At 34.7% G+C, this 144,179-nt stretch overlaps 1 pseudogene; it reads right to left on the reverse strand.

The window, feature by feature from the left end:
- Positions 1-16,671: 16,671 nt before the first annotated feature.
- Positions 16,672-87,332, reverse strand: LOC139041237 (uncharacterized; annotated as a pseudogene).
- Positions 87,333-144,179: the final 56,847 nt, after the last annotated feature.

A 144,179-nucleotide genomic window follows, 5' to 3' on the forward strand; every position in this document is an offset into this window, starting at 1 on the left:
CAGACTTCTGGTCTACAGAATTGTGACAAAATAAATTTCCATTGTTTAAGTCACCCAGTCTGTAGAATTTGTTATGGCACCCTTAGCAAAGAAATACATTAGGATTTCTTTACTCAAATCATACAAGATTTCTTAGATCCTCATCTATAAAATAAGGAAATTAGACTACACAGGTTCTCAATTTTCCAATGTTAGTATATTACTTTATATTCTACTCAAATTTTTCCTTATCACTAGTAGTAAAATATTGTTAGTGTGATTAGTAAAAGAAATATCCCTTTAATAATTGCCAGACATGATACACAGCCTCACCTTAATGAACTCAAGGCAAATGGGAGTGGGGGTGGGGGACCAGAGGCCTAAAGAGACAATCACACTACAAAATAACATGCCATAGTAGATAGATGAGATATAAGGACTTTTGGAGAACAGGCATGGCAGTGAGTGTCTTATGCTCGGGAACTGGGAGGGCATTGATACTGCTTTATCAAATGCATGGAAATATGATACATCTGAAAAAAAATCCAAGAGGCTTCAAGTATAGCCTGTTTACAGTGTTAGAAAGAAAATGAGTAGCTGGAATGAACACCACCTTCACCTTTACTTAGTATATTATGTGAAATCCCTTCAGTGATCACATCCATTGTAAAATATAAGAATTCTTAATTCAATAAAACAAAGGAATTTGAGTTATGTAGGGTGTGTTTAAATGATATTTTTTAAAGGAAAAAGTGATTCTAGGTGGCATGACTTTCCAACTTGCTCGTTAAGTTTGCTTCAGCCTAACTGAAGGCCTTTGACATCACCCTTTTCAAACAAGTTTTATCTCTGATTGTTGATTCCTTTGATTACTATTCTGTTGCCATTGACTGTTACTACTTACATTTGAGATCATCTTCCACATTCTGAGATGATTTTAACATTTTCTTTTATGGAAAAACACTCTACATCAAATATTTTGTAAATATATTATTTCCAGTACTTAAGCCAATCAGGAGAAGTCAATGTTATTATCCTGATAGGAGTTCAGAGGCGTAACCCCCCTAAAGGTACACAGCATCTAAGTATCTTAACTGGGCCTTGATGATAAATTGTACTCTTTCTACTGTGTCATCTGTGTTGTACTTTTCTTTGCAATACGGAAAGGGGCAGGCAGAGTCTTTTATTATTTCAATTAGCCTCCAGAATAAGGAACCACTTATATGTCCCTTTTTGGTGTATATCTTACTCTAGAACCCTGCCAAAATAAGATCTATATTTAATTTGATATTTATAGAAATAAATATCAGTCTTAGAGTGTAATGATCTCCCAAAAACTTTATTATAGCTACAACACTAGCTTAATAACAGTCAGAAAATACTGAAAAACAGACTAAATAATTGTCAAGATTAAGGAATAGGTAAACAAATTGTTGTGTAAATAGAAATTCTTTTTTTTTTTTTTTTTTTTTTGGTGAGGAATATTGTCCCTGAGCTAACAGCCCTGCCAATCTTCTTCTATTTTGTATGTGGGAAACTGCCACAGCATAGCTTAACAAGTGGTGTGTAGATCCACTCCTGGGATCTGAACCCACAATCCCCAAGCCACCAAAGCAGAGCATGCAAATTTAACTACTATGCCACTGGGCTGGACCCTAGAATTTGATTTGGCTTATTTTTCTCTAGACGTTCAATGCTTGCTTAACACAATGAAGGATCATAGTTGTAACAAAATAGGCAACATAATAGAACTGGAATTAACATTAGAAATCATTCAGGTTAGCTTCCTGATTCATAAATGGGTAAAAAAATGAAGACAGATGTTAAATATTTGTATAGGTCAAAAAAAAATCTATAAAAGTACATGGCTAATTATTTCCTAGAAATTCTGTCTTCTGGCTCCTATTCTAGGGCTCTTTTAATCACACATTACTGTACATTTAGAGAACAAACAGAAAACTAAGAGTGCCAAATGCAGGGTTTTGTTTAAATAGAAAAAAGAGAAATAACATCAAACACAGAAGGAGATTAAAATCTGTCACACGTACTTCAAAACATCTGATTATTTGGAGTAGGTAGCCCACCATACGGAAGATTCTTAATAAAAATTTAATCACAGTAAGAGTTGCAACAATAGGAGCAACAAACAACAATAATTAAAGCATTCTACCACTGACTGCTTAATTTGTCTACCCTAAAATTAAAATTAATGGGAGCCCACTGTGAGGAAGAGCTGTGGAATGGTGTGGCAAAATATTAGAATTCATAAAAGACAGCCATTTGGTAAAGAGTTGTTAAAACACTTTGTCCCAATACATGATTACAGTTTTCTAACAATATATATTTTGATTTAAAAATCAAGTCCTTAGAGAATGACACATATCTATACCACTTTATGTTTTCTTCTTTGTCCCATAGCTTTTCCACAGAGGTATATAGATTTAACATTGCTGACCCAATTAGCTGGACAAAGGCGTGGAGTTTGATGTAGCAGATCTGGTAACAGAAAAACAATATCACCAGGGAAATAAAGCAACTGTAAGCTCTGAAATGAGACTACACCAAGCAAACTGAAGCCACACACAAAATGAGGAGTGGGGGCATTAGAGGGGATGAAATGGGGGAGGTTTGGTGAGAGAATACATGGGCCTCTGGATGCTGCCAAATGTTGAAAGAAATAAACATGAAAAGCCATAGGGTGTGGAATAGAGACACATTCTAACGGCTAATTTTTCTTGTCCTTAAATGTCCCATTTTTAAAAACAACTTTTATTGTGAAACTTTTCAAACATAGTAAAATTGAAAGAATTTTAGAATGCCAGCATTACCCTGATACCAAAACCAGACAAGGACACACAAAAAAGAAAATTACCAGCCAGTATCCCTGAGGACCATAGATGCAGAAATCCTCAACAAAATACTAGCAAACTGAATCCAACAATACATTAAAAGGATCATTCACACGATCAAGTGGGATTTATTCAAGGTATGCAAGGATGGTTCAATATCAGCAAATCAATTAACATAATACACCACATTAACAAAATGAAGGATAAAAATTGTATGATAATCTCAACAGATGCAGAAAAAACATTTGACAGACTCTAACATCCATTTATAATAAAAACTCTCAGGAAAGTGGGTATAGAGAGAATATATCTCAACATAGTAAAGGCTGCATATGACAAACCCACAACTAGTATCATATTCAATGGTGAAAATCTGAAAGCTTTTCCTCTAAGATTAGGAACAATGTAAGGATGCCCACTCTCCTCACTTTTATTCAACAAGGTTTGGAAGGTCTAGCCACAAGAATTAGGCAATAAAAAGAAATAAAAGACATGTAAATTGGAAAGAAAGAGGTAAAACTGTCATTGTTGCAGATGACATGACACTATATATAAAAAACCCTAAAGAGTCCACCAAAAAACTGTTAGAACAAATAAAGGAGTTCAGTAAATTGTAGAATACAAAGTTAATATACAAAAATCTGTTGTGTCTCTATACACCAATAATGAACTATCAGAAAGAGAAATCAAGAAAACAACCCTACTTACAATCACATCAAAAAGAGTAAAATACCTAGAAATAAATTTTACCAAGGAGGTGAAATACATGTATACCAAAAACTATAAGACGCTGATAAAAAAAATTGAAGAGGACACAAAAAAATGGAAAGATATTTTGTGTTCATGGACTGGAAGAATTGCTATTGTTAAGATGGCCATATTCCTGAAGCAATCTACAGATTCAGTGCGATCCCTATCAAAATTTCAATGGTGTTTTTTACAAAACTAGAACAAATAATTCTAAAATTTGTATGGAACTACAAAAGATTCCAAATAGCCAAAGCAATCTTGAGAAAGAAGAACAAAAGTATCTTGCTTCTTGATTTCAAACTATGCTACAAAGCTATAGTAATCAAAATAGTACAGTATTGGCATAAAAACAGACACACAGATCAGTGAAACAGAATAGAGAGCCCAGAAATAAACCCATGCTTATATGATCGATTAATTTATGACAAAGGAGGCAAGAATATACTACGGGGAAAGGACAGTCTCTTTAATAAATGGTCTTGGGGAAACTGGACAGCTAAAAGAAAAAGAATGAAACTGGACCACTATTTTACACCATACACAAAAATTAATTCAAAATGGATTAAAGACTTGAATATAAGACCCGAAGCCATAAAACTCCTAGAAGAAAACATAAGTGGCAAGCTCCTTGACATCAGTCTTAGCAACGATTTTTTTAATCTGACTCCAAAGGCAAGGGAAACAGGGCAAAAACAAATGGCACTACATCGAACTAAGCACCTTGCACAATAAAATGAAAAGACAAACTACTGAATGGGAGAAGATATTTGCAAACCAAATTCTGATGAGGGATTAATACCCAGAATGTATAAAGAACTCATAGAACACAATAAAAAAAGTAAACAATCCGATAGAAAATAAGCAGAGGATCTGAAAAACATTTTTCCAAATAAGATATACAGATAGCCAACAAGGATATGAAAAGGTGCTCAACACCACTAATCATCAGGGAAATGCAAATTAAAACCAAAATGAGATATTGCCTCACACCCATCAGAATGGCTATTACAAAAAAGATAAGAAATAACGAGTATTGGCGAGGATGTGGACAAAAGGAAACCCTTGTGCACTGTTGGTGGGAATACATGTTGGTGCAGCCACTATGGCAAATAGTATGAAGACTCTTCAAAAATTAGAAATAGAACCACCATATGATCCAGCAGTTCCGTTGCAGGGTATCTGTTTGAAGAAAATGAAACACTAACTTGAAAAGACAAATGCACCCCTATGTGCATTGCAGCATTATTTACAATAGCCAAGATATGGAAGCAACTTAAGTGTCCACCTATGGGTGAACGGATAAACAGGATGTGGTGTGTGTGTATATATAGATATATATGTGTATATCTATATATACACACACAAAAGAATGAAAAGAAACACACAAAAAAGAATGAAATCTTGCTATTTGTGACAACATGGGTGGCCCTAGAGCGTATTACGCTAAGTGAAATAAGTCACACAGAGAAAGACAAATACCACACAATTTCACTTATAAATGGGATCTAAAAAACAAAGAAACAAAACAAAACTGTACCCAGACTCATAGATACAGAGAATAGATTGGTGGTTACCAGAGGCGAGGGCAGTTTGGGGGTGGGAGTAAAATAGGTAAAGGGGATCAAGAAGCACAAACTTCCAGTTGTGAAATAATTAAGTCCTGAGGATGTAATGTATAGCATGGGGAACACAGTCAATGATATTCTATCACCTTTGTATGGTAATAGGATGGCAGCTGGACTTTTGGTGGTGATCCTTTTGCAATGTATACAAATGTGAATTCGCTATGGTATACCCCTGAAACTAATATGATACTGTATGTCAATTATACTTCACCAGCAAAAAATAATTTTAGAATGAATGCTCATTTACTCACTATAGAGATTCTACCCTTAATATTTTACTGGAATTGGTTTCTTCATATGTATCCATCTATTTATCCCTCCATCCATCATCAATCCATTTCATTTTTGATGTATCTCCAAGTAACTTGCAGACATTAGCACACTTCCCCTTCAAGACTACTGCAGATCTCTTTTGAAAGGCCAGGTTTCCCTTCCTGTGGTGAAATCTTTCCTCACTTAAATTTATCATTCTTCTACTGTTTGAGGTTCTGACATTTTATGCAAATGTAGGGCAATGTACTTTTCTATAGGATATATTATTTTCCTTCAAAAATTTCATGAGCACATTGCAATACTATACTATTCTAGTTAGAGTCAACTGTCTTGGCAACCTAAGAATTAAAGATTCTCACAGTGCTGAAATTGCACAAGAATTACTTTGTTAACATCAAATATAAGGTATAAATATAATTTCATCAGCCTATGAAATTTTTTAAATGGTTTTACATCAATTTACTTATCCCTTCCAAATCTCTATGAATGTGGTTTGGTGGAAACCTCGATTTGATTTAGCATATGAGAAAATTAAGATAAAGAAAGGTAATGTTATATAATTACATACCTTAGCAGTTGGGGAATCCAAGATCCTGGGCTAGAACCTAGGTTCTAGAGTGGAAACTTGGAAATTATTCACTACATGTAAGGCAGGCAGAATAAACTGCGAGTGCGAAAAATAAGTAATAAACATCAGAATAAAAGAATGCTTTATAATTGTAAAATCAGATAATCCTTAGGAAAGACTAGGTTTCAAAACATTTTTAAGCTTTTCTTACAGTGCTACACACATTCTCTTCTGAATATTAATTACTTGGCTACAAGTTGTATCTTCTTTATTAGATGCTATGTTCCCCCAAAGTGAGGAAAATAAAAGGAACTAATTATTGCTTATTAGCTTTTAATAGATGGTTAGTATAAATTACATTAATTTCAACTTGCCTGAAAGCAGTTATTATTATACATAATTTTTAAAATACATAATTTTTTGTTCAAAGAGTTTAAATAATAGGTCAAAATTACAGACGTAGTCAAATATGGAATCAGAGTTTAAATGGATTCCTGTCTAATTCTACAGCTCTATAATTTGTCTTGTTATTTTACTATGATTTCTTCAGTCAAAGACTATGTTTTTTGTTTTCTTATTAATTTTTTGATATACCATAGAACCTGTAAGGTTTCTGGTCATTAGATTTGGATTCTGCTGCTTGCTAGTTCTGGGATCTTGGACATAGTGCTTGAATTTCCTCAGCTTCAGTCCCCCATCTAAGAAACAAAGAGGATTATATCAGTGTCAAAGTATTATGGTAAGAATTAAATCAGATAATTATGTTCCAGTTCTGATAATCCTCTTGCTTTAACTATAGTCAAAGTATCTACTGGAAAACCTCACTAAAGTCAGACTCAGAAACTTTCTGTAGATACGTCAGTGTTTTATGTACTATTTTCATTCATTTTTCATTTCACTGACACTTTGCTAAAGTGCGAATCTTAATAAAGCCTCTATATGCTTCATATCTGCAATATTATTTGTAATATTCATAGGTTAGCACATGTTAATCACTATAGATTAAAGTCATATACCTATAATCCTAACTATTTGAATCATATTGCTGTGCAAGATGAACATTTTTTCAAATTTTTCTCCTTAGGTTGACAGGATATTCTTTTGTGATAACATGATATTCCAATATTGGACCATGCTTCTTCTAGCACGTTTTATCTAGCACGTGTTTCCTTGTTCCTGGAGGGAAATTTCTATTAAGAATAAAGTTAAATTAACACTTTTATATAAAGTAATTATTTACTCCAAGAAAATAGCAAATGGCGAAATATGATAGGCATGAAAACGTCTCTCTTTATCCTATATTAAAAATGGTATATCAGCCTTTCCATGGAATTGCCTAAATTAATTTCTATGTGAAATTTTTTAAATTACTCATCCCTTTGTGTAAAGAACTTAAATCTTTGTCTCCATATTACATGTAGATAAGAAGAGTAATATGTTAGTTCATAACCAGTTATGAATACTTTACCTTAAAAATCAGATTAACACTTCAAAAGAGCAACATTATTCACATTGCCGTAACATGTTATGCATGCCTCCATCTTTCCACTCACCCTTTTGCAAAGAAAACAGTTGTGAATATATGTGTGTATTCAAATGGTTATGTGGAAATTTAAGAACAGAGACCACGAGTTGATCATTTTTGAATGTTCAGTGCCTGGCATTTTGTCTTGGACATGATAAGTCCTCAACCAATAACTGTTGAAATGAACAGAACTGAGAAGGTGGGAAACAAAAGAGGTTGCTCTTATAAGAGGATAGAGACAAAGGGCTCTCCCAGATGGGATAATAGGATCAAAGTAGGTGATCCTGTGTAAGCAATAAGGAGTACAGACTTGGGAGTAAGCTGTGACACTTCTCAGGTTTTCCTTGCTCTTACCCACACATAGTTAGCAACAGAATTTACGGATACAAAAAGGGACAATGCATCCCATCATCTCCTTGAATGCCAGTGTACTTTTAGTGAAAAAAGCCGTCAATAATTTTAACAGCCCTGTAAACTCAAGCAAAAGTTATTCAATACCATTTCAGCCCGAATCTAATCATTTGTAAAAGGCTAGCTGTTCATAATAAACACCTGTAAAATGAAAGCTTGCATTTCAGAGACTTTAGGTTTCAATGTGTTTGTTTACCTCCCTATCCCCAGGGTGTAAACACAACCTGTTTTTAAGATGTCTAAAAGCTATAATGATCAACAGCACAATGTGCATTAAAACACTTAGTTTCCACAGACCTTAAATAATATATTGCAATAAGGCAGAGAGTGTTTGTGCTGTAGAATTTCATTAGTTGTGTTACGCTCATCTAATATATGGCTTTACAAATACATTTTAACATTGATTTAACTGTGTAATAAATTCTCTTTTGCTTTAAACACAAGAACATTGTTATATGAAGCAATTTTAAGTAAATATGTTATTCTTGTGAGTGTGATTGTCTATGTAAGTATAATTCCAGTGTTGGTTTTTTGCTTTGCTGTCTTAGAATATCGATTACTTATAAATATTTTGATATAAATTGTTAAATTCATAAGACAATAAAACTGGGTTGAACCTATGAAGAGATATCATTGTGGGGAAAAATACTTGCAGCAATGAGTTTTATATCCCTTTGCCAAATGTTTTAGGCATTTAATTTTCATCTGAAATATACTTTCGATACCCAAATGGCTTGGGAACAATTTGTTTTGCATGATGGGAACATTAGAGAGGAGACTGTAAAACTCTTAGCTTCCTACAAACTCTCTTTACTAGCAGCAGCTATATTAGGAAAAGGAAAAAATAAAATTAGCTGAGACATAAGTTTACCAAGCCAAGAAAAGGAGAAAAGCAAGTCTCAGCCTATCTTCCTTTCTAAGTGGCAACAGTGACTCAGTCTCCCCAATGACAGCTGAGGGTATATCTTGCAGCAGGATCAATGGGATTGGCTAGTGCAGGGTGTCTCGGTCCAGCAATGAAATAGACAATGCACACAGTACAAATATACATGCACAGAGAAGGTTAAAAACTTTAGTATATTATCGATATACACTACATATATGTATACATATACATACACATGTGTATATGCACACACACATATACGCATATGTGCTGAATATATGTACACATGTATGTGTGTATATGTGTGCATACACATATGTATAATATGCTACTGTGTGTATATATATACTGTACATATATATGTACTGAGGTCTCAACTTTTAATAATTATATAATGAATTTAGTTGTTCAACAATAACCATTAATGATATCCATTAAAGAATTAATAAATTGACTAAGAAAAGCTATGCTATTGAGTGTATAATTTCAGGTGCTTTTTAAAAAAATAACAAACAATATCTACCTAATTTGTGAAAGAAAGTTTACTGAAACTATACAAGTGTAGTTCATAAAGTGAAATCATAGATAATAAAATCCCCAATCTTGTAACACACCACTACCATTAAACCACCATATAGCAAAAGCACCAAAGAACAAAAGACTGATATTTTCACAGCTTTTCTCAATTATTTTCTCTCCTGCTTAAAATTTTTATGTGATTTTCCGTTAAAATTGGAATAAAATCCAAATTTCCTGCCTAGCTAATCCCATCCTACTTGACCTACTTGGTCTACCACCAGCTTGCCACTCTACTTGATCTATATCCCTTACCTCATCTCTTCTCCATGACTATAATGTTCCATCAATACTTAGACTTTCACTTCCTGGAAAGGTCTTTGCACATTTTGTTCCATGTTCCCGGAATACATTTCTTGTAGATCTTCATAAGGCTGGCTTTTTCTTATTATCAGAAATCAGCCCAAATGTCATCTCCCAGAGAGGTCTTTTCTGCCCACCCCAGTAGATGCTATCCTGTATCTTGTCACTCGCTACTCATTACTTGCTTTATTTTCTTTCTAGCCCAAATTGCTTTCTCATATTATATTATTCCTAGCTTTATTGTTGTTTCTCTCCAATAGATTGTAAGCTCCACAAGTGTAGGCACTTTCTTTAGCTTTCTCATTGTTGAATTATCAGGACTTACACTAATGTACCTATGGGCTATTTAATAAATGTCTATGTATTCAGTCATTCAACACATGTGTCTTAAAAGCCTACTATGTTCCGGGTACTGTTTAAAGTGCAGGAGATATAGTAGCTTAAAAATAAGAAAAAAAAAACAACCCTGCACTCATAAATTTATAATAGTGGTGACAAACAAGAAATTTGTTGAATTAGTGACTCTAGAAGGCATCAGAAAGGACATGACCCAACAGTTTTGAGTCTCTGTATATCTCCATTTAATTTTTAACTCCTGTAAGAGGCAATCTGATAGGCTTAGTTTTAGTTAGGTGTCTAAATTAGGACCAGAGACTTAGAAGACAGCCTAATATATTTTCCCCCTTGTCTGTCTGGCACATATGAACATGCATACTCTCTTCTACACAGCCAAAGATATTCTTGCCTAAGGCAATTCAACTATTCTAAATGCTACAGCAAGAGTCTACAACTTATTCATCTAGCATAACTGAAACTTTAACTGAAAAACAGTTCCACTCCCCCCACCTCTGGCTCCTGGCAATCACTATTCTATTCTTTGTTTCTATTAGTTTGACTACTTCTGATACCTCACGAAAGGATAATCATGCCTGATTTTTCCTTCTGTGACTAGCTTATTTCACTTAGCATATGTTCTCCAGGTTCATCCATTTTGTCATAAATGGCAGGATTTCCTTATTTTAAAGCTGAATAACATTCCATTGTATGTATATACCATATTTTCTTTATCCATTCATCTGTCAATGGCTGTTTGGGTTGTTTCCAGATCTGGGCTATTGTGAATAATGCCGCAATGAACATGAGTGTGTAGATATCTCTTTGAGATACTGATTTCGTTTTTTTCTTATACACCCAGAAGTGAAATTGCTGGATCATTGGTGTACAATACAGTGCCTATTGTTGATGATACAGTATTGTGCACTTCAAAATTGGTTAAGAGGGTAGATCTCATGTTAAATGTTCTTACCACAAAAACGCTCAGTAACAAAATAAACAAACCGAAAAAACAAAGAGACATAAGGAACCTTTGGGAGGTGTTTATCTATCTATCTATCTATCTATCTATATTATCTTGTTGGTGGTCATGATGTCTCAGGTGTTTGCATATGTCCAAACGTATTAAATTGTACATATTAAATATGTGCATTTCTTTGTATATTAATTATACCTCAATAAAGCTGTTTAAAGAAAAGAACAAACAAACAAATAAAAATAATCAATAGCAAACACAATCACCACGTCGCCAATGGGAGGCATACCAAATTACCTCAAGTCATTGCATTCAGACATGGTGTAAGAGAGTTATTGGATCCAAGAATTTTGTCCATTATCCCAAGTGGTTTTTTGTTTTTGTTTTTTTTCTCTGGTGAGGAAGATTTGCCGGGACCTAACATCTGTTGCCGATCTTCCTCTTTTTGCTTGAGGAAAATTGTTGCTGAGCTAACATCTATGCCAATCTTCCTCCATTTTGTATGTGGGATGCCACCACAGCATGGCTTGATGAACGGTGTGTAGATTTGCACTCATGAACCTCAGACCACTGATGTGGAGTCTGTGAACTTAACCACTACACCACTGGCCAGCCCCTCCCCTGAATGGTTTTTATCTTGGCTTACTTATTCTGTAATATGGTATATTCTTCAAGCAATAGTCAAGAGTTGTGAATTTAACATTACCATTTCATCTCACATATAATTTTCCAAGAGGGAGGTTCACAGTTCATAGTGAACAGGAGGCAAAGTGTATGGTCAAATGTCTTGACGTTCAAACATGTACTGTCATTCATTATAAGATGATGGAGTAACGATCTAGACGTGCCCATAGAGACTGAGGAGGAAATCAGCATCTTCTTCCAGGCAGTATTCCAACATCAAGTACTATTGTGTCTCAGCTGGCAAAGCAGCTGAGGCTCTCTTTTTAACAATTGTTTTACACCATAAACCATCACAAAATTATAGGAAAAATTATAAAAAATAATATAAAGGACAGCTATGTATCCTCCACAGAGTTCAAGTACATGTAAATTTTTTTTGGATATACTTATTTCAGAGGCTCTTTTTTCTTTAAGAAATATGTCTTAAATGTATCACTATATTGTCACCCTATGCCTTTTACCCTGCTGCTACCTCAGTAGCAACCATTAGCCTGAAGTTTGTGTGTAGCATTTTTATGTATGTTTTCTGTTTTTACACTAAATGTATGTATATAAAACTAATATAAACCATTATTTTGAATGTTTTAAATTTATAGAAATGATATCCCATGGTACATTTGATTTTACTATCTCTTTTTTTCCCCTCTCATGATTAAGTTTGATATTTGTTTTTGTTAACGCAAATATGTCTACTTTATTCAGTTCAACTGATGATGGCATTCTTATTGAAGAACTCTCCATTATTTTTACATCTTGCTATTATAAACAATGCTTCTGTAATAAAATATCCTTGAATGTGTCTCCTTGTATTTAATTACAAGTACTTCTTTAGAATAGATGTCTGGAAGTGGAATTTCTGAGTAGAAAAGAATGAGTATCCTCTAACTTATTATCTTTGAATTTTCCAGATATTGCTCAAGTTTATACTCTCATTAATAATGAATAAGAGCACTAATTAATCAACTTTGTCTTAAAAAGTCAGTACTATCAGACTTATGAATGCTTGGCCTTAGATTAGGGTATTATGAGTTGAATTTGCATTCACCTGATGTGTATCAATAAACACCTCAGGCCAGAGGTATTAGTTTTCTGGGGCTGGCATAACAAAATACAGTATACTGTGTGGCTTAAATAATAGAAATCTATTTCCTCACAGTTCTGGAGGCTAGAAGACTGAGATCAAGGTGTTGGCAGGTTTGGTTTCCTCTGAAGCCTCTTTTCTTGTCTTGAAGATGGCCATCTTCTTGCTGTTTCTATATTTTCTAAGAAGGAGGGAAGAAGGAGAAATTCTGAAAGACTCATCATTTAAACTGAAAAAGATTATTTCAAAAGTGGTGATCTAAATTATTCAAGTGCCCTGAATTTACATAATGGGATAAAATTGAACACTACTCTTAGAGGTTAAAATAATCACAGTTGAAAAATATTTACTATAGAAATACCATAGTACTTACTTAAAATTGTCATTCAAGTTTTATCAGCAATATTTTCTTCATATTTTAATTACATAATGTTTTACTAAAGATGTCTAAAGATCTGAAAGGAGTCAACAAGTGAATGTGTGATTTTTATTTTGAATTAAACAAACTGATCCTAAATGGCACAATTTGATTGTTTAAATAGAATTAAAATTTCCAGAGAATTTTAATTTATTTTTAGGTTCCTCTGCTTTTGATGTGTGCTGTTCATGGGATGAAATAGCAGGAAGAGCAAGAATAGGAAAACAAGAGTAGCATGTACAGCTGCTTGACTCTTATTCCCTGATTCATCTGCTTTTCTTCATCCATGTGGTAGAGCTTTCTTTGAACTCAATGAGCGTTCTTCACAATGAAGTGATATAGGGGAGTACAGAAGTGATGAGAGTTCAGCACATCGAGTGAAGACTAGAAGTCTTTTGCCTTCAAAAGAAGTCAGCCTTCAAAGTAGTGTCTCCCTTCAATGCAGACTTAAGACCAAAGGGCAGAATATCCAAGAAAAGACCAAGGAAGTAATTGAGCAAATGAAATTCTCATATTAGAAATGGAGAAAAAAATGTTTTTACATTTAAGCAGAAGAAATCTCAGAATTTTCCAATATGTCGAGGCAATACAATTAGATTCGATCTCAGAACTCATGAAAATACATCTTTCAGATTGTCACTAGAGTTAACACACTCACACATTTTTGCCCTGAGATTCAAAACATCAAAAGGCATTATTCAAATGGGTCTGTAGGTAGTGAGGTTGAATTCCTCTGGGACCTCCTGAATATATAAAGAATGCCTTGTCTGACTAAATAATGAGAGTTGGAAATGTTTATTAATTACCTGTCATCTTCCACTGGAAGAATCTTGGCACTTGCGATGTTAATACCTCTGCAAGTTGTATGTGCAAGTTCTGCCATGATCTGTAGTGTCTGAAGAGCCTGAGAGCAGGAGGCAGAGAAGCAGTGCACACATCAGAGAGAAAATACTGTCAAGCCAAAGTGAGTTCAAGGCTCCAAGGGACCAGTGTATCCCAAAATGCCTGAAATCATAGGTGAGATGGAGAGGATGTAATTCAAAGTATCAAAGTTTCCTGTAGCAGTCCACCAGTCATACCAAGCTGATCTGCTCATGTTTGAAACATAAATATTCCTGTGCTAATGACTTTCAGGGAATGCAATCTCTACAAAAGACTTCATGCACAACAACTAGAGAGATATTCTGTAGATTCCACCCTGCAACTGTCCTTAATAGTCACCACTTTCTTCTCTACCGTCTCTTCTAGTTTTCCATCACACTCAACAAGGGATGTACCTAGAAAAATTTGTTTTCCTGGTTATGTGACATAAACTTTCATGCCTGTGTGATCTGCATCTTTGATGGTCTTGCCCTTATTACTCCATGTTTCCTGCAATTGCCCATTCACCATTTGCACTAGGCGTGGAAGCAAGAAGAAATGCCATATTGAATACCTCAAATTCACATATGCATCCATTTTGTACAAGCAGTCCCACCTCCCCATGATAATCACTGTGTATTTCCTCTGCCAATAGAATAACTTCTTTTTTTTGTCTTCCGGTCCACTGGCCTGAGAAACACAAAGTAACTAGGTGGTAGTTTAAGCTTCAGATTTAGGTATCTATCTGCTTTACCACCCGGATCCCCCTTCAAGACTGAAAGATTTATTCTTTTAGCTGTAGAAACTTTATGGGCTCACAGCCAGTCCTCTTGGGGACTTGCCCTTGGCTGCAAAGACAGCCATTTTTGGAAAGATCGGGCTTCCTTTCCTGAAAACCTATATTAAAGACTGATCGGTGCAGGGGTATAAAGGTCCAGCCTCCTCACTCCAAATTGTGACAACTCTGAAGGCTTTCCCAGTTTTATAGCACTTCATGGAGTGTGCTAAGACACTGTATGACTGCACTGCAGCCCAGCTCCTCTCTTTGCCCAATCTTGATTCTTTCCTGTCCCCCAGACTTATTGATTGTAAGAGCTGTACCAGGTGTATCCAGAGAAAGATAACATATATACTGATATATATATATATATGTGTATATATATATATACATATACACACACACAAGACAATATAAACAAGATTTATTATAAGATATTGGCTCATGTGATCATTGAGACTAGGAAATCCAATGATATGCAGTGTGCAAGCTGGAGACCCAGGAAAGCCAATAGAGTAGTTCAAATGCCTGAGAACTAGAGAGCTGATGGTATAGATTCCAGTTTGAGTCTGAAGGCTTGAGAGCCACAAGTGACGAAGGGAGGAGAATATAAACATCCTAGTTTAACAATCTGGCAGTGAATTTGACTTTCCTCTGCCTTTTTGTTCTATTAGGCCCTCAATGGATTGGATGATGCTCACCCACTTTGGGGAGGGCCATCAGCTTTATTCAGTCCACCAATTCAAATGCTAATCTCCTATGGAAACATCCTCACAGGCACACCCAGAGTTAATGTTTAAGCAGAAAGCAGGGTACTCCATGGCCTAGTCAAATTGGCCCATAAATTAACCATCACAAATCCACCCCTTGTCAACTTGACTCCCATATGCATCTCCTTAAACCATACTTAATATCCAAATAAAGACAATAACAAGATCATAATTCCACCCAACATGATACAACTATCCTGTGTACAACTGAAAATGTACTAACCCTTCCTCAGAATAGGAAGTAGAGTCCTGAGTGATGTTCACTCTTCTCTTTGATATCATATAACTTCAACACTATGGTACAAAATTAATAATACTTAAAGGCCGTGATATAAAGTCAATATGTTACATGATAAGGTAATAAGAGAAGAAAGAAAACAAAGATGTGCTTATATATATATCTACTTCTATATATGTGTATATATATATATGTATATGCTTGCACACACACACACAAATGCATTCATAACAAACTAAGAGGATATATACTCATGACAATTATGGTCTTTGTTTCTGTAACTGGTGACAAGAGATTTTCCCGTATTGAGGTATATGGGGTAACTATTTGGGTCCAAAACTGATTTGCCTTGAACAAAAAAAGCCTGACTTATGGTCTATCAAACATACATTGGACATCTGCTTGAATCTTTCAAGTAAAGAATGCACTCTCTTAAGATACGAATGTAAACTTCCCCTCCCCTCCTACACCCCATTGTTAATGCTCTGTTGCTAACACCCATATTAATCGCTTTCCCAACGTCAGGGTCTTGTTGACCTGGTGATTTGTAACTGAATATCTTTTTGAAACTTTGATAGATGTGTATCCTGCGCTTGTTTAATATATGTTCTTTGTTCCAAAAACATATAAGACTGTACTGAAAACCATGTTTCTCTGGAATGCTTTCTTCTTTTCTGGAAAAGGCCGTCCCAGGTTGTAATCCTCACTCTGGCTCAAGTAAAACTCACCCTATTTCTCTTATCTATGGAATGGTTATTGGTTATTTTGTGTCAACACTGGTCAGTGGTTATAGCTGTTATTTATAATTGTTTTCTTCCATTATCCATTCCATATTCCCTGTGCCTTCGGGAAGCACCTCAGTATTCTCAGGTTTTTAACTGATGGGGTGAACCAAACCTTCATTCGTGAAGCGTATGGGCCATTAGTAGTTCTGCCTGGAGGGGCTGTTTTAATTTTCCATTGACCTTAATTACAGGGCATGGTAATACTAGGGATCTCCTGTATTCCAGACATGTTCTTTCTTCGCTCGACTGTGGAGTAGTAGTACAGTTTCCCACTTGGTAGTCAGGATCAATCACTACAGCCAGCACAGTAACTCCTTTCTTTGCCTGTTGATTTAGAGGCATGAGGAGACCACAGAGGCTGGGCAGCAGTCTTAACTTCCAATGCAATGAAATCATTTTTTTTTCCTGATGGAAGCCTTCTTCCCTCTAGACCTTAGATCTCTAGGCCAGCAGAGCACAAAGTTAAGGGAATAGGTAGCAAAAATTTTGCTAATGGATTACAAGGGGTAATTATGGATGGTGCCACTCCCATTTCTACGCCTTGATTCCTGGACCAATGAATCCTGGTTATGGGAGAAACAGCACCATATATTAAATGCTGAACCTATACAAGCTTCTCAAGAACCTTGTCTCAGCCCTGCCACATATTGTCACATAATTGGCACTGTAACTGAAACTTTAAAAGGCCATTCCATCATTCTATCAAGTTAGCTGCATCAGGGTGGTGGAGAACATGGTAGGACCAATGAATTCCATAAGCATAGGTCCATTCCTGTACTTCCTTTGCTGTGAAGTGAGTTCTTTGATCTGCAACAATGCTGTGTACCACACCATGACAGTGGAGAAACCATCCTGTAAGTCAATAAATGGTAGTTTTGAAAGAAGCATTGCATGCAGACAAGCCAATTTCATTTCCAGAGTAAATGCCTATTCCAGTAGGGACAAAATGTTGCTCTTCCATGATGGAAAAGGTCCAATATAATCAACTCATTATCAGGTAACTTTCTAATCACCCTGTGGAAGAGTGCCAAATCTGGGTCTCAGTGTTCATTTCTGCTGCTGGGAGATTGGGCACTCAGCAGTGGTGATAGCCAGGTCAACCTTGGGGAGTGGAAGGTCATGTTGCTGAAGCCACACATAACCTCCATCCCTAACACCTTGGCACTTTATTCACATCCCTTTGGTCAATGACAAGGGTGGCTGGAGAAAGAGGTTGACTGGTATCCACAGACTATTCTCTTGATTATTAAAATTCTCCTCTGCTGAGGTCACCCTTTAGAGAGTATTCACATGGGACATAAATACATTTACATTTTTGCCTATTCAAAGAAGTCTATCTATATACCTCTTCCCCAAATTTCCTTGTCACTAATTTTTCAATAATGTGCCTTCCAAGTCTGCCTATCCAGCTAAACTATTTGCCCCAGCCCATGAATCTTTTCAGATGTGTATATAATTTCTGGCCATTTCTCCTTCCAAACAAAGTGAACAGCCAGGTGCACTGCTCAAAGTTCTGCCCACTGGGAAGATTTTCTTTCACCACTGTTCTTCAGCAATATCCCAGAAAGGGTGGATGGTGATGCAGCTGTCCACTTTCATGTGGTGCCTGCACCAACTGTGAACCAGGCCCAGGTTTTCTCTTCCTTTGTCAACTGATTGTAGAGAATTCCTCATGAGACCATAGGTGTAGGCTAGCAGAGAGAAGGCAGCATAGTGTGAATGGGGACCATGGGCTGCTTCTTTATGTAACTCACTTGTGCCTTCAGGACCTGCTTGGGCCCGATCATGTATATACCAGTTCCTTTTGATGATGGAGTGCTGTTGTGCATGCCCAACTTTATGAATTGGTAGGTCAGATAAAACCCAGTTCATGATGGACAGTTCAGGTTGCATGGTATCTTGGAGGTCCATAGTTAAGCATTCAGTTTCTACTAAGGCCCAGTAGCAGGCCAAAAGTTGTTTCTCAAAAGAAGAGTAGTTATCTGCAGTGAATGTTAGGACTTGGCTCCAAAATTCTGCTTATACTGCGATTCACCTATAGGGGCCTGACAGAGGATCTAAACATAATCCCTTCAATAGAAAAAAGTACATACTTATAGGTCCTAAATTAGTAGCACTATTTAAGAGTTTAAGATTATTTGATCCACTGGCATGGAATTTGACTTAGTATACATGCTACATACATGCTGTAACAAGTAGCATGTCCTGTATACATTCAGGACATAGCATACATGCTAAATCACTAAATATTGTATAGCCCTATTCCAAAATAGGTAAAATATTTGACTTCAGAAACAAATAGGTGGAAGTAAATCCCTGTGCCAATACTATTAGTCACAGCGACGTATCCGGGGAATTTGTGCTTTCTGTCTACACAATGGGTTCTGTATGTATGTTTAGAGGTCCTGGTTCCAAGAAAAGGAATCCATTATTGAAATTTATTTGCCTTAAAATCAGTTCATTGGTCTTATACTGTATCCTCTGCCAAGAAATTAGTTAATCTAGGAAATTAGATAATCTACAGCCTCTTTCATGGAAGCACTGGCAGAAATGCTGAGGTTCTTAAAAGGCAAATTGGTGTCTGGAGTAGCTGTCAATTCTGATAAAGACAAATTGCCCACTCCAGTTCAGAGAAAAAGTGTGATGTAATCATTTTGCTATCAAATAGCTAGCTAGTCTCTTTGAGGGATGATACCATACAAAGTGATTGGCTGCCGACAGGATGAGCATTGAGCAACGTGAGTAACTAGAATAGTCTTGGGAAAGAGAAGCCTGTGCTTTTGTGCCTACAAATAGCCACCATGGTCACACCATTTTGGGATCAGTGGGCCAACACTGGAGTGACTGAGAAGAGAGGATGTTTCATATCCACATGATGAGTCATCCTGTCTCCCTGATTGTTGAGTGTCTCCTTTGTGGAGGATGCTTTCTGATGTTAAATAATAAGAGGTATAACTGTGTCCCCATTTCACATATATAAGTCTACTCACTTGTTTCTTTCCCATACTTCTTTGTCTCTGATTGTCCAATCTTTCTCCCTCCAGACTAATGACCGGCCAGCCAAGCCATTTTCCCTGGTCAGGATTCTGTGTACACGTATACCTCAAACTATTCTCTTTCCACATACAACAAATGACTAAATAAAATACTCAAAGCTCTTCTTTCATAGAGGATTTTCCCTCAACTCTTTCCTTTAGGGCTATCCCTGAGTGGTAGAGCCATCCCCTGAGTGGGGAAGTAGTTAAGTCACACCAATGTTTTAAGACAGATTTAAGTTTGTCTTATCCTCCAGAACAGGACCATAGACAACCTCCTGTAAGTCAACAGATGTGCGCTGAAGAAGAGATGTTGCTATGACAGAGATAGGTGACATGAGAAGCTTGGCCACTGGTTCCTGAAAATTATTTGTGTCTTCTGAAATATCTGAGGAATGATTTCAAAGCCACTTTTTCCATCATGCAATGGATTGCTGCTGCACCTATTCAATGTTATGGCTCAAAGAAATGACAATACTAAGTTCATGATAGGCAGTCCTGGGCATATTTTCATTTGATCATGAATGGTCAGATGCTCAGTCTTTACAAAGGCCTAAGACTATGGCAAGAGCTTCTATTTTTTTCTTTCAAAAGGCAGTTATTTCGGGAATGATCAAAGCATGGCTTTCTCCAGAATCTTAGGGCATCTTTGTTGTAAATTTTCTATATATTTCACTCTCTAGCACACGTGTATTAAAAGGGTACCCAGAGTACTTACACATTCATATTTACTATGTTTGCTTTTCATTTCATCATCACGGTGGATCAGTGTACTGCACAAAATTTAAAAATGATTAAGATCTCCCTGTGTTTTCTGAGGCAAGAGAATGTTTGACACTGTTCTTCCTATGTAACGGAGAACTGCTTTGATCTTTTCTATTGAGGGAAATTGAAAAGAAGGTATTTCCAGGTCAGCAGGCACATATTAAGGACCAGAAGCTACGTTGATCTGTTTCTACAAAAATACCACATTAAGCATAGTGTCCGAACTCCTTGATTGGTTTGGAATTTAAAGGGACTAAATAGTGAATTGGATGAAGACATTATGGGACCACCCATTTTCCCTCCTCTGGTTTTGGAGAATTGTGTTAACCTCTGAAATTCCCCCTGGAAACCGTATTGCTTCTGATGTATGATCTTGGGTGGACTTTGAAGAGAGATATCCCAGGGTCTTCTTTCAACAATGTCTTCACAGATCAGGAAACAAATACCAGATTTCTGTAAGTTCCTAAGTATTTACCAACTAATTATTCACACGGTGACTGAGGAAATACCCAGGAAAATGGCATCACTTTATAGTCGCTAGGATTCCAATTATCACCTGGCTTTCACAATTTCCCACTCTAAATGGGAGGAAGTAGCATTTTAGATTACTCACCTGACACCAGTTTCTCTCAGATCCTTTTCTAACAAAGAGCCTTTGAATAATTTGGGTATTCTCCTATAGCTGATAAAAGTTATCTGTATATTATTGTGATATTATAAGTGGTATTTATTTATATATTTATATATTTATATAAAATATATTTATATATTTCCTTCTTAAAAATATATAAATATATTCCACATCCCATATAATCAATGGGCTCTCAGCTTTATTACCAAATTGTTCATTTTGTCTTTTGACATCAACCTACCATCTATACAACAATCAATGAGCATATTTTACTTTCCTCTTTCCAGCTCCCTTTATCTCTCTCTCATTTTTTTACATGTTCATTATCTGTACTTTGTCAGAATACGTAACTTTTAATTAAATATTTTCTTTTGTCTTTGTCTCTACCCTTGCTTTGATGTTAGAATTACAATTAGTTATACTAAATGCTCACCATCAGTACTTTTGCTGAGGTTTACCCACACCTCTTTTGATTGAGGGGAGCACGTTCTCTAGTATATTCCCCAAGAAAATTCATGAGTATAGTGTTATTTGAATCCTTGATGTTTACAGCTTATTTTTAGTAATAGCTTTAATACTAGGAGGAGAGCTTTGCCAGATATTCTATTCTTGATTCACACCTTTTTCCTTAAATTACTGCTGTATTGTCATGATTGCGTTGCCTTTGAATTTGGCACCAGTCTGACACCAGTATAATTCTCTTGTTTGTGTTTGTGTATACATATACACAAATAGCAGAATAAATAATATGAGAATTTCATATGACCTTGTTAATACTGGTTACTAGTCTTACACCAATTGTTATTTGTACTTCTTCTTAGGCAATTCCTTATATTTTATCAGATCTATTAGTATATTGAACTGTCTTTTACATTACACAAAAGATTTATGATAATCTGATAACCACAAATTCATATTTAAGCTAATTAAATTAACTGCAGTATAACATAAATGAATTTCTCTAAGTCACTAAGTTTTATGGTGGTTTGTTGGACAGTAAGATCTATCTAATACAGAATTGGGACCTAGAAGAGAGTTATTGCCATAACAAAAGCTTAAATTATGTGACATTGGCATTGAGCTATAGATAGGGGCTAGAGAAGATTACTAGAAAAATGACAACCCACATTGGATAGTCTTGAAACAATTGGTAAAACAGTCACCTGCTGTAAATTAAAATATAGGAAATATATCCAGTGAACTTTTGGAACTGAGTAATGAAGTTTTTTGAAGTAGAATGTTGAAAGTGTGAGCTAGTTGTATTTTATTTCCATATGGCAATATCCCAAAAGAAATAGAAGAACTAAAGAAAAACTATCTAATTTATAAGCAGAATTTATAGAAGAAATATAGAGGGTCATAACTACTAAGTTGGGAAATAAAACCGTTTCTCATATCCGACTTTTCAAATCAAGGTTGCTGTTGGGAAGATATAGACTCAGCCTAAAATTCAAATCAAAGATGTGGGTGTAGGACCTCTTTTACAAGACTTTTGAAATAATTAAAGTGGTGCCCAGTAGAGACTCTTCTAAAGGAAATTCTGTTAGGAATCATAAGGCCATTGGCCCACAATATAAGGTCACTGGCTTACACTCAAAGTAGCTCAATTAAGTCTGAAAGAGAGGGTGGTCTAAAGTGAATTGTGGACTTGAATCAGACTCATGAGCAGATCACAAAATTTTTCAGTTATCAAAAGTTCTATAAGCCTGTACTAAAAGACATTGGAATTGTTGAAAGTTCAAAAAAATTAAAAAAAAAAAACCAAGGCTCACATTGGCCTCCAATTTTCTATAGACTAGAACAACTTTCCGAAAATTGGTCAAAAGCATATTTCCAAATTCTATTTTAAAATTGGTCAAGGTAGAGAAAGAAAGACATCCCAGATGGATGAGAGCATAACCGAAAAAAGCTCTAAGGGAATAGGGTCCTAAATAAGGACTATTTTCTTCCTGTGAAGTAAGGAGACCAGGTAAAGTGGACTGGTGAAATTTCAAAAGTGCTCTGGTTCAGTGACATGCATGAGCTTCATTTTGAGTTTTTTTGTGGGGGGGGGGAAGATTGGCCCTACTAACATCCGTGCCCATCTTCCCCTACTTTATATGTGGGATGCCTGCCACAGCATGGCTTGATAAGCTATGCGTGGGTCCATGTCTGGGATCTGAACCAGTGAACCCCAGGCTGCCAAAGTGGAGCACATGAACTTAACCACTACGCCACTGGGCCAGCCCTTCCTTTAATTTTTTAATGGAAGTGTTTACTACTGTTACCCTGTCCATGTTTCACCATTGTATATACAGTACTAGAATTCGGGGGAAACTTTGTTTTTTCAGTTTATGTTTGTCAGAATCAAAGTGCCATATCTCAAGAACTACATCCAAATCTGATGCAGAAAATGATATACTTGTTCACTGAGACTACTGTCATGATTGGAAGTAACTTTTGGGAATTCTGAGATGGAGCTGAACATGTTTAGCTGTGAGATATTCATGAATAAATGCAGCCAGAGATTGGCCATAAAAATGGTCCCAGTTCCACCCCCTTCTGAGTCTACACCTATTACAATATGCCTTTGCAGCTTTTCCCATCAAAAAGGGTAGTCTTGGGGCCAGCCTGGTGGTGTAATGGTTAACTTCACATGCTTGTCTTCAGTAGCCCAGGGTTTGCAAGTTCAGGTCCCAGATGCAGACCTACACACCCCTAATCCAGCCACGCTGTGGAGGTTTCCCACATATACAGATGTTAGCTCCAGCGACAATCTTCCTCAAGCTAAAAGAAGAAGCCTGGCAAAAGATGTTAGCTCAGGGTCAATCTTCCTCACCAAAAAACAAAAACAAAAACAACTTTCCTAAGACTTAAGTCTAGGAGTGCCGTCTGACTTATTTTCGTCACAATGCAGCAGAAATGAAGGGCTCACACAAGATTATAAGACTAGAGAAAACCCTCAGAGTCACAGCTGCTTTTCAAAGGAAATCATGAGCACATACTAAAAAAGCTCGTGCCTGGGGATATGTGCAGGGCACTGAAAGTGTCTGCAATATTTTCATGTATAATATTTTGTGCTTTGTTGATCTGTTTCTTTCTAAAGTTGTAACATCCGATATCAGTTTCCAGACTGATTTTCTCATTTCATAAAATATAGTCAAGCTTTAAATTCAAATCTGAGAAATTATCTTCTTTACTATGATTCTGTTGACATTTTGATTGCTGTAGGTTGTGGCTTATAGTATTCAAAAGTCTGTATATTTGTCTCTCTCTTTATTTGGCTTTTCAACATTATGACACCCCATGTCTGCTTCTATATTCAATAAGGCTGTAGCACACTGCTGAGATATTCCTTGTGATTAGTAATAAGAAAATAAATATGGATACCTTAAAAATCTTAATGATATTCCCAGATATTTTTAACATATGCAATATTAGAAAAATATGCTAGCAACAAACAGATATACATTAAATTGTTTTTCTAACATCGTATAACGAAACTCTTTTCTAAGAACTGATTGTAATTTAGGAAACTCACTTCTTGTACCATCTCTGAAGTTAGACCCCAGAGCAAAGACATTTAGAGAAATATGCAGACAATATACTCTTTCTAGAAATTTGTTCTCCTAAAGTCATTGACTTGAAGAGACTAACCAGGATGATTTTTCCTTATAAGAACTAATTTTCCTTGTGTATATTTGTTTAAATAAAACCAATAAAATTTTGACATGTGCAGGATTTTTCTTTTTTTCTTTGCCACAAGCAAGAACATTGACTTTCATGACGTTTTCTCCCACAGAGGACTGATGAAGAACTCTTTACATTTTACACACTAATTGAAAGTAGAAAATATTTCTTAATATTGGGTCAATGCAATATTACTTGAAATTTAGAGCCTTACTTTTATTAAATTGAACCACATTTACTTTATTACTTTCCATGAGGAGAGAATGGCATATTTAAAGACTAGAAGGTGTAATTGTTTTTCTTAGTTTATCAAAGGGGTTATGTTAGTGTTTTGTGAAAATATATGACAAAAGGATGTACAAATTTTTCTTTTAAAGATTGGCATCTGAGCTAACATCTGTTACCAATCTTCTTTTTTTTTTTTTACCTTCTTCTCCCCAAAGCCCCCTCAGTACATAATTGTATATTCTAGTTGTGAGTGCCTCTCATTGTGCTATGTGGGATGCCACCTCAGCATGGCTTGATGAGCAGTGCCATGTCAGCACCCAGGATCCAAACTGGTGAACCCTGGACTGCTGAAGCGGAGAGCATGAACTTAGCCACTTGGCCATGGGGCCGGCCCCAGAGTGTAAAAATTTTAAAATAATTCCATATGTTTCTTAAGTCTCAACAAATATACAATTAATAAAATACTACTTAAAATCTCTCTCTATATATATCTATATATATTCCTACTAAGGGCGACTACATACAGAAATTAGAAAAGGCCACATAATAAAACATGTCAGTTGAGGGATTACTTTTTGAAGAAAAATGTAAAATAATCATAAAATGTCTTGCAGGAGTTTCTTAAAGAACTTGTATTATTTTGCTAGACTCAATCAGTATGCTATGAAATAATCCAAATAATACAATATTCTATCATCGGATATTAAGATTGACGAATGGGGAAACAGGAGTGAAAAAAGAGAAAGAAAATGAAGAATGTATTTGGAGAGAATACAAGAAATAAAATAGAGCAACATAGGGGAAAATAAGAGAGACACACATAAAGAATGATATCTCAAAAGTACAAATAATATCAAATACACTATTTACACATACAAATACTTTTTTTACAGTGATGTGAAAAAATAAACAGAATTTCAAAGATGTTGCATGCTTTTACTTTATGCTTCAGAGGCTGTCATTAGTTCTTTTCTTTTTTTTTTTTTTTGGTGAGGAAAATTGGCCCTGAGTTAATACATGTGCTAATTCTCCTCTATTTTTTTGTATGTGGGACACTGCCACAGCACGGCTTGATGAGCAGCGTGTAGGTCTGTGCCCAGGATCCGAACCCATGAAGCCTGAGCCGCCAAAGCCTGTGTGTGAACTTAACCACTATGCCACTGGGCCAACCCCCTGTCATCAGTTGTTGATGTTCAAATAATGAATGGACAGTTTGAGCTTATAATGAGTAATCAAATATTTTTTCTTAAACTTTATTGAATCAATAAAACTCACAGTTTAAGATAACAGGTCAATGCATATTGACAAATAATACACCCACATAATCATCACCTCAATAAAGTTAAACAATATTTTTATCTCCACAAAATGTTTCACTGTATTTCTGTTTAATCGATTTCATACACCCACTCCAACTACCTACCACCTCAGGCAACCATTGATCTTGATTTGCTTTCTATTACTTTGCTTGTTTGAGAATTTCGTGTAAATGAAATCATACAGTATACATTATTTTTCTGGTATCTTTGAGCAAAGTGTCTTAGGGACTCATCAGTGTTGTGTGACTCAGAAGTTCATTACTTTTGATTACTCAGTAGTATTTTACTGTATGAGTGTACGATAATTTTTTAATTCACCCCCCTATTGATGAAAAAAGCTCTTTCTAGTTTTTGGCTATAAAAATTCCATAATCAGAATTGTATGAACATATATATATATATATATGTTCATTTAATATATATATATGTATTTTACAAATATGTATATATATGTAATGATTTATACACACATATATATGGTAAATTTTAAGTAGTGGAATTGGTGGGTAATATAGTGAGTATATGATTATCATTGTTAGGAAACTGTGGAAATCTTTTCCAATGTGGGTATACTATTTTATATTCCCTACTAGCGAATTATGACAGTTCAAGTTGCTCCACTACCTCCCTAACACATAGTATTATCACATTTTTTATTTTAGCTGTTCTGGTGGGTTTGACTTGGTATTAATTTGGATGTTTGGAGACAAATTATGTTGATCATCTTTTCATACATATTTGAGAATCTTATATCTCATTTTGAAAAATGTATCTCCTATTATTTGGCCCCCTTTTTATAGGTTGTTTGTCTATTATGGACTTCTAAGTGTTCTCTACATATTCTGGAAACGAGTACTTTATATGTGTGTGTTGAGTATTTTCTCCCAGTTGTGATTTGCCTTTTAATTTCCTTAATGATGTCTTTTGAAGAATGGAATTATTGAATTTTTATTAAGTTCCTTTTATCAATATTTCATTTTTGCTGAGTTTTGTTTGTTGTCATTCTAAGAAAGCTTTATCTACTCCAGAGTTACAAAAAAGATTCTACTATGTTATTTCCAGAAGATTTATTATTTTAGCTTTTATATTTATGTCTATTATTCACCTCAAATTCAATATTGTTTATGGATTTAGAAAATGTTTGAGATTCTTTTTTTTTCTATAGAGATATTCAGTTGTTACAGCACCAAATGCTGAAAAGATTATCTTTTCCCACATTGTTTTACCTGGGTGCCTTTTCCAAAAATCATCTAAATATATATGCATATACTTCAATATTTGGAATTTATATTATGTTGCATTTATCCATTTGTCTGTGTGTATACAAATGCCATGTTCTCTTCATTTTTGTAGCTTTACAGTATGTCTTTAAATAAAGTGTTGTGAGTCCTCCAAATGAGTTTTTTTTCCTATCAAAATTGTTTTGACTGTTCTAGGATGTTTTGTTTGCAACACAAGTTTCGGAGTCAGTTTGTCAGATACAAAAATGTTGAGTTTTAGTATTAAATTTGCAGATCAATTTGTGGGAATTAACATCTTGACTATGTTGAGTCTTCCAAAGAATGAACAATATCTGTTTTTCTGTTTATTTAAATCATATTTAAATTTTCTTTCTACTTTTTGTAGTTTTTTAATAAAGGTCTTGCACAATCTTTTTTAAGTTTATCCTAAATATTTTACATATAGTGATGCTATTTTAAATGATACCTTAAATTTTCATTTTCCAATTTTATGCTGGTAGAGAGAAATCTACTGTTTTTTGTATCCATATCTCATACTCTATGAAATTGCTTATTTTGGTAGGTTTTTAGAGTTATTGTTTTTCCATTCCAATCTGTATACCATTCTTTCCTTTCATTGCCTCAATAAAATTGCCTCAGAAAATATTGTACTGGCTGGGACTTTCAGTCCAGTAGCATGAAAAAACTAGGAAAAAAAAGGAGGAGACGAGATATCCTTTTCTTGTTCCAGAATTCAGTAGGAAAACACTGATTCTTTCACTTCCAAGTATAATATTAGCTGCAAGTTTTATTTAGATGCCCTTAATCATATTACACTTCTTTCTATACCCAGTTCATAAAGAATTTTCATGATGAATGTGTGTGGAATATTGTCAAATATGTTCCCCACATTTCTTGAGATGGTGTTTTTCTTCTGCTGCTTCTTTCTATGAATGTGGTGTACTGAATTAACATTCCTGGCTTACACCCTACTTCTTCGTTATGTATTATCCTTCTTATATATTAATGCATTGAATTTGTCATTCTTTTCTTAAGTTGTTATTGTTGTTTTAAGATTTGGCTCTCAGGAAATACTGACTTCACAGAATGAGGTGGAAACTGTTCCCTCTTCCTCTCTTTAAGGAAAGAGGGTTTGTAAATTTGGTATTTATTTTTAAAAGTTTGATAGAATTCACTAGTGTACCTATCTAGACCTGAAGTTGTCTTTAGTGGAAGGTTCTAATTACATATTCAATTCATTTATTATATATAATGCTATTTAGTTAGTATCTTCTTGTGTCAGTTTTATTAACTTGTTTTTTCAAAAAATTGGATAATTCCATATAAATTGTGTAATTTATTAGCATAAAACTGTTCATCAAATTATCTCAATATCATTTTCATATATGTAATAATATCTCTAGTGATATTTCTTCTTTGTTTTCTGATACTTATAACGGGGTTTCCCAAATTTTTCTGTTGTTGTTAAATCAATCCAGCTAGAGGTTTATCAATTGTATTGATTTTCTTTTTCAAATAATTGGCTTTTGCTATTTTTGAAATAATTTTTCTTTGTTTTCTATTGTATTTATTTCCATTCTTATTTTTATTTTTGACTTATATCTTGCATTGAGTTTAATTTACCCTTCCTTTTCTGGCTTCTTAAGGCAGAAATTTAGATAATTAACTTAAATTTTATTCTTTTCTAATATAAATGTGAAAACCTATTCATTACCCTTAAAGCACTACTCTAGATGTATACTAAAATTTTGATATGTTGTGTTTTAATGATCACTTAGTTTATAGTATTTTCAAATTCCTCGTGATTTTTAAACTGATTTCTAACTTAAATTTGTTTTGGTGAAAGAACATTCTGCATATGATTTCAAACCTTTAAAATTTATTGATACTTGTTTTATGGCCTAGTATATTATGTACATCAGCCAATGTTCAATGTACATTCTAAAAGAATGTGTACTTTGTCATCGCTTATGTCATGTTCTATAAGGGTCAGTTAGGCCAATTTGGTTGGCAGTGTTTTCCCAGTTTATCCTTACTGACATTCTCTCCACTGTTATCAATTGCTAAGAGAGAAGTGTTGAAATCTCCAGCTATATTTGTGAATTTGCTAAGGTGCAGGCACATTTAAAACTGTTTTCTCTTCTTCATGAAATGATACTTTTATTATTATAAAACATTTTTGTTTATCTTTGGTAAATTATTTGTTCTAAATTCTAATTTGTCGAATTAAATATAGCCTTCGTATAATTAGTGTTTACATGTAATATCTTTTTCCATATTTACAAGTTTTACCTATCTGTACCTTTGTAATTTAATGACCTTCTTGTGGAAAGCTTGTGGTTGCATCTTATGTTTGTATACTGCCTGATGATATTTGCCTTTTTGTTGAATTGTTGAAATTAGTCCTATCATTATATTTATGTTTATATTGGAGTTAATACTACCATTTGCTATTTATTTTCTTTATGTCTCAATTTTTTCTTATTCCATTCTCCCTATCTGCATTGCCTACTTTTGGATTGAAAACTGTTTCATATCAAATTTTTAATCCTTTATTGGATTATCAGCTAGACCTCTTTGCTTTATTCTTTTAGTTGTTTCTGTAAGGTTTACAGTATACACTGTTAAATTATTATGGTATACCTTCAAATATTATTATATTTATTATTAATATATCATATATCACTTCATTTATACTGTAAGAACCTTTGAACAATGTACTTTCATTTCCCCAATCCATCTTTTGTGCTTCTGTTATAATATATATTACTGCTACTTACAATTTAAACCTTACAATACAGTGTTATCCTAGAGGTTAGTTCTAGGGTTCATCATAATCATAACAGATGAATGACTTCAGGAAGACACATCACCATGTTTTTCTCCCTTTATTAGTACTGTGTGGTCCAAGTACCAGTATAATTGCTATTGCCTGGGAGTCTGTTATGAATGCAGCATCTCAGTTCCCATTCATATGTACTGAATCAAAAGCCATAGTTTAATAATATCCCCAAGTTATATGTATGCATTTTAAAGATTTAGAATCATTATTTTAATATACTTTGAAAAGCGATTTTACAAGAACACTATGATCAATAAAGACTAACTAAATGAGTTTTTTGGTACTATCACAGCCATGGCATTTCTGGGGAGGATTTTCTGGTTCCTTTTAGGGATTTGTAGTTCCTTCACTTTAGGCTTCTTTTCCAGATTTTTCAGGGATATTTTTAATTTAACTGGATCTTATATCACCATCCCCCTTACAATAAATATAGCCAAATTCAATTTCCTTGACAGTTTTCCAGAAATAATTATCTGCTTTGCTCCAAGAGAATCCCTAGATTCTCATATAAATTTGAGGTAAAGAAAAAGATCATGTTATTTCCTGATTCTGCCTTGAAGTGCTTGCAAATATCTTAGAGATAAAAGTTAATGGTCAAAGACTTATATCTTGCATAGTAGCTTTGCAGAAAGGGAGTTAGCAATCCAGAATGCTATATAACTGCAATCTTAGACTTGGCACATTAGTCTCTTGATGAACCAGGGGAGTAGCTGATCCTCCCTGAACTATATATGAGGACATGGTAAAACAAGACAGGAAGCCATATTTTCACCACATTGTATTATTACAGCCACAAGCTATGAACCTGTGCCCCGTTCACATCAGTTAAGGAATTGAAATTCTCCCATCTGATGAAAGTTACAGGAGTGAACAAGGCTGCTGGCCGACGTTCTGCTGGTCCTTTATTATGCCATTGGCAGTGCTGGTGCTCCTTAATCATGCAGCATAACAACTTCAAAGTTAAGTGTTGAGGACCCTTGACTTCCCAAAGTTTGACATGTATCTGTACTAGATTCATATCTGTTATCTCACGGTATTCTAAGAACAACGGCAATATCATACTTACTAATGCTTTTCTATCTATGAATTTCTCAAAAAAATAGCGCAAAGTATTTTCTTTGTTCAACTGTATAAATTTTATCAACCAGAAAATTTTATTGTACGTGCTATTTTCTCAACTATATCAACTTATTTATTCATTCAGAGAATATTTTTGAGCTTTGATAGATATGCCAGGAAATTCATGGGGTGCTGGGTAAAGTATAGAGAACTTTACTGGGACAAAATTTAAAAGACACCATCCCTAATCTCAAAGTCACAGTAATCATGTAGGGAGATATACAAGAAAACAATTGAAAACATGAATTAAAAATAAAAACTGAGGAAAAAATGAATAGAAGGATACTAAAGTTTATGCAAGTTGAGAGAAATAAATGTCCAGTCAGATCTGAAGAGTACCTGCCATTTTTTCACATTCAAAAAGTCTTAGGTAAATGTATTGGTACTTCTCCTCAGGCATAGTACAACAAAACACAACGATGACCAGGCTATAGGTCTTCTAGGAACTTATCAAAAAATAAAGACAAATGGAAAGAAAGAAACAAGATAGGAAATAATGTAAAAGTGTTATTATAATGTGACTCATACCAAACTTCCCCAGTCCCGGTGTGAGGATCCCATTCTTACACACCTCTGGACATACAGCAATGGCAGGGTCAATTCACACCCAAGCAATGAAAATTTTCCGTAAATCTCAGTGTCCAGGACTCACCAAGAAAACCTCCTGGGGGTCCAGAGAAAGAGAAAAGCCTTCTTAAGTCCTTGTTTCTTACCTTGGAATTTCAACTCCATTTCTTACAACTCCTCTCTGCTCATAAATTTGTTATCTTGTTTTGTGGTCTAAAACTATCTCAGAGCACAATATTTTAATAACAAGACATTTTCCAAGTTCTGATATTTTCCAAATTAAATAACAGCATAGTAGGTACAATAACAATCTAGCATGTGTAAGCCAAGTTAGCTCTATTTTACTTCGCTTTCATTTTTAACCACTCCTCCAGTTCCAGGACAGAACAGAAGATCAGTCTGTTCTCCCATTTATTTTGCTCTACGTTCCCTATGATAAATTACCCTAACAAGACAACACAGACACTCACAAAACACAAGTGTACAGACATAGACAGACACACACCTACATTTCCATAAGAACAGAATTAACTGTTTTAATTACCACAGCTTTGTAATACATTTTGAAGTCAGAAAATGTGATGCCTCCAGCTTGTTCTTCTATTTCAGGATTGTTTTGGCTATTTGGGAACTTTTATGGTTCTACATGAATTTTAGGATTTTTTTTTCTTTGAAGAAGAAAATTAGCTCTGAGCTAACTGCTGCCAATCCTCCTCTTTTTGCTGAGGAAGTCTGGCCCTGAGCTAACATCCGTGCCCATGTTCCTCTACCAAAGCATGGCTTTCCAAGTGGGGCAGTGTCTGCACCCGGGATCTGAACCAGTGAACCCCAGACCGCCGAAGCAGAATGTGCGCACTTAACTGCTGTGCCACCAGGCCAGCCCCATTTGTATCTGTAAAAAGCACTGTTGGGAACTGGATAGCGATAGCACTGTATCTCTAAGCAGCTTCTTTAAATGATTGTTAGAATTTACTAGTGAAGCCATCTTGTCAGGACTTTTCTTTGTTGGAAGGTTTTTGATTACTGATTCAAATTCATTATTATTATAGATGCGTTCAGGTTTTCCATTTCCTCATCATTCAGTCTTGGTAGGTTTTGTGTTTTTAGAAGTTTGTCCATCACATCTAAGTTATTCAATCTGTTGGCACATAATTATTTATATTGTTTGCTTATGATCCTTTTAATTTCTGTAGAATTGGTAGTAATGCCCCCACTTCTGTTTTTGATTTTAGCAGTTTGTGTCTTCTTTCTTTTTTTCTTATACAATGTAGATAAAAGTTGACAAACTTGTTGATTTTTTTGGAGAACGAAACTTTGGTTGTGTTGCTTTTCTTTAGTATTTATTATTCTCCATTTTATTCATCTGTGTTCTAATCTTTATTATTTTCCTCCTTCTGCTAGGTTTGGTTTTAGTTTGTTGTTTTTATAATTCCTTAAAGTGTAAGTTGGGTTGTTGATTTGAGATTTTTCTTCTTTTTTAATGTAAATGTTTACAGTCATAAATTACCCTCTTAGAGCTGCTTTTGCTGCATCCCATGTTTTTGTGTGCTCTGGTTTCATTTTATTTGTCTCAAGACATTTTTTAATCCCCCTTACAATTTTTCTTTAACCCATTGTTTGTTTAAGAGTGCTTGGTTTAATTTCCATATATTTTTAAAGTTTTCAGCTTTCTTTTGCTACCAATTTCTGGTTTCATTACATTGTAATCAAAATAATAGTGTCAGTTTTAATGTCCATATGATATTAATTCTTCCTTCTTTTTCTCTCTCTATGGCAGATTTTCAGATTTTCCTTTTCTTTTTATAAGTACTTAAAAATTATGTCAGGTTGTCTCTAGTTTGTATATTTTCAAATTTATCTTTCTTATTACTTGTGGGGCTATACACTATTTTATTCCCTCCATTCATTCTATTCTTTCTTTTTGTACTATTAGGACATGAATGCTGAAGATTGTAGTTTTATTTGTTAGTTTCCCTCAAATGCATGATAATTCTTGGTCATATGCCAATTTTTATATATGAATCTTGCCCTATTTTTTTTGTGATAGCCTCATGGTTTCAAAGATTGGAGTTTTCTTCTGGAAGAGGGGCTCCCTGTACTTCAATAGCTAGCTACCTCAGAGGAACACTTACCAACATAGGACTATACTTTGAAGAAACTTCTTCAGGGAAATACCTATGAAGGATAAAGAGGAAGGGACTGGAAAAGGTGGAGTGAGTCTACACAGCCCACTGAAGCTCTGACAATAATGGAGGAGAGAGAGGGAAGGGAGACTGGGTGAAAAGAATCAGACTGTGCCACAGTTCTAAAGAAGGTTCAGTCACGTAGATGGGGAGTCTATAAGCCAGTGTCACCTGCTGAAGGAGTCCTGCTTCAGGAATGCAGGAGGCAGGAATGGGTCTGAGCTAGTAACCCTGCTATGCTCAGATATGGGCTGAAAGTAGTCTGTAGAAAGTATGCCCTCAGCATGGACATGTTCATGAATCCAGGGAGGCAGCAGCAGGGCTGTCAGTCAACAATGCTCCCCACAGCAGGACATCTGAAGAGCACATTCTCATGGCTGCCACACCTGGGAAAATGTTCCTCCTCACCAGCCACAGAATACTTCCCATTTCTTCATCAAGGACTCTTAGCTTGAGGTGGAATTCAGCAGCCATCTATTTCAGCATATGCTTAGATTTGCAGATTATCCTGACTTTATTTCTCTACACATTTTGATCTTTTATTTACTTCTCAAAATTTCTGGTTAATTGATGCCAAAATTCTATGTTTTTGGATGCTTTTATAAATGTGTTATTTTACATTTGTAAGATATGGATTTCTCTCATATGATGGAATTCCATTGGGTACACTTGTATGCTCATACCAATATTTTGAGCCTGTATCTGGAAATAGTTTATAACAAGAAATATTCTTGTAAATCAATTGGGACACTTTTCAATATACTCATGACTAAGGCCCACTGTAGATATGCTGAAATCGAGAAGGATTATATAATTTGTGGGCAACAGTACAAAATGAAAAGATGGATCTTCTTGTTAAAAAACATGTATTAATAATTGCAAAGTGGCAACCACAGAGCATAAAACCACTGTGGGGCCTTTTTAAGCATGGGGACCCATGCAACTACACAGTTTACACACCCATGGAAAGCTGTCCCTGTCTGTAATAGTTACATGCTCAGAGGATTATGATGCTTTGACTATTATTGTCAGGGAGCTATACCTGCAGAAACAGAATTGTAAAAATCGAATACATTCAATTTATGTTACAAAACTATATATTGCTTCTGTCTTTGAGATTGTTCTATGCATCCAAGTCCTCCCCAAGAATTATGAAGGGGTATCTTTTTACATTTCTATAACTAAATGGGTCCACTTACATGACAGCTCTCAGAAAAAAAGTACAGTGTATCTCAAAATTTTTTTAAAATTATAGAACAGACATTTTAAAGCTTTAAAATACAATTTTTTCCAGCAATCATCATCAGGGGTAAAAACAAACGAACAAATAAACTCTTATTGTGTAGTTTTTCCCACAGGACTGCTGGATCGTACTTTAGTGTAAGGAAACGAGAGCATTAATTTTCCTAATAGAATGTAATGAATATCAAATACTCAAAATGTAACCCAAAATGTTTAAAAACACTTGCTATAGGAAGAACTCAGTCAGTGAGTAAGGCAAAGAAACAGCCATATTAAATCAGAGGCAAACGTCCGCATGTCTGCCCAGTCATTCCCAGTACTAAACAGCGAAGTAGGAAGTCCACATTTTTATTACATAAAATAGGACAGTAATTCTTTCCATAGAACAATAAATAAAACAAACCCAATACTTAAAATCCCAGCTATGTGTGAATGTCATGTGATAAAACACTTGTGAAAACAATAGACTCTCTGGCCCTAGAATAAAAAAATACATATTCAATAAAGAATTATTGCCCTCACCTTACTGTTAAAGAATCAAGGGCTGAGTATTTTGACAGTTACCTCTATCAAATGAATTATCGTTTATTTATGGTTTTGAAGTAGTTATGGGCCTACTTACTGTGGAAAAGGTGATAGAACTGAATGGCACGATCCTAGTGCTACGATTTCGACTCTTTTCTCCCTAGTTTTGCTCACTTGTAGTCATTTATGCCTATTTACATGCTCAGCCAAGTCCTTATGAGTAAGTTCACAGACTCAAATACATGAGTGGGTTTTGTCTGGAATTATTCTTGTCATAAACCTATATTTGGTGCACCCACATATACCTCAGGAGCTCTATATTTGCAATGTCAACTCATTCCTGCTATGTTGCTCATTCCACAGGACAGGGTTTCTGCTTTAAATTTCTACTTAGGACTCGAATTTCTTTATCTACCTGGATTCCTGCCTGAACTCCAGGTGGCTTAGTTGAACTCTGGTGTTTGTCCACTCTTATTTCCCTTGGGACTCCGGGTCTTATTCTCCTGAACTCATTTGTTGGCTGTAATGGGCATCCAAATATACCCCTGCATTCTTAAAACTGAAGATTATGGGCCTCTACCAAGTATTTCCTGTGGCCTATTCTCAGGCACAAAATTAGAACTCTAGATATTGATGTAAACCAGAGCCACTTCACTGTACATGCTTCATATTTTACCCAAGTTGTCTGTTCCTGTCACTAGTCTGATAGACAAACGTGAGTTTTTCAAGTTCTAAAGGCAAAAGTAGTTTTTAAAAAAATTTTATTATTATTATTATTTTTGAGGAAGATTAGCCCTGAGCTAAGATCTACCACCCATCCTCCTCTTTTTGTTGAGGAAGATTGGCCCTCAGCTAACATCCGTGCTCATCTTCTTCTGCTTTATATGTGGGATGCCTGCCACAGCATGGCTTGATAAGTGGTGCATAGATCCATGCCCAGGATCCAAACCAGCAAAACCCAGGCCACTGAAGCAGAGAGCATAATCTTAACTGCTACACCACTGGGCCTGCCCCCAAAAGTAGTTTTAATATAAATTTCCAACTAGGTGACTACAGGATTTAAAAGTATTAAGAATGAGAATATTATGAAAGGAAATACAACCAAGTGTTTATTGGAAGCATGGCATTTCTAAATTTTTGTTGGATAAACTGGAATAAACTGTAGTAAAGCAATAATATATCTGTAATTTGAAGCAATATACAATAATAAAAATAACAATAATACCATATGAAGTCAGGGTGCAAAAAAAGACACAGCAAGAACACAGAGTTTGCCAGAAAAATAGACAATGACTAAATTTATCAGCTACTTACAAAGAAAAAGAAAGTAGAAGAGCAGAGGTGTGACCTTCAGGACAGTGACTCCACCCACTAATGAATACAAACCAATCAATGCCCTGGAATTTAGCCAATTGATTTCTGATCTTTTTCTCCCTATGTAGTAAAGTTAAGAGACACTGATCTACAACTCCTTTTCAGGTACAAAGTAGGCTGTAGGTTCCAGGATTAATTTTTGAATATTAAATTGGAACTTTTTTCAAAGCATATTTGGAAAATAATTCCACGTTCCAGAATTCCTGGAAAACGAAAGTTACCATAAAACACACTAAAGCTTCTGTTAAGAAACATCATAAAGAAATCTGATAAATTTACTTAACCTTTAACATTCTTTAAGACATTTAAATATGTACTTGTTTTGCTGCCTCATTTTTATTAGACTTCTAGATAATTAATGTTAAAATATGAGATATGATTGTTTTTTTTAATAGCTAACATTTTCTGAGCTCTTACTTCATATTAGACTGTGCTAAGCATCATATATGTATGGATAATTTAATTTTAATAGAAATCCTGGACAGTAAATATTAATATGCCTATTTCACAGATGAGGAAACTAAGGCCCTGTAAGATTAAGCAAAGTCACTAGGCCTTTCTTTGAGTAATGCTTTGGAAAATTGGATTTTAGAGATTTTAATCATGTATTATTAGTTTGTGTTCAAGGACATTTGGATTTCATCTGGGGAAAAAGCAACTGCATAGGAAAAAAGAGCAAGTTACAAATAAAGATAACAAATAATGTAAAAATTATTCAGGATTTGTAATTATCTTATCAGATAGATATGTCCCATTAATTTTACATAAAATTACATACATGTAAAAATACATATCTGTAGATATACTATAAAATTCATTCAGTCTGAAAATAAGTTTAATCCTCCTTTGAATTATGGAAGACATATTAGTGGGCAATATTGGGAACCCATGGGATTCTAGGTTTACTCACATTGCATAGAAGAATTTTCAAAAAACTTAAAAGGTTGCCTAATCGAAGTGAATGATTCTAACACAGCATTTAGAAATATAACAATGCAAGTATTCTGGAGACTATTAGCAACTGAAGATATTCAAAGTTTATATGGATTTATAACACACATAGAACTTTTGACTTTAAATTTTCTAAATTTCCTCGTAAGCGTTAATGTATAACAACTTAAAATGCAAAAAGAAAAAGTTGGCTGGAATATTTCAAGGTATTAAATTACCCAAAATGCAGCCAGCAAATATTTTGAAATGAGTTATTACACGCTAATTTCTAAAGTATTATGAAGCTAATTGTAGATGCAAACATGTTAAAGTTGTTATATAAATATGAAGCCCTGGACTGTGCTATTATCATGAAGCCCTGTGTTCTTTTTTCTTCCTGAAGATAATACACAGTGTCATTTAGAAGGACTGTCCAGCTAACAGCATCTTGTACTTTGGTTAACTTGTTACCTCCTGAAATGGTAGGAGATACATATTTCTTAACGTAAGTAATAGTTCATTTTATATTATCATTAAATAATGCTATGCAGATGCTAAATTACAGTTCTATGCAGAGAAGCTACAGAAGATGCCCTCATAGATGTCAAATGAATTCTTTATGGATTGGTCATATAACAAATAGGAGAGAATTTTGTGATAATTAGTGCCACTGCAATGAATACCAAAGGAATTCATGATACTTGGAATTGGCACATTGAATAAGAATGAGTTCAGCGTAAGAGATTCTGGGAGAAATTTTATAGTATATATGTATATTTCAAACTTTCAATGATTTAAAATGGAACTTAGAGCCAGATATTGAAATAATTTACTCAATGTTTATACTCAAATGTTATATTTTCATTATTAATCTTTTTACTTCTCTGTGTCTGAGCTAATCAGCTGAAATATAGCTGATTTTTAAATCAAATTTGACAATCTTTGTCCTTTAACCTGTTAGTTGTGTCCATTTGCTTTTTTCTTTTCCTTGCCATTACTAAGATGTTTGGAACTATTTTTACAGCTTTATTTTGAGTTTTTATTTATCCTGACTTTATGTATATTTCCTTTTTCTCACTAGGTTTATTTAGGATTAATCACATATTTTTATTGTGTTGTTTATACCTCTACTGGGCTGGAAATTATAGGTCCTTTTTGTTTATTACGTTTAATCTTAATTTTTATACTACATATTTGGACATTCTAAATGTAAGCAATGTATTCATGTTCTTACAGAAAAACAAAAGATATTAAAATAATTTACTCAAATAGCCCCAACCATCCTTTATTACTGCTTTCCATATTTTAGTTATGATAGTGCAATTAGACATTTGTTTTTTTATTTATAACTCATTTGGCTATCAGTTAGACATTTTAAAAGTATTTTCTTATCTCTGTGTGTGTGTGTGTGTGTGTGTGTGTGTATTGGCTTTCTTTCCTTAATTAGCATTCCTGTATGTTAGTCTTTTCAAAAGAGAACTTTGGCTTTGCTAATAGTTTTCTAAGTTATATTAAATTAAACACTTCGTATTTTTTCCATTTGCTTTCTTCTACTTTTCTGCTTTTCTAATGTCTACTGAAAGCTATAATGTCCCTTTGAGTACTGCTTTAGGTACATCTCCCAAGTTTTGCTATCATATTTTATTTCAAGGTATATTATAACTTCTGGTCTCACGGTTTCTTTAGAGGTATGTTACTTCAATTCCAAATATTTGGGAAATTTTCTGGTTATCTTCTGTTAGGTTTTTTCTTATTTTACATTGCTGTGATAAGAGACCACATACTGTATTATTTAATTCTTTGAAATTTGTGGTTAATAACTTTATGGCACTGTATGTTCTCCATTTTGGTTAATGTTCCAAGTACTTCTGAAAATGTATATAAACTGAAGTTATTGGGTGTAGTAGTCTACATAAATGAGTCAATTTGAATAATCTTGTTGTTCAAATCTTATACGGTCTTAACGAATTTACTGTTTGCTTATTTGTCAGTTAATGACAGGTGAACTAAAATCTCCAATTATTGTGTGATGAGGTGGCCGAGTGGTTAAGGCTATGGATTGCTAAAATCTCCGTATGATTCCAATTGATTATGGTTATTTAATCTTCCTATAAGATGTCCATATTCAAATCAACTGTAGAAATGCTCTATTTATTGTCTATTTTTCACGCCTTACTTTTAAGATTTTCTATCCTTTTTTAAATCAACATTCTCACAATTTTTCCGTGGATGTTGAATATTGTGGATATAAAAAGAGAGAGAGACATTAGATGAATTATTTTTCTCCAAAGAGGCTTAAAATTTGGACCTAGCTTTTTTTTTTGCTCCTAGCTATAGGATGTGGTCCTTACTTCCAGGGCCTGGCCGTTACTTCTAGGGATCGTCCTTTGTGAGGACACAAATGAAAGCGAAGTATACTTATCAAGTCTCTGCCACTTTGTCAGAGTTTCAAGACTTCCCTACCTCTGAAATGCTGAAATTATTTCTTAACATTTTTAGCTTCCTAGCTGGATTTTTCTGCTATGTTTTATGGAGACTTGCTCTGCACTTGCTGAGTTTACAGCTTGTAGGGGGTCTGTAGGCGTCATTTATGGCACTTCTCTGCATTTCAGTCTTCTCCAGGATTTTAATTCCCGCCCCATTACAATCCCCAAACTCCGATCTTTATTTTCTCAGCCCAGTATGATTGCTGCTTTCCACTTCAATTTCTTTTCCCTTTCTGCTGAGATTTGGAAAAAATGCTGTTAGGGAAAAAAGTAGATGTGGAAATGGAGCTTATTCTATGCCTTGCCCTTCTTTCATTGACTGTAGTCCTCAAATCTTGCGTGCCTTGATTTTTCTCCCATGTCTTCATTTTACGCATTTTTATTATACGTATTTTGCTCAAATGTTACAGTTCTTCTGTGAGCAAGGTAGTCTGACATCAAAGCTACTTCAATTTTGCCCAGTGCCAAAATATCTTTTAAAGGTTTTTAATCTACTGACTTTCAATCTAAAGATTTCGTATGATTGTAATTGATTTTTGTGAATAGCTTGAGGTAAGCCATTCAAATTAATTTTCTTAATCTTGATAATAAATTCTCCCAGCACAGTTTCTTACGTGATTCATGCATATATATATATATTCCTTTTTCCTTTTTCTTCCTAATTTTATTATGGAAATTTTCCACACCATCTATATTCCTTAAAGTTGTTGATGACATTCTAATACACAATAGTGTGGTTATGTCATATATTTACCAATAGCTTACTCTTAAGAATTTATGTGGTTTTACATTCTTTTTCATTCTAAATAAGAGTATTTGATGAGTATAATTTTTATACATGTATTTCTTTTGAGTAAATAATTAAAATTGCTATACTATCAAAATATTTGGCATTTTTATTTGCAATGTTAAAATGTCCAAAAGAAATCCTCAACTAACAATGTATGAAAATTGTTTATTTTCTGAGTATTATCTTTTTCCACTCTTCAGAAATCTGGCTGGCAATCAGCAATAGTAAACTTTGTTTACGTATTTTTAATTATGGTGAACATTTTCAAATGTTTAGATATCTCATTCTAAGTATAATTTATCATGTTGTGGAAAATTCTTACCAAATAAGAGAGAAATCTCCATAGAAATACACCATCTCTAAGTATAGCCCTGACCCACTCTATTTGTAGTGACATGTACAGTTGGAAGAAATCCATTTATGTGATAAGTCTACGCAGCATATTGGACGTTCTTATTCTCAGAGCTGTTTCTGCTGCCAATTCCCATTGCTCCTCTTCTATCATCCTTAGATTGAGGCTGTCAGGATCCATGGAAGCACTGTGACTCAGATGATTTCCTCATTAGCTCCTGCTGTTAGGGTTTTATGCAAGACATCTTAATCAGTTTGCTCAATCTTCCTTTATACCCCCAACCCCAAATTTCACATAATCATTCTGGATCATTCCATGTCTACTGATTAGATAGAAGTATTCACATACAATTTCTTTATACTGATAAAACATGTGATTGAGGAAAGAGCATGTATTTTTGGCATTCTGTGTGTGGCATCTGCCCTAACTCACTTTCATAATTTAACCTGCTATGTCATTAAAATGTCTATCTTGTTGTAGCATGATTGGTACAGATCAACAATCACCTATTTGCGTTTTAAAAATGCAAAATACATATCTGAAAACAAACAAAAAACTACCATTTAGTTTGTTTCCCAAACTCATTTTATGACAAAACTTAATATAAAAAGATACGATTTATATTCTTTATTTTTCAATTGAGTAGTAATATTCATATTTTGCTACAGGACTAATAATGTATTTAATTATAAAGTATCATCTCATATTCCACTGGTGTTATAAATATATGGCATATGCACAGTACTACCCTTTAAAGAAATTGAAAATTCAGAATTCTGAAGCATATTTGATCCCAAGGGCATCTAAAATAGTAATGATTATCTATAGTCACTTTTTTCTTTCAGTGTCAGTTCCAGCATTTTCCGTCTGTGCAAAATTGTCATTTAATTTTGACGTTATTAAAGCTAATCATCTATGAAGTTAGAATGAGTCTTACATCAGAGGATTGTTGTGAGGAGCAAAAAAAAATGCATATAGATTTTAAATAATTCATGGAGCATAAAAATGTTTAAATCACAGTTTTTATCATTATAATCATTGTTTTTATCTCCTTTTCCTTCTAGTCCTCCCCTTCACTATTCTATGCCACATTTTATAAAAAGAAAAATAGTTCAATCAAGGATTTATCATTTTTATTTACTCATGAGCTCTCAACCATACTCTTACTATCCTATGTCCTAATATACATATGTATGCTTGCAGAATGTCTGTACAAGCTACAGCTTCTTCCCTTTAGCAAATTTTATAATTTCCAAATAATCAAGTTCATAATTGGTCAATTAAGATATGGTAGAAATGGGAAGGATTATGTGATGATTAGGTCATTTAATCCACTTATTTCCAACTGTAGATTTTAATAGATTTCTTGGCACATTCAGTTTTTTAAGCACACTTAACTTTGTTCTAATTGTTGAATTTCACATAACTTGTTATTGTAGAATGATGATGACCGTTAAGAGGTAATTTTTAAAAAATTCCTCCAATAAATGTGTATTAAATCTAACACGTATTTAATTTTAAAGAATAATATATACATATTTACATATTTATTTCATTATATATCTTTATTCTTCATTTTATATATATGTATATGACTTGGTTTTGCATCAGAGACTTCGTGTCATATCTGAGCATATTGAGACATTTTGATGACTGCAGATGCCATACGGTAAAAGCCCTCAAGGGGAAAATCCTTATATTAATACATGAATCAATAACCTTGATAGATATGTCAAAATGTGAAAGTTAAAATCCTTTACAATTGCCCCAGGGAACATTTAACCTCCTTTGATAGAATTTTACAAAAGCCAAGTAATAACTAAACTTGAAAAAATTGGTAATGCTCTCAATAATCATAAAGATTAGCAAGAATCTTTTACGAGAAAGCTTTTTCAGATAAAGATCCAAGAGGTTATTCAAGTAGTCAGAGAAAGAAGGCAATTCAAGAAGACAAAGGAATGGAACTATTCTAACTAGTCGTTGTTGATTTAAAAGTCACTTAAAAGAATAAGAAAGAAAGAGAGAGAAGGAAAGAATGGTATTGGACACTTATTGGACTGAATTTCTTTGAGCTTTCTCTTTTCCTAAATGCAGAATTCCTTTTCAAATAATTATTATTCCTTTGCATGTTAAACTACTCTAAACAAACCTGTCACTTTTATAGGACAATCTCTTTGGAATTTACGCTTCTCACTTCTGTTTGCCAGAAACCTGAACTGAGTCCTTGTTGAAGTAGTTTTCACATAAAAACTATGTGCCATCTCTAGGTAGTAAATTCTTAGATTTAATTGCTGGTTGAAGTACAAGATATCAGACACATACTGAGTTTAAGACTGAGTACGTAATTTGCAGAGTGCAGAGCAAATTGAAAATTCAGGACACCTGATTCTGATCATGAATTTCAGGACAGTGACAGCCCAGCCTTAGACTAAGCTAGAGGGCCCTGTGGGACTGCACATTCATGAAACAGATGCTATCCAGGAGACTTCTCCTTGACCTTAGGGGTGAATCTAAAAACCTCTGTAGCCCTAACATCCAACATGAAAGACACCAGCCACGTGTGCATCAGGCCACTGAGCACCTGAAATAAGCCTAGTGCAACTGAGAACTCCAACATTTAATTTAATTTAATTTTACATTTATAAAGCAAAGAAGTGTATCAGAATTTTTTCTGATAGGTACAACTTTATTGTTTTGGTGGGATTATATTTCATTTTAATTGTTGTGAATTTAATGTATGATTTGAGATGTGATGTTAAGTGTAAAAACATACCATGTTTCAAATACTGAAATATGCAGTATGAAAAAAGGAAAGTAAAATTTCTCAATAAATCTTTTAAAAATTGTTTCTACATTGGAATGAAAAAATTTTGTATATGTTGAGTTCAATAAAATATGTTTTAAAAAATAATTTACTCAATTTTACTTTTTCTTTTAAGTTAAGAGAATTTTTAATTATTTTTATTTTTATTTTTTTGGTGAGGAAGACTGGCCCTGAGCTAACATTTGTTGCCTATCTTCCTCTTTTTTGCTTGAGGAAGATTGTCCCTGAGCTAACATCAGTGCCAATCTTCCTCTATTTTGTATGTGGGACACCACCACAGCATGGCTTAACAAACAGTGTCCAGGTCCACACCTGGGATCAAACCCGCGAACCCCTGGCTGCCAAAGTATATCACGTGAACTTAATGACTACACCACCAGGCTGGCCTCTCAGTTTTACTTTTTAAACATGATTACCAGAAATTTATAACTATGTATGTGGCATGCATTGTATTTCTATTGGACAGTGCTGATCTAGAGCTTATCTTTTGGATCTGTAAATCTTCAACAGAATATTTCCCTGAAATTTCACATTTCTAAGCAATTGAGAGGATAGTTACAGAAACTCAGTTTATACCCAATCTCCAAATCCAGAGACCTTTATATTCCAAATACCTGACCAATGAGAATGCCTCTATATCTCCCAGCACTTGACTTAAAAGCAAATTCACTGGAATAAAATTCAAGAGTCTTACATTTTATTAACTCAGACTGTAGATGTCAGAAAGCTGACATTGTACTGACAGGGAGTTGAGATTTATAATTTCTCGATATCTTGATCAAATAAGAAATTCTGCAAGGAGAGAAAGAATGAAGAGAAAGAAAATTCAGAGGATATGGACCTGAAGAGAATTTAAGAGAGTATAGGTAGGGGCTGGCCCAGTGGCACAGCGGTTAAGTTCACACATTCTGCTTCTTGGCAGCCCAAGGTTCGCTGGTTTGGATCCCGGGTGTGGATATGGCACCGCTTGGCAAGCCATGTTGTGGTAGGCATCCCACATATAAAGTAGAGGAAGATGGGCACAGATGGTAGCTCAGGGCCAGGCTTCCTCAGCAAAAAAAAAGGAGGACTGGCAGTAGTTAGCTCAGGGGTAATCTTCCTCAAAAAAAAAAAAAAAAAAACAAAGAGAGAGAGTATAGGAAATAAGAAAAATGGAAAATTTTGGAACAATCTATTTACCAAATCTAGTGAACAGCTAGAAAAAGATGTCCGAGTTTTTTTTCCCACAGGACTTAGGTTTCCTTTTGCTGATTCTCTCAAGCAGGCACAGCATTATAACCTAGACTTTTGAGAAAGCAGGTGCCTAATTCAATAACAATAATGACTTCCGTACTATTCAGTTGGATGTAATGCAATTATTGGGGAGCCAGACTGTATTTGATACACAAAAGGCACTTTTAGAACTGGAGTCTGGCATGACCTGAAATGCAAGGGTTTAACCAGACAGTCTCCATATTACAACTTTAGGAATCAATTTCAACCTTGAAAACAAGCATCTGCATTCTCTTTGGAAAAATGACCGCAGACTAGTGAGGAGCACACTTCTTCCTAGTATCACCCTAGTGTTTCACAACAGAAGGTATTTCCAGTACGAGTGCAAACCGATATTTTCAAAAGAACCTTTTTGACTCTTGCCATTTTGAAACCTCAGGGAGAATTTTGTCTTGTTAGTTTAGTTGTCAGTGTAAGCAGTTGTCAATCAATACCAGTTATATGAACTTTGATCTATAAAATGAGAATGTATTTTAAAATGTTTTGTAGAGTTTCTACTGTCTTTATTGTTACTGTGCTTACTACCATCATCTTCATAGTCACCATCATCATCAATATTACCATTTTCTGAGTTTTTAACGGCCAAGTAATGATGCTGCTATTAATAGTTGATAATTGCAAATACATGACTAATGTTAGATACTTATTTAAGGGTAATACTGTTTCCTTCTCCCTCTGGCAACATGTTACTTTAACTTTCTAATTGAATTTTTCTTGGCATAGCATTAGAACACATGATTTTATGTTAAGAGTAGCAGTAGTAGCGTTAAATGAATAACAAACATGATTTTAAGACTTGTAGAACTACTTTCATCCTCCTCCAGGTATTGCAGAATTCTTTAGCATTGATTTAGTTTGGAAAAATTCTCCTTTGTGATGATCCCTTCTTTCTTTTCTAAGCTTTATTTTTTGTATGTTTCTGTGTAGACTGAACAGGAAAAATGGGAAATAAAACTTTAGCCAGTTATATTTTTCTTGTGCCAGTTGCTTTTGTGATAAATAAAAAAATAAGTAAACAGATATATTAAGAAGAAAGTTAAAGTCTTTGCTAAAACGATTACATTTCCGATTATTTCTAATTTTAAGTATTAGTAATTTCCCTAACTTCAAGTGAGGTATAACTTTGTTTTATGAATCTTCATGCCATATACCTACAGGTAAAAGAAATGGCTCTACACTGTTGTGACACCCAACCCATTCTCTACATGCAGAAGGATAGTAAACACCTATTTCAAAAGGAAGTAACACCTAAATATTGGGAAATCAGGAGTTTTGAATTTACATATGCTGAAAGAAATTTCATTTTGGATAGTTAGCCTGGATTTCAGTGTTACTTTTCATTGACTGAGGCAAGTATGGATTTTTTTGTTTTTGTTTAAGCTCCAAACCAAGCCAAAGTATTATTTTACACTTCATTATTTCTAGTAGAAATGTTAGATGCCAATCTTTGGAGTACTAAACAATTTAGGTTTAAGGGATATGAATACAAGAATAGATGGCAAGAATTCTGGGAAGTCATTGTAATTCAAATTCAGTAGAATACGTCAGGAAATGGATAGCATTGAGATTATGAATGAATAGAAAAGTCTAAGGATTATAGGAAATCTTAATAATAGAAACTGGACAACAACTAAGTGTCAAACCACGTAAATTTATTGATCACAACAGATAACCTCACCGTGGGATATGAAGCAGGCTTGGAGAAAGGGAACAAGGTTTATTAAATAGTGAGACAGTTCCAAGGACACTCAAAAACACGAAAATCTAATGTAATCAGCATTTGATTTTCAATATGTGAATAGTCTCTAATAAACTTTTAATTTCAGCATGGTTTCAAAAGTTACCTAATCAGTCTGGCTAGCATTCAGATGGAAATGTTGACGTTAGTTGTCACATTGAAAGAAAATTGTAATTACAAGGAAACTGAACAAGAACTTTTTACTGTCAGTAAAGGCTGATTTCATCATTTCAGAAGTTTAAGCTTGAGTAGTAATTTTTACGATTCCGCTCCTGTATATTGATTCTGCTGTCTGTATATTGAAGAGTTGAAATGCATAATCATTCAATTTGGACTAATTGACATTTATAGATTAATCCACCTCAAAACAACAGATTACACATTCAGGTCAAGTGCATATAAAGAATTTATCAGAATAGACCATATTCTGGGCAATATGACAATCTTGATGCATTTAAAAGGATTTAAGTCATACAAAGTATGTTTTCTGACCACAATGGAATTAAATTTGAAGTTCACAACAGAATTAACTCTGAAAAAACTGTAATGTTAGGAAACTAAATAGCATGCTTCTAAATAGCCTATGAGTTAAAAAAGAAATCAAAGAAGAAACTACAAGGTGTTTTGAGCTTGTAGAGAGATGGAAATGCTTATAGACTCCTGGTGGGAATGGAAACTGGTAAAACCACTTTGGAAATTTTGTTGGCGGTTCTTAAAAAGTTACACATAGATCTACCGTAAAATCCAGCCATTTCACCTCAAAGTATTTGCTCAAGATGACACATGCTCATGCAGAGACTTGCACATGAATATTTATAGCTGCTTTGTTTGTAGTGGTCCAGGCAACTGGAAACAATTCAAATGTCTATTAGCAAGTGAATGGGTAAGCAGATTGTGGTATATCCACGTAATGAAACACTGTTCAGCCTTACAAGGAACGAACTATTGGTACAGAAAACACCACCAGTGAATCTCAAAATAATTGTCCTGAGTAAAAGAAGCAAAACAAAAAAAGAGCGTATACTCTTTGATTCCATTTATATAAAATTGCAGAAATGGCAAATTAACATGTAGAAATAGTGTGCAGATCAAGTTTTGCATGGGGATGATGGATGGTGGGCAAGATGAGCAGCGGGAAATGATTACCATGGGGCACAGGCAAATATCTGAGGATGATGTATATGTTCATTATCTTGAATGTGGAAAGAGTTTTCTGAGCGTGTATGTGTATTTAAAATCATTACATTGCACACTTTGAGTAAGCGTGGCTTATTATATTTCAATTACACCTCAATAAAATTATTTTCTAAAAATTGAAAGAAATGTAGGTTTTTCTAATTGCTTTATCTGCTACATTAGAGGAATATGCATGATACTAACCAACACCCAAAAAAGCCATATTTAATTCCATGGCTTTCACAGGGAAATTCCACAGAAAAAAATGTCTAAGCTGATTTTCGAAAGACTAGGCAAAATGTGTGGTATAGAAAGAATATTCTATTTGGAGCCACTTAGAAGTGAAGGAAGCCATGGTTATTTAACAAATGTTCAAAAATGAGAGATGGACAAGAAAAGTGTAAAAATAATTGCTTTTATAAATGCCATAAGTGGGGGGGGGGGAGTTATACTGGCCAGCATAAAAAAAATCAAAATAGTAGCCAATAGGTGGAAACAGAGTAAGAAAAATTTCTAGATACAATCACATGGAAAAACAAGACCATCTTTTTTTTTTTTTTTTTTTTTTAACCATTTTCCCTTCACTGTAAGGCTTTGGACAGAGTATAGAATCTTTAAAAATGATCAAAGGAACCAACTTCATTCTTGATGATTTACCACAGGATATGGAAATATCTGTGGCTCCCAGAGAAACTGAAAATGATGGCCAATACTAAGATCTTTGGTGATATTACCAAGAAGATGTGCATACCTTTAGCTATAAGAAGTACATTTATAGACAGAGATTTCTTTTCAATTATTTTATTGAGGCCATAATGGTTTATAACATTGTGTAATTTCAGGTGTACATTATTATTTATCAGTTTCTGTATAGACTGCACAGTGCTTACCACCAATAGTCTAATTTTTATCTGTCGCCATATATATGTGCCCCCTTCTCCCTTTTGCCCACCCCCAGTCTCCTTCCCCTCCGGTAACCACGCATATGTGAGTGAAGTCATTCAGTGTCTTTCTCTGACTTATTTCACTTAACATAATACCTTCAAGTTCCATCCATGTTGTTGCAATGAGATAATTTCTATAGACAGAGATTTAGACATTGCAAAGTTTTTTGAGTCACATATTAAGCTATCTAAATGTTTATTGCTGTCAATTCTTACACATCTCTGGTAAGATCACTTCTCCAGTATTTTCATTAATACCGGAATAGAAATATTTATTACTATTATCTTGAATATCAGTATGGAAAGAGTTGGATGGTATATTAAAATTTGATATCAACATATTTATATACATTCAAATATAGTATATATATAATATAAAATAAACATAATATTTTACAAATACTGTATTTGTTCCAATACATACATGTGGATCCTTATATATTTGCATGTACATATGTAAATATATCTATTTAATATAAGAGCTCAGAGACATGTGTGTATATGTACAACTTACTGTGAATATTCATACAGACATAAGAAAAATAAAATAAAATATTAGAACCATGAAATTTTGAACAGAAAACTATAGCAATAAAATAAGCACATAATAATCACTATTGTAGTCTAAGGATAGCACAGGGAATCATTAACGGATGATTCTACTTGTTCAAAAGTGTTCTTTTTAATATTTATTTCAAAATCTCATTTACGAGTATTTAATTAAAATATAATATTTTTGTATTCATCTTCAAAGCCCTGAAGAAAAATATTCACATATTAACGAGCTCTAAGGAAAGCAGTAAAATAAATGTAAAAGGAACTATAAAACAAAATAAATACATAAATAAAAAGGTCATTTTACTTCAGTCTTCTATTCCCTGTCATATCTTGTCTTGGCAGACCAGCTGGTTCTGACAGTACCAGGAATGTATTACCTAGAGCTGTTGTCTCAATAAGGACAAGAGATTCAAGGTGAACTAGATTTGCCAGACTAGGGAAAATGGGGAGTTAATAATGAGGGAGATGGCAAACTGAGCAGCTCGATTGTACAGAATCATAGACATCTAGATACCTCCTGAGTATTTGCCTGTAAGCAAACCTGGACATAAACTGTTCCACTTGAATGAACATATATTTTCTTTATAGTACATGCCACTAAAAACAAGTCTAAGACTTTCCCTAGCACTAGTTTGCGTTCTTTTAATTTGATGTTCCCGCCTTCTAGAATTTTTAGAAATATCATTTCCATTGAGAAAGATCAGCATAAAGAAATTTTAACCTTTAACGGAGCTGAGGTGAATCCCAGGTGCACAGTCCTAAGCAGGAGTGTTTTGTTTTTACTCTCTATTAGACTCAGTGCTTTTGTTTAATTCTAATTACAAAACCTGATATCATCCAACAACATTTTTTTAAGTTTCTACCGTCACTGGCTGACTATAACAATGGGATGTCATTGAGTATCTGCATCAGCATAAAGTTAAGTTTGCAGGTCATTTATTCAAATACAGTAGTTGAGGAATCAGATTGGAATCCTACCAGATGTCTTCAACTTCAATTACTTAAAATAATGACTGTCGTTTCTCACATGTCAATTTGTGTTTATATCCTCCCAGAGATTGATAATGATGGATATTAACCTTTTAAATGCATTAAATGAACAAGTTGAAGGTGAAGATGGGAGCCGTTGTGATCTAATGGGTTATAAAACAATAGTGATTCATTGAATTAACTCTTGGATGTTCTTTTGAATGTTTTTGTACATATATACCATATTGGCGTACACAAATGCTGACATCTTACTTACTTGGTTGTTTTTTTTGCCTGTCACTCTATCCTCTCAAACCTAATTATTATCCTTTATGTCTCCCTTTTCGAATGTGGCATGCTAATTCATGTAGTTCCATAACTTTGCTCATGCTCTCCCTCTTTGTGGAATTCTCTTATCTCTTTCATTGATAGTTAATAGTCTATTGTATTTCAAAGCCCAGCACAAATGTGATCCCTACCATGAAGGCTTCAAAATTCTACAAGAACAGACTCGATCCCTTGCTTGACTATATGGTTATACGTCTATTATAATGCTCTTTATACTTGATTCTGTCTACAAAAATAGTTATGAGTTAGCCTTAAGGTAAAATTATTTAAAATTTCTAGTAGATGAGAATTAAGCTTCTTTGTGTCTTTGCCTTTTTTTTGTTGTTGTTATCTCATCTGTCAAATAAACACTAGGCTTATTTTGTTGTTTCTTTGTTTGTGTTTGCTTTCCCATACCCAGATTTTAGACAGCTAGATCTTAGAGTAAGAGGAAAAGGCAAAGAAAAATTTCTGGCCTGAAATATGTTGATTCAACCAAACTTTATAACTATTGAGTACATATCTCAGCTGCTTTCACATAAATTTCTTCTTTTAATATTTACCAATTAAGCACTGTGATCCCGAGTTTCCAGGTGATGTGATTGAGGTACATGATGTTAATAAATTTGACCAAAGTCACTCAGATGTAAGTGACAAAGGCAGGATTCAACTAGGTCTCATTAAATCACAATTGCAGTACAAATAGAGTAACAGTGGAGTCATAGAGTTTTCACCAGTGCTGTACTATCGCGTCTGGCTACCGTATCATCTCTATCCGTCTGAAAGTTGAGGTTTTTAGATATTTTAAAATTTACCTCAAAGTTAGAATTTGCTGAGGGGAATAAAAGAACAAGTTTTGACCTTACTCTAGTAACACATCCTTCTCCCCACCTATATATTTAAATAAACTCTGATGGTCCAAAATGTGCTCCAAGGATATATGTCTATACCGTGTTTCCTGTATTTCTTGGAATGGACATCATTTGATATGTACTCTGACACTATTTAAATAGTTAATACATGCTTGCTATTACAATCTTTCAAGCTATAAAATCTTTTTTTTTAAATATTTTTTTTTAATTTTTTCCTTTTTCTTCCCCAAACCCCCCGGTAAATAGTTGTATATTCTTAGCTGTGGGTCCTTCTAGTTGTGGCATGTGGGACGCTGCCTCAGCATGGCTTGATGAGCAGTGCCATGTCCTCACCCAGGCCTCGAACCAATGAAACCCCGCGCCGCCTGCAGCGGGGTGCACGAACTTAACTACTCAGCCATGGGGCCAGGCCCAAGTTATAAAATCTTTTAAAAAAAGACTTGCATACCATGTCTAATTATCATCCAAGGGAAATCATTTAATTATTTTAACTTGAAGTTAGATATTTCTCCAAAAAATAATTAGCATCCACATCTAATAACCTCTTTAAAGGAATTCAGAATATAATTCAAAAGAATATATATATCGGTAACTCTGTAGATATTTTCTTGATGATAAAGTGATACTTCTTGGAATGGCATTCCCAGTGACATCATAAGATAAAAGCATAATTGTTTACTATCGCCAGTAACAATTTAGTTAAAGTTGAGCTAAAGAAAACATGAATGTAAAATCCAGAATTAGTTTTAAATTGCATGATCACTTGCACGTTACCACGGTATAAATTCACAATAAAATTTAAGAGTGCCTATTCCTCGTGTGAGTTCAATCAGATCTGAATTCTCCCTGGAGCATGAATCTCTGAGTGTAGAAACATGGAAGAAAATTCTTATGATGGGAGGATTGTTCCTCTCAGCACCAGCAAGAAAACTACAAAGAAAACATCTGTTTTTGAGTTTTGTAAAACAGGTCTTTAAAAATTCGGTGTGGGGCCAGCCTGGTGGTGTAGCAGATAAGTGCCCACGTTCTGCTTTGGTGGCCTAGGGTTTGCCAGTTCAGATCCTGGGTGCGGACATGGCACTGCTGGCAAGCCATGCTGTGGTAGACGTCCCACATATAAAGAAGAGGAGGATGGGCATGGATGTTACCTCACGGCCAGTCTTCCACAGCAAAAAAAGGAGGATTGGCAGATGTTAGCTCAGGGCTAATCTTCCTCAAAAAAAAAAAATACGGTGTAGTTTTGAAAATAATTCTTCAGGTATAACGATCTTTCTCTGGAAATGAGATTTGAGATCAATTTGGTCCGAATTTTTAGCCTCATGAAAAACATCACAAATCTTTCCATTAAGTTGAAAATTAGTTTATCCTTTGATGGGGCAAGCTGGTGAAAAGTATTTTATAACTACAAACTACAGATATTTTACAGATATAAAAAAAGAATTTTATAACTACAAATTACACTCTGAACAAAGAAGAGCTTGAAAGTAGATAAACTACTTTTGGGAACTCAAAATCCTTCATTAAATTTATGCTTTGGGGCAGGAGGTGGCTCAATGATCAAAGAGATAAAACAAGATTTAAAATTTTCATTTTAAGAGTGGAGAGAAATCACAGGATTAGTAGAGTTTCCCAATAACCTGAAAATACTCCAAATATTTGGGTAAAACACTCTTTAAGAGCATTATTTTGAAGCCCATACAAATATAGCAGCCAAAGTACGGCACATTCTGTATAGGCCAGGTGCCAACTCATCCAAACAATGAAAATGATAGGTTTATGTACTTCAAGTGTAAAATCTATGCAATTCCTGCTTCCGACATTAATTAAATGAGTTTTGGTCATTTGGTGGTTGATGTCTATTGGGTGGCTAAATAAAGATTTGTTTTCCTCAACAGTCATAAATACATATGCATGGAGCAAAAATGACAGTTATTTGTTTATCAACACATTAACCAATTGTATGTGAAAGCATTTGCCTATTTAACACAACCATTGAGATGCAATTGTTATACTCCCCCAAACTCTAGATCCTATTTTATGTATTACTATTCTCCGAAATTCTCTTCCTTTTACTTCAGTTTTCACAACAAAGTTTCCTAAAGATATCATCTTCTCATTGTGTGTTAAAGTTTAAAGGAGGATTTGGCAAAATGTAATGACTTAGCCTGATTCCTTTTTTTTTTAATTGAAGCAGAAAGAGGATTCAAAAATGTAGCTACTATTGCTAAATGTCACCCAATTTCAGAAGATCTCGGAATATTTGGCAGCTGACATGAGATTCATATTGGTCCTGAAAGATTTAAAATAAAAAAGCAAATTAGACGCAAAAGCTCAAAAGGGAAGCATTTATATTTCCATATTTTGGTGAAGAAAAAGCAGATGGCTTGTGGAGCATTCTGGAAATGTGAAAAGTCTGTTTAATAGTTTGGCAAGAGTAGAAAGTAAAGGAGTTAACGATGTCAGAAGATGCTTCCAGTAAAGAAGCTCATGAAACCATTGGTATCACCCAATCCTTCATAATACTGATGGTGTAACAATCTGTTCAGAGTAAATAAGATAAAAAATAAATGTTTGTATCATGGATTCCCTCTTTAAACAGAACATGGGAAAAAGCTGAATCCACAGTTGCCCTGAATTTACCTGCCTGTACTCTAGGTCATTTTCTACTTTCTATGCACACCCTAATAGAGTTTGAATACATAATATCACTCAGCTGGTAGTTTTCAGGTTTACAGGGGTTTGTTGACAACAGGGAAGTTTGCCCAGCAAAAAGCGGAAGGAGAGATGTAAATGGTTTGATAGATTCCCTCAATATATTTCTTCTCTAGAGACAGTTATCAAAATTTGCATTTAGCAGTTAATATCTGCTTTGCATTGAACCAATATGAAAATTGCATAATTTTTAACAAAAATTATTGTGCATTTTGCCACAATAACAAATAGATTTTATTTATTTTTTTCTTGAGTGGGGAAGCATTTAAAGTTAAAAATTAGGAGGAAAAGATCTATAGAAATCAGGTAAATGTGCTTTATATCCAATTTCATATCATATTCACTCCTTTTACTGTCCGGTCTCATTTAATAAGTATCTTTGGCAACACTGTCACTAAATTACTAATCGTCTTCCTTATAGGTTTAGCTAATAATTGATCATAATCACACATATTAATAGTGGGAAAGAAGCCTAATTCATTTGATACATCCACAGTGGTTTTAATCAAGTGGCTGCTTACAAAACTAAATCGTTTTGGATAACACCTTTCCTTCTTTCTTGTAATATCTGTTTAGCCTATGGAATTAAAAAGTATAAAGTAACTTGGCTTCATAGTGAAGCTTCCTCTTACAATAGCTTGGCTTCTTAGTCAAGTTTCTTCTTAAGTTCAGTTAAGTAGTCATGAGCTGCACTGAAAAATAAAATCTTGAGGCAATATAATGACCAACAGCAACTGTTGATGTCCTGTGTTGTCTGTCCATCATACTGTAAGGCTGCAGGCCCAGCTGGGCTCAGGCAGCAGGGTATCGTGCTAAGAACCTGAAGAAACGACCTGGAGACTGCGAACAAGGCATACAGGTTTATTGGGACTCACTTACAGGGAGAGTGTTCAGTGGCAGCCGGCTGGACATAGATTTCCGCACTGCTACTGCCCCCTGGAAGAAGCTTGTTTAAGTAGGCAGAGGAACAAAGCCTGCACGCTTGCCAAGGGGGATCATCCCCTATGACCTGCATTCCAAGGACCAGAGCCCCCACCCCCCACCTCCTCCAGACTTTGAAGGTCTTAGTGTTAATTATCCCACGAGAAAGCAGCCGGGTTGGCCAAGCCCAGGACTGCTATCATCATGAGCATTGGCGCGTAGCCCATATAGGAAGCCTCAAGGACGTGTGGCCATTAAAAGGGCACTGGCTAATGCCCCTACACATGCCTTTAATAAAACTTGTCAACTAGTCAAGTTTACAGTCAAGTTTACAATGTTATTTGGCTTGACATTATATTTAAGCTGGAATATTTGAACTAGCAAGACATGAGCATTATTTGAATCATTTTTTGGAAATAAGTGGAAAGCAATGCTTGTTATTCAGTTATAACACATTGTATATTGCAATAGGGTGTTTTTTAATACAATAAATTCCATTTAAGTGATGCACCCATTATGATAGTATCTTGTATTTGAAATACACTTTCACTCAATAATCTTGTTTTTAATGGTTAAACTGAAGTTCATAGATTTTAATGATTTGTCTAAAGTCATATAGCTAGTTCTGGACACAACATCTGGACACAAACTTCTTTTTTAACTTTGAATTAAGTCAGTGTGACTTTAGAGGGAGCAGTGGTTTTTGGCACCTCATTTTGAAAATCATCAAAATGGGCATACACATTCCTATGTTGCAGGGTTATTCAAATTATAAAACCCAAAGTATACAAAACATCTGACACATTCAAAGTGCCAAATAAATGGCCACTATGTTTTACTTCCTATATATTAGCTTATGAATACTATATCGAAAGTAGAATATGTTTGTGAAGTGGGATGGGTAATAGATGACACAGTCTTTTCAGAAACTCAAGAGTATAACAAACATTTGCTATTGAGTTCTTACCATGGACCGGTTACTATTCTAAGTGCTTCAGAAGTATTGCTTCATTTAATCCAATAATCAACCCCAAAGATAGGTACTATGATTTTCCAGACTTTACATGTGAGGAAACTGTGGGGTAAAATGGTCAACTTGCCTGGGGCTTCACAGCTTGTAGTAAGTGGGGAGAGAACGGAATCCAGCATTGTGTTTTCAGAGAGGGGACTCCCAAGTATTGTACCCTGGGCTGCTCAGCAGACCTCGGGGAAGCACTAACATCTAAATAATTCACTTACATAGTCCACCAAATGTTTCCAGATTAAGGCTAAATTATTTTAACTGCCCATTATATACAGCTATTTGTTAGGGAGGCAAAATATTAACATCTCTGTTACTGTCTGTCTCTTTCTTTCAATTGGTTCATGTTGATTTTGTTAGCAAATGAATGAAACTTCAGAGAAGACTCAATTCAGGACTTTGACATTGTAAAAATTAACTGGTTCTTTTCAGTTTTCTCCTATATCCACATCTCATTAGATATACCATCCTCTTGAGGGCGTTTGAACTGCTTTTTGAATTAAAGAAACAAAACCACCATAGAATCTGTAGATGTGACAATGTCATGAGATAACAAAACAGGAAATGTTGTGAATCTGGCACTGCCGACTATTGTCTCCTCACTGATCTATATTCTGATGCTGTTAAGCACAATTAGGGACCCTTCATTCTGTAATTCCCAGTCTATTTGTCAATAAAGATTTATCTTCTCCTGTGCTACATAATAATGACAGATACCTTTTTTAAAATTTTATGTTTTCTCTTTACTTATTTATACCACAATGCAATGAAACTGGCCATTTGTCAAGTAAACTTTTTTCAATACCAATGCAGAATAGATAATGTATTTGTATAAATTAACCTGAAACCTCTGTAGCATAAAAATATATGTTCTGAGGAGACTAGAGACGCAACCTGGAATAAATGCCACCAATAATTTCAGCTAATTCTAGTAGCCTCTCTTAGGGGGCTACTCCAATAGCACCTTTTCATTTCCTCACATGATGGACTAAAAAGCTATTGGATGCACATAGAAAACTAAAATTGGGACATTATTTGTGATATCTTAACCAAGAAAGTAGCAAGTGTCAATGGCCATATATAAGGAAGGGATTCCAAAAATTTGCAACAACATCCCATTTCCTGGCCTGAGAGCATCCAAGTATCTTTGTTTTCTGGTGTATTTTTAGAAATACTGTGCTGTGTTCTCACTAGAGATGAGAAACAAAGCGTGATCCGGGCCTTTCTGAATTAAATATTCTTTGCCTTCGGTGAAGCATGCTGTAAAGCTTGTGGAGACTTTTCAATGTGGATACGCTCATAGAAACAGAGCGACACAGAACAGCAGTTTTGCTGCTGACAAGGTGGAGACTTGGTTGTGCGCTGTGTGAGACGGAAAGAGTGTTGTCCCAGAGGCAGCCACAACTGCCTACAGTTGTTCCAGGGATCAAATGAGCACAGACACCAATATGGGACGCCCCTGTGTTGGCTGTTCAGATTTGACCCAAGTCAAAGAAGACCGAAATTTATGAAGCATATTAGACAGAGAATAATAAATTTGCTCTATTTCTTTTTATTTTAACAAAAAGATTTGCTTCAGTAGAGACTTCCTCTAATGAATTGCCTGCAAATACACACACACGTCCTCACAACACAAATCTTGAGGAACGCACCTGCAACTGAGTTTTTTTTTTTTCAGTTTTATTGGGGTATAATTGACAAATAAAAATTGTATATATTTAAGGTGTATTACTTGATATTTTGATACACATATACATTGTGAAATAATCACCACAGTCAAGCTAATAACATGTCCATCACCTCACGTAGTTACCATTTTCTTTTCTTTCTTTCTTTTTTTGTGTGTATGTGGTGAGAACGCTTAAGATTTATCCTCTTAGCAAATTTCAAGTACACAATACACTATTGTTAACTATAGTCACATTTCTGGATATTAGATGTCCAGAAATTATTCATCTTTCATAACTGAAAGTTTGTACCCTTTGACTGACATCTCGCCATTTTCGCCTCCCTCCAGCACCTGGCAACCACCACTCTGCTCTGCTTCTCTAAGTTTGACAATTTTTGATTCCACATAGAAATGAGACCATGCGGTATTTGTTTTCTGCATCTGGATTATTTCACTGAACATAATGTCCTTCAGGTTTATCACATTGATTCCAGTTTGACTGCGTTCACCATCTCTGTTTCCACTGATTTTTTTTTTTTCACACCTACATGTTCTTCTTCATTTTCAGGTTAATCCCCCTCAAAGAGTAACTAAAGCTGCTGACTTGAGTATTTTCAGAACAGGGATCTTTGGGAGTTAAATTTACTCGTGCCTTTAACCTTCCACAGAAGTTTAAACAATGTCATCAAGGCCAAATTACAGCAGGCACAGAAATGAAGAGACCTAACGTCTCACTTTTCCAGTAACAGCAGTATTTCAGAAAGTTAATTTAAAAAATTGTCTCTCACCTGTATTAGTCACTCCCAGCCACATTTCTTTAGATTGTAAGATTTACTTGCCCTACCAAGCCTTTATAAGTAGAATGCTAAATGAAAATACAGTAATTTTTGTGACTTGGTTTTCGATTTGCCACAAAATTAGTTTTTATTGCTACCTAGATTTTATCTCTTCACCAAAGCGTCTGTTCACTAAATCCATTGCATTTACCTTAACTTAGTAGACCAAACTACTAGTCTTCAAGTTGCTTTGTCTTGCCAATATTGTGGCAACGCTTTATTTTATGATGTTATGATAAATTTGTGGCAAGATTTGGACAGACCCTTTAGTACTGGAACAGATTTACAAGATAATTTAATGCTTTGAGATTTTTCAGGAGAGAAATAGACCAAAATATGTCAGAATGTTGGTGTGATTTACCAGTCTATATCAGAGTGTTAAAATGGAAAGCTAGGAATTAGTAAAGAATTCCCTGCCTAGAGGAACAAGCTGTCAAACCACAAAATGACACAACAAATACTAAAAAATCCAAATCAAGCAAAGAAGTGTGTCCTTGGAAGCAGTCACAGATTGTAGCCTCCGCTCTCTCAGAGTGGAACGGGATGTACTAACCTCGTCCTCTCAAAGAACGGAAAAACACTGTAACAACCTCGATGCATTTTGTCTTCTTTTAAACATAAGAGGCATATTAAAATGTTCAGTGCTCATGTAATTTAATTCTTCTTTAAATGCATTTTTAGAAAATAACCTCTAGCTACAACACAACTATGTAGCATAGGTTTTATTTCCTTAAAATTCCAACGGGACTAAATGATGGCAACATTCTTCTTGGGCACGTTTCTAGTTTCCATAGAAAGGAATTAAGCTGTTGTTTATATCCTTGGTGAAAAAAATATCAACTCAGAAACTGCTTCTTTTCAAGCAGGTGTTTCAGCATAGAAAAGGTAGAATTACATCTAACAGCCATATCCCAATATAACTTTTTTGTTGTTAGATAGTTCTCTCTAAGGATAATAATGCCAGGCAAAGACAGCTGCTAAGCTTTATTTATTTAATTTTTTTTAAACTTAACCCACTTCTGGTTTACACCATTGTAACTGCATTCCTTGCCAATACTTATCAGATAAATACAAGTGCATTAAGATGATTTTTTAGGAGGGCTAACATAGGTTTCGCTGATCTGTACATCTGTATCTCATGAACTTCTTCACTCTATGCTGATTTAATAAATGATTTTATATTTTTATATAATATTCAGTTAAATGTCTGTGATTTAATGTAATGTCAGTCTTCTCCAATAAATTGTAAGCTCCATGAGAACAGGTATGATGTTTTTCCTATTCACTAAATTATTTCCTAATTTTTCAATGAGGCTGATGCACAGCAGGATTTAAAGGAAAAATGCTGTCTGAATACTACACTACTGCCTAAGAGAAATTCTTTGCCTTGAGTAATTATGAATATGTCAAAAAGACTGGTTGAGAATGACAACATTCCACTCACTGAAATAAAAACTATATTCATTTCGTTATATGTATTTATATGTATTTATATACAATACACCATGAAGAATAGAAAGTTTGGTTCTGACACGAGGGGCCAGGTCCTTCTCACTAAACAGCTGGTGAGCTGGTGGCTTCTTTGATGGTTCTTTCTGGATATCCTTCTGTATGTCCTCCTGTTTCTTGTGTCATAATTGTGGAGTCTCCATTTGTTACAGTGTCCTTATTACTAGTCACAGAGAAAGAAGACTTGGACTTTGCTAATATGTTCATAAATTATACAGGCTTCAAATAATGTGAATTTTGTTTTCTTTGGTGTCGGATAATTCTCAATTCCTGTAAAATATTCTTGAGCTCTTTTGGGGATGCAGATTAGTCACTTGGAAATGTTTTGATCCTTTCAGATCTTGCTTTTCAAATTTGTTAGTCAGAACTAGAAGTGTTCTCAGTCTGTTGCTAATTGATCCCTACTACTCAGATGAGACACTATCCAATGACCTCTGAAGCATAAGCTTTCCCTGACTGTCTGATAGGAACCTGCACTATTCGCAGTCCTGTACTAAAGGTGGGCACTGTTTCTTTTAATCCTTTTAGGTGATTCTTGTCCTAGCCTTGAGCACTTTTCTCTCTTGCATGTAATCATCGGTGTTCTGCTCAAGGGAGGGCTTCTATGCAGCTCTCTCCTCTCTAACTTTGTCCTGCAAATTCTAGCCTCCCTGGTCTTCTCATCTCTCAGCAATATTACTCAACTCCTATATAGATTCCTTCAGGCTCCCCTTGAGCTCCCCCACCAATGGCCTAAAAATTCTCTCAGTGCAGTAAACTGGAACAATCATAAAACTAGAACTCACCTAGTTTGTTTTCAATCTCTAAAGAATCACCCTCTTTCATTACTTGATGCCCAATGTCTTCAAAATTGTTATCATATGCCTTGTTGTTGTAGTTGTTTGTATTTTTTAATAGACTTTTTTAAAAGCAGTTTTAACTTCACAGCAAAACTGAGCAGAAAGTACAAAGAATTCACGTACATCCCCTATCCCACTCCCCTACTATCAACATCCTCCAGCAGAGTGCTACATTCCTTACAACAGATGAACCTATGGTGACACATCATTATCACCCAAAGTCCATAGTTTACCTTAGGGTTCACTCTTGGTGTTGTACATTCTATATGTTTTCACAAACATATACTGACATGTACCCACAATTGTAGTATGATATAGAATACTTTCAATGCCTTAAAAATCCTTTGTCCTCTGCCAATTCATCCCTCCCTCCCCCTAAACATGGCAAGCACTGATCTTTTTACTGTCTCTGTAGTTTTGCCTCTTCCAGACTGTTTTGACATTCTAGAATGTCATACATATGTAGAATCATACAAAATGCAGCCTTTTCAGATTGGCTTCTTTCACTTAGTCACATGTATTTAAGGTTCCTCCATGTCTTTTCATGGCTTGATAGCTCATTTCCTTTTAGTACTGAATAATATTCCATTGTCTGTATGTACCACAGTTTATTTATCCATTCACCTACTGAAGGTCGTCTGGTTTCTATCAAGTTTTGGCAATTATGAATAAAACTTCTGAAGATATCCATGTGCAGATTTTCTGTGGACATAAGTCTTCAACTCCTTTGGGTAAATAACAAGTAGAGTGATTGATTATAAGGTAAGAGTATGTTTAGTTTTATACGAAATTACCAAACTGTCTTTGGAAATTGCTGTACTATTTTGCATTCCGACCAGCAATGAATGAGAGGCCTTATTGTCCCTCATCCTTGTGAACATTTGGTCTTGTCAATGTTTTGGATTTTGGTCATTGTTTTAAAATTTTTTTTCCTCTCCAAAGCCCCAGTGCATAGTTATATAGGATTGGGTCATTCTAATAGATATATAGTGGTACCTCATTGTTGTTTTAATTTACAATTCCCTAATGACATATGATGTGGAGCATTTTTTTATATGCTTATTTGCCCAGTATATATCTTGTTTGGTGAAGTCAGTTCCTTCAACCATTTTTTAGTTAGTTTAATTTTTTCTTCATTTTGAGTTTTAAGAATTCTTTGTGTATTTTGGATAGCAATCCTTTATTAGATGTGTCTTTTATAAGCATTTTCTCCAAATCTATGGGTTTTCTTCTCATCCCGTTGACATTGTCTTTCACAGAGCAGAAGTTTTTAATTTTAATGAAGACCAGCTTATCAATTATTTCTTTCATCAACATGTCCTTAGTGTTGTATCTCATATGTTTTTTCAACTTTCTGTTTGTTTCACATGGCAAGGTAAATTTGATCATGGCAAGTTAACTCCTTCTTGCCTGTAAGCAGAAGTCTTTTTAAATCACTGGTTTAATTTCAAAATTTTCTATAGATTTCTTTGAATTTAAGGATTACATAGTCACATCTTTAGCAAATAATGGGCTTTATTTCTTCCTTTTCAAGAATTATGGCTTTTTTCCCTCTTTCTTTCTTCAGTTTATCTCATTGCATAGGCTAGACTATCCAGTACAACATGGAATACAATTGGTATTCAAAAGACTCATTGTCTCATCACAGTCCTGAGGTGAAAGCTTTAAATAAATATGATGTGGGTTGGCTGTAGATATTTTGTTATCAGATTAAGTAAATGTCTTATTCTTCATTTGCTAAGAATTTTATGACAAACTACAGTTAAATTTTATCAAATTATTTTTCTTCTCTTTGTCTCTTCTTTGTTTATCTTGATTAATCTTGATAGATCTCATAAATTTTTAAATGCTAAAACAATAAGCATTTTCAAAGAAATAATTTGATTTTTTCTAATGTGGATATAAATTATGTTTACTGGTTTATAATCTTGTGTTTATCATATTCTTCTCATCACTGTTTAGTTTTGAATTTTTTTTTTACAAGATTCTTCATATGGAAGCTTAGGTAACTGACTTTCAGGTTTTTATTCTTTTCTAATATACTAATTTATAGTTATATATTTCTCTCTAAACTCTGTTTTAGCCTCATTGCTAAAGTTTTTATGTGTCAACTTTCATTTTACTTCAGTTCAAAGTATTTTCAAATTTCCAAGTTGATCTCTTCTTTCATTAATGGGTTATTTAGAAGTATAATGCATAAGTTACAATGAGTTGGGTGATTTTCTAATTGCATGTTTGTTAGAGATATCTTTAAATATATAATAGCACTTTTTAGAGTACTTAGAGATTTACAGAAAACTTGAGAGCAAAGTACAGAGTTCCCCTATAACCCCTTGCCCGGCTTAGTACAGTTTCCCTATTATTAACATCTTGCATTAGTGTACTACATTTTTACAATTGATGAGCCAATACTGATACATTATTATTAATGGACGTCCAGATTTACATTGGAGTTAAGTTTTTGTGTTGCAAATTCTATGGGTTTTACAAAGATTTTCCACCAGTCTGTGACTTGTCCTTTCATTCTTTTAACGTTGTCTTTCACAGAACAGAAATTTTAAACTTTATTTAATTATAAGTCCAAATTATCAGTTTTTTTCATACTTTGTGCTTTTGGTGTTATAGCTAAAAAGTCATCACCAAGCCCAAGGCCACCTAGATTTTATCCTATGTTTTCTTCGAAGAGTGTTATTATTTTGTATTTTACATTTAGGCCTGTCATTCATTTTGAGTTAATTTTTTGTGAAAGGTATAAGGTCCCTGTCTAGAGTCATTTTTTTTGCATATGGATATCCAGTTGTTCCTGTGCCATTTGTTGCAAAGAATATACTTTCTTCCACTGAATTACTTTTGCTCCTTTGTCAAAGACCAATTTGCTATATTTGTGTCTGTCTATTTCCGGACCCTCTATTCTGTTCCATTGATCTATTTGTCTACTCTCTCAATTTTTTGTTTGTCCAAAAATGTCTTTCTCTTTCACTTTTGAAGGATAATTTTGCAGAGTAAAGAATTTTGGATTAGTGTTTTTTTTCCCTCTCAACACTATAAATGTTTCTCTCTACTACCTTCTAGCTTGCATCATTTCTGAGAAAAAGTCGAGCATAATTTTTTATCTTTGTTTCTCTATAGGTAAGGCATTTTTTTCACTGGCTTCTTTCAGAACTTTTTCTTTATCTCTGATTTTCTGTAGTTTGAAAATGATATGCCTTGGTATAGCGTTTTTGATATTTATCCTGCTTGGTGTTCTCTGAGCTTTCTGGATCTGTGTACGACACTAACTTGGGTAAATTTTCAGTCATTATTGTTTCAAACCTCTCTCTTATTCCTATTTCTCTTTCTTCTTCTGGTATTCTCGTTACACATATTTCACATATTCGTAGTAGTCTCATGGTCCTTGAATATTCTGTTCTGTTATTTTCAGGCTTTGTTCTCTTTGCTTATCAGTCCTCAAAGTTTCTGTTATATCTTCAAGTTCAGAGATTCTTTCCTCAGCCAACTCCAGTCTACTAATAAGTCCATCAAAGGCATTCTTCATTTCTCTTAGAGTGTTTTTATGTCTAGCATTTATTTTTGGTTCCTTCTTAGGATTTCTACCTCTTTGCCTAAATTGCCCATCTATTCTTGCATGCTGTCTACTTTATCCATTAGAACTCTAATGGATAAACTATTAATGATAGTTGTTTTAAATTCTCAGTCTGATAATTCCATCATCTCTGCAGTATCTGAGTCTGGTTCTGATGCTTGCGCTATCTCTCCAGCTTTTTTGGTTTTGTTTTTGATGTGTCTTGTGATTTTTTTTGATAGCTGAATGTGATGCACTGGGTGAAAGGAACTGCTGTAGATAGGCCTTTAGTCAGGTGGTGGTGAGGTGTGGGGGAGGGTAAGCATTCTATCATCCCATGATTAGGTCTCAGTCTTTTAGTGAGCTTGTGCCTCTAGACTGTGGACTTCACAAGTGTTTCTCAGTTATTTTTCTCTCCCCTTTGGTGGAACAGGATGTCTAAAGGGGCCTGGAGTTGGGTATTTCACTTTCCCCAGGTCAGTTAGGCTCAGATAATACCAGCAGGTTAGGCTCTGATTAACTAGTTTCTCCTCAGGGCAGGTCTTGTTGAGAAGAACAGAGAGCTGTGCGATATTTCAAAATGGCTTCTTTTCCCCTCCCTGAACCAGAGGCCTGAGGGGGTTTTTCTGTGATCTTTACCCTGGGAACCTGATGGAACTTCTGGATGTAAATCTCACAATATTGTGAGGGTGCCTTTATGACTGGGGACCTCTAGAGGTTTTAACTCTCAGAATTGTCCACACTGACCCTCCAGCAGTTCATCAATTACAGCTCAGGTTTTCCTACCCCGACGCTGGTTCTTGTAGCAATTTCTGCTCATGAGTCGCTCCTCTGGTGAGCTGTGACTTCCTGTATTCACTTGTCTGTGTCTTTAATCCTGGAGCCGCAGTTTTCCCTGTGCCCTCCTTTCTCTTAAGGAGCCAAGAAGAGTTGTTGATTGTTCAGCCTGTTCAGCCTTTTATTGTTGTTAAGACTGAGTAGTTACTTCTAATCTCCTTACATGTGGAACTGGTATCCAAGAGCCCAGAATTTCTTACACCTAAGAAATGGATAGAGGGATAAAAATAGAAAAACCTCTCCCAATCCAATTCCTTTTATTATTCTTTCTTAGCTTATTCTTTACTTTAATAATCAAGGTTTTTGACAAAGCAGTTTTACAGCTTTTTTTCCCGATTTTTTTATTTTCAGGCTTTCAGCCCACAGATCAGACATCAATTTATTCCGCCCAAGAATGTGTATGTCAGTTCCCCAGGAGAGAGGAAGCCTATTTCTTCCTTATCTTAAATCTGAGCTGGCATTAGTGACCAATAGAAAGTACTGAAAGGGATATTTTGGTGTTTCAAACCTAGTTTATAGAAACGTTTCAGCCTCTGCCTAGATCTCTAGGAAAGCTCCTTCTGAAATCAGACCACCCTAAGACCTCCATGCTGTTAGAAGCCAAGACACTTGGAGAGGCCGTAAAGAATGAGATGCTATACCGAGAGAAAGAGGCCGGAGAGCCCAGACACGTGAGTGAAATAGCCAACTGCAAACAGATCCTCCAGTTCCAGCTGCTTCTACATGAATGAGATACAAAGTGCCCAGAGAAGCCCTCCTCTAATCCTGACCTATAAACTCATAAACAATTTTCCTAAGTGTTCCTGTTGATTTATTTAATCACCTTTGATTAAATTGATTTAAATACAAATCCAAACTTACCTCTCTTTAAAACTGCGCTTAAGAGGAAAGAAACAAACAAACCCACATAAAGAAGTTTGTTATCCTAACCTTGCATGTAACAGCTAATTAAGGTCACCAGGAAATTCTTTCAACTCAGGAAGCGCCCTCACAGTTGGAAAAAAGAAGGTGACAATTATAAATAAGGTCTGTTTAGGAGAGTGTGAGAAATTCGGAATAAAACATTAACAAATATGGACTGAAAATAGTGAATCAAAAGCCTGAGACACAAAGGAAAGGGAAACCTGATAGAATGGTTAAAATGTATGTAAGCACTTTGGAATCCAGTGATCTTCAAGAACTGTGGGAGTATGTGGAAGGCACCAATGAGCGTGGAAGACCTGTAACTAAGGCCAAGGATTTGTACACATCGGTTGCTTCTTGGGAAGGCAGATGGTTAATATCCGGGAATGACTTGATTGACGTTTACAGCTGGAGGTAATTGAGAACACCTGGTTGAAATAGAGCGTAAGAGGACAGAGAGGGAAGGTACTTGCGGACACCTGCATTTTAGTTTTGTGGATAAGTATCCATTTTGGAATTTTATAAACCACTAGCAAGGATGCAAACTACTTAGAGAGCATCTATCTATGTTTTAGTAGACTGCCTCACTTATATCTTCACACAATTTACAGAGTAAACCCACGTCTTTGTTATACAATATTTTCAAAATGTTAGAACTATCGTTTAAAACTATTGGAGTACTCTGACAATTTTGCTCAAATGCTTTCTCTGTGGTTTAAGAATATTTTGAGATTTCTGCTCGTGGAAAAACACCTGGAGTTGTAAATTGTTAGCATGTTATAAAATTGGCCTGTTTTCTCACAGCTCCCTTCTTGCTAATTGTCCACCAAAGACTGGTAGGAGCTTTTGGTAACTTTTCTGCAAGTCAGCAGTTGAGGCAAGATTTCCCATAGGCGAGTACAATAAGGAGTCCCTTGCCTTCTACACCGAAATCCATATCGACAACTTGCCATAGGCCTGAGGGCTAAACCTAATTAGCAGAGCTTCATTTCCCAAAATAAACTAATTCAATCTCAACTTGGCTTAAAATGACTGAACTCTTTCAGAACACTTTACAAATTTTTTATTACAAATGAATGACTCTAATTATACACTCTTGTCAGGTTTTCCTGTACTTAGGAATTGTCCAAGATTCAAGGCAGCCTGTTGACATACTTCTAATCTGATTTCCCTTTACACATTGAATGACACACATTGTCCTTCATATTCTGACCCTACCTCACTGTCCAGGTTAATCTCCCACTTTTCCACAGAACTACTTCCATGCTTTCAGAGAGTGTGTGTGTGTGTGTGTGTGTTTGTATACCTAGTGACCTTCTGTCTCTTCTCTTTGAAATTCTCTCTCCTCACCAGTATTTGGAAATCTTATTGTCACTTGAATTTCTGCTCTGAATGGACATCTTCTGAAAGTATTACTTACTCCTCCCTTGAGTTTGAGGTTTCTGCCCTTGTATATAACCTTCTATTATAGCAATTATTTTACATCAATGTTATTGTTTTATAGTTGTCTACCCATTAGAATCTAAGTTCCTAAAAGTCAAGGATATTGCTATTTTTCCTTTCATTTTCAGAGAGTCTGTTTATTAAATAAACGTTCAATCAGTATTTGCAGAATGAATGAGTGAATGAAATGAGTCCCAAACTTTTCAGCACATTGCAAGTAAATGAGACCTGCGCTAGCACAGGCATTATGCCTCAAGGCATATAATGTTGCCCTGAGGGTAGAGAGAGAGGAAATCTAACAGATGACGTTGGATGAAGTCTCACTTATAATGTGAATGATACCTATAGTGATATAAATTTACCAGACTAATGTATCTTCAATATTCCTCACTTAGCTCTTCCAAAATAGATGTTTCATCCACATAAACTGATTTCAGGTTACCAAAGGGATTTTTTCAAATACAATATAACTGTGGAAAGTTTAATGCTGAAGACGAGTGGTCTTTCCAAAGTATGGCACACCCCCAACCAAGATGACCACTGAGGAGTGGGAATAAAATTATATTTCTGTTATTCTAAATAAAATAGAAAGAAGTAAAGCTTTACAAGTCTTTATGTTATGGATTAACTCTGATAACTTCATGTAGCCCCCACGTCAGATGATTTAATATTTATTAAGCACAGTGCTTAGCACAGACTGTGCATTTAATAATGTTGCTCAGTATAAATTAAGAGTCAACAAACTATAGCTATTATTATTATCGTTGGAAAACATTTTTTATTTTATTTATTTATTTATTTATTTATTTATTTATTTTTTGAGGAAGATTGGCCCTGAGTTAACTACTGCCAATCCTTCTCTTTTTGCAGAGGAAGATGGGCCCTAAGCCAACATCATGCCTATCCCTCTCCACTTTACATGCGGGATGCCTACCACAGCATGGCTTTTTACCAAGCGTGCCGTGTCTGCACCCAGGACTGAACCGGTGAACCCCAGGCTGCCAAGAAGCAGAACGTGGGAACCTAACCGCTGTGCCAATGGGCCGGCCCCAAACATTTTATTTATCATTATCTTTGGAATAATATTTTATAGTATTTTTTCTTATAATAGTAGATGAACACTTTTGTTAATTTAAAATGAAATAGACATTGCTTTGGACTGAATGTTTGTGTCCCCCACCTCGATTCATATGTTGAAATTCTAACCCCCAATGTGATGGTGTTAGGAGATGGGAACTTTGAGGGTGATTAGGTCATGAGGGTGGAACCCTCATAAATGTGATTAATGCCTTTATGAAAGAGACCCCGGAGAGTTCTCTCTGTTCTCAGCCATGTGAGGATGTAAGGAGAGAATAGCCATCTGCCACCCAGGAAGAGAGTCCTCAACAAGAACCCAACTATGTTGGCCCCCTGAGCTCGCCCTTCCAGGCTCCAGCACCGGAAGAAATATATCTGTTGTTAACAAACCACTCAGTTTACGTTATTTTGTTACAGCAGCCTAAACTGGCACAAAGCAACAATCTCGTTCCACACGCTTTTTTTCTCTATTCCATTCAAAATACTCAATCACAAATCATTTACTAAGCACTGATCATGAGTCAGGCACTTTCAAACAAAACAACCAAGACCTTTTTCTTGAAGAAATTGCATTCTAGCAGAGGAGAATAAGAATAAACATGTTAGTATCATATGATGCATAAGAATGGTAATGAAAACTATGAAACATGTGGAAATGAAGAGCAAGGTTGGGGCAGTCACTGGGAGTGGACTAGGTTGTAATATTAAATTTGGTGGTGTTTTCTTACTGCTTTGATTGAAGGTAATAATGTTCAAAGGTATGGCTAAAATTGTTAATTTGTTTAATTAAAATAACCTTAATAACGATTCAGTTCTATATTTCTGTAAGTCTGTGGAGAAGAAAACTTCTTTTATCTTTTGTTGAGATTCCTCTTTTTTTTTCCTTTGAGGAAGATTAGCCCTGAGCTAACATCCGCTGCCAATCCTCCTCTTTTTGCTGAGGAAGATTGGCCCTGAGCTAACATTTGTGCCCATCTTCCTCTACACTATATGTGGGACACTTGCAACGGCATGGCTTGATAAGCAGTATGAGGGTCCACACCTGGATCCGAACCGGCGAACCCCAGGCTGCTGAAGCAAGGCGCGCGAACCTAACCACTACACCATGGGGTGGTCCCTCTTTTGTTGAGATTTTTAATGTTTGTTGAATTCACCAAATGAACTAGTCCTTTTGAAATGGTGTTGAAAACCTTATATTCACAATCTACTTTGTGAGAGGATATATAACCAAGGGCATTTTAGATTATACTTTAGGAAAGGAATCTCCGTTGCCTTAATAATTTTATAATAATGAGCAGAAAATAAATTACTGTTTAGTGAACGACATTCCACATGATGATATTATTCATTTTAAATAGTTTATCTCTTTCAATCCTTAGAACCACCAGGAGGTAATTATTTTATAATTCTTTTGCAGTTGAGGAAATCATGGTTCAGAGGAATTAAGGAACTATCCAGTTATAGTTAGATCAAGTAACAGAACTAGAACGTGAACCCAGCCCTCTGACTCCAAAGTTAATGGGCTTTTCACCATAGTTTCAAATATTCTTTATCTTTTTCTGCAATCTTCTTTTAATGCTAATAGCAACTGAAATAGTTCTAAACAGAATGAAAGCCCAGTCTTGATAAATCTGTACTATTCTCATTTTCACAGTTTAGGTTCTTATGTAGGACAAATAAAAAAGTCAATTTTCCCTGAATTCTTGCAACAGTTGAATCATTTTTATATGTGAAGAATTTTCCTAAAATAAGAAATAAGTGCCCATTTCTTTCATAATCCTTTTGTGGTGTCACTGACTTGCTAATCAGCTGTACCAGCTCTTGAGGCATTTTCTTCTGACTTGGGCCACAGTGACTCACACATGAAAGTCAATTATTGAAATGACGATACAAAAAAAGGATGAGCATGATAAACTTCAATAATATTCTTATTTTCAAAACAACTGAATAATATGATCCTATATGCGTTAATTCTCCAGTACTATTATCTTTAGAATGAATTACCTGTCATGGCCCATATGTTAAAATTGGCTCTTTTACTGAAAGTTACATTCATGTATAATTGATCTTACTAAATGTGGGGTAGAAAGATCAAAGCTTGTGCAATACCATTAATCATATGCCTTGTTGGCAACAGCAAAAATAATAGAAACTGCTATTCATCAGGCATTTTCCATATGTCAGATATTGTGTGTATATGAGGCATTTGTGTATGGTCTCATTTTATTCTTCCACCATCCCTAAAAATTTGTTTTAGTGATGAGAGAAAACCAACAAAGATGTAATACCTTGCCTAAAGTCATAGCGCCACTAAGTCACATGGCTAGAATTCAAACCTAGGTTTTTCTGACTATAAATATGTGGTCTATTATATTGTCTCCTTTCTAGAAGTAATGTGAGTTTCTTCTCAGCATTTGATCAAAGTGCAGATTTCTTTTGTGTATTTATTATCAAAGAAGGTAACAACGTGGTTACACTAGACCAGTGGTTTTCAACATATGGTCCACAGACCTCTAGGGATCTCAGAAAACTTCCAGGGGACTGCAGTGACAGAACAATGTTCATAATAATACCAAGGCATTATTTACCTCTTCATCGTGCTGGATTTTACACTGATGGCGCAAAAACAATGGTGGTAAAACTATTGTCGCGTTAGCATGAATCAAGGCAGTGGAATCAAGCTATATGATCACTGTATTCCTCATCTCCGCACACTCACAGAAGCAATAGCTTAATAAGAAACCACTGCATAGAGAAGCAAACACAAAAGAGTTTTGCAGAAGAACGTCCTTGCTAAAGCAGGAAAAACGTATTAATTGTATCAAATATTGAACCTTGAGCACACATCTTTTTAACTTCCTTGTGAAAAATGAGATGTGCACAGAAAGCCCTTCTGCCGTACATTGAAGAACAATGTTATGACCAGGTGAAACACTTGTATGATTGTTGTGAGTTGTGAGCTGAATCCGTTGCTTTTTTCATGCAAGATCATTTTTATTTAAAACAATGGCTGACAGATAAACCATAGTTATTCACACTTTGGTATTTAGCTGAAATGTTATTGAAAAGAAATGAAGTGAACCTATTATTTCAAGAAAAACAACTGATGGTAATAATGGCCAATGATAAAATTCAAGCTCTCTAGAGAAAATTAGAATTTTGGAAAACTATTTTTGTCGTCATGAATTTGACAGCTTCCCAAGAAACAACAATGTATTTTAGTGTAACAGAGGTAAGATAATTCATTGATAAGTTTTCAGAATCAAAATTTAAATAGCTTTTAAGAAACCACTATTAAAAAAAGTTACTGAATTTTGGTGTAGTATCAAAGAAAACTATCCATCATGCTCTGAAAAGGTTATCAAAATATTCCTTTCTTTCCAACTGTATATCTGTGTGGCTGTGTTTTCTTGATATAGTTCAACTAAAACAGCAAAATTGAGCAAATTGAATGTAGCAGTAGGTGTGAGAGTCCAGCTATCCTCTACAGAACCAAACGTTAAAGAGTTTTGCAAAAATGTACAAATTGATGTGTCTTCTTGTTAATTTTTTTGTCTGGAAAAAATAATTATTTTAACGTATATGTCATGTAAGTTAATATGTAATATGTTTTTATTTCTAAAACATTGAAGGTATTTTAAAAGTTTCTCAGTTTTAATTTCTAATACGGTAAATATTGATAGATATAACCCATATTAACAAAAACTTTACGTTCTTAATATTTTTTTAAGAGAGTAAAGAGGTTCTGAGATCCAACAATTTGAAAACCTTACAGAAGGTATGACATCCTTTAAAGAGAATCTCTTTCATTCTTCTTTTTCTTTTTTTCGTTGATATATCTATCATGGTATTGGAAAATTACAAAAGTCAATAATTATTGAATAGAAAAATATTATGTGTATTTTAAATATGTTTTCAATGACACACATAGTTTTTCTGCATAGGACTAAATGATTCATTTCCGTAATGAGTATGGTTTCTGGACAAGGTCTAGTTTCTGCTGATGTGTTCCAAAGGTGGTAAATACAGATTTAATAGAGGAATATGTGTGTTTAAATATATGTGCATGTGTGTGTCCCATGTGTACAGACATAGTTAACTGTGCTAAATGTAGGAGTCTGAGAAGAGGGAAGGCAGATAAGGCAGTTAATAACATCCATACACGTTATTCTAATTTAAAGATTTACTGAATATATCAAGAGGAGATTATGTCACTAACTCTATAGTGCTCATAAGACTTCATATAGAAAAAATGCTTCCTGCCATATGTGACAACACAGATGAACCTAGAGAACATTATGATAACTGAAATAAGCCAGTCACAGAAGGGCAAATACTGAATAATTCTACTTATATGAGGTATCTAAAATGCTTAAACTCATAGAAACAGAGAGTAGAATGGTAGTTACCAGGGGCTGGCGGGAGGTGAAAATAAGAGTGCTGTTCAATGGATATAAAGTTTTGTAACCAACTAATGTCAAAAGAATGGTTTTGTAATAAAATTATAGATGTATCTACACTACGTATACTATAAAATTATAGATGCATCTAAAAACGCAAGCACATGCACACTCACACACATTATTAAAAAAAGAAGACATGCTTCAAGTTTTAAGACTATGTAACTGCCTCATTTCCACTTTTTAAAAGACGCTGCATCACACCTCCTCTGGAATATGATAGATGCTAAATAAATGTTATTTCTTTGTAGCTACCTGAATAAGACTGCCTGAATTTACAAGAGTGAAAATAGTCTTTTTCCACACTATCTTCCAGATATACTTAGTTTCTGCTTTTGGCATTTTTCAGTCTGCTCTCCAAGTTGTTATGTATCTTTGTCCCCACTAGCTTTTGAACTCCTGTGATCAAGGACTACAGTTTACTCATCTTTGTATTCTTCACGTCGCCCTGTAGAGTGCTTTGCACTTTAGTTGCTCTTTATGTTTTTACTTTCTTGATTTAGAAACCCTAAGAGATCAGATTTGGAATATCAAAATTTGAGAAGACTGATAAATGGACAGCATGTGAGGCTTACCTACCGACACATGTAATTTCTCCCCAGTATTGTCTTTTCTTTCAGTAGCTCCATGTACTAAACTAAAGTCAGACATTTCTGAACAACAGGAAGGGTGCCAGAAAGATAGCAAAAGATGTGGAAGACTAATTATATCTTCTCTGGCTACTCCAGTAAGTGCTGTAACATCAAGATCAATATTGCAGAAAGAAATTCCAAGAATCAATTGTGACAAAACAAAAACAAAACCTTGTTTGGCCAAGGACTTAAGCTCTATCCACAGTGGAAAAGAGACAGTCTAGGGCAATGTGGTGTACTGGTAGTGTAGCCCCCTTCAAGTTATTAAGTTATTAACAAGGGAACATAATATACCTCCTTAGAGAAAATTCTTTGCAATGGAAGAACATTAGGCATTTCAAATACGACATAGCAACACATTTTGTTATTACAAGATAAGGGCCATTCTGGACACAGCATGTGATGTGTTCCTCAAATTAGTCTTATTTCCAGCCTCACTCTAATTAGAATTTATGTTGGATCTCAGTGCACCAAAGAGAAGTTAGAGTGGGATTTTAAGTAAAAGTGAAAGTTCTGTTTCACTAAAAATTATTTGAGGTATTGTTTGGGACACACATAGCCATGTTTTATTTACAGTCTAACACAGTATAATAAAAAGTGGAGAGAGGCATTCTCTCCCACTTTGTAACTCAGCACGTTAGAGTTTTGGCAGCTTGAGGATTCCAATGTGTCAAAGAATCTTAAACTAGAAAAAGAGTTGTCTTGTGGATCTAGCAGAACATAGCAACCTTGTCCAAAAAAAGCCTCTTAATACCCAGTAAATGCAGTGGGGACCCATAGGAAGCGAAGCAAGGCATGAAAAGAGAGCATAAATGGCAAATACCACACAAAACCTGAGAAGGGTTGTTTATAATCATGTATTAAACACATCTGTCGCCTCCTAGAATTAATCAAGAGGGACTTTGCAGTAGGTAAGCTCCTGCAAGTGGGAACAGTCAGAAATAGATTGTACATAAATAATTTCATGTGTTCTGTTCTATATCTGTTCATCTTTTCTTCCTCATTGTAATCTCATTCATTAAAAAAGATAAAAGTAGGCATCTACAATCATCTTTAAATCTCTACATCTATAGTCCCCAGTGAATAACTTATAAACGTTTGACCAGCTAGCACTGGGCTGAAATGTGCTGGCTAATAGATGGCATGTCCTTCTATTAGTAAAATCCTACTGTTAGTAAAAGATTTGAATTTTTCAAAAAAATTAATTAGCTGCTACTTTGAGTCTGAGTTATGATCACTGAACAAGGCTGGAAAGACCCCTACAATCATGCTGACAAATCTCTCTTGAAATTGAAGTAATGTTGCCTTAGGGCTAAATGCTTTAATTGCCCGACTATTGCCCCAGCTAGTCGCCATTCTCTGGTCTTGGACAATTCTTCCACACAATCTTTTCCCTCAACTTACCACATTTCCTTGCGTTGCGTCTATATCAGCTCATGACTTTGCTTTCGATTTCACAGATAGAATAGAAATAAGCAGAAGAGAACTTGTGGGCTTCCACCATACTTCTAATCTATCTATCTGCTTTAGTCATTATGCTCCGTTTTCCTTTCAGTTTCGATGGATAAAATATTGCTTTTCCTATGAACTCGTTCCGTTCATTCTTCCCTGCGGAAAGAAACCACTTCAGTAGTTAATCTCTTTCTCTCTCCTGCATCATCAATTTCCCCTTTCTATTAAATTATTTCTATCGGACTACAACATGTAATAATGTCTATTATTTTTTTTAAAAAATCCTTTGAATTCTCCCTCCTTTTCAAGTAATGTTCATTTCTCTAACCCCTTTTACAGTAAAATTTCTCGTTATTTATACTCCGTGCCAGCACTTTGTTTTTTCTTTCTTTAAGAAAAATCATTTAAATTTGATATATACCAAAGAAAATATTTTGACATATATGGATTGTAAAACAAAACAAGCACCCGTAAACTTAGCACTCAATCTATGACGTTTATGAATAGCATTGAATCTACCTGTACGCTTTCTGTTGCTATGTATAGCATTGCTTCATGAATTTTTACCTATTGTATGGTGTTACGTGGTGTAAACGGATCATTTTATGTTTAGTATCCTACTGACTGTCTTCATTTTTGATTTTCCTTTTTATTTTTATTGCTATTACAAAAAATCTGCAGTGAACATTCCTGTATATGTCTTCTCATTTACATAAGCATGATTTTTCTTAGGATACTTAAAAGTGTAATTGCCAAGACATAGAATATATGTATGTTAACTTCAGTCCACGCACGATTGTTGTCCAAGGTTGTCGTACCAAGTTGTCCTTACACAAGTAGTTGACAAGAGTTACTGTTACTCCAGTTTTGCCAACATTTGGTATTCTCTGATTTCTTAAATTTCAAATTAACTGCCAGTTTATTATCTCATTTGCCTTAATTTGCATTGTCTTGATCACCTATCACGCTGAAATGTATGATCTGTGCTTATGAGCAATTGACCTTTATTTGTGTTTTTCCTCTTCTATGAAATGTCTTATTTATGTATATTTTTGCACATTTTTCTATTGGACTGTTGGAATTTTACTATTGATTTGTAGGAATTTCCACATGCCTTGTACGTTACCTTAGTTATGTGTGTTATGAGAACCGCTTTCATTTTTTTAATTATAATTTACATACCATAAAATTCAACCTTTTAGAGTATACAGCTCAGCAATTTTTAGTATATTCACAAAGATGTACAACCATGTTTTCGTTTCTTGCTCTTCACCTCATTTGTGAGAATGGGAGTCCCACTCTAGGGTTTTGGGAATAACCAAACACATGACATCTGGCACGGGACAGATAGAAATTGACATCAGTTTATTAATCACATATACCCAAACCCTTGGGGAGAACACAGCATGCCACACAGGGCCACATAGGAGCCATACTCAAGAACAGAGTGAAGAAGCAGGAAAATGGGGGCCAGGTTTTGTAGTATCAGGGGGGTGGAAAGATCCTTGGTTCCCATTAGAGGATATGATTGGTTTGTTTGAATAATTCCACACACTAGCAGGGAACTAAAACATGCTACTCGGGGGTAAGCAGGACGTTTGCCAGATCCCTGTAATTAGGAGGGTTGTTTGGCTTGGGAACCTTATCCACAGGAGTAAATTGGGGAGAATAGTTTATAGTTAGGCCGTTAGAGCCATACTCTCCCCCTCATTTCAGATATCAAGGTTGCACATAATATTGAAGCTTCATAATGTTGAACCACAACCATCACCACTTTCTATTTCTACAACGTTCTTATCACCCCAAAAAGAATCCCATAGCCACTAACAGTCACTCCAAATTCTTCCTATCCCCAGACTTAGGCAACCACAAATCTATTTTCTATCTCTGTGTATTTGCTTATTCTGAACATTTCATATAAGTGGGATTGTATAATAAATAGTCTTTGTGTCTGGCTTCTTTCATTTAGCCTGTTTTCAAGGTTCATACAGCTTGTAGCATATATCAGTATTTCATTCCTTTTTCATGGCTGAATAGTATTCATTTGAAAGGATATACCACATTTTGTTTTCCCATTCATCAGTTGATGGACCATAATGTTGTTTCTACTTTTTGGCTGTTATGAATAATACTTCTATGAATATTCATGTGCAAGTTTTTATGTGGACATATATTTTCAACTCACTTGGAAGTGAAATTGCTGGTTCAGTTGGTAAGCCTATGTTTAAATTTTTGCGAAATTGCTGGACTATTTTCCAAAGCTGGTGCACCATTTTACATTTTACTTTACTACACGAGGAAGGTATGAGGGTTCCAATTTCTTTGCATTTTTGCCAACACTTGTTATTTTCCATCTTTTTTTACTATAGCCATCCTGTCTTGTAATGAGAACTTTTAATATCTAGCTCAGTATTTGCTTTTCACTTTTATGTCTTTGTTCCATGTGAAATTAATTTATTTGCATGGCATCATCGAGGCAGAAACATCATTTTTTTCAGAATTGGTAACTAATTGTCCTAGAGACCTTTATCTAATAGTTCCTTTGTTTTCAGTAATCCGAAATCATACCTTTGTCATAAATGAAATTTCTACAGTCTTCTATTTTGTTCTACATTTTAGTATGTTTATACTTTCTTGTCATGTTATAATTTTGAAAAAATTCTTGATATCTGGTAGGGAAAGTTTCCCCACCTTCAGCTATGTTGGGAGTGATCTGGCTAGTTCTTGACTTTTTGTCTTTCATATGAACTTTGAAATTAGCTTATCCTATTTCTCAAAGAACTCTTCTAAGGTTTTGAAGGGAATTGCTTTGAATTGACAAATCAGCTTGGAGAGTATTGACATCCTCATGTTTGTGAGTCTTAATACATTGCTTCCTTATTATAAGGCCCACACGTAGGTGTCAGTTTCCATTCATCTGGTAGCTGTATAACAAGTCAATTGGAGCTTTTATATTAATATATTAAAATTCCAATTACCAAACTCAGCTTATGGACCATGTGCCTGGCTTCCCAAATCTTCCTTTTTGTCTAAATAGGGCACTTTGACATCCTCAGGTTTGCAGTAGGTCCTTTCATCTCCAATCTTGACATTCACACACATTAGCAAATCTTTCTAGAACCCCCAAATAAAGGAACTAACTGAAATTCTCTTCTATTTCAATGCTTACAGTCAGGATTTAAAAAAAAAAAATGAATGCAACAAATGCCCAAACCACTATAACTTTAGATAGAAAAGAATATGAAATTAAACTTATATTACCAAAATAGAAGAAAAACTCACAGGAAAGGACATTATACAAAATGACAAATTTTCAAAAGTAAACTAAACCCAGTTAGCACACAGATACATCTCCAAATACACACAAGATGTAAAATGCTGAAAGCCTCCTTAGGAATATTTAATTCCTTTATCACTTTAAGTAGATTGGAAAATAAAGGTTTCTAACAGCAATATATTTAAATGCAAAAACTCAAATGGCACTCACACAAATCAGAGATCTTACCTTGTAGCAAGATTTACTAAATATTTCAAGTACTCCTATAACCCCGAGGCACAAATATAGCTGGGACATGTCAGAGATTGTCAGCTTAGCTGTCCTTCTTGCTATGTTGGATATACTCTTGCCCACATTGAATATGAGGTCCCCTAATTATTGTATGCAGCTACCTTAGTTACAAAAAAGAGATCTGTTTTGATCATTAAACATCTCTACTTTATAGTCAAGTAATTAGATTGCAGATTTGTTTACTGTGAACATTGCTAGACAGACTGGGTACATCTTTCTCAAGCATTCTATAGATAAGGAATCTTCCAGTAGTAAATATAATATAAGAGGTCTGTCACTAGCATTAGCGTTACAGATTTGACTAGCTTATGTGCTTTCATTCCTGGAATATTACCCTGGAACAGAAGAAAATGGATTATAGACCTGCAGTTTAACTATTTACTTCATAATATTCATAAAACTTGAATTGCATTAAACAGAATTTGTAGGGGAGATACTTTTGCATAATTATAGATTATTTTGTGGGTCATTTTTGAAGGTATAGAGTTAACATAATCGTTTTTCAATTCAGAATATGATTTTGAAATATTGACATGTTTGTGCAAAATGTTTTTAATAAGAAACACATCCCAGGTAACTTATTTTTAAAGCACATACTAATATTATTTTAAATAATGTAATATGTGGAGGGAGAAGATTTTAAATGCAAATATCTGCATGATAGGTAACGTGGCATGAACTGATTTGACCCTACATAAATTGACTAAGAAAAAGAACAATAGGATTATCTAATAAATGTTTTATCATCATCCTGTACAAATTATGACCCAAGCGTTTTTGACCTCGAAAATCTCCTAGAGATTTGCAACCATATCCGAGACTATTTCGTCAACTTAAACCACCATCAGCCTTGAATTGAACTTTATTAAACAACCAAAGAAGAGAAGGTCCAGTGCCACTGTCTGTGCCTCACCACAGGCTTGTAGGTGCCATTTCTTGCTCTAAAGGACTCTGGTTGGCACTGAAATAAAACCTATGGGATGGCTCAACAATAACATGGCACCCTCTGACAAATTTAAATTTCATAATCTCTGCATTTTTGATTTAGTAACTTTTGCATTTAACATTTTTTAAGAAACATTTTCTAGCTGTTGGATTATAAACTGTGTACACGTACAACTGCCTCCCACCTAATACACACACACACCCCCCACACACATGTACACACATACCAATATTAGAAATGATAGGGACTATTTTAAGTATTGACAAATGTATATTCACATTATTAATATGAGAAACCAAAAACTGTAGACTAAAAACATGGATGAAGCTTCACAGTAAGGATACAAGTGGGAATCCACAGATCAAACCAAGCCCCATTGCCTAAGGTTTTTAGAATTCAAACTGGACCACAAAAACAAGGATTTGAGCCAGAGTTGTGCTTTCCAGGATGTGGAATTTTGTCTGGAGCTGTGCAAAACCCAGAGCCAGTCATGCGTCAGAGAGGAACCCAGGAGCCATAAATGGGTCACATCTCAAAATCAGAATGGGGTACCTATCTGACTGAGGTGAAACTATAAAATTCTTAGGCCAAACATATTTTCCTTCATATCATTGAAACTATCACTCCTTTATTTCTGATAATTAGGTGATCATATTTGCTTTGTAGGCAACCTCTGATTTCTCTCTGGTGACTCAAAAACTATCAGTTGTTGACAAAAGCTAAAATATCTCCTACGATTCTAGCTATATATTTTTTTCTGTTAGAATTACCACATGACCATTGAATATTTTCACTCAGAATACTCATATCTCACTCAAAATATTTAACAAACATGATACTAACCGAAGAATGATTAGACCATATAGAGAATATATATACGTCTCTCCCTCTTTCTGTTAGACTTTAAGTTCTAGAAAGGCAAGTCTTTCCTGTCTGTTTCATTTCCTGTTGCACCTAAGTAACCAATAACTGTGCTTGAGACGCAGTAGATGTCAATAAATATTGTCCAACGAATATTTATTTAATGAAAATAATTGCCTATATTATTAAAAGTAATGCCATAAATTAATGCTGAATGTTAGAAAATATCATTTCAGCCTCTCAATGTGCAGTTATAATTTCCTTTTAATTGGGCAATATGGTGAATTTTAGCCATCTACTACTTAATATAAAATGTGGCTTGCTTTCTCGAATTAGTCACATCGTATTCTTCACATGCGCTGCTGAATTCCATTTGCTAATATTGTATTTGACGTTTGGACCAATATAATATACAACCTGAGGCTAGTGCTTTTCTTATTCTTCCAGTGGATGGTTATCTATCAATTTTGTTTACATAGAAGCAATTTGTTTAAATTTCCACCTCATTCTGCATGGATTTTGGCAAGTTATTTTATCTCCAAAGTTACTTTATCTTCAAAAAGGCATTAATTTAGTCCAGCTATTCAAACTTATTTGCATAAATTTTACTGTTTCACTAAATATAATTCTTTTAAAACTTCTTATATCTGTGATTATATCCTCCCTCCTAAAAATGACTTGAAGTATGAATGAAGTTAGTTTCTATGTGCTCTCTAATTAATTAAGTTTCCCTAAACTTTAAACAAGGTATTAAATGTAAACAATTTAATACCTCGTTTCAAGGTGAGTTGATATAAAAAAAATGTTAAAGGCTGAAATATATCCTTTTTCTACTTTTCAGATAATTTATGCAAGTGTCTGAAACATGCCCTTTTTATACAATTAAATGGTTCCTGCATTTTCAAGATAATAAATTTATCTCGTGTTTACGTTTGGTAAACAATTATTGAAAAATAAAAATATTTGTTAAATTGACAATAATAGACAAATATAAGAATAATTGACACTTCAGAAACTTTATAGTTACTATAAATATCAGAGCATTTTGCAAGTAATTATGCTCGATTCTGTACTTTCAATATCTTCTGCATCTTACTGAGCAAGATGGCTCGGCATGCGTTGCTACATTACCAACTAGTGAACTAGTAAACTCTTCAGTCAGTTCAGTTTGCAAAATTCATTCACCCTTACTCAGTAATACTGAATAAATTATAAGAAAAAAGAAGAATGGTTGACAAGGATGCAATTGTGAAATAACAAAAGCCTCAGAAATTTAGTCCTGCATATCTTGATCACCAAAATGTCCCCCACTGGGGCTGAGTCATGTAGCCCTATTTCATTCCCGTAACCCCTCCCCTCAAGTACTTTGCAGAAAACAGCAGAATTGAAAGAAAGATCCCATTTCAAAATGAGTAACAATATAAAGATCTAGCTTAGGAACTCTTATAACAGAAGTGTCTCAAATGATACCTATGCTATAAATTATACAAGGGATCAGAAGAACATATTTTAAAACATGAATTTGATAAAATCAAAGAAAATTGTGATATTTCCTAAATAAGAACAGAAAAAGAAATGTTAGGATGCAGAGAGAAGATTATAATACCACAGAAGGAGATGAAATGTAAGCTGGTAGAATTCAGGAAATAAATGAAAGCAAAAACGAAGATATTATAGAAATTAGAGCCTCATTGAAAGTATTGATTCTCCCCTGATTACCCCAGTGAGTAATCGGCTGCCAGCTATGTACTGTGCCAGGGCCCCCCAGTCACTACAACAACACGTTTGAAAAGCAAGAGTGATAATCTTGTGTTTTGGACAAGTTCCTGTTCAGAGGCTATAATTACATCTTGGCAACTCTTATTTCCGCTTCCTTGTAGCTGCTTCTCCTCTCAAGGAACTTCAACTATATCACCCCACCAGGAGTGCTTTCTGCTGCCCTCTGTGCTTATTGAGAATTCAGGGAGGAGGGATCACGAAATGCTGAGATTTACAGCACTGCGGTACCCAGATGATACTGTGAAAATGTCCTGGCATTAACCCTCGAGTCAGCAGGCTCCCAGTCATTCTCAGGCTTGTCAGAAGCTGAAACCCTAGTGAAAACACCTTGGCAGATGCACAATAAAAAGGAGCATGAAAATAATACTTTTGAGGGAAGGATTTTGAGGAAATGCCAGAATGCTATCTTGCTTTTGGCTAGAAGAGTTCCTTCCTAAACTAGTTGTCTATTTGATACCAGTACAACTGTATCACGTTCCTTAGACTTGCAGAAGCACATACTAGCCAAGATGTTTTCCAAACTTGTTTTAGAGTGAAATAAGTCTTAACAGTAGTGGCTTCCCATTTCACATCAGGTTCGGACTGAGGATATAGTAACTAAGTGTGGAGTAGTTCAATGTACCTTTGTTATCTGACGGAAGTTGGAGTATCTCAAGAGTCATTACATTCCAATTTATGTCAACCATTTGAGGAACTACAGAGTGCTGTTGACAGTGATACTGGAGTGCAAAGGCTACCAGTTCATAAAAATTTTGGAGAGACTGTAGCATGAGTTGACTTATAAGAAGTGGTTTTAGTTCTAGCTCACCCCTAAGTGATCACGCGAGCTTACTCGAGTTATTAACAACATTGTTTCTTCCTCAATTTGTAAAATGAGGTTCCTCATTTGTAAAATGAGTTATGAACATCTGCCCTAGGTATTTAATGGGGATTCCAGACTATGCCCTGCACTTTCATACTTATATGCTTGGCCAAATATTATCTCTTCCCTCCAAGAATGCTCACATCTGTTCTTGGTTCTCTGACAAGTAAATTTATCCTCCTATTTATTCTTCTTTCTTTATCTAACCCCTTTCCAACTTGTCCTACTTCCAAGAAATAATATTTATCTCTTTTCTTTTCTACAGTTCAGTTAGCATTTTTTACTAAACATTAAGATTCCTAACTCTGAGAGAGTATGATTTATAAGCCTGGTGGAGGTCATGAATTTGCAATTTTTAACAAGCTTATTGATGATTCTGTTGCAGAAAGTTCCTTGGAATTCAATTTAAGGAACTCTCTGATGATAGCTTCTCAGATATATATTTCTATTCTAGCGCTTACCATATTGTTACTACAACTATATGGCTGAAAATAGAGGGCGTGTTTTAATTACCACTTTGATGCTTATAATGTAATAGAGAAATAAATCAATGAACTGTCATTGAATGAATGAATCGAAATAACAAAATACAATGCTATAAAAGGCTATTTGTCAATACCATATCACCAACTGTTTCTGCTTCTTTGGTTGAACCCTGAATCAGAGTACTCCACCATAGTAACAGGCTAAAGAAGAAAAAACATTTTATATCAATTGATGCAAAAACAATTACTGAACAAAACTTAATACTCATTCATGGTAAAAACTCCCAACAGACTAGGATTAGAGGAGCTTCTTCAACTTGATAAACAGCATCTACAAAACACCTTCAACTAAAATAATAATTGTGACTGACGATATTTTCTCACTAAGATTGGGAACAAGACAAGGATGTCCACTCTCACCATTATTTTTCAATGCAGTACTGCAAATTCTAGTCAGTGCAGTAAGGAAAGCAAAGGAAAGAAAATGCATTCTGATTGGAAAGTAAGAAATAAAACAGTTCCTTTTTGCAGATGAAGTGAAATGCTATGTAGAAAATCCTAAGGAATCTACAAAAAACTAGGACATAGCTGAAGTCAACAGGTTTGCAGGACACAAGATTAGCACACGAAAATTATTTGTATTTCTATGCATGAAAACCAAAATTAAAAACACAATAGCATTTACAAATACTCAAAAATTGTCAACTTAGAATTTTATATTCAGAGAAAATATCTTTCGAAGAAGAATTATAAAGATTTTTAAGACATCCAAAACTGAAAGAATTTGTTCCCTATAGGCCAATGCTAAAAGAAACAATAAAAGAAGTTGTTCAGATGGAAAAAATGATATCAGATAAGACTATGAATCTACACCAAGAAATGATGAGCGCCAAAAATGATAACTACATGGTAAATATATAGATATTTTCTACTTATTTAAATGTCTTTAAAAGACCACTAACTGTTTAAACAAAAATAAGAACAAATTATTGTGGGATTTATTATATATCATGAAAGTGCAGGTTGAATAAAGAAATATACTATTTAAGATGTTTGTGCTATACTTAAAGGGGCATAATATCACATTAAGGTACATTATGATTAAAGTTGTACACTGCAAACTCTAAAATAGCAACTAAAATTACGAAATAAAGAGTTATAGGTAATGTAATAAACCAATATATATTAGATAAAATGGAATTATATAAAGTACTCATTAGCCCTAATTATCGAAGAAAATGAAGAGAAAGGAAATAAAAATGGGACCAATAAAATGCAAATATCTAGAAATTAGAATTAAACCTAATCACGTCAGTGTTCATATGAAATATAAGGGGTTTAAACACCCTAATTAAAAGGATGAGAATGTTAAATTGTATAAAAAAGAAAGACCTAAGAGTATGCTGCCTACAGTAAATGAGTTAATGTATAAAGACACAGTTTACAAGTAAAAAGATGGTGAGATTGATGTCAATGTTAGAGTAAGGATCTTGGTGAACTCACTCTCACAAAGAGTAACAGAACTACTGGCAAAAAAACAATTAAAATCAACTATTTCAGAAATTTCTTAATTAATTGAAGCCACAGAAACAATAGAAATCATCTACCAAGAGAAACTATTGAATCTTGGTAAGATAGCAGAATCTAGGATGTTTTAACTTGGGAATATTCCCATCCCACCCCTTTACCAGTTCAGTGGTGTGCTAGCTATGAAAAGGTGACAGCCTTGCAACTAAGAGGGAAGAATACCTACTTTGATATTAAAAGCACCATGACAAGAAACAGTCGATATTTAGTCCAAACTTGCAAATCCCAGGAAAATCTCTATATCCTGGGTTTTGTGGTTATTTGATTTGACTCAGAGTACAGCATAGTGGGATTAAAAAAAATCAAAGCACAAACAAAAAACTCACCTCCAGGGCATTAACATACATTATACAACGCATAGGCAATATCACAGCTTCCTGTGATTTCAGTTGGCACAGACAAGCACCTGGCTAAAAATTTAAAATGAAATCCTAGTAAACTACATAACCATAGGCAACTTTGAAAACATCTGACACATTCCCAGGATATAAAAGGATATGTACATACTCAAGGGTATCTGCATGCCCAAGAAAGATTAGGAATGCTAAAGGCATCTGTCACTCACTTCTGGTTGCCCTCGAAGTCCTGTGCAAGAGAGGCTGTTCTGAAGCTGCCTCCATTCTAGGTTTGCGTGTGCGCAGTAGTGAACCCACCTGTCCATAAACCAATCTCGGAATGTTTGCTTCTCCTTCAGCAGGTGGTACAGGATCTTCCATAGAACCATTGCTGTGATTTGATAAATGGGTGCTTGTATAACTGTGGTGAGTGCCAGGGAGATCTGAGCTATAGTTCACAGAGCTCGCTTATGCCCTCTGTGCATTCCATTCTTTATCCTGGATATACCATTTGCATCATAAGATGGATTGCTGTTGGAAACATGAGGATCCAGCTCATAATGAACAATTCTTGATGCAGGTCATTTGGTGCCCCATGGTCAAGTATCCTTTATCTTTCAGAGCACAATAACATGCCACAGGTTGTTTTACAGAATGCTTATGGTCTCTTCTGCAAATGGCATGATCATGTTCTAGAACTCCAGAGGTCTGATTTGTGATTCTCTCACTAGGTCTTGCCACAAACAGCATCTCTTCCCACAGCCACTGTCTCCACCACTGTAGATTCTGCTGGATGGCATGGCACAAGTGTCAGGCTTCTTACACTGCAGCTTGGAGCTGCAGCAGGGTCCTTCACTACTCTAGGAGCCTTTTGTATAACTCAATGTACAATCCAGAGCAGTATCCCTAGGTGTGGAATGTGCTGCCTCAGGAACCAAAAATGACCCACCAGGCTTCTGTTTCTTTTTTCACAGTAGGAGGCGCAAAAATGCAATAATTTTCATTTGATTTGTAGGGGCTATCCCAGCATGCTCCTGCCTAATGGACCTTTAAATAGATGTAACTGACCCATGAACATTCACAGTGCTTGTCTCCCACACTGAAATGCATTTATCTTATCAAGACCTCTAGCTAATTCTTGCTTATCTATCCTAATCAACTAACATCATTAATGCAATGATTGCATGTTGTCCAGAGGGCCAGATATCTTTAAATTATATTTGTCCAAATGTGTATTGTTTTCCCTTCCGTGTGAATGGGACTGTTTCTGATATATTTTCTGATTAGAATAGGAAAGAATACATTCACCAAATTAATACATATGTACCATGTACCTTCTCTAACAAACACCATTGTCTACAGAGCATCTGTTATTGGGACTACCACTTGGTTGAACTTTTGGTAGCCTACAGTCACCTGCTAAGTTATATCCGATTTCAGCCAGGGCCAAATTGGTTAACTAAATAAAGATATAATGGGGATAATCAACCTTGAGTCAACTATTACAAGTGGCACTAATCTTTGCCATCTTCCTTGGATGTGTAGTATTTTATTTTCCATCTTGGCCAAGGAGTAGTGGTTAGTTTTAGAGATTTCCACTACAACAGTAGAGTCATGATAACATTTTCGGCTTCCAGGTGAAAATGTTAACTCAGATTCTGTCCAATAAATCTTGAAATATCTAGTGATTTCTCATTCTCCAGTATACAGCTGCCCAAGCAATGGCCACAGGTCATTTTTGGAAAGAACTACAAATCATTCTCACTCTTTCTTTTAATTTATTTTTTTTTTAAGATAGATTCTATTTTTTAGAGGAAAAATAAAGTGTTAGGATTAATTCAGTTAGAATCTCCAATACCTCCTGACCCCACACATGCACAATCTTCCCCACTATCAACATCCTGCATCACAGTGGCACATTTGTTACAACTGATGAACCCATGTATCATTATCACTTAAAAGTTCATAGTTTGCATTAGAGTTCATTTTTGGTATTGTACATTTTATGGGTTTTGACAAATGCATAATGACATTTATTCACCATTGTAGTATCATACAGATTAGTTTCACTGCTCTAAAAATCAACTGTGCTCCACCTATTCACCCCACCTCCCCATCACCATGGCAACCACTGATATTTTTACTGTCTCCATAGTTTTGCCTTTTTCAGAATGTCATAGAGTGGGAGTCCTACAGTACATAACCTTTTCAGTTGGCTTCTTTCACTTAGTAACGTCCATTTAAGGTTCTCCTATGTCTTTTTATGGCTGAATAGCTCATTTCTTTTTAGGCTGAGTAATATGCCGCTGTCTAGATGTACCAAAGGTTATTTTTCACCTACTGAAGGGCATCTTGTTTGCTTGCAGGTTTTGGCAATTATTAATAAAGCTGCTATAAGCATCAATGTGCAAGTTTTTGTGTGTATATAAATTTTCTAATCATTTGGGTAAAACAAAAGGAGCACGACAGCTGAATCATATGGTAAGTACATTTAGTTTTGTAAGAAACCACCACACTGCCTTCTGAAATGACTATACCATTTTGCATTCATACCAACAATGAATAATTCCTGTTGTTTTATGTACTCACCAGCATTTGATGTTGTCAGTGTTTTGGATTTTGGTCATTTTAATACGTGTGTAGTGATATCTTGTAATTGTTTCAGTTTGCAATTCTTTAATAACATGATGTTGAGCATCTTCATAAAGGCCTTTCTGCCACCTATATCTTTCCTTTCCTGAGATGTCTTCTTTAGGTCTTTTGTCATTTTTAATTGGGTTATTTGTTTTCTTATTGCTGAGTTTTAAAAGTTCTTTGTACATCTTGGATAGCAGGGTCCTTTGCAAAGGACACATGTCTGCGACATGTGTTCTCATTTTCTTGACATTGTCTTTCACAGAACAGAATTTTTTAATTGTAATGAAGTCCTGCTTATCAGTTGTTTCTTTCATGGATTGAACCACTGGTGTTATATCTAAAAAGTCATTGCCATATCCAAGGTCATCTAAATTTTCTTCTATGTTTTCTTTTAGGAATTTTATACTTTTGCATTTTAGACTTAGGTCTATGATCCATTTTGAGTTAATTTTTGTAAAGAAAGTAAGCTCTGTGTCTAGATTTACTTTTTTGCATGCAGATGTCTGGATTTTCCAGCACCATTTGTTAAAAAGACTATCTTTTCTCCATTGTATTGCCTTTGTTCCTTTTTCGAACATCAGTTGACTACATTTATATGGGTGAGTTTCTGGGCTCTTTGTTCTGTTGCATTGGTCTATTTGCCTGCTTGTTCATCAGTACCACACTCTCTTGACTGTTGGAGCTTTATAGTAAGTCTTGAAGTCAAGTAGTGTCAGTTCTCCAAATTTGTTCTTCAATATTTTGTTGGCCATTCTGGGTCTTTTGCCTTTCTATATAAACTTTAGAATAAATTCCTTGATATCTACAAAATAACTTGCTGGGATTTTTATTTTGATTTTATTGAATCTATAGCTCAAACTTGGAAGAGTTGATATATTGACAGTATTGATTAATGCTATCTTATTGATTAATCCTATCCAAGATCATGGAATATCTCTCCAATTATTTAGTTCTTCCTTGATTTATTTCACTAAAATTTTGTTGTTTTCCTCATATATCTTATACATATTTTGTAAGATTTAAAGCTAAATATTTCAGTTTTTAAAGTATTATTGTAAATGGTACTGTGTTTTTAATTTCAAATTACACTTGTTTATGGCTGGTATATAGGAAATTGATCTTCGTATGTTAATTTGTATCCCACAAACTTACTGTAACTGCAATTAGTTCCAAGAGATTTTTGGTGACATTTTTTAATTTTTTACATAGAAAATCATGTCATCTGTGAACAAAGACAGTTTTATTTCTTCCACCTCTTATCTTACTGCGTTAGCTAGGACTTCTACTATACTGTTGAAAGTAGTGATGGGAGAGGACACTCTTGCCTTGTTTCTGATTTTAGCAGGGAAATTTCTAGTTTCTCACTGTTAAGGATGGTGTAAGCTGTAAGATTTTTGAGATTTTTCTTAACCAAGTAGAGGAAGTTCACCCATATTCCTATTTTTCTGAGAATTTTTATTATGAGTCATTGAATTTTGTCAAATGCTTTTTTTGCATCTACTGATAGGATCGTATGATTTTTACTCTCATTTCTGTTGATGTGATGGATTACATTAATGGTTTCTGAATGTTGAACTAACCATGTATACCTGGGATAAATCCCAATCTAGTGGTGTTTTATACTTCCTTTTATATATTGTTACCTTAGATTTGCTAATATTAAAAATTTTTAAATCTATGTTCATGAGAGATATTGGTCTGTAATTTTCTGTTAGGTGTTTGTCTGGATTTGATATGAATACTGGCCTCATAGAATGAGTTAGGAAGTATTCCCTCTCTCTAAAAGAGATTGTAGATAATTGCTATAATTTCTTCCTTAAATATTTGGTAGAAATCTCCACCATACCCATCTGGGCTTGGTGTTTTCTGTTTTAAAAGTTATTAAGGATTGATTCAACTTCTTTAATAGATACAGGCCTATTCACATTGTTTATTTCTTCTTGTTTTGAAAGATTGTGTCTTTTATGGAATTGGTCTGTTATATCCTGGTAGTCAAATTTGTGGGCATAAACTTGTCATAGCATTCCTTTCTGATCTTTTTGACACCCTTACCATCTGTAGTGATGTCTCCTCTTTAATTTCTGATATTAGTAAATTGTGTCATCCCTCTTTTTTCCTTAGTTATCCTGGCTAGAATCTTATCAATTTTACTGATCTTTGAAAAGTACAAGCTCTTGGTTTTTGTTAATTTTCTCTATTGTTTCTCTGTTTTTAATTTCATTTGTTTCTACTTTAAGTATTATTTCTTTTCTTTTGCTTACTTTGGATGTAAGTTACTCTTATTTTCATACTTACCTAATGTATAAATTAGATTATTGATTTTAGATCTTTCTTCTTTCCTTATATATTTATTCTATGCTATAAATTTTCCTCTAAGCATTGCTTTCACTGCATCCCACAAATTTTGATAAGCTGTATTTTTATTTTCAGTTAGTTCAAATATTTTGAAATGTCTCTTGAGTTTTTTTCTTTGACCCACATATTATTTAGAAGTGTGTTGCTTAGTCTACAAGTGTTTGGAATTTTTCAGCTATTTTCTGTTATTGATGTCTAGTTTAATTCCATTGTGGTCTGAGAGTAGACCTTGTGTGATTTCTATTACTTGAATTTGTAAAGGAGTGTTTTATGGCCTAGAATTTAGTCTATCTTGGTGAATGTTCCATGCGAGTTTGAGAAGAATGTGTATTCTGCTGACGTTGGATAAAGTAGTTTATTGATGTGCATTATATCCATTTGCCAGATGGTGCTGTTCAGTTAAACTATGTCCTTACTAATTTTCTTCCTGTTGAATCTGTCCATTTATGATAGAAGGTTGTTGAGGTCTCCAACTGTAATAATGGATTTATCTATTTCTTTTCGCAGCTCTATTAGTTTTTAGACTTGTATGTTGAGGCTTTGTTGTTGGGCACATACACATTAAGGATTGTTGTGTCTTCTTGGAGAATTGACCTTTTTATCACTATATAATGTCCCTCTTTATCCCTGCTAACTTTCCTTGCTCTAAAGTCTGCTCTGAAATTAATATAACCACTGCTCCTCTCTTTTGATTAGTATTAGCATGGCATATATTTCTCCAATCCTTAACTTTTAATCTACATGTGTCTTTATATTTAAAGTGGGTTTCCTGTAGGCTACATGTAGTTGAGTCTTGTCTTTAGACCCACTTTGACAATCTCTGTTTTTTTAACTAGTTTATTTAGACCATTAAGATTTAAAGTGATTATTGATATATTTGGATTAATATCTGTCATATTTTTGATTATTTTCTATTTGTTGCCCTTATTCTTTGTTCCTATTTTTTTCCACTTTTTTTTGGCCTTTTGTGGTTTTAATTGAACATTTTATATAATTCCATTTATTCACTTATCAATTCTACTCCTTTCTTTTATTTTACATTTTTTAAATTGATTTCCCTAAAGTTTGCAATATAGATTTACAGCCAATCCAAGTCTTCTTTAAAATAACACTATATGTCTTTTCACAGGTAGTGTGAATACATTATACTAATATTATAATAACAAAATATTCTTAATCTCTCTTTCTCATCCCTTATATCTTTAAAGTCATTTATTTCACTTATACAAAAGTATATACACTTATACATAAGTATATATATATTCAAGCACATTTTTCTTATTAATTTTTTGAACAAACATCTGTTAGATCAGTTCAGAATAAGAAAAATGTTATTTTATTTTCACTTTCATTTTCCTATGGTCATTCTTTTTTTATATAGATCTGACTTTCTGATCTATATTGTTTTCCTTCTCTCTGAAAAACTTCCTTTAACATTTTTTTGCAAAGCAGGTATGTGAACAACAAATTCCCAGACTTTTTGTTTGTCTGAGAAAGTCTTTATTTCCCCTTCACTTTTGATGGATAATTTTACAGTGTACAGGATTTTTGTTTGTTTGTTTTTTTTTTCTTCTCTCTATACTTGAAATAATTCAGTCCACTCTCTTCTTGCTTGCATGGTTTCTGAGAAGTAGGATGTAATTCTTATCTTTTCCCCTCTATAGGGTAAATTCTCAGTCATTATTGTTTCAAATATTTCCTCTGTTGCTTTCCCTCTTTCTTCTCCTTGTATTCATATTTCACACATATTATTCCTTTTGTAGTTGTCCCACACGTTCCTTGGATATTTTATACTGTTCAGTCTTTTTTTCTCTTTGCTTTTCAGTTTTGGGAGTTTGTATTGACATATTCTAAAGCTCAGATATTCTTTCCACAGTTGTTTCTAGTCCACTACTGAGGCCATCAAAGGCATTCTTCATTTCTCTTACAGTGTTTTTGATCTCTAGTGTTTATCCTTGATTCTTTCTTAGAATTTCTATCTCTCTGCTTACATTACCCATCTATTTTGCATGCTACCTATTTTATCCATTGAGCCCTTAACATATTAATAACAATTGTTTTAAATTCACAGTCTGAAAAATCTAACATCTCTGCCATATCTGGGTCTCTTTCTGATGCTTGTTCTATCTCTTCAATCTTGTCTTTTACTTATTAATATGCCTTATAAGTTTTAATAAGAAGAAGGACATAATGTACTGGAGAAAATGAAGTGCAAAAAATAGGACTTTAGTATAATAGTATAAAGCTGTGGGGGTAGGGGACACATTCTTTATATGATTAAGTTTCAGTCTTTTGGTGAGCCTGAGCCCTCAGATTGTGAACTTCACCAATTCTTCTCAACCACTTCCCCTTTTATTTGGAAAAGAATGGCTGCAGGGGGCTGGAGTTGGGTATATCCTTTCCCCACATGGAAGGCTAGAGTTTACTGGAGTTGGGTATTTCTCTTCCCCCGCATTGGTTAGGCTCTGATAAAACCCCAGGAGGTTAGGCTCTGGTAAAATAGTTTCTCCTCAGGATGGGCCTTGCCATGAAGAATAGATGATCTGATGTATTTCAAAATGGTTATTTTTCATCAGCCCCTATGGGAAACATGAGGGGATTTTTGTCTGATCTTCATTGTGAACCCAGTAGAGCTCCTGGAGGTAAAACTCACAAAACTGAGAGTTTCCCAAGGGCTGAGTTTTTATGTCTCAGACTTGTCTACACTGAGAGTTTAGCAATTCACCAATTACAGTTCAGGTTTTCTTACTCCAGTACTGGTTGCTGTGGACGTTCTGATCCAGTAAGTTCTAATTCTCTGCATTTGCCTGTCTGTCTCTCCAATTTTGGGGGCAGGGACTTTTTCTGTGACCTCACTTGTCTGGTGAATCTAAGAAGAGGTATTGATTTTTCAGTTTATTTATATTTTTGCTTGTTAGGATTGAGGGGCAACTTCTAAGCTCCTTACACGTTGGGCTGGAAAGTAAAAGGATTCGCATGTTCTTCCCATGGATCCTCCTTCTTGGGGACTCAGCCACTACTTTAGTCACTGAATTCTTAGTTTGAAAGTTGACTTATGTACAGGTATATATCAAAGGATTATGGCTCTTTTTTTTTTTTACATGTGTTCTTATTCTCCACCTCAGCTTTATTGACATATAATTAACATATAATGTTGCATGACTTTTTGACAGAGAGAATGATCCAATTTCTTCCTCCTAGTCACGCATTCTTGATTTCTTCTGCCAATAAAAATGGAGTAGTACCATTGTTAGATACCTACTATTTTACCGCTAGGGTATTGTGGTCTACGAACTATCTCCATAGGTCTTGGTGAATCAGTCCCACTTGACTGCCCCGAAAACTCATTACTATGATTGTTTCCCCTTGGTTTCTGGCAGTTAATTAGCATAATCTAGCATTTATTGTTTTGGGGTTCTCTTATCTTTAGTGCTATCAGTGATCTGAATTCTGCACAGTCTCTCCTATTGACAGCCCTGGCCTATAATTTAGAGCCACACTGAATATTTTCCGATGCTAGTACCCCTCTCACCAATGCATTCATTGTAGGCTTAATAACGTGTGTCCCCTAGGCATTCCCATAGAGCACAGTCATCCAGCAGGTCTTCTGGATGCACTCCAGTATGTACACTTCCCTCAGGCTTTGAATCCTTTTCTCCATCATCTGTTTACAACTTTAGTCATAAAAGTCATTGCTTTTTCCACGCCTCTGTGAGTCATCCTCATAATGAGTCAAACTATTTCCTGTTGTCCTGAACAGATATTAAATATTGGATTTTAGGAGAGTGCTCCCAAGTCAACAAAACTTCTCTGTCCAATTTTATGTTCCAGCTCCCTTAATCAAGCACTTTAAGAATGGAGTTCCCTATGTACACCTGTGGTTCCTGCCAGGTAAAGGCCAGCTAAGTAATACAATACCTTTGTGATATAGGCCATTTCTTTCTTTCTTTTTTTTTTTTTTTTTTTGAGGAAGATTAGCCCTGAGCTAACTACTGCCATTCCTCCTCTTTTTTGCTGAGGGAGCCAAGCTGTGCCATGTCCGCACCTGGGATCCAAACCAGAGAACCCTGGGCAGCCGAGAAGCAGAACGTGCACACTTAACCGCTGTGCCACTGGGCCGGCCCCCATCTTCCTTCTCAGGCCCAGCTTGCCTTCATTTGGGTTATTTTGTGATTTTTAAACCCTAGTTATAGGACTAGTGGCCAAAATAGTGGGTAGAGAAGTTCCTGAAGGGGGATGCTCAAAAGTTTTTTGTTGTGTGCATTTTTTAAAATGTAAACTTGATTATTTTATTGCTAATTTAAAAATATATTACTTTATATTGATTTTGAACAAAATCAATAGTGGATATATTCTTTTAAAAAGTTAATGGATTAAATCCACTATTACTATTGATTTCCAACTAATATGATGCCCTATAGTACTATTTTCAGTGAAAAGGGGCTATAGCTTACAGATTTAAGCTAAAAAAGAAAAAGACTTCTACTCAAGTCATCTGGTCAGGTAAATTCTAACAATTCCAAGAGATTGTTTGTTTTAAGAGAAAACCTCTGCATTGTTTTTCAGCTTAGTTTAGAAGAAATGCTAGCTCTTACCAAGGACGGATGGACAAATCACGTCTATAGGCTCAGAATGTTCATAAGATTCATGTGTCAGGGTCTTAGTTTTCCCTGTCAGAGCTCTGATCTTGGCATAATGTACTCACCTTGGTTGGGTTCTTAGCTGTCTTTGAAGTTTAACCAGAGTTCTAACCTAGGTTTTCAGCTTTCTCTTCCCTCCACTTGCAATAGGTTAGAGATTCTTTACATGCAACTAAAGTGACCCTCGGGCTGTCACTCCCAGCTTTCAAGTGCCAGTTTTTTTTTTTTTTTTACCTCAGATGCTCGTTATTTCTCTAGAGAGCATTAATCATGCTTAGCAATGATTCTATGATACCACTTCCTAACATCTACTATTTCTTTCATATGTCTCAAATGCCTCACAAGTCAGTGAATGCATTCCCTTCCACCCATGCACCATCAAGATTCATCTCTGGTTTTAGCAATTGAACTGCTACCTTGTGCCAGGGACTGTCTGTGCTCCAAACTACCAAGAATGATGAGGTCTTTATTGCCAGCCAGATGGCTAGTGATTTAGCTGTAAAAACCTTATCACCTGCATTTTTCAACCACTTCTGGTAAAACTGTCACAGATTAGGTTCTCCAGAAGCAGATGCTGTGACAGAATTTGTAAGCAGATGCTGTGACAGAGTTTGGAGTGCCATATATTTACTAGTGATCAATACCTGTGAAAGGAAGGTGGACAAGGCAGGGTAGAATTGGAACTATAAAGCAGGCCCAAGGAAGCCCCATGCAAACGCTCTGGAGCAAACATCGCCCTTCTAAATATTTTGGGGCCAGAATTACTAGGCCGTTATGCCCCTACCTCATTCAGTCACTGAATGGAGGCTGACCTGGGAAAGGAAGGACGTTGGGTAAGGTGGCTCTCTGGAGATGAGGCAGAGCTTGGAAGACCTGACAGCAGGAGACTTTCTGCTCACCACGCTGCCCTCACGTAGGCAGCACATCCTTCCCCGAAGGGACCTCTGGTGACTTTTCTCTGTGTCTACCACAGATATTTAGTTACCTCTAAGTGCAGCCAAGGGGCTAGGAGACAAGAAACTTAATCTAGAAAATCCCCTTAATATGTACAAACAAGCAAATGTAGAAGCTAGGAGAATTTCTTTTTCTAATAGTAGAAATGTGTTTTTTTTTTTTAAAGACTCTTTTTTGAAGCAATGAGTCTAGTTTTAAAAAAATAATATCCTGAATAAACATCATTATGTTAATTTCCTTTTATTTTAATCCATCCTAAAGATATAGTGTTACAGAGTGTTGACTTTATAGCCATAGTGAAAAAAGGAATCTAAACCTGATAAGTCTTCCTTAACCAGAAGAATTATTTTCAAAGTGAAAATTATATAGATTAGCATCTGTGTGGTAGGGAAATTGAAGTTAAGCAAATACCACAAACTCTTTCAGTTATCGATGTCTTTGGCAAACCTTTTACTCATTGACATTCCTTGGTCATTCAGCTGAGGTATTTTTTCCATTAATTTTTGTAACTTTTTCAAGATATTTGAAAATATTTTTCTTGATGTTCTGTATTATTTTTAATAGATAGTAACTTCTTAATTGTAGGATTTGTTGATGGATAGTAAGTTGGAGAGTGAAGTTTAAAAGGGAAATAGGTAAACCCACAATACACCAATAAACTGTTTCAGTTATGCTTAGTAAAGATTAAATTAAGCAACAGTTTTTTTTTAAATTTTCACTTGTAACTATAGAGGAGTCAGAACAAATTGAATTCCTGCAACTGAGCAAGTTTCACCCTGATTAACATGATTATTTAAAATTTTCCTTAAGAAAGCATTTGCAATATTTTTAATAACTTTATTAAGAAGTCAGCTTTTACATATTCATAAAGTCCTTTTATTTAATGATTAACATTTTTAGAAGTGATAGCAGACCTGATCATTACATTCACTTCTGGGTCCCTAAAACCATCCACAGTGCTTAGAGCCCACACTATCCTCCATTATTACACCATCCAGGACATAGAATTCCTCACTGATTATCTCTGACATGTAGAAACTAAACCTGGACTAGAACTTGTTATATCAACATCATTAGTTAGAAACTTTTTTGTGACTTAGGGTTAGAAAATTGGCATTAGTAATAACTTGAAAGCATCTATAAAGTCAAAATTTTTTGGTGAGAAACTGCTTCTTATGAAATGCCTAGAGGATTAATGAAGGAGTATTAACAATGTCCAGTAGTTAACAATAATGATGAGTCATTGGGGCACCAGTGATGGTCCTTGGATCATCACAGAGGTGATAGGGTAGCAATAGGAAGGTGATTTATTTAGCATGAAATACAGCATTCAGGTACAATCCTTTCCTGTAAATACGCTGTGCTGACTTCTTTCCCTTCTTCTTCAATGAAAGGGACACGCATACCCTAGATAGAGGAAAGTGTGAAAAAAGCCACATTTCAATAAGTGATTCCATAGTTAACCATGCAGCTTTATGTTTAGTCTGGCATAACTAACGGTAGCAGAGTTGCTGTTGTGTGTACAAATCTCTGCCCTCACCTTTCCTAGACCACACGGTTATCATCACTGTTCCACTTCACATCCTCACTCTCCCTCTCAGGAGTGCTCTCCTAATAGATATTTCCCTCGGAAGTTATACAGTAGTTTCAGTTAAGTGATTAAATAAAAAGTGACTCACTAACAGGAGAGTAGTTTGGGCACTATTTTCTAGAGATAATATATATATCATGTTCAATTTGGATGGAAGTGTCCCAGTGCTGCAAATATGGATTACGTTTAGTCCGTTCAAGCATTTCTACCTAAAACTACATAAATGCGTTATTTTATATTAGATAACTACATAGTCAAACAGAAGTGTAATATAAAAAACACTGGATTGCATATGAGTTAATAAACTGCTTTTAAGTGATATTCAAGTATAGTAACAGTGGAGGCAAAACTTCTAACCCTTGGTTTTGTATACTTTTTTTTTCTTTTGACTTCATTTATGCAGTCCATTCCTGTGCCCAAACCTGGAGAGTCCATTTTTTCTATCAGAGCTGATAAAACAATTCTAGACCTCTCTCTGTATTTTTGCTTGCAGCTACCTTTTATCAAATTTCATAAAGCAAAGAATGTCTGCTGAAAGTTTACACAGATTTTATCAGTCATAAGTATATTGTACTCACCTTCTTATTTTCTGGCCCATAAATCCAGACCGTTAGAAATTCTGGGGCTATGTCTCTGCGCATTGGATTGATAATTTGATCCATCCATTCACTACTGTGTGCCATGTACTGAGCAAGATATTAAAGACATAAAGGTGTATAACAAAAAGTTCTAGATTACATATTCTAACAAAAAGACAACCATTTACCAAATAATGGCAATACAAATATTGAAAGTAAAAGGTGAAAAATAACTATCAAATTTTACATAGATAGCAACACTTTTAGCCAAGAGGGTGGATGAAAGACTCACAGTGGAAATAATTTTAAGCTTGGCCTTATATAAATGGCATATCATCCAGGGGGAAAAAGAGAAAAAGATAATTTTAGACATATAGAGTGGCTAATACAAAGGAGAGAAGAAATTTGAAATAATGCATTGTGTTTGAGAAACTAACAAGCTTGTCAATGTACTACAAGATCATGTTAATGCAAATGAACGTGGTTATTTGCATCATCTCTGAAGAAAATATTGCAGAAGGTATTTTGGAGCATTATCAAAAATAGAAGATAATGCCTATATTTCACATAATAGCTATCACAGTATATGGTACAAAGAAGACATTCTCTAAATATATATGGACAAATTTATGTATGTTTCACCAGGGACTAGACCAAAACTGTGAAATACAGAAATCATATAATACAGGAAATAGTTAAGGAAATTGAGATTGTTTCACTTTAATTGGATTGTATTAGGCCATTGTAAGACAGCTATTTTCAAAACAATAGAAGAAGACAATGATTGTAAAAAAATGGGGTCATTGATGGAGTATGGTGCTTTCTGAATTACATTCAGTGTGTGTACCTAACATTGTAACTACCTATCTCAATTCAATCTTTCCAAAAAAGTATCTGTAGAATCTGTAGGAATGTATGGAGCAAACGTATTATGTTGATTTATCCTAAATTTTCTCAGCAAAAGTCAAAACCTAAAGGGAAATATGAGTCATCTTGTAAAGTTTCTGCTCTATTCTCTGCCATTCTAGAGCTCCTCTAGGGAAAGCATTAGCTACTCTTTACATGGGCTGCTGCATACTCAAATGCTCCTAGGGAGCATTGGCTATTTAAGTCCGAATCGACTTGGGACTATGCCTTCATGTTTCTGTATCTGCTTGAAAATTCTGCCTTGAAATACTGTTGTCATCCACACACAGAAGCTACATCAACCTCAAATAGCTGAGAGGGCACCGAGATAACCCTCAGAAAGTGTGGGTGTGCCACATATTTTTAAAAGGACTAACAGCTTAAATCAGATAATGCCATACAAGACCTTTAGATAAACTGCAAGAAGAGGGAAAAGCTTAATCTTCAATATTTTACATTGCTTAACTTGACTCTGCTGATTCACCATTCAGGTTAATGGGTCTTGCCATCAGCCTAAAGATTTTCAGTGTCTGCTAATTCAAGTTATAAAAGGAGATGATTTTCAGGTGTCAGGACAAATTAAAATCATAAAAAGACAGGGTCAAGGAATTAAGGAAAAGCACTTCATGGACTTCAGGTGGCATGTAAATTCATAAAATTTCAAGGCTGCAAAGGAACTTAAAAGAACATGATGTTCATCACATTTATTTATCTGCTACAAATGACTGGTTTTGCTCTTATGTACATATGAGGCTGCACAAGCTATTAAAATATATGAAAGGCTATCCTTTCTATTTAGGAAAAATTGATATAAAACAATCACCACCACAATTTCATTTCATTAAGAAAAGGTATATCCAAGTAGATCTTAATGCTTAAGGATAGTATTTGCTTGCTAAATCAATGAGCAATAGTGCTTGATCAATTAATCTGTCATCAAACAGATCCTGAAAACCTTTGGACACTCACACAAAAATACAGAATTCTGGAGAATAGAGGAATCGAAGTTATATGAGAGTTAACGTTTCACTAAATAAATGTTTTCTGGGTACCTATTTTGTGTCTGGTAATATTCTAGATGCCTGGGGATTTAATGGTGAGCAAAAGCACATGAGCTTTCTCCTCTCATTGAGCTCATTGTATGGTCTTTTGAGGGAATAAGATAGATAGATAAATAGATAATATAAATTAGTCACACGAGTGAATGCGTAATTTAAAATTAAGAGAAGAGCTGGGAAAGAATGAAAGATTTAACAAAATAATCTAGCCAAGACTTGGGCTAGAGAGGGACATTGCTGGAGAAGCAACTCTTGAATCACGTCTGAAGCATAAGCATGTGCACCATGATGCAGACACAGAAGTTAACTAGGCCAAGAGGAATGATCATACGGAGTTGACCTGACTTCTTCCTACCCCTCAAGTTCATATCAAACCACCCTCTCACTTGCCCTTTGAGAAAGAGGGCTTGACTGACTGACATTTACAAAGAAAGAGAGAGATAGTAGTGTTGAAATAGAACTAATGACACAGGGAAGGATGGTGAAAGGCCTTGTAGTACAGTCTAAGTATTTTGAAAGTCATGGAATAATTGATGAATAGTGTGAGTTTGGTGAGAATATATGAGATGTGATTTCTTGAGACGATCACTCTGTCACACAGTAGAGAAGATGAGTAATAATACTCATTATGCTTGAAGGTTGTCATATACTTGCATGCCCAAACATCATAATGACTCTGGAATTAAGAAAATACATAAAGATGCTTGTAACACATGCACATACACACATACACTCACGCACACTACCATATATGTACACATATAGTTATTTACACAATGCCCAAAATAGAAACAGCACAGCCACGTGCACGAATAAATCCATTCTAGGTAAGGAGAATTACGTTTAGGAATGGCAGGTGGGTTCAGTTACTGAAAACTTTCTAGAATCATTATTACAGGACCAGATAAGGGAGATAACGAAAACCAAGAAGGATCTGCATATATACATGTATGTTCCCTAGCCTTCTCAGGTTGACAAACTCAAGGTCCCAAAATTATAATATAACCAGTTTAACATATGTGACTGGAAATTCTATACCCTATTTCTCTTTTTTCTCCCCCTCTTTCCATGTGATCCACTCGTTAATTGCCTCTGCTGAGGTAACCATCAGGTCAAATGTTGAACTTTCACCTAGGAAACCATATATTAGAAAAGGTGTAATTTTCTTTTAAATATTAGGTTATTTTTAGCACACAAAAGTAAATCTATTTAGCACTTATGTGCTACATAAGATAACAATCATGTAATTTGCTATTTATAACAATGCATGAGAAAGGTATTATTATACTCATTTTCAAATAAGAAAAATCGGACTCAGGACATTTAAATTGCTCATAGGCACATTGCTAACTGGAAAGTTGTCTCAAACCCACCATGTTTGCTCCAAAGCCCGTAGTCTTTCACTTACATGAAGCTCATCGGAAACTTGAATTCAAACAAGAATGCCACTTATTCTAAAAACAGATATTCCTCAGCAAAATTCCTGACACTAAAAATACTCAAACACTGAAAATAACTTTTCTCTTAGAAATCACAGCAATTTAGGATTGAAGTAATCTGGATTACAGATTGAAAACAAGCAACAGTAACAAAAATAACAGCAGCACCACCTGGGCACTGTGATGGAAGGCTCACGACTGTTAATGTCTTTCAATCTTGAGGTACAGTTAAAATTGGCTACAACCGTGTCGATACACAGCCTGCCCTTTTTCCTTTAAACATAGTTGAATGTATTTTTCCCACTTTGGCCACTTACTTGTGCTGGAGCAGTAATATTCCATGAAAAAGTGTTGGGATCTTGAGTAAAGAACTGTTAATAGTGATTAAAGAGACTATAGATAAGGCACAAAATTAGTGAGTTACTGTTTGCTTTGGACAGGAAGAGACGGTGTAGACATTCTCCTGTCCCCTGACATTCTGACCTGCTAATATATCCAAATCCTTTTTTAAAATGTCCTTAGAATATTATAAAATTTATTATTTTGCATGCATTTGTTTTATTTCTTCTACTCAATATATGAGCTTTTTGATTCCTGAACTTTGAGTCCTGCTAATCTTAGTCTTGCACCTAGAATTTACCCCAGTATATCACAAGTGGTCAATAATATCTTTCAATTCAGTTCAACATGTCATGAGAAATCACTGATAAACAGTTTTACCTGGTTTAGAAATGTTTTTAAGTCTCCGTTGATCACATATATGCTTATATAGATAAATGTGTCTGTTTCACCATCGCTTACAGCATGAAGAGAAGCATCGGGATGACGTAGAAAGTAGATGCTCCTTTTCATTTACTCTTCTCCAGCTCAGGGACTTACAAACCACCATGTTTTTAGTTTTCCCATGGAGTTTTCAGAATTTCCACATTCATTCTTTCTGTTACTAAAATGTGTTCTGTACCCTTAAAATATCTCTAAACTTAATTTCTTAAGGTGCAATGTAGAATTAACTCATTTTCCCTTCATAATTCCTGATTACATGCAACAAGGTTCACCACGTATCATGTTTACAGATATATCAAACATATGTATGAATATCACAAATTTGGGCCAAATCATGCTCTTTCTCATACACTGCCATTGCTGTCAGAATATGGCCAGTCTCCTGTTTCTCGCTTATTAGTTGGCAATGTTTTACCAAGACTACTGAACTGCATGATATTTAGAACAGTGACCTAAAACACAAAGTCCATTGGGACTTCCTCACCCTTTGCTGGTTGCTGAGGTCTAAGTACTTTAATCCATACATTAATCATTTAAGTCCGCAATTTTTATTAGCTACATTGCTGCTGTCAGTCCAAATATTTTCTTCAAAGAGAACACAAAATAGCACAAAAAGCAAAACTGATTCTCTCAAAGCATACTCAAGAGGAACTTTTCAGTTACAGCTTTGTGATGACTACTCGCTAAAACCTCATTTAAATGAACAATATTTCCAGATGACAACAGAGACACTAAATATAACTAGCCGTTCAGATTGTGCTGAAAGTGTCACTTGAAAAGGAGAAAAATAATTGGTATATGAATAGGTTAACAAACTTTACCAAAAAGAGAGTGATCAAAGTTTATGAAAATACAGTTCATTCCCTGGCATAATACTTTCAGTTATATTCACTGAAGAGTCCATTATTCTATATTCAGAGACATAATTCTTCTTTGCAATTTTCATTAGACATTTTGCTCACTTATTTTGTTATATTTCAAAGGTTTGTGTTGTTGATGCTGCCATTAGTAGTTTCATAGAATGAAACTATTTCTTTGAAATGTGAAATACAGGAAGTAAAAAACTTTGAATCAGCCACTTTATGATTATCTAATTATTTTATTAAAATATTGTAGAATATCTAGTTCAAAGAAGAAAAACAAGTTTTTCAAATTCCACTGTTTACATTAACAGTTTAGTGAGACTACTGAATAGTTTATTTTTTCTGTTTATTTTAATGTCTTCATTTTTCAAAGATTTGTCTATTTCTAGTCTTTGTCTTTGAGTATCACTCGGCTAATAAACTTATCCTCTATTGTAATTCATTGGAATATATCTAGTGGCCATATTTTTACTAGTATCTTATTCACTACATGGATGTAATGACTGCTACAATATTAGAGAAAAAGCTTTTTATTATTTCTTAAATATTCAATTTCTGAAAATAGAGACAATTTTAAATAAATGTGATTATTAGGTGATGTGCATTGTTGTGTTTTTACAATCCTCCTACTGTAGATAATGCAAAAAAAACTCCACAACCCACCAAAAACAATTTCCCACAACTGCAAATAAGCTTGCTTTCTCTCTCCCTGCGTCCTTCTTTTTCTTCCTTCCTTGCTTCTCTCTCTCTCTCTCTCTCTCTCTCTCTCTCTCGCTTGCTCTTTTTCCCTCTCCCCTTCCTCTTTCATGCTCTCTAGCAAAGCGTCATTCTGAAGGGTAATATTTTCGTCGTCAAACTTGCAACAGTGATTTTCCTTTTCCTACATCAGTTTTCTTAAAATCAACATAAAGTCAAAGAAAACAAAAACTTGTGTGGGCATGCAGGAGACAGAAATTTTCTTATAAGCACCATATATCATTGTTACAAAGGTCAGAATTTTTTTCCCTCATGTTAGCATGTCCAAAATATCTAAACATATAAGATAATTTGGGACCTGAATTCTCAGTGTTATTGAATATCCAATAACATTGATACTTCTAAAAGTATTAATGATCTGTTGGATAGATCAAAACTTAGTGGATTCAGGATTCATTTCAAATCCTCTCTATCACTTTCTGGATAATTTGCCCTTAAGGAAATCCTTTAGTGAGTGTCTTTAACTGTGAAAAGGGAATAATAATATTTAACTTGCAATGCTAGTTGTGAGACTAGGAATTCTTATTTTAAAATGCCTGGAAAATAGTAGATGTTCAGCAAATATTGGTTTATATGATCATGATCAACTATGATTTAATGGAGTATAATTGACAATATTAGTGTGTTTTGGTCTCTTTCTTATTTTCAGATTTGCTTTTACATTATTGTTTATAGGTAAATGGCAGTAAGCAAACAGTTATTCCCAGTAATACAAATAGATGAGACTCAAAATAGTAGTATTTTATTTGTTAAACAGTGTTGTTTTGATTCTTTTAGCATTCTCCTTAGCCAAATCCTCACAATGTTATGAGTTACTATTCTGGGGAATAAAGAATGCATTTATAAAGAGAAATCAGGAAAAATCTTAAGGTAATTAGTTAATTATAATCATGTTTAAGTTTAGTTTTATTTAATTATACAAAGTACGAATAGATACTTTGCTATCAACTTTAAATAGACCCCATAAATAAAGTTGTTTCATTTGCCAGATTTTATGTTCTTATTATTTCTCTTTGTTCCTTTGTTTTTTTGAGGAAGATTAGCCCTGAGCTAACTGCTGCTAACCCTCCTCTTTTTGCTGAGGAAGACAGGCCCTGAGCTAACATCCATGCCAATCTTCCTCTACTTTATATGTGGGACGCCTACCACAGCATGGCTTGCCAAGCAGTGCCATGTCCGCACCCAGGATCCTAGCTGGTGAACCCCGGGCCGCCCAAGAGGAACGTGAGCACTTAACCGCTTTGCCACCTGGCCGGCCCCTCTTTGTTCCTTTTTTAGAGATGGCCATTTTATGATTTAAGAAAGACATATATACATCTACTGATCCATTTTTTATCCTTTTTATCTATACTTTTCTAGTTTATTTTTTCTGATCAAAAACATTTTCTTCTTTCTCTAACCAGCACACTGCAAATTTCAATTTTGAATTTATTCATCCAATATATTCTATATACATATTCATATTTTATAAAAAGGGATAATGATATTAATGCTATTTTACCTTGATTATTCACTTAAATATATTATAAACCTATTTTCATGTTATAAAATGTGCAATTTTGAGAAGCGTCAAATGGTTATGTCTAGTGGATAACAATAATTGTTTTCATTGGTAAAAAAATGGAAAAATCAAATGATCTGACAACACTATACACTTTGTGGGTAAACTTTTGACTATTTAAAAAAAATTATTTTCTTAGGAAGAGTCCCAGAAGCTGCACTTTAGGGATAAAGGGGTGTACATTTTTTAATGTCACCTGTTACATTAAAATTTAGCAAATGAGTTCTTTTAATCATAAAGCAATATATGGAAATCTCAGGTTTTCATAGATTCAATAGTACCTTTAATATCATTGATGTATAAATGAGACATTTATAAAATTTTCCCTTTTTTGCAATAAATCTATTTTATGGGGGGATATTGGTGCCAATTATTCAGATTGATCTTTTAATATTCTATAGTAAGCTTTTTCACATGACCAGTAATGTTCCCTTTTTCATCCTTATTGTTGACCTATTCCTAAAACTATTCTGAGAACTGGAGGTTGAGTTGGGTTTACTAAGAAATTATACATAGTTTTATACAAAAATTTCAGAGATACACAAGAAACAGTGTCATTCTTTACAATTGCTAAAGTTTGCTTTCTCTGGTCAAAGATAAAGTTCCCTGACATTTGTGGGAAAAAGACAGAAGAAGCAGGAAACTAGAGCAAAGAGATTCATAACATTAATAAATCATTGTTATAATTGTTGTTTTGTTTCTGCTGGTGTTTTATGTTTTTGGAGATAGTCTGACGTTCATTGTGACACTGACCTCCTTTTCTGAGTGTAATGACTCCAGATGTTAAAAGTAAATTGTATCATTTTACCCACTTTCCTCATTAAGCCATCTGATACAATTGAGTGCTAGGTTATGCATCCTATTTAATAGACCTTGTTTATTTCTCAGGATGAAATTTGCCTCTCCTTTGTTTATTCATTCATTTCTTAATTATTCATTATAAATCTAAGTTATGTCAGAAATCTTCCTAGGAACTAGAGACATAGGCAATCTCATGGAGCTTACATTCCAGTTGGCAAAAGAGTAGGGAAAGAGAATATAAGTTTAAAAATATGTAAATATGATTTCAGGTGGTAAAAAATGCTGTGACAAAAATAAGAGTAGTATAAGGGAAGAAACGAGTACCGTTGGAAGATTTTGTTGTTTTGGTAGTCAGAGACAACTTCTCTGGTGAGGTGACACCTAAGCAGAGAAACAAAGAACTAAAGGGGGAAATGCATAGCTTCTGAGAGAAGATTGGCTGGGAAGATAGTGACTACTAAACCCCAAAGTGCCATCATGCCTCTTCTGTTCTAGAAACCATAACAGGTCAATGAAATTGGACGGAATGAGAAGTACAGAGAGGGAAATGAGTTCTGAGAGACCCTGGGGAGCCAGATTATATAGGGACTTATAGACCATCTTGAGGGCTTTGCTTTTTAATTTCAAAAAGATAGCGTCATTGGAAGATTTTTGGCAGAGAAATGACATTATATGAGCTCAGTTTTCTTGTCTTGTTTTTTTACCAAAACATTTGATTACAGTGTTGAGAGAAAATTGTACGATGTTGTATTAGCTTTCTATGGATGCTGTAACAAGTTAGCACAAACTTGGCAGCTTAAAATAAATCAAATAATTATTTTACAGTACTAAAATAAGAAGTTGGACACCAATCTCACTGGGCTAAGATCAAGGTGTTGGCAGGGTACATTCTTTCTGGAAGCTCTAAGGAGAAATATGTTTAGTTTTCTTGCTTTTTCCAGCTTCTGGAAGATACCCACTTTTTCTGTCTCATGACCCTCTTCCTTCATCTTCACAGCCACTAACATTGGGCCAAGTCCCTCTGACATCTTTCTCGTTCTCTCTTCAGCTTTCCTCTTCTACTTTAAAGGACCTTTGTGATTATATTGGGTTTAATCATGTAAAGCCTCATCATATGTTAAAGTCAGCTGATTAGCAAATAATTTCATCTGCTATCGTAATTCCTCTTTCCCAATTACTAATATACTCACAAATTCTGGGGTTTATGATGTGGGCATACTTGGGGGCCATTATTCTCTCACAAGTAGGTTAAATGTAGAACAGACTGGTAAGAAGGCTATTGAAATTCACCATGAGAGATGATGGGAACTGGGATAGGGTAGATAAAGGAGATGAAGAGAGACGGTTGGATTCTGGAAATATTTTCAAGGCATAAGGAGATTTTCTGATGTGCTATATGAGTGTGTGTGTGTGTGTGTGTGTGCGCGCGCACACATGTGAAAGAAGTAAAGAAGACAAGAATGATCTCATAGTTTCAGGCCTGAGCATCAGCTAAAATGAAGGGGTTGTGATTCCTAAGATGAGAGAGACTGGGTGAATTTCTGTGTGCACGTGTGTGTGTGTGTGTGTGCGCGTGCATGCATGTTAGTTATTGAGGTAGGAGAGTTTTGATTTTTGATAAAGTAACTTTGAGATGCCTATTAGACAAGAAAAGAGAGATGTTGAATACCCAGTTAGCATGCAAACATTCAGAGATAAGTTTAGGAAAGCAGATATACAGATATTAATTTGGTAGCCTTCAAATCACGTAACAGAATGAGAACATCTAGGAAGTGTGTATTGATAAAAAGAAAAGAAGTTCAAGTTCAGAGCCTTGGAGCACTCCAGTATTTATGGAGAAAGATGATGAGTTAGAATAAGAAAGGAAAATTAAAAATAGACAACTAGTGAGGCGGCAGAAGAGACAATAGAGTGGGCTCCCAAAAGCTGTGTGAGAGACTGTTTCAGGAAGAAGGGAGAAGTAACAGTATCAAATGTGATTGAGAGTACTAATAAGATGAGAAGTGAGAAACTATTGCAATATGGAGGTCACTGTGACCTTGACACGAATTATTTCTATAATGGAATGGTAGGGTCTAAAGCATAAGTGAAATGGATTCTACAAGAATAGGATGAGAGAGAATGGAGTCAGTGTGAAGAAAAGACTCTTCTAAGAACTTCTATTATTGGAAGAGAACAAATGAGGCTCAGGCAAAAAAACTAATGATTTGTCAAATGTTTTTAAACTTATTTCGTATGCTTTCTTTGTTTCTATTGTGAAATGTATCTCCACAAAGAGATTATCTAACGTATTTGAATATTTAATGACAAACATAATTGGAGTCATAAGGATTAACATTAATCAAACACTCATGAAGTGATACCCAGTTTAAGAAATTGAACACTGGTTACCAGTTATGTAACACTTCAGGTGACTTTCCCCAGTTGTATACCACATCTTCTGCCCAGAGATTACATAGACAATATATTTTATGTTAAGCATTCTTTTTTTTCTTATAGATTTATCTTCTATGTAAGAGCCCCTAAAAATGTTTTCATTTTATCTAATTTTTACTTTTACATAAATGGAATAATTCTCCTACTCTCTTTTTTATATAGTTTTGCTGTACCTTTTGTGTATCTGACAGATAAGTAATATTTCATTTCTTTTTAAACTTTATAAAAAGAATGTTATGCTCTATGTAATCTTCTGATATTTTCTTAACTTGATATTATATTGTAAAGATTCATCTGCATTCTTGCTTGTGGAGCTGAACGTATTTCTTTTGAATGCTAAATTATGTTGTATTATGAGACTATACCTCAGTTCTTTCATTCATTGTTTTGTGGATGGGAATTTCGGTCATGTCCAGCTGTTTGCAATTGTGAACGTTCTTTTGCACATCCTCGTACAAGTCTCCCTTTGCGCTTTTTAAGAATTTCCTTTGGGCGTATTCCTAGGAGTGAAGTTGCTGTGTCGTGGGAAATATGAATGGTCAATTTCAGGAAATAATCTAACTACTTTATAAAGTGGTTTCACCAATTTACTCTTCCATCACGAAGGTATGAGTTCTTGTCCCTCCATATATACTCCAATACTTGGTATTTTCAGACCTTTTAATTATTTTTGAGTCAAGGGCAAACTTATCTCCAAGAAGGAGTGAAGGCTGATGGCTTTAACACTATAATGGACTGAGCCAGTTTGAGACTAGATTGGAGTTTTGTTAAGGTTCAGTCCATCTCCAGCTGAACCGTGTTTCCAGAGCAGAGTCCTTCAGGGCTTTCAACTGAGACCGCGGTGCTTTCACCAGGGCCTCTCTGTTGGTAGGTCCTGAATTCTGATCTTTTGTCCTCAGCCCTATAAGACAGACAAAAATTCTGCTCTACTTTACAGAGTTCTTCAGCTTAGCTTTGTTATCCACTTGCTCTATGAAGCCTCAGAATTTTACAAGTTGAATGGAAACCATATATTTAAGGCCCCTTAATTTTCTGTCTTTTTTCTCTATCCTAAGCAACTGTTAAAAGCTCCAAAGCAGCCTCCTTTTCCCTGATCAGTGTCTGGAAATGCAAAACGGACCCTTGCCCTATATCACAGACCTTCAAATGCCCCTGAGTAGAAAGTGGCTGCAGATCATCAGCTATTTTCTTGGACTCTGGATCCCTATGGTCCCCGTTGCTTCGGTAGTTCTTCAATGCCATTAAAAAACGATTTTTAAATTTTACCTGGATTTTCTAACTGTCCTTGTCTATTGCAAGGTTGTCTGTTGCAAGTGTTTGTTCTTCCCAAATATCATGTTATTTCATTCTGTGAACTCATTTTCCCCTAGTGGAGTGTCAGCCTCTGTTAACAATGTGTATTAGGAAAAGCTGGGCCTTTGTTTGTGTCATCCCCATGAAGAGGGCAGATGAATTGGGTGAAAAGATCTGGGGTTAAAATCCTTAAAAAAGCATCAGAAAATTAAAATTAGCCATTCCTTATCTGACAAAACTATTCATATTTTCATTTATTGTCTTTCTAGAGAGATCTGGAGTAGGGAAGAGACACTCCTTAGATTGAAATTAACCATCCCTGGGAATTTGGCCTCTGGGGCAGGTAAGTGACTGCCTGTGGTTAGTGAATCTCCACTTATTTTCTAAGTTTCTGATTATTGTGCTAACAAGATCTTCACCAGACATGATTCTCGGAATGGTCCTGATAGTCTTTTTCTCATGATAATGTAAGAGGCTGAGCAAAATAAAGGGAAAACAACAACACAAGCGAAAACAAAAAAGCAAAAATTCACAGACGTCCTTCTCCCTCTATACATGAGTTCAAAACACCCTCTCATCCCCATTGTTCCAGGGTTTTGTCACGTTTTCTCCTTTTCTTTTTCTTTTTGGATCTATTCTGAAATATGCTGCCATGGACATTCTTATGTTTGTCTTCTGGTGCATGTGTGCATGTACAAATGTTTCTCCTAATCTAGGACTGGAATTACTAATTCCGTGGCATGCATGCAACCAGCTTTACCTGGCACTGGCAAATTGTCTGCACTCCTTTATAGCAGCAGTGTAGAAAGTTCCCCTGCTCTATATCCTAGCAGGCATTTTGATTTGTGATTTTTGATTTTTACCAATTGTTTGGATTTGATGTTATCTCATTATGATTTTATTTTGTATTCCCTGGTTGTTAGTCAGTTTGATCATCATTTAATCTGTGTATTCACCAACTGGGATTCTTTTTCTGAAAATGCCTTTTTATTTCATTTGGTCATTTTATTATTTGTGTGAATGTTATAATTTGTTATTTGTGTTATTCTTACCAATTTGTGAGATTTCTTTATACACTCTGGATGATAATTCCTTATTAGTCTCATCTTTTGCAAATATCTTCTCCTAGTTTGCACTTTTATTCTTACTCTTTTTATGATGTTTTTTAATGAAATAAACTCTTAAATTTAATGTATTCTAATATATCTGATTTTTTTTATTGTTTTTTCTTTTTGTCTTAAGGAATGTTTCCCTATCTTAACATCAAAAGTTGTTTTCTAGAACTTTTCTAAACATTTAAAAATTTTGCCACTTACATGTAAGAATTTGCTCATTTAGGAATTTTTTTTGGTGTTTTGTTTGAGATCATGATCCTTTTTCATTTTTCCTTATAATGAAAATAAAAGTTCCTGTATAATTTATTGACTCCTTTACCCTTCTCCACTAACTGGCCATAGACTCCTAAATTTAAATATTTCAAAATCTATCATGCATTCACACACACACATAATACTTCTGGAATCTAGATTGTTTCTACTTTTTATTTACTTATTGCTACACCAATAGCACGTTGTCTTAATTAATTATTAATATGGCTCTATATCTACTGGAGCTAGTGTTCCTTCTGGTTCTTCTTTAGGAGTACCTTCACCTTTTGTAGCCCTTTGATACTCTGTATCAATTTTAAAAACAAATTATCTAAATCAAAGCAGAGTAGTAGCTTGTTTGAAATTGCATTAAATCTATACATCTTTTTGATATATAGACAAATAGAATTGCTATTTTTATGATGTTGTCTTTCCACTCTACGAACATCTATGATAGGTAGATAGATAATTGTCTTTCTTAATTGTTTGTTGCTAAGGTACAGAAATTCAATTAAAATTTGGAAATGATCTTTTATCCTACAAAATTGCTAAACTCTTGTTATTCATTACCATAACTCGCTCATAAATTTTATTTTTGCTTTGCTACATATGCAATCATATAATCTGCAATTGATGGCAGTTTCTCTGTTTCCTTTTATACGCTTTTAACATGTCAACAGTATGGAATTTCTAGGATTTCAGCGTTAGGTCTCTCAGCTGCCCTCCATGTCTCAGACCTAGCCTTTGTAGCATGTCCAAGTACTTAGCTAGTTAAAATCAAGGCTCTGGGCCAACAGTGATTGGCAGATACCCCAAAGACAAATACACAAACATTGGCTTCAACACTACGTCATCCTTTAGGGATTTTTACTTTCTTGTTATTTCTAGACTCCTGCGAATTTCTTCCTTTTCCTGAAGTTTAAAAATGCTTTAAAAAACATTTTTTATTTGCTTTTAATGTTTTAACTATCATTTTTGTGATTGTGCTTCTCGGAGAGGTTAAGGTAGATCTGAAACTTTAGTTTCCTTTGTTGCTGGGAATGTTTCACTTTGGTTTTAGTTGTTTTACTTTTTTTTTTAAGATAGGAAGTATTACAATATACTTTTGTGCTGATGGGAATTAGGAGGTAGAGATAGAATAATGAATGGTGCAGGAATGAGAGAAAGTAGCTGAGTGGTAATATCTTTGTATGACTGACTCTGAGAGGAAATGGAATACAATCACAAGGGAAGGGGTCGTCCTTAGACAGATGCACGATATTCTATAAATGGAAACAGAGGAAAGTACAGAGTAAGGATTCCAGTGCACATAGACTTATAGCACGAATAATCTGCCTGGCTGTCACCTGTCTTTCCTTTTCCTCTGGCCCTTGCTGATCTTACCCAAGAGGTATTCCTGGAGTTATATTGAAAGGCCCTTCCGCTTACTCTGTGACAGGCTTTTTTCTTTTGTGGCGATTTTCAGGTAAGTGTTTCAGGTTCTTTTCCTTGAACTTTCTGAATGATGATGGCCATAATATTTGGTGTCCAATACTGATATGGATAGTCCCACCTGACTTGTATGTTTTTATAGGTCTTCTAAAAAACAAGCCTAGGAGTGAAGGCACTTAAATACGTGTCTTTAAGTAGTTACCTCAAATCAAATTTTTTACTGCATATTGATCTTTCTTCAGTGGGGCTTAGTGAATATGAACTTTAGTAAATTGTAGTGGAAAATAGTTTTTCCTGGGAGTTATAGGAACAAGCTTATAGTATTCTAGTGACTGTATAACTTTGGGCATTGTGGTTCACATTTTTTGCATCTTGATTCCTCTGTCTGTAAAATGTAGAGGTTTAGCTTGATGGATCTTCAAAATCTCTACCAGGGCCAGCTCCGGTTGCCTAGTGATTAAGATCATTGTGCTCCACTTCGGAAACCTGGATTCGGTTCCTGGGTGTGGAGTTACACCACTCTCTATCAGTGGTCATGCTGTGGCAGCAGTTCACATACATAAAAAGGAAGATTGGCAACAGATGTTAGCTCAGGGTGAATCTTCCTCAGGAAAAAAAAAAAGAAAGAAAGAAATCTTTACCAGATCTTACTTTCAAATAGGCAGATAATTCTGGAGCTGAAATATAAAACCAGATTTGTCTGACTCTACCACAGCGCTGTCCTGCTGTCCTACTATCCATCCTTATGGAATTTGGTAAAGAAACCAAATGTATTCAAGTGGAATTTGTAAGTGAAAATCTGAAGGTAAATTTTGTGCCAAAAGTCAGAAGATTGTACTTTGAACTATATTGTTAATTGGTCAAATATACTCTAGTTTTTATTTTTAATTATCTCAAAATGAGATAATCTGTTAAATGAATGGGAAAAACACAAAGTGAGGAAACCATATCCCTTCACTCTCATTACTTCTGAAACTTTTTGGAAGACATTAATCCCTACAACTTGCAAATCTCTGTAATTCTTGTCTTAGTTTTTTTTCTTCATTTTTCCTTAAGTGTTCTAACTGTCTCCCAGGAGCAAAATGACTGACTCAGATTCTGAGACATTCCAGTCATTATGCACCGAAGAGGTACATATTTATTTAAACACACTTATAATTGATAATTTTCAAAAGAGTAGAAAACATATAGTTTCCTACACTTTTAGAATGAGAGCCAGTTGCCCATATTAGTTCATATTAATAGCCTTTTAATGTGTTTCTAACAAGGAATAATGAATTTTACTTCCAACACTTACAATAAAATATTCATTAGTCATTTATTTCAGTTTGTAATGTAAGTCAGGGGATGGAGTCTCATTTACTTATTCTCAGCTTTATTTAAGCACAGATCCATGAATAGAAGAGCACCATATAAGTTCTCTCCAGCAGTGATTAAAAACAACCTCTGAAAGCCAATGTGAAGGAGGAAATTGTATAAAGTACAAAGAGGCAGGAGATACAGGTTCTTGGCTAGATTCCTCAGCAATCATCCCACTGTGCAAGCTACCCCACTTTTAGTGACCTTTGTTTCCTTAAGTTTTAAATGTTTGTTCAATGATGGGTGTTTTTCCACTTCAGTTTTAGATGGCATTTGTTTCTCTGATGTATGGAAAGGCCCGTTTACTACACAGATTCTTGTGTGCCAGAAGTCTAAGTCAAAACAAACTTGTTTCTCATTTATCGTAAAGAAATGCCTTATATTCAGACCAATGTTTCTCTCAGTTTTTACCTGAGGAAACTGCCTAAATTAAGAATACAATATTTGGGGGCCGGCCCAATGACACAGTGGTTAAGTGGGCACATTCCGCTTCGGTGGCCCGGGGTTCGCCGGTTTGGATCCCAGATGCGGACATGGCAAGGTGTGGCAAGCCATGCTGTGGTGGGCCTCCCACATATAAAGTAGGGGAAGATGGGCATGGATGTTAGCTCAGAGCCAGTCTTCCTCAGCAAAAAGAGGAGGATTGGAAGATGTTAGCTCAGGGCTAATCTTCCTTGGGGAAAAAAAATGAATACAATATTTGATGATTCATTATTCCTTGAACAGAGGAGTACTAATATTTCACATTCACATGTCCTTCCCCCCACCGCGTGAAAAGGGAACAGTTCTTTCCTCTGAACAGAAAGGTGCAGAGGCCTGGGGGAGGAGGTGTTCATTGAGGAGAACGATGCTGCATTCATTCCAAGATCTAATTTATCCTTAGCTCTAAGGGAAGAATGAATGTTCTATGGCTACAACTGATGACATTGGCTGTTCTTATTATTTTTTCAATGTCCACTGTAGACATTGAAAATAGACAAGCTATTCTCCAGCCATGAGAATTGACTATGAGTAGATGGGTTCTTAAATCCTTTAAGGTGGGAAAATTTAGTATCAGAATATCTTATTCTACTTCCAAAGAAATGGAAATTGTCATTTAATACTTTGCTCTCTTCTCTAATTTTGTAGCTATTTTCTCCTTTTAATGAAGATAATAGTTCTGAAAGGGGATATACAAATGATTTTTTTTACTATTATGATTCAATTGCACTAGAAAAGCTTATAATTTAAAAATGTCTCTCTTTTGTATAAAAATTCATTGAATGATGATCTTTATTGTGTCTTTTGTGTCCAGATATTCTTTGGTTAATATAAATGAATGTTAAGCAGGTTAAATTCATAATGGATTTTTGTCTTTTATTCTTGAGGTTCAAAATGTTATACTTGAGTTTTGGCTATGTACTGTTGAGTTATGGACTACAATAAATTAAAATCATCTAATTTTATAAGAGGCTTCTGAAATATACTTTAATATGGCAGTCTGAGATTCAAAATACTCTCTTCCTCAAAAAAGAGGAAAAAGAGGAAAGTGTTAACTGTCCTTGTATTTCAGTAGATAGTTTCTCTCACTCCCCTCTCTCTCAGTAAACTCTGACATCATGCTGCAAGTTTTTAATTCTTTAATCTCTTAAATTATGAGATTACTTTTGAATGTTTTATGAAATTAAACAGTATATCTCCAGGTAAAATTCCAAATAGTGGATACAATTACATCATGATTATCACAAAACTTTTTTCTCAAATCAGTTACTAGAAAATTACAACTGTTGAAAATATTATTTCCAAAAAGAAAAAACTATGATTCACATTCAAATATAAAATAAGACCTGTCAAATACTTAGTTCAACTTATTAATTAATAAGAGAATAATTAATGAGGGTTCCTAATAAATTGCTACTTTAATTATTAACTGATAATGTCTAACAGTGCCGTAAACAATACTCGTTAGGGTTATTTTGTTCCATTGGACAGAAATTAGTTGCATCTCTATTGGATACAAGTGTACAAAGTAAACTCTGCCTCTACAGAATTGTAAAGTAACCTAGAAAATAGGAAGTCAAGCTCAGCCCTACAGTGAAAGAGCTCACAGTAAACTCCTTTGCCCCTTTCTAAGGATTGAATAATTTTTCTGGCAGAAGTTTCTTCCGTATCACTTCTAAGACCATTTAAGCACTAGGTACAGAGAGAACAAAGACTTAGTGTATCAAACCGTATGTTATTTGCTGCCCCCAAAGACAAAACAGGCATTTAGTAGCATTTTACCGCAAATCACTAGAACCCCAAATGGTGGAGTCTGGCACATAGTGAGATGCAAAGTCAGGCAGATCTTAAATCTCTTTTTTCTGACTTTGTGGCTTTGTGGCTTCCTTAAACTCTTAAGCTTTAGCTTGAGAAATAGGTAAAATATGTAAAATGGAAATAACAGTAATACCAAACTACATGATTGTGGTGAGGAATAAATGAGAAAATGTGTATAAAACATTGGAATATTAGCTGATACGTACTAAGCATTCATTAACTATTAGCTTTTTTACCCTCAAACAAATTTTTCTCAAGATTCGTTTTCTCTCTTAGCTATGCATTCAAATAGATTTTATATTTTTAATAGTCACTCAGAAGGAGTGCATAAAGTGAATTTTTTTTCCTGTTTACTCAAATTTGACTGCAGCTCTTTTTGTGCTTTCGGAACTATGATAAATCTAAATAAAATGTGGTAATGTAAGTGAAGGAATATTGATGATTAAGATTGTGAGTCATTGACACAAGACTTACTAATTATTTAAGTGCTATTTATTTATTTTTAACAAGCACCATAGGTATGCCTAAAATTAAATCTTACAGTCTTTTTCTTTGTGATATCTTTTATATCAGCCCAAGGAATAACAGGATTTTATTTTTTAACAGCAAATTACTGATGGATGAATAATGAATGCAACGTCCTTAAAGATCAATTTTCCATGGGTTAGCAGATGTCACTGTGCTTGTGTAGCAAAGTATTTTTCCATAGAGAAAAAGTTAGTAGACACATGTATTAACTTCCTAGAGCGACCATGACAAAATATCTCAGACTGGGTGGCTTAAACAACAGAAATTTATTTCTCACAGTTCTGGAGGCTGGAAGTTCAAGATCAAGGTGTTGGCAGGCTTAGTGTTTCTGAGGCCTCTCTCTTTGACTAGCAGATGGCTGCCTTCTCGCTGTGTCCTCACACGGTCTTTTCTCTGTTCATACTTTGTGTCTCTAATCTTCTCTTCTTGTAGCAACACCAGTCATATTGAATTTGGGCAAACCCATATGACCTCATTTTACCTTAATTACCTCTTTAAAGGCCCTTTGTCTAAATACAGTCACATTCTGAAGTACTGGGGTTAGGACATCAACATAGGAATTTGGGGGTTACACAATCAGCCCACAAGACCTGGATAAGGATCTTGAATGTACATGTCTTTGGAAATAGCTTTAATTTCATTTGAGTAAGGCAGCACATCTCAATATAAAAGATGGTCTCTGAAACCACGCTGCCTGACTTCAAATGCTGCTCTGCCACTACAGGCTCTGTCACTCTGAGTAGGCTACTTAACTTCCCTATGCCTCTTTTTCTCTATTTCTTCAACAGAAACCCTTGTGGTATATCTCTCATAGATTTGGCATAGGGAGATAAATGAGTTATTTCATATCCTACATTTAGAAGATCATCTATAAATATACTATAATTCTTAGATATTAGAATTTCTTTCTTTCTTCTGAGTAAGTAATGTATCACAAGCAAACCCAATGAATGTCAAATAGAAATTAAAAGAGATATTTATCAGTTTACCTCTATAAAGAATATTGAAAAATATGTATGCAATTGTGTCACTTAACCATAGGATACCTTTTGAGAAATAAGTTGTTGGGTGATTTTTGTCATTATGCAAACATTATAGAATGTACTTACACAAAATTAGATGCTATAGCCTACTACACACCTAGGCTACATGGTACTAATCTTATGGGACCACCATTGTATATGCTGTCCGTCGTTGACTGAAATGTTGTTATGCAGCACATGACCGTATATAAATTTAATTTCCTTCTCTTTTTCTGAGGCACTGTATTTATTAGTAAGCAACTAGAATCTCTTCAATCATTTATCATCAACTTGAACTGTGTATGATCTGATCTCTAAAAAGCAAGAGAGAAGAGACTTTGAGTTTCTGCTAACTTGCCCTGGAAAAGACGCAACACTGTTTTTTGTTTAGTGATTAATTCAACGCATCTGTTTTTAAAGAATATAGTATATAAAATTTGGAGAAACTGATATATTGTCTTCCTTTACACAATTAATATTTAAAGTAATATAGTGTATTATGCTCATATTTGTGTTACTAGGAGAAATAATACAGAATTTGAGGATTTTTTTTCTGATGGTCAGCTTGCTTCAGAGTTTATTGCACCGAATTAACATTCACTATTTGATAGAAAGCATGAGAAGAATAATGATGAAAATATTTGGTAACTATCTATAGGAAGACATTGAATTAGCAGTTCATAATATTCAGATAAAAAGACTTAAAAATAAATAGAAGCTAATCCCGAAGTAGTTCTTCTAAGATGACATAGGAAAAGCTCCCATATGTCTGTTTGCAATGTGAAATACAGCATTGTTCAGTGGACTACATGATTTATCAGAGATTTCTGCATCTCTCTGACCCTGTGAGTCTAAGGAAACTTTACAGATACAGCTGCCATAAATACTCATCATGCCTCTTCAGCACGCTGAGTTAAAGGCAATTGATCTGGGTTGGCCTTCATTCATAATATGGTGTCAGGTGTATACGGTACTTTTCTTCTATTTTGGCCCTAAATTATGATGACAACTTCCCATTTTGCATCAAGTGCTTATTGTTATTCTCATTGTCTTTGGAGTTCACTTGAGAGGTAGAAAACAATCCTGTATTTGCTCTATGGGAAATTCAATTCTTCCAATTCTTTGCAGTATTACGTTTGGGATAGTTTTCTTTTTTTAACCAAGAGCTATCTCAATAATTCATATATAAGTGTGGGGTGAAAGATTGCTGATGATCCTGAGAAGGAGCAGAACCATGTTTCCTAGTTCCAGCTTATGGCCCTGATCTGACAAGAGAAAATAAAAGGTAAGATTTACTGGCATCAAAGAATAGCTATGAAATTCATGGGCTAAGAGAATGTGACTTATTTATTTAACTGAGTTTGAAATGAAATATATAGCATAGTGCAAGTGAGGGTCAGAGGGAAATTAAATAAAAGGTTGGGGAGTGGAAATATTACCTGAGTTTGACTGAATATCGAATAAAGACAATATATATTTACCCAGTTCTCTTGGGATTACTTTATTAAAACAGCTTTCTTCCCCATTTTTTAAATAAATATTACTATTTTCCATTGGGAGGAAAAAGGTATTAGAGTTTGAAAACATACTGAATTTGTACCAGCAAATAGGAATTTTATTGATCTTTCTAATCAATGTGTTTTCCTAATTGATAGCATTGCTGAGTAGATAAGGTTTAACTAGGAGATCCTTTTTCTGTTAACTTATTGACAGAATAATACTTGTACGGACATTGTGTGCCGTTTGAAAGGCAAAAGTCCAAGGTTTATTTATGTGAACGAAGACAAAATAAACTGTAGAAATTATTCACAAGTGTCAAGGACATAAACCTTCTCCCAAACTGCACACAAAGGAAAGACATCTTTGGCATAGAGACCTACTTGTAATGTCTTATTTTCCCGTGACTAAAATAATTGCAGTGTGAAGAATGCATAAGAAGGGTAAATTCATCAGACAGTCCACCATCTTTGTGAGCCACATATTCAAGTGTTAGTGCTTTAGTTTTTAGACCTCACAGCCTCACTAAATTTCCCACATAAGTTTCTATGTGTGAAAGAGAACCTAAAAAATTCTTTTCACCTTAAGGAATTACTTTATAGTGAGTAGTTTGGTGCTAGAGATTTTGGTTAAGAAGATTTACACCTATTGTGTTGAAATCTCTTGCAAATATAAATATATGAATGTCCTTAGGCTTAAAACATTATATACTTCTTTTTCCTGTCTATGAATAACCTACTATTTATTGAGGTAAAAATAAAGAATCATCATTTTGCTTTATTTAAATTTCCTTAGATTTCCTGAGAAATAGTTCACGTCAATTTGTCCTTACGGTTCTACAGCATTTCACACAATCAAAAGATGTTTGTATCTTGTTTTTAAACATTTAAAAGTAGATTAAAAATTAGTATCCAGTTCTGTTACTTTGAGGATTCCAATGTATCTTTAAGAGCTGTTGACCTTAAACAAATAGACAGCCAGTTATTCCTCTAAGAAAAATAGGTTTATTCGGGATAAGTGAAGAATTGCAGTTCAGGGTTTGCAACAATGGCAAGCCAAAGGCAAGTCCCCAGCAGCAAAGGGAGGAGAAACTCTTTCATAGAGGGGGATAAGAAGTTGGGACTGCTACTGTAAACAAAGAGATTGGGGTGTAGTGGCTTTTCGTTGGCTGGGTTGTGACAGTCTCTCACTGGCTGTGCTTCTTTCCGTCAAGAAGAGGAAGTCCTTCTTCCTGTTGGGCTCTGCTATCAATGTAGGTCATGACAGCTCCCCATTTTGACCTCCCAACTTTATTTTAATGAGGTTTCTGTTTATTAATTTCCACATTTCCTTATTTTGATTGAGATCTTTCTCTGAAAGCATCTCTGATCAGGGGCCAGGTTTTTCTGATTTCAGCAGCCTTTTGTCCCTCAATGCCAAGGACCTTTCCTGGGTGTCATGTCCCATGTTGGAGGGAAAGTGCACAGGTTAGAAACCTACTGAGGCCACGTTTGAATAATAAGGAGGGGTAGAAGGGAGAACTCCCAGGCACTTTTTTATTCTAAAGTCCATATGTTATCCAGATTATAGGCATTGGACATCATGTAAAGCATTGTGTCATCATCAAAGTTCTGGACAGACATCCTTCCAACAGGCCTCGTCCAGACATCTTGGGAAAGCTATCCTATCAGGTGTCATTTGCTTCACTGCTGTGACATCTGTACTTTCAGGTCACCAGATGATGTGCAAGTCCAGTCACGGTTTGGTGCTTTCTTTAGGTGTGTCATGTGAATCCAAGAGTCTATTCCCTGGAATTTTGCAGCACAAGGGTTACTTAATAGTTCCCTTTCCAGTGATGTTGGAGAGAGTCCTCCTGGGTGTATCTTTTCCAATAGACGAAATTTCCAGGTTGCAAAGTATGACGCTTAAGGTCTTCATCTCCCTGGAGCACACTGTGAAAAGATTGCTGTACCAAAACATGATTATTTTTGATAAAAGAAATTAGGCCCTTGCAATATTGGAGTATATATATATTTTTTTTATCAGCTGTGAATCAAAAGAGGCAGGAGTCAAGTGCATTGGGCATCCTGTGACTATCTCAAAGAATGAGAGTTTAGGAGTTCCATAGGGGGTAGATCTTAGATTTAGAAGAACCAACAGCAAGGCTTTTGGCCAAGGTACTTGGAGAACCTCTACAAATCTTGCCAATTGAGTCTTGACAACGCCATTAGTGTGTTCGACCAAATGAGAGGATTGAGGATGGTAACTGCAGTGAAAGTGTTGCAAAAAAGGCCAGACAGCACAATGTCAAAGTACCTGACCAGTAAAATGGATTCCTTGATCTCTATGAAGCTCAAGAAGAGTTCCCCAGGTAGGGATAATCTTTTTAAAAAGGACTTTAGCCACAGAAGACACAGTAGCCTCTTGGCAAGGGAAGGCTTCAGTCCAGTGAGAAAATATGCAATCCATGATTAAGACATATTTATATCCATGAGACTGGGGAGATTGTGTGAAGTCCAGTTTCAAGCTTCTAATCATGGCTTAATCTTTCTTGTGATCAGTTCCTATCCACCAAGAGTCACCTCATTAGAATAAACGACATTCCAATCATCCAGAAAATTCCAAGGGACTTAGGATCTCTCTGTCAGATATAGAGGGGTCAAAGACCAGACAGAACAAAAGATGCTTCCAGTGCTCTTATCACTTAGGAAATAACAAGAGTTTTAGGAGTTCTGTGGCAGGAAAAGGAGAAAGAGCCCAATATATACAAGTTTTCTATTATTTTCCACTTATAAACTAGTATAATACTTACTTAGCAAGAAATTGGAAGTCTTAAGCTCCGTCACTTTAGAAGCTGAGGGGATGGACAAGGGCTAGAGAGGACAATATGCAGAGAACAAAGATCAAAGTCAGAACCTAAAGGACTGGATATATTTAAAAGTTGAGAAGAGGATGATGAAGAGTTGTTGACAACAGAGATAAATAATGATCAAAAATGAAAATGACATCCTGTAATAAAACTACAGATAGGAATCAAAACAAGATTTTTCCAAAAGAAATATGCAAAATGCGGAACATCAAGAATGAGCAAATTAGTTATGAAAGAAGAGGAGTAACTCAGGGGAGGAGCTAACATTTATTGGGCACAAATATGTAAGCAGGATCAGTATTACAATGGAGAAAACTGATGTTCATATATCTTCAGTAGCTTGGCCAAGGCCAGAACGTTATTAGATTAAAAAGACAGTGTTTGATTACAGACCTGTTCCCATAAAATCATCTTGTCCATTGAAACATACTAAAATGCCAATTTCATGGGTAGAAAAGTTTAATTCACATGAGGATTTTCTGTTGATAGAAATTACTCTGAAGCAATACTCCAATATTTTCCTCCATAATGCCTAAAAGTATTCTGATTCCTTTCTTTTCTACTCTCTCTCTCTCACATCACAAAAGTGCCTGGGCTGGGCATGCATGTGCTTGTGTGCCGGCCTGTGAGAAGGTATGTGTGCATATTTATTTAGGGTCTGTGAATTGGAAGGGTATATTTTGTTCTGTAATTTGCCTGGCATTGCTCAAAATCATAGGAGAAAAGTTTACGGTTATTTTTATCATTCTCAAAACAAATGCTATTATTTAGTTTTCATATTTATCAAATATGTAAAACTGCAAGTTTTATACTTTCAATTTTGTGTCAAATTAATAGCAAGAAGTAAATTGCCTTAGAATTTCTAAAATGCAATTAATCCAAAAGTTTTATTTTTTGCATTTTATAAAAATTTTGGTTAATTGTAAAGAAAAAAATAACTTTTATCTTGGACATATCTACATAATTTTTTAGCACAGGATTATTTTAATATGGTGAAGATTTTGTTTCAAATGGTGTGAATCACAAAAATCTTGGTCCGTGTCTATACACAGAATTTGAAAATACATGGCTTAAGCTTTCCATGCCTATAAGTAACTTGTTATCTTTTTGAGATATTCTTCAAAGGAGGAAAATGTAATTGCAGGGTCCCTAAATATCAACTCAGGTTGAGTATTTGGCATTTTATCCATCTTCAAGGAGTCTACAGATTTACTGCCTACCATTTAAGGGAGCCCCTGGCCTTTACTGCCACATAAAGATAATTGCTGAGAAAAAAAAAAGAGAAAATTGTATGTATAAAGAGAATTACTGTCACCTCAGAACATAGTATAATTGGGACCCGACAAATGAGAAGAGTTTTTGCATAGGACACTTACTTCATGATGTTACATGTGTTAAGACAGGGTTTTTAGATAGTTGTTTGAACATGCTTTTAGAAAGTTTTATTATATTTTGTATATGTAATAGAGTCAAATGAAAAGTTGAAAAATTTAAATTAAGGTTTAAGTTCTTCTTATGAAAAGTAATCCCTGTTTATTTATAAAAATTGACAACACAGTCTTGTCCAAGAAGAAAGTGACAGAAGGTCATGATGGCACCATCAAAGAAAGACAGACTCTTCACAAACTGGACATTTTACTGTTTCATTTTTGTCGGGTGGACTTCTCACTAACATGCAAGTTTGTGACTTTCTTTGTGCTTAATATTATATCCATATATTTCTCAATGCCATTAAATATCTCTGGATATTTAATTCTAGGTATTTTCCATTATTCACTTCATGTGAATATACTGAACATTTGGTTTCAGTTGAGGGAACACAAAATATACAGTAATATTTGACTTTATGTGAAGGATTTTTCTGCTTGCTCCTGGTGCTATTTTATTCATATTCCTAGAAGCAGACTGACTGCGTGAATAATTTAAACAAACAAATAAAATGTAAAGTTTCATATTGCCAAAAGATTCATATTGCCAAATTGTTTTGCAGGAGGTTATACTAATATAAACTCCAACTAACAGCATAAGAACGCTTGAAGAAAACTTTGAAATTTTTCAAATTTTGTAGAGAAAATGAATTCTTCTCATTTTATTATAGATTTGCTCTTATTAATACTGTGGTTGAATATTTTTCATGTGTTATCAAGTGTTTCCACTGTACATAATGAATTATCATCCTTTCAGTCTCCAATATAAGTTTCTTTGCTCCCTGGCCCCTAAGTTAATATCATATGTTTGAGGTTTGTAATTGCACCAGCAACCCAGTTCTGGTACCAATTTCTGTGTCAATCTCAGTAACATAAAATAACAGAATTTATTTCTCATTCATTCCACATGTCTGTTGAGCAGTAGTGAAATCTCTTTTTCCCATCATTCTTATAACTTGGCTGGCAGGATCATTAACTATAACATTACCAGTTTTTGTCAGAGAGAAAGAGTGCCAGGGGGGCTTTAAATTGCTCGATAATGTTCTGGCCTGGAAATGACACACAAAATTTTTATTCCCAACTCATGGACCAGAACTAGTCTCATGTCCCCATCCAAAAAACAAGAAGCCAGGAAGTGCAAGTGTACCATGTGCTGGACAGTCAAGGATCGGGAAGGTATTCAAATAGCTTTAATGAAAGCTACCGTAGGCAATTATTTTCCTGAATTAAATTAGAACTTGACAACGGATGTTATGCCAACATTTAAAATGTTGCTATAGATACATTTCATTGCGGCAGAATCAGCTCTTAAGTAACATTAAAGTAAAAAACAAAGTATGTTTTACGATGCTGTTATATAAAATTGCATTTGATTTGTGTTTAAATTAAGAGAGAGGATTATTAATTATTTCTGAAAGGATGGTAACAAAAATGCTTAGAGTGGTTGCTAGTGGGGGTTTGAGAGAGCCAATCTACAAATCCCTTTTTCCCTGCTCGCATTACAAAACAATTGAAAAATAAGATATAAGAGTAAAGCATAGGAAAATCTAAGTTTTACTTTTAATGAATAAGATAAATTTATTGGAGATTATATTTTATAAATGACAGCAAATGTGCTTCTAATATTTAATATCAGAGTAATACAAAATTACTCTCTATAGGTGAAATTTGGCCTATATGGACCTCACTCTTCTCAATGAGGTCTTCCTGCCAAAATCTACTTGCATGAAGGAGCAGATCAGTGTATGGTTTCTGTGGGCAACTAGCACCTAAGACAAAAAGGGAGGAAGATTTGACTATGCATGCTTGATTTCTCTCTGAAACTCAAAAATAAAACAAGAAAATAAGCCTGAGGGGCTTTCTCACATTTACAATTCCCAACTATTAAATTTGTATTCAACCAGGGACGTTTCCAGCCCTCTTAGGTAATTAGATCAGTCTGGCAGGACTACTGTACTCCTATTCTCAACTGCTTCTTTGTGGATCCTCTTGGAAGGAATGGTAGGAAGTTGTGATTTGTGCTCCCAGAGGCTTCTGAAATGAGTTCGGATACTGCATTAATTAATTCTGAGACCACGCTTTCTGCAAGGTTGAAAATTCAATCCCCATTCTATTTCCCATCCCCAATTGCGTCCAGGCGCATTCCCGTGTAGACCATTGAGACATCTGCAGTGAAGTTCACTCAAAAAATTTAGGGTAGTCTGATAATAAAATTTCAAAAACATAATGTCTCAAAGTTTAATATAATCGTTTCCCTTAATCCAATTCTCAAGAAAAAATTAAAATCTGAAATTTAGCTGTCTTAGAAAATTAATATTTAAAATATTTCAAGACCCCATAAATTTAAATTTTGAAATTGAAATTATCGTATAGTGGTTAAAAGACTAAGGACATCAAGGACCGGTATTTTTAAGTTATCCTCCCTAGTTGATTGCTTTGCTTAGTTTCAGCTGGATTGGTTTTCAATGTCTGCATAGAATTGAACTCCTCCAGCAGGTATAGTTTGGACTCTCTCGAAGAAATAGATGTTACTTTAGGTACTTTCTTGTGCCATAAGCTTTGATTCCTAAGGGTTAACAGGACAGAGGGATTATCACAGGACTGGCCTTACTCCCACCATGTTTGGAATACAAGCCAATCCTTGGCCTTATTCCAGCTATCTGGTCAAGATTACATTCCCAGAACATGTACTAACCTTTCTGAAGAGCATACAGATAAAAAAGGGTATGTGGAAAAAAAGTTTAAATGAAGAAAACCTTGGTTTTTAGCTTCATAAAACTGCCAGTTAATCTCCACAGTTAATCTTTATCCTATACCTGGTGAACTTAAAATTCAATTTGAAGATTCAACTAGGAGTTTTGATCTTCAGAATTATCAACTCTGGAAGAGTTGTCAGAGAGTTACGTTGGATACAGTGCTATCTTCTTGCAAATTATAAATGTTTTTCAATGATGGTAGCCCCTACTGGCAGATATAATATAGGGGAGTTTTTTTTCTCTAGTTACTCAAGATATTTAGAACCTCTCAATTTATGTTTTTTTAACCTACATTCCTGAAACCCTTATTTCTGCTTCAGGGACTAGTGACTGAACACCTGCTATTAATTGTGAGTAGGTTCTCACAGTTTTGTTACAGTTTTGGCTACAGTGATTATTACAGAGTCTGATTATATGTGTGTATATATAAATACATATTTTTTATATATTATGTGTGATTTTGTATATATATATATACTATATACTATAAAAACTATTCTATATAGTAAATACTATACTATATAGTTTATATACTATAAAACATATTCTCTGTAGTTTTTTATAGTGAGGAAAATACAGTTAAGGAACTGAAAAGAAGAAAAGCTTCACTGTTGAAACAGGTACTCAAATATCATGCAATTTTATCTTCCTGAATTGAATAATCTGTACCAGGAGAAAATTTCCCCATTGACCCCATATCTAAACCATGCCTGAACTTGATCTATCATTACCATTAGGTCCATGATCCATTTTGATTTGATTTTTATATATGATGTAAAGTAAAATTCAATGTTCCTTTTTAATTTTCATTCAGACATTTGTTTTACTCTCATTTGTTGAAAAGATTACTATTTCCCCACTGAATTTCCTTGATACCTTTGTCAGATATCAATTGACTACATTTGTGTGATCTACTTCCTGATTCTTGATTCTGTTACATTGATCTATATGTCTATCCTTTTATCATCAAAATCACATTGTAGTCCTATAGTAAATATTAAAATCATGTAGTATGAATCATCCAACATTCTTCTTATTTACAGAGCGTATTGGCTATTCTATATCATTTGGGTTTCCATATACATTTTAGAACAAACTTATCAACTTCTACATAAATTCCCGCTGGAATTTTTTATTCAGATTGTGTTAAATCTATTAAAAAATTTAAAATTAAATGACATCTTAATAATATCAAGTGTTCCAATTTACAAACAGAGTTTTTCTCTTTAATTAGATAATCCCATATTGCCCTCAGCAATGCTCTGGGAAATTGGAACAGATGTTCCAATTGTTTGCTGCTACTATGAAAAGACAATTGATTTTAGTTAATGTTGTATCCTCTGACTTTACTAAATTCATTTATTAGTTATAATAGAATTTTTGTATATTGTTTAGAATTTCTATGTAAACAGTTACTATGTGCAAAAATTTTTTGAACATTTTATCTTTTATTTATTTTTCTTGACTTGTTGCAGTGGCTAGCACCTCTAGTACAATGGTGAGTACAGGGTACAAGGGAAAAAATGAGCATCCTTGCTTTGTTTCTGATGTTTGGAGGGACATATTTATTATTTCACAATTTAGTATGATGTTAGCTGTAGGTTTTACATAGGTGCCCTTTATCAGACTGAGGAAATTTTCTTCTGTTTCTCAGTAATTATTGTGATCAGTAATTACTCTGTATTGCTCTCTAACACACGCTCTTATTCCCTCTATTAAAGTATTTTCTACATAATAGAATTAGAGTTAGTCTGACTTTTTAAAACTAGTTAATAGAAGAGTTCACTTCTATCATTTACTGAAAAGATTTGTGTAATATTATTTGTTCCTTGAATGTTTGACAGAATTCATTACTAAAGTCCTATGGTCCAAGTGTTTTCTTTATGGGAAGATACAATACAACAAATACATTACAACAAATTTGATGTATCAAATAGATCTATTTAAATTCAAGCATGAGTTAGATGTTGGTTCAATGAGAAACATCTAATATAATGGATTTTTGATATCATAAAGATTAAGATGCATAGTATTTGCTTTAAAAAATAATTTTTTCCTGAGCTTCACGTATTTTTATGTCTTACATCAAGTTTGGGAAATTTTTGTCAATTAATCCTTTAAATAATTTTTATGTCCCAATCTCTATCTCTTCTCCCTCTGCGACACTATTTGCACAAGTATTTAATTCCTTGATATTGTTGCACAGGTCCCTGAGGCTCTGTTAATTTTTTTAACTGTTTTTTCTCTCAATTCTTCAGAATAGACTTTTTTTCTATCTAGCTGCAAGTTTGCTGGCTATTTCTGGTGTCATTCCCATCTTCCTATTACTTGTATCCAGCAAATTTTTTTTTCAAATATTGTATTTTTCTGTTCCAGAATTTCCATTTGGTTCTTTTTATATTTTCTGTTTCTTGGTTAAGATTTTCTATTATTTTATTCACTAAAAGCTTGTGTCTTTTTATACCACATGAAGCATACTTACAACAGCTGCTTTAAAGTTCTCTTCTGATAATAGCCACATCTAGGTTATTCATCTTGAGATTGGCCTCTGTTGTTGGCTTTTCTGTTTGTTTGTTTTCCTTGAGAATTGGATAATCTTTCCTTGTTCTTTGTGTGTATACTAATTTTGGATATAACTCGGACTACATGTGTGTTATGTTTTGAAGTCTCTGGATTCTATCATACACCTCCAAAGAGTGTGGGTGTTTTTGTTTTCTCAGGCAATTACTCTAATTAGACTCAAATATTAAACTCAGTCTTTGATGGATGGCAGCTCAAATTGCAGTTTAGTTCTTTTAGTTTTATCTGTGAGCTGCGTTTAGTCTATCCTCTTGATATGTATTTTAGCGGTCAGAGACTTAAGCAGTCTTTGGAATCTCTATTTTCTGCAGTTCCTCCTGGGAAGGCCTCCTCCTGGGGAGGCCTTGAGTTCCAATTTTTGTTATTCAGCCTTTGGTTCTGCTTAACATTCTTCTTAGCTCCCTTTTTGCTTAGCGGGAGCTTTCTTCTTGGGACTTTTGCTGCCCATGACTGGATTGCAGGTTTGTTTAATGTAATTTTTACTTTATTCATATACTACAATATAAAATCATCAAGAACAAAAATTGTACTTATTTTCCACTCTTCTCCTAGCAGAGTCTGTGTTACATAATAGATGTTTAATAAATATTCTCTTAATGTACTATAAAACTAATTGACAAAGGTTTTGGAAAATTAGTATACACATTGAAAATGCCCAGATTGAAAGATGCCCGCAAATCTATTCTGTGATCTAAAGAATATGATAGATGTTGATGTCTCTCAAAAATTGAAAACTTTTCATAGTATGCTGTCAAATTTGCAAAATTTGTAGATTATTGTCAATCTTACTGCTATTGAAAAACTACAAAGGAAAATATGTCAATAAAGTATCACAACAAAAAAAAGAGAGAAAGAAATTAAGTCTTCTCCTCTGTGATTTATTTGATTATCACTCTTTATAGATAACACTTAAGGATACCTAATTATGATAAAGAGGATGACATTGGAAGTTTTTGATGAACTATCTTGTAGAAACATTTTAAGCATTTAAACATTTAATAAAAAGCATGTCATATTAATATCCTTTATATGTTGTCTTCAGTTGCGCTTACATCGTTTTGATAAAATCTACCTTGAAGTTTGTTGTATAACCAACTCTAACACATGCTTCTGTCTTATTTTGGATCTACTGAATTGTAACCTCACTGTGAAACCTCCATGCTTATTCAACACTGTCTCCACAATGTCTAATACAAGGAAGGAGTAGATGTCTGTTGGCTTGCAGATTGGCCCCCATACACAGAGGGCAACAAGAGACCAAAGAAAGAGGCAGACCACTCCAAATTGGTAGGTGGCAGTTTTAATCAGCAAGAGAACCTACTTACGAGGCTTGTCTTGGGTGGCCACAAGACAAGTAGATCTCCTCACCCTCCTGCTAGAACCTTAAGTTTTCTGTAGAGGCCTTAAGTGGTTTCAGTCATATATACTGTCCAGATGGTCTCACTGACACCTTACTCTCAAGGCTATGTCCTTGAAACAGCTCCCACTGTGGGAACAATGAGCAGAACATAAATTCCAAGGACAGAGGAGGGGCTGAGGAGCCTCTGATTGCCTGGTCCAGCTCATGGATCAAACAGCAGTCACATCTTCTCAATGACCTTCTCCAACAATTTATGAAAATTAAGGCAGAAAAGAAAAGCAGGGAAGAAAGAAATTGAGTGATTTGAGTCCCTAAAAGGAAACATTATTTCCTCTTATATGGAAGTCAAATTGTATTGCAAGATAAGAATTTTAAAAAGTCACAAATTAGGAAAACAAAAGTACTTTAAACACGAACACAATGACTGTCCTAATTCAGGTAAAAAATATGTTTTAAATTAAGCAACTCAGACTTGATTTACACATTTAAAACTCAATACTGAGACCAAGACATTTTGCACTTGAAATCCTCAAGTGATTCCGTTCTAGAAAAAAACATTAAGCTTTATTAACATTTAACACTACTCTATGTTATTACTCATAGATGCCTTTCATAGGTCTTCTAGAGGCCACTGGGACCCCTAGCACACTTAGCACCTCCAAAAGCTTTCAAGAGGGATATGATATTTCTAATATTTAGGACGAACTGAGACAACTAAGAAATGAGTAAAGAAAAATATTTAGTTTCTCTGTCATATATCCAAGATAAAACCTGTAAAATCTCCATGGACATTTATTTAAGCTTTTGTGCTATCCTAAAGGTTGATTATGTTGCCTCTTGTTCCTGTGGATAATCCCTTAATCACCTACAGTCAGAGATGTCTATAGAGAAAATATATGATGACTTAGTGGTTATTCACCTAGTTTGTGCCTGATAGCTACCCTCTGTCCTCTTATTTTTCGCTTTTTCACATCACTGGGTAAAGATGCGTAAAGTATATTTCTTTATTTATTTGTAAAAATTGTTAAAACAGCTAATACAATAAGGGTTACCTATAGATTTTGACTTTCCCTACCATTATTAGTACTCCAACCATTGTGCAAGAAGTTTTCATGAAATATTTTGGTGTAGAATTTTACTTTTCTCCCCTTTTGGTGACCTCTCTTGGATAATTACAGCATATGGTCCCAGTGAGTATGAAAAGTGAGTATGAAATTTAACTGTTTTAAACATGCCAAAAGCAAGTATAACAAGAACTTTTCCCAGTGTTCTCTAATGAACAAAATGATAATTTACCAGATGTTTCAGATTTGCAATAATTAGAACCATAAAATCTTTCCAATAGAACTGAGCAAGAAGATAAAAAATTATATTTTATATACTTGAGCTATGATTGCAAAGCCCAAATTAGTTTATCAGATTCTTTGTTAAAAACGTACCAAATCATATATCATTGATTTTTCTTCTGAACTATACTTTAAAGTATTTTATACATTTATAATCTGTCACAAGCACACTGTTAGAGCAATAAGAACCCTAGGAAGTCAAATGGTGAATGAGTCGATAATTTTAGAAGAGAATAACTGTTTTTGGTAAATTATATAGAGGTTGAAGATTCAAATCCTCAAACGTTTATCTAAAAGGCTATTAGAATGTTAAATGTATTATTCACATATGTTTAACATGTGCTTATTATATCAACTATTTGCAACAATAATACTAAGATAATTTAATCAACCCATAAATCTTAGCATCTTTCTAAATTTAACATATGTTAAAATTAATCTTCTCAGGGATTGCCAGTGAAGATTATCAATTAGGAGAAAAAACCAATCTCTTATTATGTCTAATTCACTACTGTGCTGTTTGTTGAAAGCTCAGTACTCTCAAAATTGTAGGTTTCTTCCTGAAATGAATAATGGTTATTATTGAAAATTATCACTAACTATAGAGATAAATTCCAAAATTAAATTTGTGATAGTATCTAAAATAATATATTTTGCTTCTACCATATACGTTGTGAATATTAAAATTATTGCGTCTTATATAATTACATACAAATTAAAAAGAAAGAAAACAGCAACGATAAAAAATTAAAACCTGGATTTGGCAGCTTAACAGAGCATAGTCAATATATTAGATAAAATATATTTTAAATGGATAAAACAATTAAGCAATGAGAAATGAGAGTGACACAATAAAATGGAAGAAAGAATGATTTAAAGCAAAACGAATGCCTTAAAATCTTACACATTTTTTAAGGAGCAGTCCACAAATTTGACACTGATATTTTTAGTGCTCATTTCCCTTGTTCTTTAGTTATATTCCAATATAGTTACAAATTTTTTTTAGCATATTTTCTGTATGAAATTTATATTTATAATCCTCCAGAATAATACATTTCCAGTTGTTTATTTGAGAGAGACAAACAAATAAAAGAAAAGTTGGACCCAGAGCTTTATGCTGGACCAGAAGGAAGATCCTTCATTTTTCCCAAGTCTTTTCTTCCCTTGGCAATTAGCCAGGGTCAAACTGGGTAAAAGTTGAGGGATGGGCTAGCGGTGTCTACTTGTGGGCCTTTCAGGCTTAGTCCATTTTAGGACACTTTTCAGATTTATGCATCTTTGCCCAGCTGTGGTTCTAACTAAACATCTAGAAAAAATAAGAAGAAGGAAATGCCATTGAATGGTGTTTTTGGCTCAAAAAATAAAGGAAAACTTAAGAATGATATTATCAATGGACCCAATGGAGTCTAGTAGAGACCAAATCGCTTAAAATATTATTTTTGTCCTCAATTCCAACTGATAATTTTTGATTTAGAGCTATGTACTAATTTAATTGATTTCCGATTGTAGCATCTGCCTAATAGTCTTGACTTACTTTATTAGCAGAATAAAACGTTAAAATCTATTATTTCAAAGAATGTCCACCTCATTCAGTTTAGAGCGCACCGTTTTTTAAAATTATGTAGATTGCATTTATGAGTGTCTTCAATCTACTTTCCTAATGCCTTTTATATGCATATTATAATGTTCTCTAGTGAGTTTTTGATATTTCAGCAGTATTTGGTAAGTAATAAATTAGAACTAAACTTTGAGTAAAATTACAAAATCCACCTTTATTTCTAAAGTAATAAAATTATCCATTAATCCAAAGTAAAATGCTGCATAAAGTAGCATTTCCACCTAAAATAATTTTCAAAATCTTCACTATTTTACCATGTTTTTGCTTTGATCTAAGTAGTTTAAAAATATTTTCTAAAATGTGAATACCTGTTTTTAAAAGAATTATCAAATTACTATATTTTACCTGACATTCCATCTAGATATAGACAAAAGTTTGAGCAAAACTTCTTTTAGGCAATGACCTAGTCATCTCATGAAATTCACGTTTACCAATTCAGCACTTTCTTTCTGAATGACTCAGAGAATGCTCACCCAATCTCAGGAACCACAGTCTTAAAACTTGAAATGTCTTTGACAATGGATCCTAAGAATCTCTGATATATGCACATGCACTGATTCACTTACTGATTTATTCAATTTGAGACATTCACATTCATTGAGGCTTTACTTTATCCCTTGGAATGTGATAGAAGCTGAATTTATTATAGTGAACAACATACTCAGAACCAGTGACCTAAGAGAGCTTATATTCATAAAAAGCATGGTTAGGAGCTGAATTGTGTTATCCTAGAGTTCATATGTTGGAGTCCTGACCCTCAGGACCTCAGAATGTGACTGTTTTTGGAGATGAGGTCTTTCACAAGGTAATTAAGTTAAAATGAGATCATTAGGATGAGTCCTAATCCAATTGACTGGTGTCCTTATAAGAAGAGGAAATTTGGATGCAGACAGGCACAGAGGGAAGACTACATAAAGGCAGAAGGTGAAGACAGCCATCTACAAATAAGGAGAGAGGTGTCGGAAGAAACAAAACCTGCCGACACCCTGATATCAGACTCCTGGCCTCCAGAACGGTAAGAAAATACATTTCTGTTGTTTAAGCCACCCAGTCGATGGCACTTTGTGTTGGCAGCCCTGGCAAACGGATACAAGCGTTAACAGGTAAACATAAGAGATCACCTTAGAATGTCGTACTTGCTATGATAAGTAAAACACAAAGTACCATAAATTAACCAAAAAGGGATACTTAACCTGGACCCAGAGCCAGCTACACAAACATGCAATCTGTACAGTCAAGCAAAGCCTTATGTTTTGTTTAATGCTTTGCTGTTATTGTTTTGAAGTTTTAATGATTTTTGACCAAGAGGACTTGTGTTTTCACTTTGCACTGAGCTACACAAATGATGTAGCTCGTCCTGTCTGGGCTTGTGGGCTTACAGGAGACTTCCTGGAGGAAGTTAAAGGATAAGTAGAATTCAACTAATGTGCTCAGAATATTGGTCATTGTGTAAGTTCTTAACGAAACCAAAATGAGTGTGAATTGTGTGTGGGTGTGTGTGCATGTGTGGGTGTGTGTATACACATATATATGTGTGTGTGTTGGAGTGAGGAGGGAAGAAAACATTAAATTAATTGACTATAAATACAGTAATTTAAATGCAATTATTAACATAATCCTAAATGTAGTGACAACCAAATTGATTTTGATCACCTTGTTTTCCTCTAAATCTAAGGTCAAATGTACAGAATTAAAACTGAGACATAACTGACTATAGTCCAGCAATTTTTGGTAATGCAAAGTTCGTCAGGCTGCTCTTAGAATTGAATGACCTAACACATTAACACACGTGAGGTAGAGTGTACGTAATAGACTCAATAATCTTTATTTACCCTCCCTTTTATGTTGTGATTATCGCAAATTTGAAATTTTTATTGCACTCCCCAATATTAGCTTCTTACTAGAAAAAATTTTTTGGAACATAAAGAATTTTAAAATAATCCATAGCCGACTTCCTCATATTTCAGGGTTGGTCAATCCAGATGTCCTACATCTCAGTAATAGGACTTTTAGAAAGAGAGAACCGAGAAATAGGTTATGAGACAATTATCAAAGAAACAGTACACCTTCCCAGAATCTAACTCCTGAGATTGCAAGAGTTTACCGATTTTGACACTAAAAATCTGGAACATCCTCTTGAAATTTCAGAATAAATTTAATGAAAAAATATTGAAAGATGAGGGGAAAAGAGAGATGGAGAAGAATTTTATTATAAAAGCATGAGAACAGGGTCAGAATGGTGGCTATTGAAAGAGGTAGGTAATGTATGCATTAGTACTCCCAAAATATATTTCTGGAAATGGAACTCTCAAGCCTCTGTTGCCATGGGTCTACAATATAAAATTACATTAAACATTCCCACATTCTGGGTCATTCCCCTTTTCTGTGATTTTATAGAGCTTATCACACTGTATTAAAATTGAGGCTGATTTGCCTCATTTCATTGCTAGATGGAGAACGTCTAAAGGGTAAGAATCGTATCTTTCTTTTCTCTTTCCTGAGTGCTTAGTTCAGTGTCTGGCAAATAATGATTATGCAAAACATATCAATTGAGTGAATAGAAAACTAATGAGCATCTTTGTGGTTCTATGGCATCATAATTCAAAGATGGTAATCTAGAAAAACATGATAGACTGTTGAAAGAGCTATATATTTTTAAAGAAAAATTCATATTCAAAATAAAAATAAAACAGACATTTCAAACAAAAAACTTTCAAATGCATATTTTAGAAAACACTCGTTAACTACTGGGTAAACACCATTTGAAGCAAGTTAGGGCAGAAGTTAAAAGAACCACAATTAACCAGATGTGTTTTGAATCAAATGATTATTGGTACAAACCATACAATTAGTATCTGTGTATATTAAGTAGGTACATGAATGCTGCATGCTGGTTACTAAATTGCTTTGTTTGTCAAATGAAAATGTTGTTTTTCTCTAAAGCAAGTTTATAAAACTCAGTTTAAGAAAACATAAAATAACTTCAAAAATGTGTTACTCAGAGAAAAAAGCATGAGACTAATTCACAAAACTAAATTCAAATGAATTTCAAAATATACCTGAAATGAATATTTTCCTTGGAAAACAGAGTTTATGAAATTTGATTACAGTAGAGATGTAAGAGTTTTACAAATAGAGATGAGAACACATGCACACACACACACACAGATTGTTATATAGTGCAAGACAATTTCCAATTTCTGAAAGATACAAGTCTCTAGATTGAAGGGGTTCACCTTGGGTCCAGCACAATAGGTTTAATAAAGTCCACACTAAGGTGCCAGTGAAGGTGATGCAATTTCTGGTGAAAAATAAGACAGATAGAGATATGACTTCAATTTATGAATATGGATTGAGTAGAACAAAGGAAAAGATATTTTGCCATTAAAAATAGATTAAGTAAAATTAAGGATCTATGGATTTTTGAGTCAGTATCAGAACAATGTAGTGAATGGCAGGGAGAAAAACGTGTACTCCTATTGCCAATTCTAAAATTGAATTGAGGAGGGTAACAAATAAAGCAATATGTTGATATCAATTAATAGAAAGAGAGAGTACCAGTGGAGTTTTGAACTGGCTCAGACTGATTCAGGAGAGTTTATTGTTAGCATCCCTTTCCAACTCTACATTCAGTAATATCACTTTGGGACTTGAAATTAGCCATACTGGGAGTATTTTCAAGATAGAAATTGGCAAGAGTCCCAAATCAAGACTCCTGTTTATTTAGTTATTTATTTTTTCCAGAGAACATTTTTGAGCACACTACTAATTAACAAATTGCCTTGGGCTCACAAATAGACAAGAATTTCTTCAAGAGAAACAAGGAAGTATATTGTATTTGGTTAAGATTGAAAACTATGTTTCCCAGACCCCTCTTTCCTGTTTGGTTCCAGAGTGAGTTGACCCAAAGAGGAGCTCTCATAAGTTTTGGAAGGCAGATGAGAAGCAGGTAGAATTAACTTTTGCAGGCCCTGCGTTGTCCCCATTCTCTTCCACTTCACAGCCAGCTCAGCTTCCTGTCTACTGGCTATGCTGACCAGGAGTGGTCTCAGATCCACAGTGGTGGTGACTACATAGAGACAAGAGCTTACTACAGGCAATTCCATAAACATCCCCTTTCAGTTCCATTTTGGCACTGGTTACGCTTGGATCTTTGATATTTCTTTATTCTTCACCTTGTCCTCTTGCAGTATGGCTTCAGGTAAACCAACTAGTGTTTCTTTTCCTAATCCTCTGACTCTCTCATCCAGAACTTTACTTCTCCAGCTTTGCCCACATTTGTGTAAGGTCTATTACCTATAATAAACATTGTCAGTCATAATCTCTTAGTAGCTATGCTTCCCAGGCTGAAATGTGACTGATACAGAGAGACAGTCATTTTCTTAAAGAGCATCAAAGAACTAGAATGCTAAAATCACTTGCATCTCCTAAAGTGTATGGGATATGATCAAGACAGAAATATGACCTAAAGTGAAAGGTCTTGTTGACACAAATAATCTGTAACCAGTCTATAAGTCAAAACTGTGGTGAATTTATTATGAGCCAGATGTGAGGAACATATAGCCTGGGAGAGTCTTTCCACAAAGGAATGGAGCACTCCAAAGAAGAGGGGGTGTACAGAGTGGTTATATACAATCAGAGAGCATGATTCATATATGATTGAAATGTCCCTTTTACAATAGTCACGAGATTGCCCTGTTGATGAACACAGAAGGTAGCAGGTCTGTTGTCTCGAGCTGGGTGGTGAGCGCAGCAAATCAATTCCTAGCCTAGGGAAAGATGCTTATCCTGAAGGAAATGCCAATGTGGGGGAAGTTGCACCTTTATCTTAAGGGCATCTGTTCTTGTCTTTGGGACAGAATAAATATTTAAAGCAGATATACAATGCATGCTCAACGGCCATGTCAGGCCCTTTTGGAAAAAGCAGGGTTAGGCCAAATTACTTTTACATCAAATGTTTTCTTCGTATGCTTCAATATATCCTATTGCTTACAATTTATTTATCAGTCTTGATATAGTTTGGAAACTTTATATGGTAACTATGTATGAAACAAAATTGAGTAGAGAAAGAATAGGAGCTGCAGCCATGATTAGAAAAATACCGTGATTGAATAGATAATAATCAAAAGTCTCAAATCAGAATGGTAATAATGATGTTGTGTGCCAGTTTCAGCCTATCAATAACCAATTTTATGGCTGGACTGGCTCTTGTGGTTCTTATTATGATTGCAAGACAGCCTTCAGCAATAACCATCAGGAAACTTTGAAAAACTAAAAGTCTGTTACTTAAAGGACCTGGAAATTACATAGCTCACCTGGGGCCACACAGCGAGGTTACAGATAGAGAGAGAAAGAGAGAGAAGGCACTGCACCTGGGGTTCTGCTTTTATTGGGCCTTAGGGTGGGGGCCTATGGTTTTCACTGGCTCACTCTTTATTGGTGAATTTAAAACATAAGAGCCAGAATTTAAAGCATGGAAAGAGAATAAGAAAAAAAAAAACAAACAAGTGGCCCAAATAGTCAGCCACTAAAATCAACCAAGATCTCGAAAACAAAAGAGCCTCGGTAGGGGAACCATCCTGGCTCTTTATCTAGTCCTGTGGCTGACAATGTGTTTATTCAAGATAGCTATCTTTGAATGGATGCCTCTTTGAAGTGTGTGCCTCAGTGATCAAAGCTTAAGACAGGCAGTTAACATTACAAAAAGAAAAGCCAACTGTCAGGCCTTACATCACAAATGAGAAGAGAACAGAAGACAAGTGCAAATTTAATACATATTTCAGTTATAAATTATGCAGCACTGGCAAATGTTTGGATGTGGAATGCAAGTTGGAAGCAAGAGTCATAAATCTGAATTAACAGAAAAGCAAAAATTAACAGAAATGAGGCAAGTGGTTTCATCATGTCCTTCTTATAGTCACAAGCAGATAACCAGTAAGTTAATGAAGTTTAAGCTTCAGAAAGCCTGAAAACACAGCCTCCTTTTGAAGTATTAGGAGGGGATCTAAAAATGTGTCCCCAAAGTCATATTTTTTGTAAAGTTTACAAAATTAAGATGTTTTAACCACAGTTAAGACTGCTACTTCTTTTCCCTCTGACTTCCATTTTATTACGCATCTCACTGCCCTTTTTGTTGGGTGTCTTGTGGCTGCAAGCTTTCTTATGATCCAGCTAAGCGGAATTCGCTTGCTGACATATTTAGTTTAAATTTTGTAGAATGTATTCATTTGCTTCACAGTTGATTTCCTGTATAATTAAGTTATTCCTAGTCATCCTGGTATTAAAATGGCTTCCAGGAACATAAGTACCTCCCACTCTGCTGAGTCAGCCAGCATCAAAATGGAAAGATGCAGAGCCAGATGTGTTATTCTAACATGCTCTGGAGTATGTGCGTGGTAGACGAGAAACAGATGTTGAAATGCATGGAGCTGGAAGTTAGTCTATGGAAATTCTTCCTATCATCAGATGTATAAAATTGTAAGCAGTGGATTTGGTTTTCATTAATGCCACTAAAAATGAAAATGCTTGCCTCTTATAAGTATATTTGATCACATAGCATACACAATTATAATATCATATTTTTTATTTTTTGATGGACATGCACTATCTATTAAGCTTGATAATCAATTTTATCTGCAATTTGGTAAGACATTTGGGGTCCCTTGAATAAAACAAGTTAGAAATTATTGGCTTCTGATTTGGATATTGAAGAAAATTTAACACATTTTTGTTAGGTAATGTATTAAGTAATTAGAGAAAAGTCAGATAAAAATAATAGATTATGAAAAGCAATAAAGATACCTAAAAAACTAATAGAAATATTTTGACATATAGACATAAATTTAAACAAAATAATAGATAATACCTGTTCAGTAACTCATTAAGATGAAGAAATAAAATTTGAATGGATGAATATACTCTCATATTGTTTGATAATCAAATTAATTAAGAGGAGTGGATCATATAGACACTTAGGAAACATTTTAAATCGCTTGCTTATGTGAAATAAAACTGATGAAGGTAAGATAAAGCTCAAGCATGACAATACAATGCATATATTGACAATAAACTGGTCAATCAGTATCAACTCAAAAATATTTAAGGTAAGCAAACACACAAGAAAACTTGCAATGCTTTAAAATCTTTCAACTTATATACAAAGCACACATTAGAGTATTTTCCCAATTTGGCAATCCCAAAAATGTGACTGAGATTGCCAATAAGTTGTGAGGATACAAGGAAAATCTCTAAGCTATACGTAACATAAAACACAATTTAATAAACCATGCTACAGGCAAGAATTATCTTCTTTTTCTCTCTAATAAAGATGATATCACAATATTTTGTCGAAGAGTATGCAGATAAAAATTTAGAGAAATGTGTATTTTTAGGGTTGACAGGTAATTAATTCAAATATCGCTTTTAAGATTTATGATTTTTATATTAATAATGTCTTACAAATTTGTAACTGATACATTTTCATTATAATTAAATTTTCAGTATAAATAATTATTCATAAATGTATTCATCTTTTTAAAGGGGCCCCCACTTTTGCATTTATATGAACTGCAAGTCCCAAAATTTGGATTTGCTCTGCTTATAGTAAATATTTAATGAAAATTTGGTATGTACTTAATTTATTAAAATAGCTCTTTTCCAACTTGGGTAAGAATATATTGCTATTAGCTGGTGTGTACAGCTTAGGGGAAAAGGATAGAAGAGAAATAAATTGGTGAACATAATTTCCTTTGGTATCACTTAACAGTGGAATTATTCTTAGCCGTGATTTTATTTTTGAGATATGAATGCATTAGAAATAGCTCATTCTATGTCAGCTTAGTAAAAGAGAAGGATAAGATCTAATTTTCAAGAAAGTCAAAAGGTTTAGGTGAAATGTGTAGGTTACCTGGATATTGTTGGAAATTTGCCTGATAGTATGTATATGCCATGTGTCTATCTTTTTTTCTACTTTAAAACATTTCTTAAAGAATAACTTACAAACAGTAAAATGAAAAAAATTGATAAATTTATGCAACCATCAACAAGGTTAAGATATATAATGCATCCAGTCAGCTTTCACATTTACCCTTCAACAGCCAGTGGTAATTGCTATTTTAACTTCTGTCAAGGATGATTTTACCTGTTATCTTAAACTATCCTTTTGCCACTAGTTCTAAGAGGGATATGTCTGCTTTACTAGTGGTTTCCCAGAACCTCAACTATTAGTGAGACTGAATTATTAATGACACATTATTCACACATAACAGTTAATTAGTTTGTCCTTTAAAAAAATCTTTTGTAATCAAATAGACTATTTCTCTCTAGCTTGTGTGTGCTTGAGTCTTTCTATGCCTATTTATTTTGTGTGTGTGTGTGAATATGTTGTAAATGTGTTAGTTTGTCTGTGTGTGCACACGTGAACTGCTACTCAGATATGCAAATTTTTTTCAAGTTCAAGGACCTATGAAAAGCAGAATGAAGAAAGAAATGCATTATACCTATTGGCCTAATTTATTTCTTCTAAATATGATCCTTTAGTAGAATAGTTGTAATAGTTATAAGCAGTTATAGTTATAAACAGTTATATGAATAGTTTAGTGGTAATAGTTATAAAAGTTAATTCCTTCAGATTGATTCAGGACAGCTTTTTTGAAAAGGTCAGTGTATATGTATATTGAGAAGTATGAGAAATTAGGGATGGATGGAAAAGGAAAGACGTGAACATTCAAATTGAATGAATAGATATATCCCAAATACAGGTAACAGAATAAACAAATTATGTAGTGTAAGCGTATATTTGGGGATCAGGTAGGGGATGGGAACAAGGACAGAAGAGGAGAATAAAGAAGAAACAAAAGCAAGAAAGCAGATAAAGGACAAATTGATAAACTTATTCCAATATGGATCAGAATGAAGGGCTAATGAAACATGATTTCAGTGGAAAACCACCACCAGATAATGGATATTTTTCACCTTAGGAGAAGATGCTTTCTTTTATCAAGCTAGTAAGAAAGAGATATTATGTATTTTTCAGGTGTATTTGCTTTGTCACAGGTCTAGTTTGTGGCACTTTAAACAAATATTTGAGTGTCTCCCTCTGCCGGATGCGTTCTATTGTTTTGTTTTGGTTTTTGTTTGGGGTTTGATG

The sequence above is a fragment of the Equus asinus genome, chromosome 20 (genome assembly GCF_041296235.1).
Source record: "Equus asinus isolate D_3611 breed Donkey chromosome 20, EquAss-T2T_v2, whole genome shotgun sequence".
NCBI classification, from domain to species: Eukaryota; Metazoa; Chordata; class Mammalia; order Perissodactyla; family Equidae; genus Equus; species Equus asinus.